Consider the following 103,544-nt stretch of genomic DNA (forward strand, 5'->3'; position numbering starts at 1 on the left):
CATTCAATGAAGCTCGGAGCTGCTGTGCTGTTGGCTCTGCAGCTCATCTGGCCGCAGCACATTTCACATAAGCTTCCAGATGGCTCTGCATGTTAATGCACTTGTGGTTTGACATAAGAGGAAATGTACAGGATGCAGAGCGGGTGTGTAATAGAGCTCCAGCTTATGTCAGAGCAGTAATGGTGGCCACCATGGGGGTGATGGGGTTAGTCTCGACCGCCGGCAAAGCTTGTATATGCAGAATATTACTGCAATAAATAGAAATCTATGGAAAAAGCTGGATGCCAACCAATATGGGTGTCAGACAGGCTCACATGGGGGCTATCAGTCAGCTTTCTGGGTCTACTGAATGGCAACAAACAATGATACATGTAACGGGGCCCCCAACTATAATGCTTTATTCATAGTACTGGGCTGCCTATATGGAGAAGAGAGGCCTTATGGGCCCCCTAAGGCTCCTGGGCCCGGGTGCAACCACATGTCCTGCATCCCCTATAGTTACGCCAGTGCATTCCCTACTTATGTAATGCTGCATCCAAGGTTCCCCAAGTCTTTGTGCTGCATGAGGCAAACTGTGGAATGGCGCCCCCCCATAGACACACACATACAAGAAAACTCACTTTAAAGACATTGAAAGCGTCAATGCACAAGATACCCAACACATGTTTAAACCATTGATACTTGTCTGAAGAGATGGAGTAATAGTGACGCCAATATTTTCCCCAATAGTAATGGTGACCACCTTAATGGCCCCAAAAGTGATGGTGAGCCCCTTAAAGGCCCCAGTAGTTATAGTGACCCAGTTAATGCCTCCATTAGTAATAGTTAATGGTCCCAATAGTAATAGTGACCCCATTAATGGTCCTGATAGTTATAATGACCCTGCTAGGGGCCCCAATAGTTATATTAATATGGCCGATAAAAAATAATCACTGACTGGGTGGCAACCCGCCGCTCCTCTGAGGTCTTGCAGACTGCTGCCTGGGGCACAACTCAGACCAGCGTTGTAGAGGTGCACCCGCTGCATAAGTAGGTGGGTATGCCATTCAGGGGTCCAGGAAAGCTGGAAATGTAGTTCCTAGATGAATCAAAGTATAGCGGATCTTCCGTGATAGGAAGGAGGTGCGCATTTATTTTGTGCAGATATTAAAGGGGTTCCAGTTCCAGTGGAGCCGGCTTAATCACTGCAAAATAGACATTAGTTTCAATATCACTGCTGGCTGCCCTTGCATGGAAATATTCATGTTTATGTCCAGAAGCAGAAAACCTGTCCAGACCTAAAAGTCACAGGTGAGGGTTTGTTACAGTTGTATCCAGCCTAGAGAATCCCCTGTAGCCTAAACATCCAGGACTCCAGACTGACAGGTTACCTGCATGGATACATTGTAGGACCCCTTTATTATAGACACCCCGATTCTCTCATGATTGACGCTCCCCCATATGGAAATTCTCCCCGTGACCCCGGAGTGCAGCATGCAATCATGTGACAAGTTTTCCGTGGATCAGTTTCAGGGTGAATCCACATTAGATGGGAAAATCCAGCGATCTGAGTGACTTCCAGCGAGACCGGGTCATTGGTGCTAGACTAGCTGGGGTCTCACTGCCAACCACGGGGGGTTCTTATGTAACGGTGTGGAGAGTATACCGAGAATGGTGTGATCAAGGAAAAACATCTAGGAGAAAGGGGATCCTGTGGACGGAAACAACTCATCACTGAAAGGGGTCGAAGGAGGATGTCAGGAATCATTCTGACCAACAAGAGCTGCACAGTCAGCTGAATACAACACTGGTGCTTCAACTAACGTGTCCGAATGCAAAAATCACCGTTCTTTAGCAAGATAGGCTATAACCGCAGGGGATAGGTTCCAGCACAATTGTTGTTTAAGTGCTCGTTCACAAGGGCGAATGTAATTTAGGTCCATAAAAAAAGAACCAATTTCCCTGCGTGTTTATGTGCGTGTTGCATGTTTTTGTTACATATATCTGATTTCTTACATCAGTTTGTCATCCGTTTTTTACGGGGAAAAAACCCAAGAAGTGTCAGTTTTTTGTTGTCACCGTCTCCTGCCAACACGTGTAAACATCGCAGCACACACGCATGTGACATCCATGTTCCCTGTGTTTTTTCCGCTCCCATTGCTTTTGATGGGTGATTTTGATATAGAACTAAATTTTAAGGGGTTCCAATTTAAGCACAACATGGCTCCACATAAACAAGTGCCGGTCTGAATACACCCAGTGGGTCCTGCGGTCCCCGTTTCTGGTCACTGCACCCTCCGCAGTGAGGTGGAGACTGAATGGAGTGGCGGTCACACATGTGTGGTGCTACTCTAGTCAGTTCAATGGGGCTGATGGAAATAATGGAGTAGGAGCGCTCGGCTATCTCTGGCATTCCCATTAGAAATGAATGGAGGACCACTCCGATGCGCAACCGCTGCACCATTGAATCTCCTCCTCTCGGCAGGGGATGCAGGGATCCCGCAGCGAGGAGGACAGAAGGACAACGGTCAGATGAGATCCCACCGATCAGACTTTTACCATCAGGTGATAAGAGTCTAGTGTGGTACTACCCCTTTAAGACAATGTAGTCACTGGAGAAACAAACACTTCTTGACTCATCCTGGCGGGGAAATATCTGAATGAGGAGCCCCGTGACATCATGGTCCCAACAGGGGCCCAAAGATGAATTAGGGCGCATCTTTATTTATCTATCACACATTTCCTCCATTGATGTCTTTGTACGGGATTGTCTTTGCTGAATCCACTATACATGAAAATCTTCTGATGCTCTTCTCTCTTCCCAAGGTCTTCATCTCCGGGAACTGCTTGAAGCTGAGGAGGTGACCCCGGCTATGATGGGGTTAAATGTCCTGCTCCTGTTCTTCAATACAAACAGAATTGTGACTGTGAGCCTTGAGATATCCAAGACTCCAGCTTCTATAATTGTCTGTCCCAGAAGAGAAGCGGCAGCTCCGGTCAAAGATGGTGGCTGCACTGAGTGATTACTTGTCGGTAAGGGCCGCAGTCTCCTGGCCTGTGACACAAGGAATCTGCAGAGGCCTGAAAACCCAGAGCCCTCCTGCAGCGGAATGATGACTGTTCACCCCACATAGTTGTGTAATTACTTTCACTCATTCCAGATATGCAACATGACTTCTACTCCAGTCACATCCAGAGCTGCACACACAACCGTGCTGGGTTCCTGTCAGCTCTCAGGCGGTATAACCACGTATCTCCTTCCTGCACTGCTCTGTGGGACATGAAGCATTTCTACCACATGCATCACAGTGGGCTGGTTTTAAAGCAAAAACTACATCTTCTAGAATTCAATGCAGCAAGGGTAATAATGCTTCCTTGTGCTTGTGTGATGTTATCAGTCAGCAGTGGCTACACAATGTACAATGTATCCAATGGTGGAACATACATAGCTTCCTGTAGTTGCGGCAAATATACACATCACATGTTGTATCCAAGCAAGAGGCGGTACAACAGGGTTCTAGAGCCTCAATGTCCACCTGTATCACATCATGTATCCAAGCAAGAGGCGGTACAACAGGGTACTAGAGACTCCACAACCTCCATATCACATAATGTATCCAAGTTAGAGGTGGTACAACAGGGTACTAGAGTCTCCACATTCTCCATATCACATCTTGTATCCAAGCTAGAGACGGTACAACAGGGCACTAGAGCCTCCATGCCCACCTGTATCACATCATGTATCCAAGCAAGAGGCGGTACAACAGGGTACTAGAATCTCCATGCCCACATGTATCACATCTTGTATCCAAGGTAGAGGCGGTACAACAGGATATTGGAGCCTCCGGGCCCACCTGTATCACATCATGTATCCAAGCTAGAGTTGGTACAACAGGGTACTAGAGTCTCCACAACCTCCATATTACATCTTATATCTAAGCTAGAGGCGGCCCAACAGGGTACTAGAGCCTCTATGCCTGCCCATATCACATCTTATATTCAAGGTAGAGGCGGGACAACAGGGCACTAGAGCCTCCATGCCCACTTGTATCACATCATGTATCCAAGCAAGAGGCGGTACAACAGGGTACTAGAGCCTCCATGCCCACATGTATTACATCTTATATCCAAGCTACAGCCGGTACAACAGGATACTGGAGCCTCCGTGCCCACCTGTATCACATCATGTATCAAAGCTAGAGGCGGTACAACAGGGTACTAGAGTCTCTACACCCTCCATATCACATCAAGTATCTAAGTTAGAGATAGTACAACAGGGTACTAGAGTCTCCTAACTCTCCATATCACATCTTGTATCCAAGCTAGAGATAGTACAACAGGGCACTAGAGCCTCCATGCCCACCTGTATCACATCATGTATCCAAGCAAGAGGCAGTACAACAGGGTGCTAGAACCTCCATGCCCACATGTATCACATCTTGTATCCAAGGTAGAGGCGGTACAACAGGATACTGGAGCCTCCGTGCCCACCTGTATCACATCTTGTATCCAAGCTAGAGGTGGTACAACAGGGTACTAGAGTCTCCACACCCTCCATATCACATCTTATATCTAAGCTAGAGGCGGCCCAACAGGGTACTAGAGCCTTTATGCCTGCCCATATCACATCTTGTATTCAAGGTAGAGGCGGGACAACAGGGCACTAGAGCCTACATGCCCACCTGTATCACATCATGTATCCAAGCAAGAGGCGGTACAACAGGGTACTAGAGCCTCCATGCCCACATGTATTACATGTTGTATCCATCATGTATCACATCATGTATCCAAGCAAGAGGCGGTACAACAGGGTACTAGAGCCTCCATGCCCACATGTATTACATGTTGTATCCAAGCTAGAGGCAGTACAACAGGATATTGGAGCCTCCGTGCCCGCCTGTATCACATCATGTATCCAAGCTAGAGGCAGTATAACAGGGTACTAGAGTCTCCACACCCTCCATATCACATCACGTATCCAAGTTAGAGGTGGTACAACAGGGTACTAGAGTCTCCATGCCCACCTGTATCACATCATGTATCTAAGCCAGAGGCGGTACAACAGGGTACTAGAACCTCCATGCCCACATGTATCACATCTTGTATCCAAGCTAGAGGCGGTACAACAGGGTACTAGAGTCTCACACCCTCCATATCACATCTTATATCCAAGCTAGAGGCGGCCCAACAGGGTACTAGAGCCTCTATGCCTGCCCATATCGCATCTTATATTCAAGGTAGAGGCGGGAGGGACAACAGGGCACTAGAGCCTCCATGCCCACCTGTATCACATCATGTATCCAAGCAAGAGGCGGTACAACACGGTACTAAAGCCTCCATGCCCACATGTATTGCATGTTGTATCCAAGCTAGAGGCGGTACAACAGGATACTGGAGCTTCCGTGCCCACCTTAATAACATCTTATATCCAAGGTAGAGGCCGCCCAACAGGGTTCTAGAGCCTGCATGCCTGCCCGTATCACATCTTGTATCCAAGCCAGAGACAGCCCAACAGGGTACTAGAGCCTCCATGTCTGCCTGTATCACATCTTGTATCCAAGCTAGAGGTAGTACAACAGGGTACTAGAATCTCCATGCCCGCCTGTATCACATCTTACGTCTAAGCTAGAGACGGTACAACAGGGTACTAAAGCCTTCATGTCCACCTGTATCACATCTTGTATCCAAGCTAGAGGCAGTACAACAGGGTACTAGAGCCTACATGCCCACATGTATCACATCTTGTATCCAAGCTAGAGGCGGTACAACAGGGTACTAGAGCCTCCATGCCCCCTGTATCACATCTTGTATCCAAGCTAGAGACAGTACAACAGGGTACTAGAGCCTCCATGCCCGTCCGTATCACATCTTGTATCCAAGCTAGAGACAGTACAACAGGGTACTAGAGCCTCCATACCCGCCTGTATTGCATCTTATATGCAAGCTAGAGGTGGCACAACAGGAAAGCAGCACTTGTGAGATGCTGGGGGCTTTAATAAAGGGGCATTCATTTCTTCTCTATATTCTGGTATATTGTGACATATGGTGGACTCTGCAGCACGTCTCCGGCAGTGAATACAGATATGGTATGAGCGGTCTGTAAGAGGATCTTTTGGGGTGAAGTGCCACCTGGACTCCGTTGTTACTGAAGGTTTACAGATTCCTGCAGGCAGAAAGTGCAGTGGTAATTAATTCTGCCAGTTTTGTCTCATGACACTAAAGTTACTGAGTTTATACTGCCCCCTGCTGGATTCTATGTGGTAGAACATGTTCTCATTCTGTTTCATGTAGTCAAACTGTTAGGCTGCCTGTCCATGGGCGTTGCGGTATCCCGTGTCCCGGGAGCAGGAGCCGGCAGACGGATCTCCGCAGTGAGCCTATCTGACAGATAGGCTGACCGCAGAGAATCCCGGTAAATGCGCAGCACGCTGCAAATTGCCGCCCGCGAGCGGAGAATCACAATGATTCTCCACTCGTGGACAGGAGAGAAGTGCTTTCCATAGCAACGCTATGGAGAGCTTTCAGTGCGTTCCCCGCAGCCGGAATATCGCCGCAGGGAATGCAATTCAAACCCACCCGTGGACAGGCAGCCTTAATGATTTTTACTAGATCGACCCGATGCAAGAAACAAGAATAAGAAGAAATACAACTAATATCAGACATTACTATTATAAACATCATAAAAAGATACAAAATAAATGAACAATGACAATACTGTTTACAGAATAAAATAACACTGCCCAACGATGATTTGGTTTCGGGCTCAAAATTAGTGTATTCTAATTCCATCTGCTGAATTGAAAAATAACCATAAAATGGCCGATTGGCTCTTGCTTTAGAGATACAGTGAAGTCATTTTTTAGAGTTTACATTTTTATTTTGTGGGAATTTTTTTTTGGCGGGGAGGGGGAGTTGTCACCTCTCATCTGACATAACACAACGTTCTCCATATGTTTGTAGGTTATAAACATAATAAACGTTGCTATGACTGAGTTTCATATTGTTTCTGTTATTCTTTTTTTCAGAATTTCTGCTTTTGGAGTGCAAAACGCCTTAAAATGAACACGCAACCTGACGCCTCTTGTGAAGACTGCCTATCATCATTATTGTGGTATGAAGGTCGGGGATCAGGATAAGTCATGGGCTCCACATATATGTTGCTGTGCCTGTGGTTTGGCGGGAGCCTACAAACCATACAGATGACTGCTATTTCTGCTTGACTCCGCTTGTAAAGGCAGGGTTGCCATTGAAGAAAACAGGAACAGTTCAATACCCGAATCTTCCATCTGCTATTCGACCTATTCCACATTCAGATAGTTTACCAGTTCCTACTCCACACCAACATTATGAGCTTGGAGTAGAAAATGAAGAAAGTGTAGAAAAAGAAGGACCCAACAAGCCTTCCACATCCCATCACCCTGACTGTGAGGTAAAAGATGATACACCGCACAGACTGAGTCAAGCGGAATTGAATGATCTAATTTGAGACCTTGACTTGTCAAAGGAAAAGGCAGAACTCCTAGGGTCAAGACTGCAGCAATGGAATCTTCTCCAACGTGATGTCTTTTTTTGAGAAGAAAAACAATCTGGTTGTTTAGTGCGACGTTAATGGCTTGATGAAATGCTTGAATTTGAACCATGATCCAACTGAATGGAAGCTATTAGACTCCTCCAAACTTAGTGTGAAAGCTGTATTACTTCACAATGGCAACCGTCTTCCTTCTATTCCTGTTGGTCATGCAGTTCACATGAAGGAGCCCTCCTCACATGACAGCCCTCCTCAACTCAATCAAATATGCTGAAGACAAGTGGAAAATCTGTGGCGATCTAAAAGTCATTGCTGTACTCTTAGGAATGCAACTGGGGTACACTACATACTGTTGCTTTTCATGTATGTGGGACAGTAGGGATAGGAAATCACATTACATTCAAGCGGACTAGCCTGCGAGAAATCTTGACCCTACTGAGAAAAATGACGTTGCCAAGCCTCTCGTGGACCCAAAAGATGTTCTTCTTCCACCCTGTCATATAAAGCTGGATTTAATGATACATTTTGTCAAAGGTATGAACCAGGAAAGACAGGCATTTAAGTACTTACCCCCTTAGTGACGAAGCCTGTTTGCGCCTTAGTGATGGAGCCAAATGTTGGAAATCTGACATGTGTCATCATAACTCTGTAAAGGCTTTGCATATCCAAGTGATTCTGACATTGTTTTTTTTCGCCACATGTTGTACTTCATTCAGGTGGTAAAAATAGCCCAATAGACCCTGTGTATATTTATTAAAAGTGCCAATATTAGGAAAATCTTGAAAAAGTTGTCATTTTTTCACATTTTCAACTGTAATATCTCAAATATGTGCAAACATACTGTACACATTTTTGTCAAGATATATATTTCCATCTGTTTACTTTATTCTGCATGTTTGAAAAATTTTCGTGTTTTTTTAAACATTTAGGAGACGTACAAATTTAACATTACTTTTCAGCATTTTGAGAAACACTTTGTTTTCCTGCACCAAGCCAAGATGGCAAAAACTCATAGCTGTCAGAATGATAGACACTAAAGATGAGCGAACGTACTCGTTAAGGGGGATTTTGCATTCGAGCATCGCTATTTTCGAGTACCTGGCTACTCGGGCGAAAAGATTCGGGGGGCACCGGGGGGCGGCGTGGTGGAGCAGGGGGTAGCAGTGGGGAACAGGGGGGAGCTCTCTCTCTCCCCTCCACACTCCCCTCTGCAACCCCCCGCTCACCCCTGGCGCCCCCCAAATCTTTTCACCCGAGTAGTCAGGTACTCGAAAATAGCGATGCTTGATTGCGAAATCGCCCTTAACGAGTATGTTCGCTCATCTCTATTAGACACCCCAACAAATGACCCTATTTTAAAAACTACACCCCTTAATGTATCCACTTAGGGGTGTCATGAGTATTTTGACTCCATAGTTTTTTTCAGGAATTAATGCAATTTAGAGGAGAAAAAATAAAATGTCATATTTGTACAAATATGTCATTTTAAAGACATATTTTTTTCTATAGTTTACATAAAAAAGGGGATTGACACCCCAAAATTGATACCACTGTTTGTCCTGTGTTCATAAATATACCCATTGTGGCCCTAATATTATGTCCGCATGCACAACGGGGCCCAAAATGAAAGGAGTGCTCAGTGTCTTTCAGAACAGACATTTTGCTTGAAGGCCTTTTATGCCCCATTGCCCACTTGTAGAGCCCTTGAGTGGCTAAAAACCATTAAAAACAACACACAAATTACCCCATTTTGAAAACTAGACCCTTTAACGAATTTATCTAGGGGTGTACTGCCCATTTTGACCCCACAGTTTTTGAATGAATTCAACCAAAGCAGAAGTAAAAAATTGTGATTTTCATTTTTTTGGCAATTCTGTCATTTTAAAAACAACTTTTTTTGTACAGCACACGTGAATGAAGACTTGCACCCCAAAATGGATACCCCAGTTTGTCCTGTGTTCAGAGACATCCCCATTGTGGCCCTAATCTTATGTCTGGATGCAAGATGCATTGCAGCTTCATAGGCCATTCACACCAAGGACGGTATGGGAGATGTTCTAGACATGCTCTGTAACCTGCAGGTGTCATTTTGCAGGGAGGAGGAGTAAATGGTCACAGCTGATTGCCTATTGTAAATGGTGGATCTACATATAGGCGCCCCCTCTCAATGTAATCCTGCCTGTAATGTCAGTCAGATGACCACTGAAAAGTTTTCTCTACAGAAGTGGAAGGCTAGCATTGGGTTCTATGGTGAGTGTGCGAAATGCATTCCATTTCCAGCACTGTGTCTACGTGAAGTTTGTTCACTGCAACCGCTTGACTCTTTCTGCATGTGCATCTCACATAGAGGTAAATGGGAAATGTGGGGGAGAAGAGAGTCAAGTTGTTGCCATGTGCAAACGTCATGGGGACACAGTGCTGGAGCGGGGTTCACGGTGAGAATGAAGGATACCTCTCCTGACTACAGGCGCACTTGGCCCCTGCGAGGGGAGGAGGAGAGGCAGACGTAGTGTATGGAGCGGAGGATGATGTCATTATGTCACTATCCTTCTGCTCCTGCTCCCGGCATCTGCGCGTCCTGCTCTCTTCACACTGCGGCTGTCAGCTGGTCCGGTTCCAGAGTCACAGCTGCTATTTCAGGTGTGGTGGTTCCATGACTGTCCTAGTCTGACTGCCCTATGTTTATGTTGTGAGAAAAAAAAGTCACCCTTGTTCCCAATGGCTGATATTAAGACAGGTGTAATTTTACTACAGGTTATCTCTAGAGATGAGCGAACGTACTCGTCCGAGCTTGATACTCGTTCGAGTATTAGCGTGTTCGAGATGCTCGTTACTCGTAACGAGTACCACGCGATGTTCGAGTTACTTTCACTTTCATCTCTGAGACGTTAGCGCGCTTTTCTGGCCAATAGAAAGACAGGGAAGGCATTACAACTTCCCCCTGCGACGTTCAAGCCCTATACCACCCCCCTGCAGTGAGTGGCTGGCGAGATCAGTTGTCACCCGAGTATATAAATCGGCCCCTCCCGCGGCTCGCCTCAGATGCGTTCTGACAGAGATCAGGGAAAGTGCTGCTGATGCCGGAGCTGCTATAGGGAGAGCGTTAGGAGTGATTTTAGGCTTCAAGAACCCCAACGGTCCTTCTTAGGGCCACATCTGACCGTGTGCAGTACTGTTGAGGCTGCTTTTAGCAGTGTTGCACAATTTTTTTTTTGTATATCGGCCTTACAGAGCATTGCGTCCTCAGTCTGCAGTCATTGTACAGAGTATAGGGCCAGTATTGGTGAGGCAGGGAAAGAGATATACAGGCTATATAGGCAGTGGGCTTTTTCAAAAAAATTGGGGAAAAATACTATTTTTGGGCTGCCTGTGACCGTCTTCAGTTTACTGCGTGTCTGCTGGGGGTAGTAGTCCTAATTAATACGCAGCTAAGCGTTACAGCAGGCTTGCGCAAAATTGTTTCCTGGCTCTGCTGTCTCCGTTACATCACCGCCGTCATCGCGCCAGAGGGAAACAGTATACATAATATTATACGCTGCCTACAGTATCTGTCTGCTGGGGGTAGTAGTCCAAATTAATACGCAGCTAAGCGTTTCAGCAGGCTTGCGCAAAATTGTTTCCTGGCTCTGCTGTCTCCGTTACATCACCGCCGTCATCCCGCCAGAGGGAAACAGTAAACATAATATTATACGCTGCCTACAGTATCTGTCTGCTGGGGGTAGTAGTCCAAATTAATACGCAGCTAAGCGTTTCCGCAGGCTTGCGCAAAATTGTTTCCAGGCTCTGCTGTCTCCGTTACATCACCGCCGTCATCCTGCCAGAGGGAAACAGTATACACAATATTATACGCTGCCTACAGTATCTGTCTGCTGGGGGTAGTAGTCCTAATTAATATGCAGCTAAGCGTTACAGCAGGCTTGCACAAAATTGTTTCCTGGCTCTGCTGTCTCCGTTACATCACCGCCGTCATCCCGCCAGAGGGAAACAGTATACATAATATTATACGCTGCCTACAGTATCTATCTGCTAGGGGTAGTAGTCCTAATTAATACGCAGCTAAGCGTTTCAGCAGGCTTGCGCAAAATTGTTTCCTGGCTCTGCTGTCTCCGTTACATCACCGCCGTCATCGCGCCAGAGGGAAACAGTATACATAATATTATACGCTGCCTACAGTACCTGTCTGCTGGGGGTAGTAGTCCAAATTAATACGCAGCTAAGCGTTTCAGCAGGCTTGCACAAAATTGTTTCCTGGCTCTGCTGTCTCCGTTACATCACCGCCGTCATCCCTGCAGAGGGAAACAGTATACATAATATTATACGCTGCCTACAGTATCTGTCTGCTGGGGGTAGTAGTCCTAATTATTACGCAGCTAAGCGTTACAGCAGGCTTGCACAAAATTGTTTCCTGGCTCTGCTGTCTCCGTTACATCACTGCCGTCATCCCGCCAGAGGGAAACAGTATACATAATATTATACGCTGCCTACAGTATCTGTCTGCTGTATCAGCTCAGCATTTTAAAAAAATAGAAGCAAAATACGTAAGGCCTACTACTGGCCTTTGGCCACTTGACTGCTTCTGCGCTGTGAATTCCACTAGCTCAGTCATACGCACCTACGTCTCACTACAGGCGTGCGCAAAATTGTTTCCTGGCTCTGCTGTGCGTTCTGTAAGGGAAGTCAGCCTCCAACCACAGGCCAATAATCGGCACATTTAATTACAGCGTTCTGTTTCTGCACTACTGGTAATACAGCATGCTGAGGGGTAGGGGTAGGCCTAGAGGACGTGGACGCGGGCGAGGACGCGGAGGCCCAAGTCAGGGTGTGGGCACAGGCCGAGCTCCTGATCCAGGTGTATCGCAGCCGACTGCTGCGGGATTAGGAGAGAGGCGTCCCCACATTCATCTCACAATTAATGGCTCCACGCAGTAGACTTTTATTAGAAAATGAGCAGTGTGAGCAGGTCCTGTCGTGGATGGCAGAAAGTGCATCCAGCAATCTATCGACCACCCAGAATTCTGCGCCATCCACTGCTGCAACTCTGAATCCTCTGGCTGCTGCTCCTCCTTCCTCCCAGCCTCCTCACTCCATTACAATGACACATTCTGAGGAGCAGGCAGACTCCCAGGAACTGTTCTCGGGCCCCTGCCCAGAATGGGCAGCAATGGTTCCGAATCCTCTCCCACTGGAGGAGTTTGTCGTGACCGATGCCCAACCTTTGGAAAGTTCCCGGGGAATGAGGCTGGGGACTTCCGGCAACTGTCTCAAGAGCTTTCAGTGGGTGAGGAGGACGATGACGATGAGACACAGTTGTCTATCACTCAGGTAGTAGTAATTGGAGTAAGTCCGAGGGAGGAGCGCACAGAGGATTCGGAGGAAGAGCAGCAGGACGATAAGGTGACTGACCCCACCTGGTTTGCTACGCCTACTGAGGACAGGTCTTCAGAGGGGGAGGCAAGTGCAGCAGCAGTGCAGGTTGGAAGAGGCAGTGGAGTGGCCAGGGGTAGAGGCAGGGCCAGACCGAATAATCCACCAACTGTTTCCCAAAGCGCCCCCTCGCGCCATGCCACCCTGCAGAGGCCGAGGTGCTCAAAGGTCTGGCAGTTTTTCACTGAGAGTGGAGACGACCGACGAACAGTGGTGTGCAACCTTTGTCGCACCAAGATCAGCCGGGGAGCCACCACCACCAGCCTCACCACCACCAGCATGCGCAGACATATGATGGCCAAGCACCCCACAAGGTGGGACGAAGGCCGTTCACCGCCTCCGGTTTGCACCGCTGCCTCTCCCCCTGTGCCCCAACCTGCCACTGAGATCCAACCCCCCTCTCAGGACACAGGCACGACCGTCTCCTGGCCTGCACCCACACCCTCTCCTCCGCTGTCCTCGGCCTCATCCAGCAATGTCTCTCAGCGCAGCGTCCAGCCGTCGATAGCGCAACTGTTTGAGCGCAAGTACGCCGCCACGCACCCGCACGCTCAAGCGTTAAACGTGCACATAGCCAAATTGATCAGCCTGGAGATGCTGCCGGATAGGCTTGTGCAAACGGAGGCTTTCAAAAACATGATGGCGGCAGCGGCCCCGCGCTACTCGGTTCCCAGTCGCCACTACTTTTCCCGATGTGCCGTCCCAGCCCTGCACGACCACGTCTCCCGCAATATTGTACGCGCCCTCACCAACGCGGTTACTGCCAAGGTCCACTTAACAACGGACACGTGGACAAGCACAGGCGGGCAGGGCCACTATATCTCCCTGACGGCACATTGGGTGAATTTAGTGGAGGCTGGGACAGAGTCAGAGCCTGGGACCGCTCACGTCCTACCCACCCCCAGAATTGCGGGCCCCAGCTCGGTGGTGGTATCTGTAGCGGTGTATGCTTCCTCCACTAAACCACCCTCCTCCTCCTCCTCCTACTCAAGCTCTGTCTCGCAATCAAGATGTGTCAGCAGCAGCACGTCGCCAGCAGTCGGTGTCGCGCGGCACGGCAGCACAGCAGTGGGCAAGCGTCAGCAGGCCGTGCTGAAACTACTCAGCTTAGGAGAGAAGAGGCACACAGCCTGTTAGGGAATTCAATGTTCCGTCAATATGCTGTGAGGCTCCAAATCAAAGGCTGTTATGGCGGCCGCCATGAGAAAGCTATGAAACACAGAGATCAGGCCTGTGTCTAGAAGCAATCTGAGTTTATTGTGTACATTGCCTTATTCTTATACAGAAAATAGTAGGCGTATCAGTAGGCTAGTGTTACAGAGGTTGACCTGTTTTACTGGTACATAATTTTGTCTTCTCTATAAACAATGCTTTATTTGTTTGTATGTATACATCGTGTCTGGTATCCTGATTATCATCACACTCTACATTAACAAAGCATTCCATACAACCTTTTGATCAGTGTAATGAGATAAACAAGCTCTTGGAGACATGATGGACATTTAAGATTACACCTCTACTTAATGTAATTGAGTACTAAGCTAAATGTACAGGAGCTTTTTATAGGACACAGAATAGAGTGTACAATTTAGGCCTACAGCCTCCGGAAACGTATATCAAAGATACATACATATATAAATTAATATGTTCATAACCCTCACACAGCCCACGAACTGCTGCAGGGTCTGACAGAGCAGACCGACCGCTGGCTTGCACCGCTGAGCCTCCAACCGGGCATGGTCGTGTGTGACAACGGCCGTAAGCTGGTGGCGGCTCTGCAGCTCGGCAGCCTCACGCACGTGCCATGCCTGGCCCACGTCTTTAATTTGGTGGTTCAGCGCTTTCTGAAAAGCTACCCAAGCTTGTCAGACCTGCTCGGAAAGGTGCGCCGGCTCTGCGCACATTTCCGCAAGTCCCACACGGACGCTGCCACCCTGCGCACCCTGCAACATCGGTTTCATCTGCCAGTGCACCGACTGCTGTGCGACGTGCCCACACGGTGGAACTCTACGCTCCACATGTTGACAAGGCTCTGAGCAGCGTAGAGCTATAGTGGAATACCAACTCCAACATGGGCGGCGCAGTGGGAGTCAGCCTCCTCAATTCTTTACAGAAGAGTGGGCCTGGTTGGCAGACATCTGCCAGGTCCTTGGAAACTTTGAGGAGTCTACCCAGATGGTGAGCGGCGATGCTGCAATCATTAGCGTCACAATTCCTCTGCTATGCCTCTTGAGAAGTTCCCTGCAAAGCATAAAGGCAGACGCTTTGCGCTCGGAAACGGAGGCGGGGGAAGACAGTATGTTGCTGGATAGTCAGAGCACCCTCATGTCTATATCTCAGCGCGTTGAGGAGGAGGAGGAGAAGGGGGAGGAGCATGAGGAGGAGGAGGGGGAAGAGACAGCTTGGTCCACTGCTGAGGGTACCCATGCTGCTTGCCTGTCATCCTTTCAGCGTGTATGGCCTGAGGAGGAGGAGGAGGAGGATCCTGAAAGTGATCTTCCTAGTGAGGGCAACCATGTGTTGTGTACAGGTACCCTGGCACACATGGCTGACTTCATGTTAGGATGCCTTTCTCGTGACCCTCGTGTTACACGCATTCTGGCCACTACGGATTACTGGGTGTACACACTGCTCGACCCACGGTATAAGGAGAACCTTTCCACTCTCATACCCGAAGAGGAAAGGGGTTCGAGAGTGATGCTATACCACAGGACCCTGGCGGACAAACTGATGGTAAAATTCCCATCTGACAGCACTAGTGGCCGAAGGCGCAGTTCCGAGGGCCAGGTAGCAGGGGAGGCACGGAGATCAGGCAGCATGTACAGCACAGGCAGGGGAACACTCTCTAGGGCCTTTGACAGCTTTCTGGCTCCCCAGCAAGACTGTGTCACTGCTCCCCAGTCAAGGCTGAGTCGGCGTGAGCACTGTAAAAGGATGGTGAGGGAGTACGTAGCCGATCGCACGACCGTCCTCCGTGACGCCTCTGCCCCCTACAACTACTGGGTGTCGAAGCTGGACACGTGGCCTGAACTCGCGCTCTATGCCCTGGAGGTGCTTGCTTGTCCTGCGGCTAGCGTCTTGTCAGAGAGGGTGTTTAGTGCGGCTGGGGGAATCATCACAGATAAGCGTACCCGCCTGTCAACTGACAGTGCCGACAGGCTTACACTCATCAAGATGAACAAAGCCTGGATTTCCCCAGACTTCTCTTCTCCACCAGCGGACAGCAGCGATATCTAAACAATACGTAGGCTGCACCCGCGGATGGAAGCATTGTTCTCTATCACCATCAAAAACGTGGACCTTTTAGCTTCATCAATCTGTGTATAATATTCATCCTCCTCCTCCTGCTCCTCCTCCTGAAACCTCATGTTATCACGCCGAACGGGCAATTTTTCTTATGCCCACAAGGCTCAGTCATATAATTTTTCTAAACAATTTTTATACGTTTCAATGCTTATTAAAGCGTTGAAACTTGCACCTGAACCAATTTTTATTTTAACTGGGCTGCCTCCAGGCCTAGTTACAAATTAAGCCACATTAACCAAAGCAATTAATGGGTTTCACCTGCCCTCTTGGTTGGGCATGGGCAATTTTTCTGACGTACATTAGTACTGTTGGTACACCAATTTTTTGGGGCCCTCGCCTACAGTGTAATCCAATAAATTTTTTGCCCACCTGCATTAAAGCTGACGTTACATCAGCTGTGCTGGGCACTGCAATGGGATATATATTTATGTACTAACGGTGGCTTCCTGGGACGCACCCATGCTGTCGGTCCACACGGAGTTGTAAATGCATGTGTCCACTTCTAAAGAACCCCAGTCTGACTGGGGCATGCAGTGTGGGCCGAAGCCCACCTGCATTAAAGATGACATTACCTCAGCTGTGCTGGGCACTGCAATGGGATATATTTATGTACCGTCGGTGGGTTCCAGGGAGCCACCCATGCTGTCGGTCCACACGGAGTTGTAACTGCATGTGTCCACTTCTAAAGAACCCCAGTCTGACTGGGGCATGCAGTGTGGGCCGAAGCCCACCTGCATTAAACATGACATTACCTCAGCTGTGATGGGCAATGCAATGGGATTTATTTATGTACCGCCGGTGGGTTCCAGGGAGCCACCCATGCCGTGGGTCCACACGGAGTTGTAACTACATGTGTCCACTTCTAAAGAACCCCAGTCTGACTGGGGCATGCAGTGTGGGCCGAAGCCCACCGGCATTAAACATGACATTACCTCAGCTGTGCTGGGCAATGCAATGGGATTTATTTATGTACCGCCTGTGGCTTCCTGGGACCCTCCCATGCTGTCGGTCCACACGGACTTCACAATAGGGAGTTGTACCTGCCTGTGTCTACTTATAAAGATCCCCAGTCTGACTGGGGCATGCAGTGTGGGCTGAAGCCCACCTGCATTAAACATGACATTACCTCAGCTGTGATGGGCAATGCAGTGGGATATATTTATGTACCGCCGGTGGCTTCCTGGCACCCGCCCATGCTGTCGGTCCACAGGGACTTCACAATAGGGAGTTGTACCTGCCTGTGTCTATGAATTAAAAACCCCGGTCAGGTTGGGGCATGCAGTGTGGGCCAAAGCCCACCTGCATTTAATCTGACGTTAGCTCTGATGTCCAGGGCACTGCAATGGGATACATTTATGTACAGCCGGTGGGTTCCAGGGAGCCACCCATGCTGTGGGTGCACACGGAATTCCCATTGCAGAGTTGTACCTGCCTGTGACTATTTATAAAAAAACGCGGTCTGACTGGGGCATGCAGACACCTTGACAGAATGAATAGTGTGTGGCACATAGGTTCCCCATTGCTATGCCCACGTGTGCAGCTCCTGATGGCGGTGGCACAGGATTATATTTCTCATTGCTTCTGTACAGCATTGTGGGCTATCGCCTCGCCCCTTTTAAAGAGGGTCGCTGCCTAGCCGTGCCAACCCTCTGCAGTGTGTGCCTGTGGTTCCTCCTCATGGCAGACACACTTATAAATAGACATGAGGGTGGTGTGGCATGAGGGCAGCTGAAGGCTGCGCAGGGACACTTTGGTGTGCGCTGTGGACACTGGGTCGTGCGGGGGGTTGGGCAGCATGTAACCCAGGAGAAGTAGCAGCGGAGTGTCATGCAGGCAGGGATTGTGCTTTGTTGGAGGTAGTGTGGTGCTTAGCTAAGGTATGCATTGCTAATGAGGGCTTTTCAGAAGTAAAAATTGTTGGGAGGGGGGGGGCACTCTTGCCGCTATTGTGGCTTAATAGTGGGACCTGTGAACTTGAGATGCAGCCCAACATGTAGCCCCTTGCCTGCCCTATCTGTTGCTGTGTCGTTCCCATCACTTTCTTAAATTGCCCAGATTTTCACAAATGGAAACCTTAGCGAGCATTGGCGATATACAAAAATGCTCGGGTCGCCCATTGACTTCAATGGGGTTCGTTACTCGAGCATCGCGAAAATTTCGGCCCGAGTAACGAGCACCCGAGCATTTTGGTGCTCGCTCATCTCTAGTTATCTCCTATACAGACAATGAGCTTCGCTACATGCTGCTACACTCACTCAGCACTGATACATGCTGCTACACACACTCAGCACTGATACATGCTGCTGCACACACTCAGCACTGATACATGCTGCTACACACACTCAGCACTGATACAAGCACTACACACACTCAGCTCTACTACACGCTGTTGCACACACTCAGCTCTACTACTGCGGCTGCACAAACTCAGCTCTGCTAAAATATGGAACACTCATCACTGCTAAATGCTGCTAAACACACAGCTCTGCTACAGGCAGGTACACACACTCAGCACTGCTACACGCTACTGCACATACTCAGTTATGCTACACACACTCAGCACTGCTACACAGACTAAGCTCTACTACACACAGCTACACACACTCAGCACTACTACACGCAGGTACTCATACACTCAACATTGCTAGCACTGCTACACACAGGTACACACACACTCAGCTCTGTTACACGCAGGTACACACACACTCAGTACTGCTAGCACTGCTACTGGCAGGTACACACACTTAGCACTGCTACATGCTGCTGCACATACTCAGTTATGCTACACACACTCAGTTGTGCTACACAGACTAAGCTCTACTACACACAGCTACACACACAAGTACACACTGCTACACGCAGGTACCGCCTCTAGCTTGGATACAAGATGTGATATGGGTGGGCATGGAGGCTCTAGTACCCTGTTGTACCGCCGCTAGCTTGGATACAAGATGTGATATGGGTGGACATGGAGGCTCTAGTACCCTGTTGTACCACCTCTAGCTTGGATACAAGATGTGATACAGGCGAGCATGGAGGCTCTAGTACCCTGTTGTACCGCCTCTAGCTTGGATACCAGATGTGATACGACCAGGCATAGAGGCTCTAGTACCCTGATGTACCACCTCTAGCTTAGATATAAGATGTGATACGGGTGGGCATGGAGGCTCCAGTATCCTGTTGTACAGCCGCTGGCTTGGATACAAGATGTGATGTGGGTGGTCATGGAGGTTCTAGTACCCTGTTGTACTGCCTCTAGCTTGGATACAAGATGTGATATGCGCAGGCATGGAGGCTCTAGTACCCTGTTGTACCGCCTCTAGCTTGGCTACAAGATGTGATACATTTAGGCATGGAGGAATATAGGTTTTCATTTGATATTCTGCCATATATCACTCCATATTTGCATTTACTAAGCCTATAGATCGTCCTTAAGGCCCATTTAGATACGATAGTCGCTCAAAAGATGTCGCTCAAGTTGAGCGATCGCCTTGCGCTGCCAGCTGTTTTCCCGCTCCGAGTGCGGGCTGTTATACAGCCGAGCGCTATGAGCGGAGGATGCAGAAGAGAAGCGGGTTGTCCCCGCTTGTTTTCTGTATACAACTGTTCCCCGATGGAAGCGCCCGTCTGTTATACAGCCGAGCGCTCCCAGCGAAGGATACAGAAGACAAGCGGGGTGTCCCCACTTGTCTTCTGCATTCAGATGTTTTCTGCACGGAGCGCCTGGCCGTTATACAGCTGGTCTGCTCTGTTCTTCATACTCAGCCTGTTATCAGGGAGCGAGATACATCTGAAACAATAGTATCAGCTGTATCCCGCTGTGAATCCCTGATAAGGCTCATCATTGTCTTTCAGCATGCTGAAAGATTACGATGAGCGACAGCATAACGAAAACTGCCCGATGTCAGTGCAGTTACACACAATGATTATCGCTCAAAAGACGGCTTTTGAGTGAATTTTGAGCGTTAATCGTTGTGTCTAAAAGGGCCATTACTTGTTGGCTGTCGAAGTTAGTGTTCCAGATGAACTAGATTAAAAGTCCTATCTTCAAGGCTGGGTGCACACAGGGTAGATTTGCCGCGGAAATTCCATGCGGAATTTCACTATGGCAAATCCGCCTGCGGCCACTAATCCCGGGTATTGTCGAAAATCTCGTCCACATGGGATGGCCTATCCATTAAAGCAAAGCTAGCATTAGTGAGCGCAATGGCACAGATTTCCCAGCCGAAGCATGTCTATTTATTTATTTATTTTCCACTGCGGCGGCGCTCTATGGAAGAGCCGACCACATCGAAAAAGCATGCGGCCAAACTGCTCCAAAATCCGGGGTTTTAAGCTGTGCTTTCCCGCCGGAAATCTCACAGTTTTCTGCTGAGGCAAAACCGTGAGATTTCCGCCGAGAACATGTCCTGTGGGAACCGAGCCTAAGGATTTGCTACAGATTCTGCATGGATTTCTGATTAGACATGGAATCAGATATGACACTGATTTCACAATCTTGAGTGAAAAAATCTGCAATATATAAACTAGAGTGCAAATAATGGTAGTCGGAATACAGGTGATTCCATGAGGATTTTAGTGTGAAAATCCATTGTGTGAACCACCCTTATGGGGACCCTGTGGGGACATCAATGAGGACTTCTGCTGTTATCACTTACTAATATACACAATGTATCATATTCTAACTGCAATTATTGTTTTACCCCTCTGGAGAGATTCTGTTACTCAGCAGACAACAGCATTTTTCTGGGTCCCTGGATTCTGAGTTGTCATAATCAATAATTACCACAAGGTGGCGATCACTACAAAGTGCTGAAATATTGGGTCCCTGAATAATCGTTAAAGAAAATGGAAATTAGCGGACACAGCGGTAAACACACTTGCATTGTTTGTTTTGTGAAGGAGACAGCTGTGATGATACGGCTGGGTTATGGAATTGCTTTTGATGCATTTTTCCTATCGGTAATCAGTGCTAGATGACACAAGTGTTATTAACTCACCTAAGGCCATATGTACACAGGAGAGTGCGATGTAGTGAAAATCTGTCCAACATCGCACTTGTTTTTTCAGTGATTTTCAATGCGATGTGCAATGCGTTTTGGTGTAAAAAATGCGCAATTCACACCAAAATACACGTATTCTTAAGGCACATGAAAAAAAGAATGTGGTTTCAATAGTGAAAATAGTAAAAAAAAGACTCATCCCACTTGCATGTAAACTGCACTGGGGTACATTCTTTTTGCTCGACATAGGAAACAATGAGAAATTCCTGAGCAAGAATCGCCCATAAATAGGACATGCTGCAAATTTTCAATCTCGGACTCTCAGTCCAAAAAACAAATCATTTATGTGTATTAACCTCTTAGTGACCAAGCCTGTTTGCGCTTTAATGACCAGGCCAAATTTTGCAAATCTGACATGTGTCACTTTAACATGGAAAAACACCAGAAAAGTTTTGCATATCCAAGCGATTCTGACACTGTTTTTTCACCACATGTTGTACTTCATTTAGGCGGAAAAAATAGACCGATAGAATTTATGTTTATTTGTTAAAAGTGCCAAAATTGGGAAAATTTTGTAAAAATCGTCATTTTTTCACATTTCCAACTGCAATATCTTAAATATGTGCAAACATAATATAGAATTTTTTGCTAAGATTTATATTTCCACCCGTTTATTTTATTTTCGGCGCACATTGGAAAAACTTTCGTTTTTTTTTAACCATTTAGGAGACGTACAAATTTAACATAACTTTTTAGCATTTTGAGGAACACTTTGTTTTCCTGCACTAAGCCAAGATTGGAAAGGCTCATGAGTGTCAGAATAATAGATACCCCCACAAATTACCCCATTTTAAAAACTACACCCCTTAGTGTATCCACTGAGGGGTGTCATTAGTATTTTGACCCCACAGTTTTTTTTCAAGAATTAATTCAATTTAGAGGAGAAAAAGTAAAATTTCATATTTTTGCAAATCTATCATTTTAAAGACATATTTTTTTCCTATAGTTTACATGAAAATGAGGATTTACACCCCAAAATGGATACCCCTGTTTCTCCCGTGTTCAGAAATATACCCATTGTGGCCCTAATGTTATATCTGAGTTCACAATGGGGCCCAAAATGAAAGGAGTAGTCAGTGTCTTTTAGAACAGAAATTTTGCTTGAAGTCCTTTTAGACCCCATTGCCCACTTGTAGAGCTCTTGAGCGCCCAAAACCATATAGAACCCCCACAAATGACCCCATTTTGAAAACTAGACTCCTTAACGAATTTATCTAGGGGTGTACTGTGTATTTTGACCCCACAGTTTTTGAATGAATTCAAGCAAAGCAAAAGGAAAAAATTAGGATTTTCATTTTTTTGGCAATTCTGTCATTTTAAAAACAGCTTTTTTTGTACAGCACACATATGAAGGAAGACTTGCACCCCAAAATGGATACCCCTATTTGTGCTGTTTTCAGAAATATACCCATTGTGGCCCAAATCTTATGTCCGCATGCACAACGGGGCCCAAAATGAAAGGAGTAATCGGTGTCTTTCAGAACATAGATTTTGCTTGAAGTCCTTTTAGGCCCCATTGCCCACTTGTAGAGTTCTTGAGCGGCCAAAACCATAGAGAACCCCCAGAAATGACCCCATTTTGAAAACTAGACCCCTTAACGAATTTATCTAGGGGTGTACTGTGTATTTTAACCCTACAATTTTTGAGTAGATCTAAGCAAAGCAGTAAGAAAAAATTACGATTTTCATTTTTTGGGCTATTGTGTCAATTTAAAAACAGGTTTTTTTTGTACAGCACATGTATAAATGAAGACTTTCACCCCAAAACGGATACCCCTGTTTGTCCTGTGTTCAGAAACATATCCATTGTGGCCCTAATAGACTTACAGGACCCATGGCTAGGCCTACAATGAAAGGAATACCCGTTGGATTTCAGGGTACAAGTGAATAAATTCCAGGCCCCATTGCCCACTTATAGAGCCATTGAGCGGCCAAACCTATAAAGAACCCCCTCAAATGACCCCATTTTGAAAACTAGACCCCTTAACGAATTCATCTAGGGGTGTATTGCATATTTTGACCCCACAGTATTTGAATGAATCTAAGCAAAGCAGAAGGAAAAAGTTACGATTTTCAATTTTTTTGGCAATGTTTAAAATTTAAAAACTGTTTTTTTGTACAGTGTACATAGGAATGAAGACATTCACCACCAAATGGATCCCCCCGTTTGTCCCGTGTTCAGAAACATACCCATTGTGGCCCTAATTTACTTACAGGGCCCATGGCTAGGCCTATAATGGAAGGAGCACCCATTGGATTTCAGGGCACAACTGAATAAATCCCAGGCCCCATTGTTCATTTGTACGGAATAAAAATTGACTCCCTAAAAATTTCCCCCTCCGCCCACATACTCTGCGCCCTTTTTGGAGTTCGCAAATCTTAGATAAAAGTAATAATGTGAACTGTGTGGTATTTCCGAAGACAGGGGTAATTACGGAGGCTGGTTGGAATGGGCACATGGGGCAATAAAACCGGTATCCCCCCATCTCTCATGCTTTTTGGGGGTCATTTCTTGACCTCAGCGGCAGGGGTGGGGTGTAAAAAGTAGCGTTCCATGAGTCTCCGTAAGCTTGATGAGGTGCGGCGGTCTCACATAGAAGGCGCTCAACAAGCTGCTCCTGGAACTGCAGGAAGGCGAGCGTTCCCGGGGCTTCTTGTAAAATACGTATCCCAGGTAGCGGTCTGAAAAACGCCGGGCTCACGCAGCCGTGGGTGGAATCTGCTTGCGAAGGCCCGCAGTGGATCTCGGCTGTGAGCACGGCTGTGACCCTGCGTACGGCCACGTAATGTACTTCGCATAACTGCGTACTCACACAGGCGGTCATGCGCAGTACATTTTTTTGTTTGTATTTCCCGCACCGTTGCTTAGCGATGACGCGGGTACCCGCAGCCCGTATACAACGTAGTTGCGTATGGGCAGCGGGTATATCCACGACCATGGAGCACAATGGGCTCTATGCTGCGGATATCCGCCGTAAAATAGAACCTGCTGCGTTCTCTTTTCTGTGAGTGGATTACGCCATTCCGACCCGCTAATGTGAGCGGAATTGTGTAATCCAATGCGATTGATCTGCGTATTACCGCGGATCAGACGCATGCGGAATCCGTAATTCCTATCCGGTCATGTGAGACCGGCCTAAGGTAGATCTCTACCTTTTTATCACGTGACCGGGGACCGCTCAACAAGGTCACTGCTCCAGGCTCTCGGCGACCGTTGGTCGCTGGGAGCAAGGAGATTTTAAGTTTCCTGGGCTCCCCGGCTCCTGTGCATGTGTCCGGTGTTTTGCCGGCGGTCGCATGTGCAGAATCCGGGTAAGTTCACGGATGAGGATCGCGTCGGGGTGCAAATACGGAGGCCTCCGGTAAAAAGTTTCATCTCCTCTCACCGATCGCATCGGTGAGGGGAGATGAAACTTCAATTTTTTTTAAAAACTTTTACGTGATCGCCATTATCCATTGTATAACGGCGGACACGTGAGCAGGAACCGCTCACCACATCTCCCCGTGAAATCTCCAGGCTCTTGGCTCAGTTTTGTAGCCAGGAGCAGGGAGATTTTCAATTATCCTGGCAATCCACAGCTTTTGCGCATGCGTCCGCCATTTTGGCAAGGGGCGTGTACGCAGAAGCTGGGGTAAGGTCCGCAGATAAATCTGGGGGCCTTATGTGCGTACTTTCATCCTCCCTCACGGATATGATCCATGAGGGGAGATGAACCGTACGCTTTTAAAACTTTTTAAAAACTTTTTAAAACTTTCTTTTTTTTTAACTTTTTCACACTTTTTTTTTAACTTTACATGATCACTGTCATCCATTGGATGACAGTGATCATGTCCCTGGTGACATCCCTCTGCTCCGGGCTACACATGGCAGCCAGGAGCAGAGGGATTTTGAATTTCCCGGGGCTTGAGCCCCTCTGTGCACGCGCCCGATGTCAATCATCGGACGCGCATGCACAGAGGGGGACTTCGGGTCCCGGACCATCGGGACATCGGGGAGGACTTAGGTGAGTATTTTCACCTCCCCTCATGGATCCGATCCATGAGGGGAGGTGAAACTAGCACTTTTTTTTTTTTTTTACTTTTTAAACTTTTTCGTGATCGCCGCTATCCAATGGATAGCGGCAATCGCGGGCCTGAGGACCGCTCACCTCGGTCCCCGGTAACACCTCCTGGTTCCCGGCTACCTTCAGGAGCCGGGAGTCAGGAGGTTTTGAATTTGCCTGGGGCTCCCGGGCTTCTGCACATGCGCATGACGTAATCGTCTGGCGCGCAAAAGGCTGCCGGCAGGTCCGGGAGGACCAGATCTTCTGCCGGCAGCGTGGAGAAGGCGGGTGAGTATTTTCAGCTGCCCTGATGGATCCGATCTTTTTTCACAGGTTTATTTACTTTTTTGCCGGGGGGGACTGCCCGCATCCTGGGATGACAGCTCCATGCTGTCGGCTACCTACGGGCACCGACAGCATGGAGCTGTCTTGTCCAGAGCCCGAGGGGCTTTATTCTCTGCAGGACACATGTTTTTACGTCCTCAGAGAATAAAGCCCACTTGGGCAGGACGTAAAAACACTATGGGCTGGTCGTTAAGGGGTTAATTAACCAATTGAAAATAATGGGTTATTTTCACGTGCGATTCTTGCACTCAGACAGAACTTGTGCATGAAAATCACCCTTGTAAATATAGACTGAGATAAACTTTACTTGACAGGTTAGTGAACCACTGCAAAACCTGTCAATTATTGTGTGGAGTAAAGGAGCAAAGCCAATGACCCTCAGTGTGGTTGTACATCACCTCGTAGAACACAGTGCATGCCATGCGGCCTCCAAGCCAAGGTGCCAGCGGCTGTGCATGTCTATACACTGATGTGATGGAAGAGCTGGGAAGGAAGAGGCAAGAAAGAAAGATAAAGGGGAAAAGGGGGTAAGAGGAAGGAAGGGAGGGAAGGAAGGGAAGGAAGGAAGGAAGGAAGGAAGGGGAAGGAAGGAAGGATAAAAGGAAAAAAAGAGGTGAGAGGAAGGTATAAAAGGGAAGTATAGAGACGGAAGAAAAAGAAGAAAAAAGGCAGAAAGATGAAAGAAGAAAGAGGGAGGTAAAGGAAGATGCTGTAGAAGGGAAGGAGATACGTGTAACAAAGGAAAGAAGAAGAAAAAGGGATATGGTAGGAGAAAGCAACAAAACAGGAAGAACTGAAGCAAGAGGGCAAGAGAAAGGGAAGGATGTGATAAGGAAGAAAGGGATGAAAGAAGCAAAAGGGAGATAAAGGAAGATAGAATTTAGAGAGAAGGTAAAAGGATTAAAGGAGAGTTGAAAGAAGAAGAGAGGGGGAAGGAAAAAAGAAAGTGGTTCGGGAAAGAAAGAAGGGGAAGAAATAAAAGACAGATTCTGACAGCTCTGTGAAGGATGTGTAGCTACTTTTCATTCATGTTCCATTACAGCCATTGTCTGTATAGAGTATATTATGGGCTGATGCTTCTGTATCCACGCTGGAGCTGTTACACTGTAGGCCCGGGTCTTACTTGCTTCCTTTGTCCCCAGTAACCCCTTCCTGCAGGTCGCTGCACAGCTGCAGCGAGGAGGTGGCGGCACACATCGTCCTGTTCCTGACCATAAATCTGGCAATAAAAACACAATAATTCACTGTATTCAGTTCAGAACATTATGGCTGAAATCCAATCACATGACCGCACTGTCATTAACCCTACATATACCGAATGTATAGTTCATAGTACTGAATAAATGTGCAGCCCTGTTCTCACTAAGATCCTCACAATCACCGTCCCAAGAAGAGCAGCACCTTACTGTCCTGAAATACTCTGTGCTGCTGGGGACCTCCGCGCCCCTTCCAGTATGCATATTAACATCTTCTTCCCCACCTCTGCAACAATCAGCAATTCCAGCAACCTGATTGGTTCTGATTCATAATTCCATCAACCTGATTGGGTGTTTGGGTTGGTTGATTCAGCCTGATTGGTTGTTTGGGTTGGCTAATTCAACCTGATTGGTTGTTAGGTCAGAGCAGTAGCAGAAATTGCTAATATGCCTCCTGTAAGGTTTGCCATTTATGCCCCCCACAATTCAGGAGATACATAAATGCAATAGAATACTACAGATAAAGCATCATCTCTGTGATACACTGTGACAAACCCTCAGCTGCAGTAAGTATTAGGTTTGTACAGATTTCCAGCCTCTTGTTACTATTCACTGACAGGCAGCAGAGATTTTGAAAATGGTGAGCAATTGAAATACTAAGTACATTGAAAAGTTGTACAGAAAACAAGCATTTACAGAGGTTGTCCAGAGTGTAAAAAAAAAACATAGCTGCTTTCTTCTAAACACAGCGCCACCCTTGTCCACGGGTTGTGTCTGGTATTACCGCTTAGCTCCCATTCACTTCAATGGATCTGAGCTGCAATATCACACCCAACCTGTGGACAAGGGTGGCGCCGAGTTTGGAAGAAAGCAGCCATGTTTTTCTAACCCTGGACAACCCCTGTAATGCTATCTAATCACTAATCAATTAACATCAAGCTTTTCTCCATGCAAAGACATTCTGCAGCAGCAGTGTGGTACATTATCCTAGCTGCTGCAGAACTTCATAACACAAACTATATTTGCTGGAGAAGATGAAGGACACTAGCTAGCTTTATGTCAACCAGCTGATCTCTGCCTCTTTAAGAAGTTCTGCAGCAGTTCTCCAAGTTATCATCTTAAATTCTGTATTATAGGATGTTAGATTAGTTTCCTAAATTGAAGTTTGGTCATTGGTAATGAAGAGGTTAATATGAGGATTAGCCCCTGGGGCAATAAATGTGTCTGTCCTGAGTGGCATTAATTCACCTCAGCCCAGGACGTTCTCCTTGCAGACTAAGCTGAGCGGTGCCAACACTGGGTCCTTGTTGTTAAGGATTCTGTGGCCGGCAGCAAGAATCACCACTGCAGCCAATGAAAATAAAACCTCTGGTACATCGAGTCTGAGGGCCGGCATGAAGCCCCCATCACATCTGACCACTGATGGCAGCCATAGACCCGCTCAGGTATTACACGCCCATCCCTGACATTTAGGATGATGATACAAAACTTTATTCCTCCTTCACATTTTAAGGGAATTAAGTAATGTGATAGACAGACCCTTGTTTCTTATGTTGAAGGACTCTACTGTGACGGGGTCTGTTGCACTGGATTGGCGCATAGGCAGTGTGGTGCCAATATTCAAAAAGGGGTCTTAAAGTGAACCTGGAAACTACAGGCCGGTAAGTCTTACTTCCATTGTGGGTAAAAGTTTGAGGGGTGTCTAAGAGATCCCATCATCTATTATACCCAGGACTATAACAAGGGGGGGGGGGGGGGGGCTCTAATAACTATGTATAGATATATCAGGGGTCAGTACAGAGATCTCTCCCATCATCTATTTGTACCAAGGACTGTGACAAAGGGCCGCTCTAATAACTATGTATAGATATATCAGGGGACAATATAGAGATCTCTCCCATCATCTATTATACCCAGGACTGTACTAGGGGGAGCTGTAATGACTATGTATAGATATATCTGGAAACAATACTGAGATGTTTCTCATCATTTATTTAAATCTTTGATTGTAACAAGGGGGCGCTCTAATAACTATGTATAGATTTATCAGGTGACAATACAGAGATCTCTCCCATCATTTATACCCAGGACTGTAACAAGGGGGCGCTCTCTACATCTAGAGGAAAGAAGGTTTATGCACAACATAGAATGAGGTTCTTTACTGTAAGAGCAGTGAGATTGTGGAGCTCCCTCCTGAAGATGTGGTGATGACAAATTTGAAAAGAGTACAAGAAGGGCCTTTCGCTTTCTTGAGTGATACAATACTATATGTTATAATTAGAGATGAGCGAGCATACTCGTCCGAGCTTGATGCTCGTTCGAGTATTAGGGTGCTCGAGATGCTCGTTACTCGAGACGAGCACCACGCGGTACTCGTCTCGATTAAACGAGCACTGACCATTGAATTCAATGGAGCCGGCAATACAGCCGGCTCCATTGAAAGCAATGGGCTGCCGGCGGTCGCGGGATGAATTGTCGGGAAGGGCTTAAATATATAAGCCCTTCCCTGCAATTCATCCAGAAATGTGTAAAAATAAAAAAAAAATATACTCACCTTGTCCCGGCAGAACGATTTTAGCCCATTGAAAGCAATGGTCTGCCGGCGATCGCGGGATGAATTGTCGGGAAGGGCTTAAATATATAAGCCCTTCCCTGCAATTCATCCAGAAATGTGTAAAAATAAAAAAATATATATACTCACCTGGTCCCGGCAGGCGGAGTTCAGCGCGGCCGGCGGCAGTCCTCCTGAACTGCTCTGAACAGCTGTGAGTAGTATTCAGCAGCCGGGGATTTAAAATCCCTGCCTGCTGAATGAGCTGCCTCTAATTGGTCACAGCCTGACCAATCAGAGGCAGATCTCACTCACACACCCATTCATGAATTCATAAATGGGTGAGTGACTGCTGCCTCTCATTGGCTCAGCACAGGGACCAATCTGTATTGCCGGCTCCATTGAATTCAATAGGCTAACATCGTTCTTCTCTGCCACAGCTGTTACAGCTGTGGCAGAGGAGAATAATCTTTATGCTGACAGTGCGGGGGGGTCTCACTCTTGCCACTATTGTGGCTTAATAGTGGGACCTGGGAACTTGAGATGCAGCCCAACATGTAGCCCCTCGCCTGCTCTATCCGTTTCTGTGTCGTTCCCATCACTTTCTTGAATTTCCCAGGTTTTCACAAATGAAAACCTTAGCGAGCATCGGCGATATACAAAAATGCTCAAGTCGCCCATTGACTTCAATGGGGTTCGTTACTCGAAACGAACTCTCGAGCATCACTGAAAGTTCGACTCGAGTAACGAGCACCCGAGCATTTTGGTGCTCGCTCATCTCTAGTTATAATCATTTATAAATTTAAAGGACTGCTGATCCGGGATGGTTCTGATTGCCACATTGGAGGCAGGAAGGAATTTTTAAATGGGGAAAATTGGCTTCTGCCTCATTGGGTTTTTTCTTCCTCTGGATCAACATTGAGGGGTAATAGGCAGAACTAGATGGACATGTGTCTTTTTTCAGCCTTACGCACTATGTTACTATGTAATGTGACGTTGTGACCTCACAGGTCTGTAAAAGAGTAAAGTTTTGCCTTTACCTTTTGCGCCTTACATGCTGTTGCAAGGATTTTCTTTTTCTGGTATGGATCTGTGAATTCTGCGTCCTGACGGCTCTGCATGGGAAGTCCCACCGGGGGACGTATTGGTTGTGCTGTTGACTAACTGTGATCTTTCCTGTATTGACGATGATACATTGATACAAGCTGAGCCAAAAGTTAGGAATAGTGTTGAGCGATTATTCAAATATTTAGGTTGGGCGTATCTGACCCAGTTTTCAAAAAATAACTGTGATACTGGATGACCTGCTTCTGACTCCTATCAGAATGGGCTAAAAGGCTGATGCACTGACTTGCCCTTTAGGAGATTATGAATGAGTGTGTTTCTTTAGTGAATGTGGCTCAGTTGTTGGCACAGATACCCTGCAGTGCAGCGGTCCTGGGTTCAAGTCTCATCAAGGATCATCTCTGCATAGACTTTAAAAGCCCCCTCCAGATCTTGCCCTTCGTCAGATTTTAACCTTGTACTGCAAAGCAGAAGCTCTAACAACTGAGCCACCGCACTTCTGTCCTCACCCTTCTCTAAAGATAAGAACACAAATAAAAAAAACACAAAGAGAACATAAAAACTCCATGCAGATGTTTATAATCAGCCATGAACCTAGAGGCCCAGTGCTACAAGGCAACAGTGCGAGTCACTGAGCCACCAAACGTCCACTGCTTCTTCATTTCTGGAGAAGAAGGAGAAAAGAAGTTCTTATTTTCCTTTGTCTCCTTATTTACTTTCCTCTTCTCCTTTTTCTCTGGGGAAAGAGGAGGAGCAAAAAGAAAGGAAGGAGAAGAAGGAAAAACAATCATGACAGCTCAGTTATTATGAAAAAAGTTTAGTCCGGTGTCGCCAGTAGAGCAAAGTGTGATTGTTCTCAGCAAGAGAAATCAAGTAATCTTGTAAATATGATACCTTTTAACCCTTTGCAATCCGATTTTGGATTCAGGGTTTCCAAGGGGGCTTTCTCTTCCTGCCATTATATAATGGCGCCATCTGCTGGCTAGAGCCAGTACTGCAGTATGGGACATGCTGGAAAGGCCCCCGACAACAGAGCGGCCAGTAATATACAGTAGAAATACCCTGCTGGACATCTTCCAACATCAGAGCTGTACAGCCTTCAATCAGAAGGTCCTCAGACATCAAGCAGTGGATTGAAAAGGGTTAATGGCTAACAAAAATACATGATGTTCTTGCTTATCCCTGTAATGTAAGGAGCTGTAAGACCTGCTGACATGTACGGACTGCGGACAGGATACGGATCCCCAACACACAGCAGGACTATAAGATCCCGGGGACATTCACATGTGCCACGTCTGATGTTGTGTACCTGATCCTCTGCAGTGAATGTTCTGTTGGGGGGGCTTTATGCTGGGGAAACAGGACAAAAACTGAAAGCGAGGATGAGATCTCATCGCCACACAATTAAACAGAGAAAGACAGAATTACCTGGGGCCGAGCACTTGTCCAGTCATGGACACAGCATAGAACACATGAAAGTTCTGATACTGAAAGGCAATTTCAAATCACAAAGCTATAGAAGAATTTGGGAATATAAATTTATAACAACGTTTGACACTTTCAATAGAGGGTTAAATTCTTCAAGAGGATTCATGCGTGACTGGGAAGTATGAGAAATCTACAGCATAGATAACACTGCTGGCCTGGTGACCCCCTAACAATAATTCAGGGACCATAAAGCTTTCACTCCCTTATTAGTGACTATTTAAAGATGTTTGTATTTCTGTTGCAGTATTCTTTTAAGTGCAAATTAATCACATCTACGTCTGTGCCTTGTCATAAGTATGTGTGTATAAATATGCATGCCTCTTCAGATCCGTTTCATTTAAGCCTGAACCCTGAGAGGTCTGAAAGCTCACATTAACATCATGTATTTTTGTTAGCCATTAAAAGGTATCATATCTACAAGATGACTTGGTTTCTGTAGCTGAGAACAATCACATTAGCTCAGTTGTTAGCACTGTTGCTTTGCAGTGCTGCGGTTGTAGGTTCAAATCTCTCTAAGAACAACATCTGCATGGAGGTTTTATGTTCGCTTTGTGTTTTTCCATCTCCTCGTTCTCCTCCAGAGAAGGAAGCCCAAGCAGGGTGACTCAGTTGTTAGTGTTGCTGCTTTGCAGTGCTGGAGTTCTATGTTCACATGTGACCAAGGGCAACATCTGGATGGGGTTTTATTTAAAGTCCACACAGATGTTATCCTTGATTTAGTTTGATCATAGAATCCCAGCACTGACAGGCAACAGTGCTGACAACCGGCTCACACACTTTTTCTGTCTTTCTTGCCTTTCATTTTTGTAAAACAATTTTCTGGTGATTTTTGCTAAACTTCGGGTCGGGATGATCTGATCCGATTTTCCTAAAATTGTCCTGATTTTTTAGATCCTGATGAGCAACACTAGTCAGGAACCCACTTATCTGTATTGCTTGGCTTCTGTCCATCGATCGAATACGATCCCCAAAAGCTAATGAAGGCCAGAATGGTGACTCGGATTTACATGCAGAAACGTTAGACTGGTGAGAGTTTCTTGCAGGTCACAACATGACAGAATGACAGAAGATGTCCAGCCTGACTTCTGAGGTTCATCTCATTGTGGTTATGTATAACTTATGACTATGTTGTAGGATGGCGTTACACAGGACAACTATTGTCTGAATAGTTGCGTGAAATAGTCGCTGCACGTGTCGCTCTTTTCACTACTCCAAAATTGTGAGGTTTACCGGAGTATGAAACACCCGTCTAATTAAATATACCCAGTAGTCTTATCCCTCACTACGAGGTATAATGTCTCTCCACTTACAGGACAAGCCATGTCTTCTGTACTAAGACCCAAAACAGCACTGTACTGTGCATAGTGGCTGTGCCTAGTACTGCATCTGAGACCCATTCCCTTGAATTATGCCAAGTTGCTCTTAGACGATGTGACCGATAAAGGTGACATCACATGCCTGAGAAGATGCGGCGGTGCTCATCCAAGAGCTGCAGCCTCTTCAGTTAGTCGTTCGGTGGGGATCCTGAGCAACGGACCCGACGATCAACTACTGATGACCTATGCTGAGAAAAAGTCATCAGCAGTATAGTCCTCGAAAACCCCTTTAGGTGGAGCTCCGTATGAAACTTGTTGTGACTGGAGTATAAGATGACCGCAGTAGAATTATGAATGCAGCTCTGGATGTGGCTGGAGTAGAAGATGTCCCTGGCACAAGAGAAGCAAATAATAGTGAAGGTTTAGCAAAACTCCAGCAGTGACACAGTGTTAGCAGCGCTGTTGTGCCGTTTGTATTAGCACATAAACGAATCCCGCAGCGTCCGCTATCTCGCTGGCGTCAGCTGATCCCATTACTGATACCGTTACTCCCGGGCGCAGCGATAGCGCTTTATGGCTGCTATATTGATAATCTTACATTTGATCTTTCGTATCTATAACATCAGCAAGCAGTAATTAGCCGTTAATCAGTTACTGGCGGCAAATCCTCCACAGTCTCTCCTAGAAGAGGAACTTTGAACTTTGTAACAAGTGAAATTCTTTTATAGACATTAAATAAATACCGAAAGACATAGAAGAGGTAGCAGAGCTGAGTACGTTCTTCACCAGTCAGCATTGTGAAAAGTTGTGTAAAAATAATGCAATCCTATGTAACACCACAGATAACACAGTGATAACTCTGAGTACAGATAATGTAGTAGATGTGGCCTGCAGTCCCATGTAACACCACCGATTACACAATGATCTCTCTGTGAGGACAGATAATGTAGATGTGACCTGCAGTCCTATGTAACCCCACAGATAACACAGCAATACCTCTCTGAGGACAGATAATGTAGTAGATGTGACCTGCAGTCCTATGTAACAGCACAGATAACACAGTGATAACTCTCTGAGGACATATAATGTAGTAGCCGTGACCTGCAGTCCTATGTAACCCCACAGATAACACAGCAATACCTCTCTGAGGACAGATAATGTAGTAGATGTGACCTGCAGTCCCATGTAACACCACAGATAACACAGCAATACCTCTCTGAGGACAGATAATGTAGTAGATGTGACCTGCAATCCTATGTAACACCACAGATAACACAGTGATAATATGGTAGCAGCCGTGTCCTGTTACATGGGGATGATTGCCGGTTTCTTCTGCGCCTGACAGTCGTCCCAGCAGTAATCCCTCTTGTGCTTTCACACGGGAGCGATGATCACTCAGTGAATGGAGGTGGAACGCGCTGGAGATCGTCGCAGCCGCCCGCCCGCCTCCACAGTAAGCCGGCGGTTGCTCATAGATGAACGACAACCTCTTCACAGGAGCCGCTTGTTCCATTTTTTGCCTTCAGAAAATGAACAACCAACGAATTACGACTCGCCGTTCATCGACTGGCAGCATATACCTGAATGATTAGCGTTCAGACTCCGTGATCCTGAGAGAAGGTGAATGATGACCGGCCATGTGAAAGTGCCTGAACCAGCAGTCCTATGTAACGCTACTGATAACAGTGATAAAGCGCCGTGGCAAACTCAGCTCTGCTACCTCCAACAAACTCTATTCTATAGCAGTGAGTGTAGATGCTTATTGGACTATAGCAATGAGTTAATAATTGGGGGTCACAGAAGCCAGGGAACAGTTGGAAATATTGGGGGCGGGGTGCTTTCCTGCTGGGCGGTGCTGAGCAGGAGCGATGGGACTGCAGTGACCTGTGCCTCATATACTGTACACTGTGTCTGCAGAGCCCATCCTGGAACTGCGAAGACATGAAAGGCTTCATCAGGACCCTCACACTCATCCTCATCACCCAGCATGGTAGGTTGGGGCAGCTAATAGCTCAATTAAGTATTTACAAACACAGATGTAGCAGAGCTGAGTTTGCTGTTTGGCACAAGTCAAGTAAATATCATATGTTATTTTGAGATTTTATGTATGGCTGCTGCTACATCTGTTACCTTATCTCTTAGAGATGTTAAATGGCAAATGCAGCAGAGCTGAGTATGTCATTTGGCACAGCTAATTGCGATATTCCAACGCTTTCAGAAAAAGAAGGGTTAATAATTATTATTATCAATGAACAAAATGCAAAGTGGCTGAAGAAAAGAGAAATGTAATCCCATCAGTATTTGGTGTGATGTCCTTCACCTTCACACCAGCATCACGTCCTCTAGGGATATTTGCACACAGTTTTTGAAGGAACTTGGCAGGGAGGTTGCTCGAGACATCTTGGAGAACTAAGCACAGATCTTCTGTGGATGTTGTCTTGCTCCAATCCTTCTGTCTCTTCAAGTAAACCCAGACAGACTGGATGATGTGAGATCCGGGCTCCATGGAGCCAAATCATCACTTCTAGGACTCCTTGTTCTTCCTAAGGGCGCCCACCCACTGGCGTTTTTTTTCCCTGCGAAATTCGCAGCATTTTTTTCTCTGCAAGGGTCTATGGGACTTGTAATGTTAAAATCGCGATCGCGCAAAATCGCGATTTCGCGGTAAATTGCGATTTTGCGCGATCGCGATTTTAACATTAGAAGTCCCATAGACCCTTGCAGAGAAAAAAATGCTGCGAATTTCGCAAGGAAAAAAAACGCCAGTGGGTGGGCGCCCTCAGGGTTTCTTCACATAGCTGAATACACAACTACACTCGCTGCTATGGCGCATAGTTGGGCATGAACAGGGTTTAGGGGTTTTTTTCGGGCCACTCAAACTCCGCGCCATAGTGTACAAGTTTGAAAAAAACTTTGAGACGATAGTGATTATCATGGCGGCATAACAAGACTAAACCACGCCCATCTGAATAAGCCCTTAGATCCGGCGCATTATCTGCACGCTGGGAACTCATGCAATAATTAATAGAGCTCCAAATAATTGACTGGAACAGCTCTGCTACATCTGCACTTGAACAACTACAACATCCTGCAAATTACGGGCTCTTTCCCACGAGAGTATTGTGTATTTTGGTCTGAGAATACCATGTTTTTCTGCCTACCTTTCTGCACCTTAAAAGAAAGTGAGTGTATTTGCGCAAACACTTAAGCCTTAACCCTTTACAATCCAATTTTTGATTCAGGGTTCTCCTAGGGGGCTTCCTCTTTCTGCCATTATACAATGGCGCCATCTGATGGCTAGAGCCAGTACTGTGGTATGGGACACGCTGGAGAGGCCTCCGACAACAGAGCGGCCAGTAATCTACAGTAAGAATACCCTGCCGGACGTCTTCCGACATCGGAGCTGTACAGACTTCAATTAGAATGTCTTTAGACATCAGACAGTGGATTGGAAAGGGTTGATATGCAACATATTTATGCTTGTGTGAATAAGCCATAACTCTTAGGACTTCTTCACACGGGCGTGTTTCGTGTTTCAGTCCTATTATACAGCCGGGACAGAGCAAAACCATTAATTACAATAGGATTTCAGTGGTTTTGTGTTCACTAGCAGTATTCTTGCCTATTAATATACGGGCGAGAGGAGATAGGACTTGCCCTCTACTGAAGCAAGTAGTATTAACTACGTGCGGGAAAGATCGGGCGGGACATCTCTTCCCGCTGTGGTGCAGAGTCTGAAAAGCCTGAGAAGGGGAAAAAAAGTAATTCATGCGCAACTACGCTTTGTTCTGAGGAGTGTAGCTGCGCAAATGGCTGTCTGAGACCGATTTTCATGGCCGTAAAACGTGACGAAACTAAATCATTGATTTCAATGGGTTCATTTTGCTTAGCGGGAATCTTGTGTGTTCTTAGTACACACGACAATAGAGAGAACGTGTCCTATCTTTCTCGCACATAGTTTTTTTTTTTACAACGCACATGAGTTTTTGCCCTGAATGCAATATTGCCCACAGCTGAAGGTTTGCCAAAAATGTATCCAGTCTAGATAAACCTAAGCAGCCTGCAGACATGAAGGGAAGCCGACCGGCGTCCAACTAGATACAACCTGTGCAAGAACAAGGTGCTGGTAGAGCCATGCAGCTGCGGACGCTAAGAAGACTCGCTGTCATTGCTTTTCTTGCACTTGTGTTTATCAAGTTGAAGTGAAGCGGGGAGCCGCTCTATACAATCTGTTTTGCCCAACTGATACATGTCACTCGCTCTGCTACATTGTAAAGGTCCCAATACACGGGATGACTGTTGGACGTATAAGCACCTGACAGCTGTCCCACGGACTACCGCCCGACTGTCGCTCCTTTGCTTTACAGGAGCAATAGTCGTTCAAGTGAGTGGCGGTGGAGCGTCCGGAATCGCAGTGGTCTGCCCACCTCCATTCACAGTGAACAGGACGCTTGAACATGGTCTACACGGCCGACAGTCGCTTGGTTCTTAGCTCTGCTATAACCTAAGTAAGTCCGACAAGTGAGCGAGTTCTCTCAGCGCCCTGTCAGTGGCCGCGTGTACACCCAACGATTATCCCTAAATTTGCTGTTGCCAGTAAGAACGCCCATGTAAAGTACCTTAAGGGACCCTTTTATGTGGGACTGCGCTGCGCAATAAATTAATTGTTGGGAGCTTTAACAAAGGCCGGAATATCATTCATTGACTAGTTAGGGGGTGTGAGGTTCTTGCCAGGCTGTGTTTGAAATTTCAAACCCTCCTCAATGAGAGACCGCAGCACTGAGTGTTCCATCACCAGCAGCGAGCGCTCCTTCGAAGAACAGCGGCGACTGCTCAGTCGGGGATCGCTTACACATACTCATGTGTTTTCAGGATAAGCGATAAATGGGAGGGCAAAATGTTAAAAAAGAGGCAAGAGCGAATTAGCGTCCGGTGGCAGATGCATGCCGAATGAGCGGAAACCTTCCTGGAAAGTTGTTGGCTTGGCTGGTATTTGAAAGACAACCATTACAGGCGCTGCTGAGTGAATTAAAAAGAACACGCTGAAGCGATGGCAAGCAGCAATCAGAATAAAATGCTAGGAATGACAACTACTGTCTAATTACGGCGAGCAGTCTTCTTTTCCCAGCGTTGTCCGCAGGGTAACTCCCTCCCCCTCCCTTTTTTCCAGCTGCTATAGAAGTCTATGGGAGCTTGCTGCATAACACGGTGAAAGATAGTGCAAGACCTATCTTTTCATGCGCAGTATAAAATACGCAACTGAAGACAGTCACATAGGTCCTATTTTTTCACATGCGTATATTTTGTGCGGAAAAAAAATGTTCATTTAAATCCAATGCTTCACATGGTTGCGTTTTAGGTACGTTTTTTACTCACCAAAATACTGGCGTAAATACAGTCATGTGAATAAGCCCTTTGTTACATCCGCACACCACCAGAGCACCAAGCCACAGCACGGACACATTGCGGCATTCACACTAACGCCAGAAACACACACTAAATGCACACTGAACACCCAGGTAGAACTGTGTACTGAACTCACAGGCAGATATAACATATTCCTACTCCAACAGGATAACCACCACGTGAATACCTGCCTGCAACCAGGGCGATCGTCCTGATAAGGACGACCCTGCGCTGGAACCTAGGGACCTACCCCTCCCTGGATGCTAAACGATCTACAGCAGAACAGGACACAGCTCTCACCAACTCATAGAATAGGACTGTTCACACCTAATGTCTTGAAATTACACAGCCACTGAGGATGTCACTGTTCTTACTAACACCCCAGGGACTCGTATGCAAGATAAAACAGGACTGTTCATATACCTGGTCTGGTACCTTCACAGACGCAATGAAGACCACACTGTTCACATACATGACTGGCCACCTGCACAGACACGCACCATACATCATGCATAAAAGCAAAACCCTAGGGTGACAGAGAAACCCAACATAGAAACCCCACTCAGAGCTCACATGTACACAGATAAACCATTGCCAGCACAAGTGTCCTCACACCAAGGTGAAAGACTCAGACACCATTCTGACATACAGGGACAAGTGTCAGGCATCACCCATCTGACACACACACACATAAGACATCAGACGTATGGAGGAATGCACTTGTCAAAAGGAAGGGAGAGGGTGTCTGAATATGATGCAGACTGGGACTACAGGTGTCCAGATCATCCTCAGGGAAGGTGAGAGACACTACAGACCAGGCATGTACAACATAGCTCAGAGTGGGATTAACGCAGAATGCATAAACAGGATAAAATGACCCTCATTCTCTGGCAAGAGAAGCTGGTATTTATGTGCAGCAGATCAGGGGGATTGACTTGCTGGAGAATACTACACTCAGATAGCTCAATTAACCGTCACCATCCATTTGGTATCTATTTTTTCACAAGCATTAAAAAACACAGAAATGTACAGAATCTTCCTGGTTTTCTTATTTTTTATGGTTCTGCAGCCTCTCCCCCTCATCAACAGGTGGGACCCTGCAGATCAGTAACTTGTTGGATATCATGTAATACACAATAATAATGGCAATATAGGGGGCCCTGCGAGGACCATAAAATCATAAATATCTGTAACACGACTCCAGACTCCCCTCTTCATATCCCGTATTTCACATTTTAACGGAGATTTCTTTATTTTTTTTCTCAGGATTTGCTGAAGACGTCCCGAAACCCCGAGACACGACCATAAGGAACTGCACAGCCAGCCCCCCCGTAAGACTGGCAGGAAGGTTTTCATCAGCAGAATTTTTGACACCAATTTTCTGGCAGCTTTTCTTCCCTTCTCCAGTTTAAAGATTCTGCAAATTTACCAAATGCCATACAATCTTGGTACATGTTTTGCATCTTTAGAGATGTCGGGTCACTGTTTACGCTGTGCAGCTACTGGAGGGAGAGTATGACAAATTTTTTGACTTTTTAAAAATTCATAAAGTCTCTTGTGTCCGGAAGGTATCGTTTCTCCTTAAGGAGAGCACCTAAAAGAGATGAAAGGAGACTTAAAAGGCTGTTCATGCTCCTCTGGGAAATATGCAAATGGGAAGATGGAACAATACCTCTATAGTGCCACCTGCTGGTAGGCAGCATTCTTGCAACTTTTTAAACAAGCCTTATAACAATAACTAAGAATTGTGAGCCAAGGCCAGAGTCTTCTCCAGAAGGAAAAGATTTGGCGTCAGGAAGGGCATCATCTCTCCTTAAGGAGAGCACCTAGAAGGTGTGAGGAGACTTATAAGGCCATCCATGCTCCTCTAGGAAATTTACAAATGGGAGGATGGAACAATGCCGCTACAGCACCCCCTAGTGGAAAGCAGCATTCCAGTCTATGCATGGATATTCTGGCTTTGGCTCACAATTCCCAGTTATTGTTATAAACTTTTTAAAAAGTCACAAAATTTGTTGCAATCTCCCTCCAGTAGCTGGAAGGCATAAAAAGTGACTCCATATCTCTAGACATTCTCAAGATGCAACAAATTTAACAAATTTGATAAATTTGCACATTTTGAACTGGAGAAGGGAGAAAAAGTATATTGGAAAAGTGGCATCAAAAAGTGGCCCAGGTGATAAATTCCCCCATGACCCGTACTAGTGAGGGTCATTTACTATTGCACATATGCCAGTTTTCTGGCACAAAACTATCTTATATGCTTTACATCACATTGATGAGATGTTTTAGACACTTTTACACACCTTTCCCTCCATGTCTCTTCATTCCTTGTTTCACTTTTTCTTTCACATTCTTTTCCTTCTTTTTCCCCCTCTTCATTTGTCTTCCATCTTTATCTTTTCTTTCTTCTCCTCACCCACTTTTCTTCTTCTGCTCCTTCCTGTTCATCTCTCATTCTCTCTCCCCTTCTCCTTGTGTTCTTCAGTCTCCTTTTCTTTCTTGTCCTTCTTCCTCATATCATCTTCCTTCTGCTTCCTTTTCTTTTTCTTCCTCCTCATTCTTCATTTCTTTGTCTTCCTTCTCCTTCTCCCTCTTCATTATTTCAGTCCTCTTCTCCTTGTTCTTAGGTCTCATTTTCCTTCTTGCTATTTCTCATCATCGTCTTTTCCTTCTCCTTCTTCCTCTTCATTCTCTCTCTACTTCTTGTTCTCTTTGGTCTAGTTTTCTTTCTTGCCATTCTGCATCTTCTCCTTTTTTCTTCCTTCTCGTTTTTCGTCTTCTCTCTCTTATTTTTCTACTTGCTTTGTTTAATCTGCATTTCCTTTTTAACATTCATCATCTCCTCTTTTACCTTCTTCCGCTCTTCACTTTCCTTTTCCTTTTTCATTATCTCTTCTTCCTTTTTGTATTTGCTTTCTTTTTCCTTCCTATCATTCTTCATCTTCTCCTCTTCCTTCTCCTATACTTTTCCTTCTTCCTTTTTATTCTCTTCTCTTCTCATCCTTGTTCTCTTCATTCTACTTTTCCTTTTTCACATTCATCATCTCCTTTTCTATCTCCTTCTTTTCCTTCACTCTTCTTTTCCCTTTGCCTCTTCTTCCTTCTCCTGATCTCCACTCTCCTTTTCTTCTTGCCATTCTCTACCATCTCTTCTTTATCCTCCTCCTCTTCAATCTCCTTTTCTTTGTTATCATTTTTCATCATGTCCTTTCACTTTTTCTCATTCCTCTTTATTCTCCTTCCTTCTTCCTGTTTTTGTCACTTTTCTATTCCCCATTCTCCATTATCTCTTCTTCCTTCTCCTGCTGCTCCATATTTCCAAACCGTCAATATTGCTATTTTGTTGGTTTATTTTGTATCCAGTATATTCCACCAACTGCAAAAGACTCCACTGAAGACCTGAAGAATCTTCGACAGCACATGACAGCAAACAATATCTCAGCTTATATTATTCCAGCCACTGACCCCCACTTGGTGAGAAGAACTGATAGATCTCTCTGCATTAGTAGCAGTTGATATTCAGATTTGTTGATGTCAGACTTGACGATGATGATGGGGACATTTGGGAAAAACATATGCTGATCTTGTGTGAAAGGAGCAGGACCCCCAGCAGCACTCAGTATTTAAGTAGAGAAGTGTGCTGATGGAGGGCAGTGACCTCGCCTTCTATATGATGATGGACAGGCTACATATGATGGCTGCAGAGTCATGATGTGAGGAAGCACATGGTGATGAATAGGAAGCTCGCTGAATACATGAAGAACATTGAAGATCATCTGACGTGATCAGTGCGCACGTGAAAGTCTATAGTTTAATCTCATTTTACATTGTATAAACAGGGCGAATATACAGCAGACCGCGAGAAACGGATAAAATGGTTGACTGGCTTTACCGGATCTTCAGGTACGAAATCCTCAGCCTTGTACTTTACATGGGGAGAGACTTATCTGTAGTGTGCATGGAGGTGCATGGATTTACCAGTCAGTAGAAATGGTGGAAATTATGCCACATTAAGGGCGCCTGCACACGGGTGGATTTGCATTGCGGAATCCGGAGCGAGTGTCCGCCTCCACATTCCACAGCAAGTACCGCCCATAGCATGCTATGGCAAAATGTGTTTTCCTCTACACGAGAGGAAATCAATTTCGATTTTCCGCTTATGGAGGAGAAACCGCAACATGCTCTATTTCGCACAGATGGCTTCCATTGAAGCTGGGATTAAAAAAAAAACTGTACAGTGCATGTCCGATGGCTCGCCGTGCAGACCATCCGCAGTACAGCCGGCGAAAGCAGGTACAAGCGGATGCCGGCTGGGCATGCAGAATCGGACTCGGTCGCGTGCAGCCGGCCTAATAAAACTTGTGCAAGAGTCTGTCTGTATAATCATTCATATTTACTGAGACTGTTGTTTTTTATGCCAATCTAAGAAAACTATGTGTCGGCAGAAATGTATTAAGAGGTACAAGCCTGTGGTGGCGCCTCCATGTGTCAGACTGAGACAAGCTGGACTAAGCTTCAGCTATAACTTTTTTAAACAATCTCTTTTATTCGTTTTTCACGATATAGAAGATACATTTTACATTTGTATTACAAACAATATTGGTTGTTCAAAGTTAGAAATCAGCAAGAATTCAATAAGAATTGGCCACGCAGGGCCTTGCATAGCAAAATTATGAAGCCTCATAACACAAAGAACATGCATATTGATATTGGTGCTTAGCAGGGTAGCAGGTTGTTTGTAAACTTGGAATGGGTGAATGGTTATGAACTTAAGTTGAAATGTTAACTTTTAAAGCATTAAAGAAACTACGAGATGATAAGTATTGTGTTGAAAATTGAGAATTGTGTCGATGAGCCAGGCTGAGTTTCGGCGATGGTAAGGGTTAAAGTGAGAAGTAAAGTGAGAGGTCAGATCTTATTGAGGCGCGGTGAAATAATGGGTCCAGGGGTTCCAGATTGAAAGGAAACTCTCTCTGCTTGCTGTTTCCCATGCTATTAGTTCTTCGAATCTGTAGATCTGGGAGACTTTGTCTCTCCAGAGGTCCAGAGTGGGGGTTGCTTTTTCCCTCCAAAGGAGTGGGATGATAAGTTTAGCTGCCGACAAGAGTATTGTCGGGAGGTGCTTTTTCGATGGCGTGAACTGCGGGGTGGGCTTCCATAAGAGGACCTCTTCTGGGGTGAAAGTGTATGACGTTTTGCATATTTTATTTATTTGTTTGGTGATTTCCTCCCAGAAGGGTTTTATCGCGGGGCATTGCCACCAAATATGTAGAATAGAGCCCCTGCCGCCGTCACACCTCCAACAGCTATTATTTGGCGAGAGGTTTGCTTTGTATAGATAGTCAGGTGTTTTGTACCATCTGGTTAGGATTTTAAACGAGTTTTCCTGAATCCGGACGCATCTGGAGAATCCATGTGAGTTGCTGAGGATTTTCTGGGTCTCTCTCTTGTTTAGGGAAATTTTTAGCTCGTTTTCCCATTCTCTAATATACCAGGGTTTTTCTGGGGCTTGGTTGAGGAGTAGGTTCTTATACAAGAGAGACATGTTTTTCTTTGGAAGTGGTATAAAGGATAGATAAGTCTCATACCAGAGTGGGTCTCTTGTTCTATTGCCAAAGATTGTTTGAAATCTTTTGATAGAGTTGTAAAGGTCTAGGTTCTCTATGAAACTGACTGGTTTGTCTGGAATTAATTTTTGGATTTGAGATGGATTAGTAAGACGACAATTTTTTAATATCTCGGTTATAGTTGTGGAGCTGAGATGTGTCCAGGCTCCGGTCACCTCTTTCGGTTTGTTTGCTAGTATTGCCGGAATTAGGGAGGCTGGAGTCATTGGGGCTATTTTTGCTAAGGGGTCTTTATCATGTCGTTAGGAGCGGACTACTTTAATAGTACCTCCCGTGGTTGGGCTTAGATTTGAGATAGTATTCGTGAGAGGGCCAGGTGACCAAAGATAGTATTGGTCTTTGGGCTGCAAAGCGTCTTTTTCGCGTTTTGTGTCTGGTGGGTTTTTATCTAGGTTAGCTAATGAAAGCCATCTGGCTAAGTGAATGGCCTTATAATAGAGTAGGACGTTGGGTAGGTTAAAGCCTCCTTGCGCTCTTTTCTGGCATAGGTAAGTAAGAGCTAGGCGGGGTTTGCGTTTATTCCAGATGAAATGACTAAAAGCTTGGTTTAGTTTGGTAAAGAAACTCATTGGTATTTCTATTGGTACTGTCTGTAGAGTGTAGAGGATATGGGGCAGGATGTAAGTGGAGATTAAGTTTTTTCTGCCTATCCATGAGAGGTGTGGAACTTTTAATTGCTGGAGTTGAGTGTGTACTTTCTTAAGAAGGGGGACATAATCGGCTTTAAAAAGAAAGGCAGGATTTGGGGTCAATATGATACCTAGATGTTTTAGACCTGAGGAGGGCCAAATAATGGGGTGTTGTTTTTTGAGTGAATTTATTGTGGTGTTTGGGGCTGTGATGTTTAGGGCTTAGCTTCAGCTATAACTTAAACCACTTTCTCATGTAAATTATAGTAAATATGATGGCCACACCCACTAATTCTGGGCCCAAGCTACTTTTTCGAAAAAATATTCAACTAACTTAAAGGGGTTGTCCCGCGGCAGCAAGTGGGTCTACTCTATACACTTCTGTATGGCCATATTAATGCACTTTGTAATATACATTGTGCATTAATTATGAGCCATACAGAAGTTATAAAAAGTTTTATACTTACCTGCTCCGTTGCTGGCGTCCTCGTCTCCATGGTTTCGGACTAATTTTCGGCCTCTGATGGCCAAATTAGCCGCGCTTGCGCAGTCCGGGTCTTCTGCTTTCTTCAATGGAGCCTCTCGTGCAGGATGCCGGCTCCGTGTAGCTCCGCCCCGTCACGTGCCGATTCCAGCCAATCAGGAGGCTGGAATCGGCAATGGACCGCACAGAAGAGCTGCGGTCCACGGAGGAAGAGGATCCCGGCGGCCATCTTCACCGGTAAGTATAGAAGTCACCGGAGCGCGGGGATTCAGGTAAGCGCTCCAGTAAGCTTTCTTTAGGTCCCTGCATCGGGGTTGTCTCGCGCCGAACGGGGGGGGGGTTGAAAAAAAAAAAAACCCGTTTCGGCGCGGGACAACCCCTTTAATACATGATCCATCATGAGTACCGCCCCCATATTAACCCTTACTGACGTGTAGGGCACGCCAAGTGTCCTTGTATAGAGTGAGCTCAGCTCCTATACATGGTGGCTGCACTCCGATCCTAGCTGCTAACAATTTAAATGTCACTGCCAATCCTACAGCAGCATTTAAGTGTCCAAATCAGGATTGAGATGTCCTGAATATTTCTTCCTCCCTGTGATTAGATTGAAGGTGCTATTCAGGTATTATGGCCGCCTGAGGACTTCTAAAGGTCCCCAGGGCTGTCATGAATGTTTGCCTATTAAGATGTACCTATAGCACTTCTTGATACAATACAATGTGTTTTGACAGGCAATGCAATACTATAGTATACTGTGTAAGAAGTGATCAAACAATCACAAGTTCAAGTCCCTTATGAGGCTTAAAGAAAATTAAAAATAAGTAAAACAAAATTTTTTTTAATTATTACAGAAAGTCAAATAATATTAAAAAATACCTTTTCACGGTTATTGCATCAAGAAACTGAAAAAGATCATTTGAAAATTCATATTGCTACATCTCTAAATGTCCAGCTTATTAAAAAATATCACATTATTAATCTTGCACAGTGAACACCATCAGAAAAAAACACGAATGCCATAAAAACACCGATCACCCCCCCCCCAAAAAAATTTAAACAATTGTGTAATTGTGTTCTTTTTTCCATTTCACCTCACCTAGAAGTTTTTAAAGGTTTTCCAAAACCTTATATGGTAGGTTAAATGGTACTATTAAAAAATACATTTTATCCTGCGAAAAACAAGCCCTCATGTTGTTACAGTGGATATAAAAAGTCTGCACCCCCCTGATAAAATGCCAGGTTTCTGTCAGATTTCTGATTTATTTCCACCTTAAATGTGACCCGTTATTTGTACAATTCCACTAAAAAACAAACTAAAATCTTTTATGGTGGAAAAATATAGAAAAAAGCATTAAAATGTGTTTGCATAAATATACACACCCTAAGGGCTCAGTCACACGGGCGCCGATCCATACGTGTTTCTGCACGATAAGACGGCCAAACCGCGTGTGGACGACTCTCTGCATGACCGGCCCCATTGCCTGCCATATGTTCTTTCTTCCGGCCGGTGCGGAGAGTCGTCCGTACCTGCAGTGCAGCAGTCTTATCGTGCAGAGTCACGGGCGGATTGGCGCCCGTGTGACTGAGCCCTAAGACTAATACCTTGTTGATGCACCTCTGACTTTCTGACGGCATTCAGTCTTGTTGGGTCGGTGTCCATAAGCAGGGTACATCTTGATTTGGCAATCATTGCCCGCTCTTCCTTGCAAAAGCACTCCAAATCTGTCAGAATACGAAGGAATCTCGTGTGTAGCGCCTTCTTCAGGTCAACCCACAGATCTTCAATGGAATTCAGGTCTGGGCTCTGGCTGGGATATTCCAACACTTCCTCTGGTGAAGCCGTTCTCTTGGTGATTTGTAGATCTGCTTTGGGTCGTTGTGCTGAAAGGTGAAACTCCTCTTTATCTTCAGCTTTTTAGCCGAGGCCTGAAGGTTTTATGCCAAAATGGACTGATATTTGAGACTGTTCATAAATCCCTCCCCCTTGGCTAAAGCCCCAGTTCCAGCAGCAGAGCAGCCCCTTCATAATACTGCCTCCACCATCTTCACTGTGGTCTGGGGGTCTTCTGGTGACAGCAGTGTTGGCTTTGCACCAAACACCCCTTGTGGAATTCTGGCCAACAAGTTCCCCCTCGGTCTCCTCAGACAGAAAACATCCCCACAGACTTCAGGCAGACTGGTGGAGGTTTTGGTAGAACATAGCCAGGCTTGGATGTTCTTCTATGGTAGAAAAGGCATCCATCTTGCCCCCCTCCTCCCACAGCCCAAACATATATATTACACAACCAGGACTTGCCAGGAAACCTGCAGCTCCTTTACTGTTGCTGTCAGCCTCTTGGCCTTCCGGACCAATCTTTTTCTGGTCTTTTCATCAATGTTTGAGGGATGTCCAGTTCCTGGTGCTGTCACTGTTAGGCTATTAATCCCATTCTTGCTGACGTCTCCTCTGTGTCCCATGGTATATGTAATGCCTTGGACATGTTTTGGCCCCCTTCTCCTGACTGACACTTTCCAACAATCAGATCCATTTGATGTTCTGTAAAATCTTTACTGACCAACTAAGAAAATGGCAGGAAAATCTTCCTAGAAGAGCTAAACTTTATATGGGGGAAATCAGAATCCCTGTAAATAATGGCAGCGGAACACTGACTACTATCTATCAGGGGGTTAAAGGGGATTGGTTGATTCTAAACACAGCCCCATCCCCAAATATAGGAGGGTGTGAACACTTATGCAACCATGTTATTTTCGTTTTTTATTGTTATTTTCCCATTTTCCCACCCTAAATGATTTCAGCTTGTTTTAGAATGGAATTGTACAGATAACGGGGTGCATGGAGGGGAAGGAAATCAGACATGATTCATCTCTGTTGCATTTTTTAATATGACAATAAAACTCTCACATCTTTATAAGTGGACTGTTTAAGTGTTTATTCCTGTACTCATCCTGTTCTGGTATTTTATGAAGTGCAAATTAATTACATCCATGTCTGTGCCTTCTCTTCGGATCTATTTCATTAAGTCTGAGGAAGAACCCCGAGAGGTTGGAAAGCTTGCTGTAACATCATATATTTTTGTTGGCCGTTAAAAGGTATCATATCTACAGGATTACTTGGTTTCTCTTGCTGGGAACAATCACATTTAACATGGCAAAACATGATATTTCACTAGGTGTGTGTAGACTTTTTATATCCACTGTGTGTCACCGGAAAAATAAAAAAGTTATGATTTTTTGAAAAGGGGGAGGCGAAAATGAAAATAAAGGAAACAAAAAGAGCCACACAGAAGGGGTTACCAGAAATAGTTTGGCTAAAAGTGGACACCCCTTTAGGTTTTGTGTGTGTGGTGGTTACAGTAACAAAGATGGGGAGGGGTTGCTGTGATCCTAGCAGATTATGAATTGCCTATTTTCCCTTCTGCGTGGTTCACTTGTTTCACAGATACAGTTCTGATTGAGTGACGGACAGATGATGAATCTGCACTTATCTGTGATACAAGGGAATAAACTCAGTGATCGTCAGAGTCATAAAATGGAAGCGTTCTCCCAGTAATGGCGGATCGCGTTATTACGTTGTATCTCTGACTGGCGGTAAAAACCAGTTTAGAGGTCACCTGATGCAGGAGGAGATATCCCAGCGGTACACTGTGCAATCACTGACCCCGCTGATCACTAGTATGTGCTGGTGATATGTCACCCTTGTCTGGCATAAGACAAACGCTTTAACGCCTTAGCTCCCCCGGACATAAATGTACGTCCTACATGTGCAAGCATTGTATGGATCGGGAGCCTGCTGCATACATGGCCGGTGTCAGTGGTCTAACAACCAGTATAACAACAGCATCCACGCCGAACACGGCTCATAACCCTTGAAATGCCACTGTCAGTTCTGGCAGCTGCCCCAATCAACATATGGGCGTCCTGATCGGCACTGCTGCATAGAGATTGCAGTAAGTTGTCCAGGTATCTTCTGAAGAACCTCAGGGCCGCCGTGTATTTGTGCCTATTAAGACATGTCTGGGGACTTTTACTATTGATGACCTAAGTTGTGGATAGCTGATCAGTAATAAAAGTCCTGGCAACCCCTTTAAGGGTGGGTTCACGTTGTGGAAACGCTGCGATTGCGCTGTGGAATTTCTGCAGCAGGTAGACCGCAGGCTACAGTATGGTGACCGCAGGAGATCCGCAGCAGCGTTGCCCTCTCCGTGTGAACAGGATTGGCTTAAATCCCCTAAACCTTATTAGTAAATGTTTCCACTGCCGTTTTTTTGGCTTTTCTGCTGCAGACAATCCGCAGTGTTTCCACGACATGCGGACGCACCCTAAACAGGTGAACCGTGATAGTTAGTAGATGAGATGGATCTATGGGATTTGGTGGCAGTTTGTGTGTCTTTAGTCCTGGAGCCTCATTATTATTTCTATTCTAATGTTTTAGGCACCGCCGTCGTCACGCTGACCAGAGGCGCCGTCTTCACGGACAGCCGGTACTGGACCCAGGCGGAGCGGCAGATGGACTGTAACTGGGAGCTGCAGAAGATACGTCAGTAAATCCAGTAGCAGCTGATACATGTATCCACTACTAGGAATGATAGACTATAAGGTTCAGTGGGCGTATAAAGGGGGCTGTTCAGGCGTCTGGGAAAGCTGTGTGAGCGTCATATTGGAAGCTGATATTGCCGCCACTCTGCTTTCCCAGCTGAGAAGAGTTATTCTTCAAGAAGAAACAAAGAATGTAAAATGGAGCCTTAGGGTTAAACAGATGAGCGCATGGGGAAATATGCTCGCCACTACGGAGCGTATTTGCGTATGAACAAGTCAAAATTCTTTTTTTTTGAATTGTTTGAATTTTGTGTTATTGCACATGGTAAATAAATGCCTAAAGATAGCGCAGGTCTGCTGTTTTCTCGTACGCAGTATTATCACGGTTTAGTTTTGTCACCTAACAAACTCCTGTCCATTTGCTTAAGCCCTTAGGGCGACTTCATACGTCCGAGTTTGCTCAGGTATTTGAACATGTAAAATCTGCGTGCGCTAAACACATAAGTGCGTTTTGTGCGCATTTCGCGTGCATGGAAAAAAGTGGGACCTGCTCTATATTCCTGTGTTTTGCATAGCAAAAAACCCACGGAAGTCTATGGCAACTGCAAAAATACGCAAGGGAAAGAACACATCTGGACTCGAGCGTAGGCGAATATACACTCGCAGGAGCAGGGCGTGATTGCGCTGTAAATGGAGCGCTATCACATATTTTAATGGTATTCACACATTGTACTGTCCATTTTTTTTATGCTGCCAGGCCCGTTCACATCCGCACAGGAATACATGTGCGCCATTACTGAACTGCCTGAGCAGTCTAATTAGACAAATGCGCACAACAATAAAACTTTTTTTCCCATATTTTTTCGCCCAAAGGAAATGCGCATGCAAGAATGTTGAATGTGAGGGTACCCATTAGATTCTCACACACATCGATTTTACCGCTGTTCGCGCGGCGTCCAAAGCATCGCATTAACCATAAAACTAAATGATAGTAGCGGTATTATAATAGTTGTTTAGCATTACTATACCAACACACATGCTGCGCAAGTTTCTTACCAGGGGTTACAGCACAGTTGGGCAACTGGCCTCATACTATTATTATGTTCTACTTCTATTGTTTGTATACAAGTTTTGCTCTTTATTATTTCATTATAATGTTATTACAGTTTCAGTTAGTATTATAGTGTTGCTAATATTACTGTAGTACATATTATAATGGTATTATCAGTAGTATCAGAGTTGGTATTATAGTAGTATTAGTAGTAGTATCCGTGTTGGTATTCTAGTGATATTATTGGCAGTATTAGTATTATCTCCCCCCCCCCCCCACTACCCCACGCCGCCTCATCTCCAGTTAGTATTATTAGCAGTATTAGCTTTAATATTATAGTGGTATTATTAGTAGTATCAGTGTTGGCATTACAGTGGTATTATCAGTAGTATCAGTGTTGGTGTTACAGTGGTATTATTAGTAGTATCAGTGTTAGTATTATAGTGGTATTATGAGTAGTATTAGTGTTAATATAATAGTGGTATAATCAGTAGTATCAGTGTTGGTATTATAGTGGTATTATAATTAGTAGGATTAGTGTTAGTACTATAGTGGTATTATCAGTAGTATCCGTGTTGGTATTATAGTGGTATTATCAGTAGTATTAGTGTTGGTATTATACTGGTATTATAATTAGTAGGATTAGTGTTAGTATTATAGTGGTATTATCAGTAGTATCAGTGTTGGTATTATAGTGGTATTATTAGTGGTATCAGTGTTGGTATTATAGTGGTATTATTATTAGTATTAGTGTTAGTATTATAGTGGTATTAGTAGCATTAGTGTTAGTATTATTATGGTATTATTAGTAGCATTAGTGCTAGTATTATAGTGGTATTATTAGTACTATCAGTGTTGGAATTATAGTGGTATTATCAGTAGTATTAGTGTTAGTATTATAGTGGTATTAGTAGCATTAGTGTTAGTATTATTATGGTATTATTAGTAGTATTAGTGCTAGTATTATAGTGGTATTATTAGTACTATCAGTGTTGGAATTATAGTGGTATTATCAGTAGTATTAGTGTAAGTATTATAGTGGTATTAGTAGCATTAGTGTTAGTATTATTATGGTATTATTAGTAGTATTAGTGCTAGTATTATAGTGGTATTATTAGTACTATCAGTGTTGGTATTATAGTGGTATTATTAGTAGTTATAGTGTTAGTATTATAGTGGTATAATTAGTAGTATCAGTGTTAGTATTATAGTGGTATTATTAGTAGTATCCGTGTTGGTATAATAGTGGTATTATCAGTAGTATTAGTGTTGGTATTATAGTGGTATTATCAGTAGTATTAGTGTTGGTATTATAGTGGTACTATCAGTAGTATTAGTGTTGGTATTATAGTGGTATTATCAGTAGTATTAGTGTTAGTATTATAGTAGTATTATCAGTAGTATTAGTGTTGGTATTATAGTGGTATAATTAGTAGTATCAGTGTTGGTATTATAGTGTTATTATTAGTAGTATCCGTGTCGGTATAATAGTGGTATTATCAGTAGTATTAGTGTTGGTATTATAGTGGTATTATCAGTAGTATTAGTGTTGGTATTATAGTGGTATTATCAGTAGTATTAGTGTTGGTATTATAGTGGTATTATTAGTAGTATTGGTGCTAGTATTATAGTGGTATTATCAGTAGTATCAGTGTTGGTATTATAGTGGTATTATTAGTAGTATTAGTGTTATTATTATAGTGGTATCAGTAGTATCAGTGTTGGTGTTATAGTGGTATTAGTGGTATCAGTGTTGGTATTATAGTGGTATTATCAGTAGTATTAGTGTTAGTATTATAGTGGTATTATCAGTAGTATTAGTGTTAGTATTATAGTGGTATTAGTAATATTAGTGTTAGTATTATAGTGGTATTAGTAGTAGTATTACTGTGAATATTATAGTGGTATTAGTAGTATTAGTATTATAGTGGTATAATCAGTAGTATCAGTGTTGGTATTAGTAGTATTAGTGTTAGTATTATAGTGGTATTATCAGTAGTATAAGTGTTGGCATTATAGTGGTATTATCAGTAGTATCAGTGTTAGTATTATAGTGGTATTATCAGTAGTATTAGTGTTAGTATTATAGTGGTATTAGTAATATTAGTGTTAGTATTATAGTGGTATTAGTAGTAGTATTATAGTGGTATAATCAGTAGTATCATTGTTGGTATTATAGTGGTATTATTAGTAGTATTAGTGTTAGTATTATAGTGGTATTAGTAGTAGTGTTAGTATTATAGTGGTATTAGTAGTATTAGTGTTGGTATTATAGTAGTATTAGAAGTATTAGTGTTGGTATTATAGTGGTATTAGAAGTATTAGTATTAGTATTATTATGGTATTATTAGTAGTATCGGTGTTAGTATTATAGTGGTATTAGTAGTATTAGTGTTGGTATTATAGTAGTATTAGAAGTAGTATTATAGTGGTATAATCATTACATCAGTGTTGGTATTATAGTGGTATTATTAGTAGTATTAGTGTTGGTATTATAGTAGTATTAGAAGTAGTATTATAGTGGTATAATCAGTAGTATCAGTGTTGGTATTATAGTGGTATTATTAGTAGTATTAGTGTTAGTATTATAGTGGTATTAGTAGTATTAGTGTTGGTATTATAGTAGTATTAGAAGTATTAGTGTTGGTATTATAGTAGTATTAGAAGTATTAGTGTTGGTATTATAGTGGTACTAGAAGTATTAGTATTAGTATTATTATGGTATTATTAGTAGTATCGGTGTTAGTATTATAGTGATGTTATCAGTAGTATCGATGTTGGTATTATAGTGGTATTATTAGTAGTATTAGTGTTGGTATTCTAAGTATTAATGTCATCTATGAATTCTTAGAAATTACTTTATTGTTGTGCCCAGTATCAGCGTATGAGATCGTGCCCTGGATCCTACAAGAACTGCAGGATGGAGATGCAATCGGCTTTGACCCTTTCCTCTTCTCTATCGGTATGTGCTCACTTAAAGGGGTTGTCCCGAGGCAGCAAGTGGGTCTATACACTTCTGTATGGCCATAATAATGCACTTTGTAATATACATTGTGCATTAATTATGAGCCATACAGAAGTTATAAAAAGTTTTTTACTTACCTGCTCCGTTGCTAGCGTCCTCGTTCCCATGGAGCCCGACTAATTTTCGCCCTCCGATGGCCAAATTAGCCGCGCTTGCGCAGTCCGGGTCTTCTGTAGTCTTCTATGGAGCCGCTCGTGCCAGAGAGCGGCTCCGTGTAGCTCCGCCCCGTCACGTGCCGATTCCAGCCAATCAGGAGGCTGGAATCGGCAGTGGACCGCACAGAAGAGCTGCGGTCCACGAAGCAAGAGGTTCCCGGCGGCCATCTTCACAGGTAAGTATAGAAGTCACCGGAGCGCGGGGATCAAGGTAAGCGCTCCGGTAAGCTGTCTGTACGTCCCTGCATCGGGGTTGTCTCGCGCCGAACGGGGGGGGGGTTGAAAAAAAAAAAAACCCGTTTCGGCGCGGGACAACCCCTTTAATGGACATTTTCTTAAAATAAAACATTTCTTAGGGTTTTTACCCACTAGCGTTTTTTTAATGCTGTGATATCGCTGCATTTTTTTCAATGGGACTTTCTAATGTTAAAATCTCGAGTTTGTGGTTTTTCTCAATTTTGTGCGATGCCATTTTAACATTAGAAAGTCCCATCGAAAAAACACAGCGATATTGCAGCATTTAAAAAAATGCTAGTGGGTAGAAGCCCTTAGTTCTTATAAAAGTTCTAACATCTTGTTGTCTCGCTATCTAAAACTGAACCTCTCAAAAACTGAACTTCTTGTGTTTCCACCCTTTATGGACCAACCTAAACCTTATACCTCCACCTCAGTGCTTGCTATCATTGTAACACCTCAGTAGTATGCCCGCTGTCTAGGAGTCATATTGGATTCAGACCTTTCCGTCACTCCACGTATTCAGTCCCTTTATCGCTTGTGTAACTTGTAGCTCAAAAACATCGCCAGGATCAGCCCTGTCCTCACTGCAGAAACAGCAAAAACTCTTTTTGTTGCCCTGATCCACTCTTGGCTTGATCAGGTAAGGTCCTCTGGTGTGAGCACCGAGTCATGACTGACTCCTTGGGTGATGTTGCATCGTGACATTTTCTTGGCAGACTATTTTTGTGGGATGGTTTGCCATTGCCTTCCCCAGTCATCTTTACCCCCCCCCCCCCCCCCAGCAAGCTGGGTACTCATTTTTCCAACCTCTGAAGCCGACTACTGGAACCAATCAGTGACTGAACCTTCAACCTTTAGGTTGTGAGCATTTCTGCTGCCTTAATACTCTGTGCCACAGAACGCCCCTCTCTTGGCTTGATTACTGCAACTCAATTCTAATTAGGCCTCCCCTCACAAAACTCTCCTCTCCAATCCATCCTGAATGCCAGTTACTACATTGATGCCTCCACCCTGTGCCAGTCACTACACTGATGTCTCTACCCTGTGCCAGTCACTGCACTGATGCCTCCACCCTGTGCCAATCACTACACTGATGTCTCCACCCTGTGCCATCACTGCACTGATGACCCCACCCTGTGCATTTGCAACGACCAAGACACAAGGCAATCCACTGAGGAGATGGCGGGGGTAGTTATTAGGGATGTCACATTGGCACTGCCAACTCCTCCCCTGAGGGAAACGTGCAACCATGGCCAAGGCACCACCAGGCCTCTTCCTGGGAATGGTGAGGTAGTGGTTACCTGAATAGGTGGTGTAGTGGACTTGAAGAAATGTCACGGGCGACGCCACCGTTCCTTACTCTGTAGGATGTCCATCAGGAGAAGTAAGAGATTCCACAAACGAGTAACTTGACAACTTCAGTCACTGGGAACGGTCAGTGACTGAACTTTAGTTGCAGAATGAACAACTTTTCACACCAGTTCAAGAAAGAACAAATTACGGAGTTAAGGCAGGCTCTTTCTCTCTCTCTCTTTCCTAGGTTATAAGCCCTGGAACTAGGTCATCAGGGGACCTCTCTTCCTCTTCCATTCTTCACCAAATGAGGGTTGAAGGTACCCCCATGAGGCCGGCACTCTCCGTCCACACTCAACCGTTGTAGCAATGGAACCCCTTTATTCTCCTCTTGCACTCACATATATCATGCATACTCATGTGAGAACACAAATTGTTACATTTTCTAGACATATCCCAGGCAGTCACAGACATTAACCTCTTACATGCTGCAGGTGTGCAATACACATAACTGCAGACAAGACAATTTGCACAGAGCATCAACATTAAAGACATGACATCTATGACACTTATGGAGGGGCCACTACACACTGATGCCTCCATCCTGTGCCAGTCATTGCACTGACCCCTCCATCCTGTGCCAGTTACTACACTGACTCCTCCACCCTGTGCCAGTGACTACACTCATGTCTCCACCCTGTGATAGTCACTATATTGGTTTCCCGTCAAATATAAAATACAATTTCAACTCATTACTCTCATCTCTAAAGCTCTCCATGGTGCTGTACCTCCTTATATCTCCTCCCTCATCTCAGTCTACAACCCTACCCATGCTCTCCGCTCTGGTAATCACCTTATACTAAATTCCTCTCTAATCCAAACCTCTTACTTTCTCCTCCAAGATTTCTCCAGTGCTGCACCAGATCTCTGGAATGTGCTACCTCAGACAGCCAGGTTGATTAAGAACACCCACAGCTTTATTGTACCCCAAAAACATCACTTCTTAGAGAGGCCTACCGTATTCCTTAATTTACACTCCTCCATGTACCCTGCTTCTTCGAAACCTGCCCCTTTCTTCCCACTGCGGCCCCTACACACGCCACTGCACCTCTTATCCACTTATGTACAACATGGCTGGTGAACAACTCACAAAGCTTTATGCATATACATAGTATTCTATATGTATGTTTCCTTATAGTCTGTACTCTCTTATGAGCAGGGCCCGCACCCCTATTGTTCAAGATGTTCATCGGTTTAATACTGGATGTCATGACTCTGACTTGTAAAGCGCTGCAGAATATGTTGGCGCTATACAAATAAAGATTATTATTAAACACTTTGTAAAACTCTGAGCTGTTAAATATACTGCTACCCAGTCACAGGGGTCCCATGCTGATGTCTGCTGCCATCACATGGTGATGATGTTGTTCAGTAGAGATGAGTGAACTTTGAAAAGTTTGTTTCAGCTGGTTCACCTGCTTTCAGGAAAAAAAATTGTTTTGGTTCGAATTAGAACCGAATGGAATGTCACCAATACTCCTAAAATTGGTTGGTCACATCCCCGAATTTATCCATCTCACCAGACATGGTCCTCCTGTGGAGACCGTCACACCAATTTCACCCGCTGAAGGACAGACTATTAGCCCTTCTATTTGATGCAGCTGTGTCCTTAATACCTTCTCTTTGGATGCAAAACATACCCCCCTCGCTCAGACAATGGAAAGATAGAGTTGATAACCTCTACAATTTAGAAGAACTACATAGTTGGTCTACAAACTCCCATGATAAATTCACTCAAATCTGGGCGCCATGGATGAGACTTAGGCGACTGGTATGCTGGGACGAACGAGACGGTGCCCGTCTGCCCCTGGAAGGATGTCCATTATACACACCTAATACCCACAGCCCCTCCCCCTCCCTCTCTTCCCCCCTGTTTGTCCTGATCGAGGCTTTCAAGTTACGCTTAGACGCTAAGAATGATCCTTAGTTTTTGGCATGGTCATTTATGTAGCGCACCAACTGACCTCATCGGCAATCATTGAGAGATAACGTATGATAATGTCTCAGTATTTTTATGTAACCTCTCTAGTTTTCTCTGGATGTAGTAGGCCAATGATCAACCTATGTCTTGTACCCCTTGTATGTATCAAAAATCTTTAATAAAAATTTGATTTGAAAAAAAAAAAAAAATTGGTTGGTCATGGGACTCAGATGTTAGACACTGTTTCCTAGCAGCATTGGGGTCCTAAGTTCAAATCTGACAACATCTGCATAGAGTTTGTATGTTCTCATTGTGTTTCATAATATTTCCCTTTATTCATATTACATATACATATTACACGGGACTTTACATTTCCTGTCCCCATTTGAAGCTTATAATTTATATTCACTTACTAGTATGTCTTACTGCTGAGATCCTCCACACTCACGAGAATGGGACTCCCATGTCCCGCTCTCCTGTCACTGTTTGGGTTGCTACTTCCCCAGCAGCGATGTCAACGTGAAGGGAGCGCTGGCCGAGCATGAACTGCAAGTGCTTCATTCATTTCACTGGGGCTGATGGAAAGATCCAGGCGGGTGCCTCTTCGGTACTCAGCAGTCCCATTGAAAGTAAATGGAGCGCTGCTGCCCTTGCACGACTGGCACTACAATCAGTCTCCTCCTCACTGCGGGGGTACAGTAACCCCACAATGAGGAAGACAGGGATACAGTACCCCTGTTCTTTAGATCAGCAGGGAGACCCCCACTAATCAATAATTAATGCCCTATCCTGTGAACTCCCAATGGAGAGGGGAGAACTTGTAATTATGGTAAGCCACTTTTCATTTCACATTCACCTCTGCTACACCTGTAGGTACATCTATGGGGTCCCCCTGACTAGAAGACAGCTGGTTGCCACATGATAAGTACCATTATGTCTTTGCATCTCCATTCTAGATGACTGGCAGTCCTTCAACAATTTACTGCAGGATTCTGGGAAAGTTCTCAGTTCAATCCCTGACAATCTGGTGGATGCCGTGTGGGGGGGCCAGCGCCCCACTCTTCCGGACAACAGGATCTACGACATCCCCAATGAGTTTGTAGGTGAGAATACGATATCTGCTGTTACAACTCCATAGGAGTACTGGTGCAGTCCTGGTGCCTGGTGCAGTACTGTTGTCTGGTATAGTACTGGTGCCTGGTGCAGTACTGGTGCCTGCTGTAGTAGTACTGATGCCTGGTGTATTACTGGTGCCTAGTGTAGTATTGGTGCCTGGTGCAGTACTGTTGTCTGGTATAGTACTGGTGCCTGGTGCAGTACTGGTGCCTGCTGTAGTAGTACTGATGCCTGGTGTATTACTGATGCCTGGTGTATTACTGGTGCCTAGTGTAGTATTGGTGCCTGGTGTATTACTGGGGCCTGGTGTATTACTGGGGCCTGGTGTAGTACTGGGGCCTGGTGTAGTACTGGTGCCTGGTGTAGCACTGGTGCCAGGTGCAGTACTGGTGCCTGGTGTAGTCGTGGTGCCTGGTGTAGTACCGGTGTCTGGTGTAGCACTGGTGCCTGGTGCAGTACTGGTGCCAGGTGCAGTATTGTTGCACCAGGCACCAATATTGCACCAGGCACCAATACGGCACCAGGCACCAGTACTGCACCAGACACCAATACTGTACCAGGGACCAGTACTACACCAGGCACCAGTAGTAAACTCGGCCCCAATACTGCACCAGGCCCCAGTAATATACCTGGCACCAGTATTACACCTGGCACCAGTAGTACACCAGACACCAGTACTGCACTCAGTGCAGTACTGGTGCCTGGTGCATTACTGGTGCCTTGTGCAGTACTGGTGCCTGGTGCAGAATTGGTGCCTGGTGTAGTACTGATGCAGGCAGAAAGGAAGCTTGAAGAGACTCTCTCCCCATATTTTTGCCTGGTGTAGTATTGATGCCTATAGCAGTACTGTTGCCTAGTGTAGTATAGGTGCCTAGTGCAGTTTTGGTGCTCGGTGCAGTACTGTTGCCTAGTGCAGTATTGGTGCTCGGTGCAATACTGGTGCCTGGTGTTGTATTGGTGACTGGTGTAGTACTGGTGCCTAGTGCAGTACTGGTGCCTGGTGTAGTATTGATGCCTGGAGCAGTATTGATGTCTGGTGCAGTACTGGTGCCTTGTGTAGTACTGGTGCCTGGTGCAGTACTGGTGCCTGGTGCAGTACTGCTGCCTGGTGTAGTACTGCTGCCTGGTGCAGTACTGGGGCCAGGTACAATACTAGTGCCTGGTGCAGTATTGGTGCCTGGTGCAGTATTGGGGCCTGGTGTAGTACTGGGGCCTGGTGCAGTTTTGTTGCCTGGTGTAGTACTGGTGCCTGGTGCAGTTTTGTTGCCTGGTGCAGTACTCGTGTAGTACTGGGGCCTGGTGCAGTTTTGTTACCTGGTGCAGTATTGTTGCCTGGTGCAGTACTGGTGTAGTACTGGTGCCTGGTGTAGTACTGGTGTCTGGTGCAGTATTGGTGCCTGGTGTAGTATTGGTGTCTGGTGCAGTATTGGTGCCTGGTGTAGTAATGATGCCTGGTGTAGTATTGGTGCCTGCTGTAGTAATGATGCCTGGTGCAGTATTGGTGCCTTGTGTAGTACTGGTGCCTGGTTCAGTATTGGTGCCTGGGCAAGCACTGGTGCGTGGTCCAGCATTGATGCCTGGTGCAGTATTGGCGCCTGGTGTAGTACTGCTGCAGGCAGAAAGGAATCTCGAAGAGACTGTCACCATATTTTTGCCCCCTCTGGTGGCAGCATATGGTAGTGACAGACACGTTGATTACAGTGATATATCTGTTGTGTGGATCTGTGCAGGGGTTTGGGATAAACTTGTATTTTATCAGTAGCAGCAGGTACATAGAGGACTGTTTAGGCCGGATTCACACGACCAGGTCAGATTCAGAAGGCCTGCAGCATATTCCGTCTGTGAGCCTATCGGTGACCCTGTATTGCCTACCGGCACTTCACTGTATTGCGGATGGCCGCGGAGGCTTGCAGGCGGTTATGTGCAGTAATTTTTTTCCCTCTTTGTTTGTATTTCCTGTGCTCTCGGTTAGTGATGATGTTGGTACCTGCAGCCCATACACAACGTTACTTGTGTATGGGCTGCGGGGCGGACACCTTCATTGACATCAGTGGAGGCCATCTGTGTGGATTATGCAGTAAATAGAGCATGCTGCAATTTTTCTTTCGCTCATAGAATTCGCAATTCGTACCCGTGAGTGTGAAGGAAAAAATCGAAAATATGTGCCTTTCACTGCCTAGGTTTTATCAGGGAAAGTCCACGTGGACACCGATCGCAGGATCCGCAATACACATCCAGTCATGTGACACCAGCCTTAAAGTAGTCCTGGATATTCATGAGCTGCAGGCTAGCTCCACCCATCCCACCCTCCAGCCAAGAATTGACAGCTGTCTGAGCATAGAGAGAGATGCCAATCATTGGCTGGAGGGTGAGGTGGGTGTGGCTAGTTTGGAGCTCATGAATATGCAGGACTAGTTCTGGGTCTGACTGCTACTAACAAAATAGAAGTTTCTCCTAAACGTCTGTAACTTTTGGACTACAAAATTGTGACATCCAGGAGTCCTTAAAGAGGCTGCATGGACTGTGCATGGAGGCAGGTGGGGGAGGGGTCCTGAATTGGGTGGATGGGCTGTTTTTTCTCTAATGAATATGTAATAGGACGCTTTTAGCTCGATATTTGGTCCCCGTTTTGCAAACCGTAATACAGGGCTAATGTAAATCTGTGTATCTGCTCACTTGGCCGTATTTTCCACAGCCGTTTTTTTTTGTTGTTTTTTTTTTTAAATGCAGTAGGCCATGTTTTTGTATTATTTGTATACTTTTCTGTTGGGTAATAACGGATCAGTATTTGCCCAGTGGAAAGTAAAATATAAGGAACCAAATACTGATGAAACAGTGGTGAAATCCTGATGACGTGCGGTTGTGATGTCATCTGTGACACGTCCACAATAAGGATCCGTGTTACATATGTTTGACAATACGGCCTTGCAATGTAAAGTGAGGTCTGTATTCTGCCTCCCCCCTGTGATTTATAATGCGATGTTTGACAGATTTTCCCCAGTTTTCAGCATCACGAGGAGATATTTTGGTCATTCTCTCTGCTTTGTTCTCTCTTTTCCAGGCAGCACCTGGCAGGAAAAAGTGATCGACATCCGAAAACAAATGGAACAACATTCACAGAAGCCAACTGCGGTCCTGCTGTCAGCTCTGGAGGAAAGTGCATGTAGGTTCTGCCCTCAGGGAAGGAAATAATATCACCCTCTCGTTACACAGATGATGGAGTCCCTGCAGAGTGATTGTGTCATGTGTCTATAGACTCTACGGTCCCGGGACTTTACAGAATCTCTTGGGGTCTTCTTGGACCTCCTCTGCTTACTCTATTCCTCTGCTTACTCTATTCCTCTTGATTCCTCCAAGGTCCTTCCCAAATCAGTCCCATCCTATAAAGAGAGCGTAGAGTGTAGGAACCATCTAACACTCGTACAAGGCACACTGAAATGTTGTGAACTTTGTCCAGGTGTGAGGAAGTGTAGAGGGGGCTTCCTTTCTCTTTGGGGTCTTGTTGGATCAGTCAAGTTGTCGTCTGTGCCGATACTTTCACAAGTCCTGTGTTGGCTGATGGTGTTTCCGTCCTCCATCAGGTACTGCTGATTGATTTCAGCACCAAGAAGCGTCCAGGCAATAAATGGCTGATCATCCCATCCCCTGCACATGAGAAGACATGCTGGGATCTGTAGTTCTTGCACCAGGGAAACATGAAAATCACCAGGGTTCCGTAATAAAGTCTGTGCACTTGCTTCTCACTTCCCATTACACAGATCTTAGTAGCTATGATGTAGCAGAGCCGGAATTGTTATAGTTTCTCTTATGCACCTGGATGATTTTAACGTCTGAGTTCTGAAGTTTGAAACTGACAGGATTCGGACACATTAAAGTTTAGTAATTTGGTCTAATAGACATTGCAGACTTGCTGCTCCTTCACACGGGTGTAATTGCAATTTGCATGCTTCAGCACAACATATTTGCGCTATGAACAAGGTAGATTGGTGCATGTATCAATGCATTTTAATGTACTTTGTAAGCACAGAAGGCACGGATTTCTGTGCAAGGGACACAACCATTCTCCAATTTAAATGGCTGAGTTCTAGATGTGATATTTTTCCCTCAAAATTGTGCAACGTATAGCGTCTCTTATTGCATTGCGCGCACATCTGCACACCCCCCCCCCCCCTATAGACTGCTACACAAAAGTAGAGCATCCTGCGTTGTAGGGTTTTTTCTCTTTTTTAGTTTTTTTTTAATACAATTTATGGCCTTTTATTTGTTCTTTTTTTATTTTCTTCAATATTTAAAGCCTTGTCTAACATAGTAACACAGTATGTAAGGTTGAAAAAAGACATATGTCGATCCAGTTCAGCCTATTACCCCCAATATTTATCCAGAGAAAGGCAAAAAAAAACTGTGAGCTAAAAGCCAATTTTCTCCATTTAGGGGAAAATATTCCTTCCTAACTCCAATCTGGCAATCAGAATAATCCCCGAATCACCGACCCTTCCGAAGTTATTAATGATCTATATATATAAAGACGAAAGCCCTCACTGACTGACTGACTCACTGACTCACTGACTGACTCACTAACTCGCCACTAATTCTCCAACTTTCCGATGTCGTAGAAACATGAAATTTGACACGAGCATTGACTATGTCCAAAATAGAAAAAGTAAAGGAGTCCCAACTCGATTATTCAATTCTAGCGCAAAAAAATTAGCGTCCAAATTTTACGTACGTAATCTAATTCTCTCACTTCCCGATGTCGTAGAAACATGAAATTTGGCACGGGCATTGATTATGTCATAAATAGGAAAAGTTAATAGGTCCCAACTCGATTATTCAATTCTAAGCGCAAAAGAATTAGCGTCCAAATTCTACGTACAGAATCTAATTCTCTCACTTCCTGATGTCACAGAAACTTGAAACTTGGCACGAGCATTGATTATGTCATAAATAGGAAAAGCTAATGGGCCCCAACTCGATTATTCAATTCTAAGCACAAAAGAATTAGCGTCCAAATTTTCCGTACGTAATCTAATTCTCTCACTTCCCGATGTCGTAGAAAAATGAAACTTGGCACGAGCATTGATTATGTCATAAATAGGAAAAGCTAATGGGTCCCAACTTGATTACGTACGTAATCTAATTCTCTCACTTCCCAATGTTTTAAAAACTTGAAATTTGGCACGGGCATTGATTATGTCATAAATATGAAAAGCTAATGGGTCCCAACTCGATTATTCAATTCTAAGCGCAAAAGAATTAGCGTCCACATTTTACTTACGTAATTTAATTCTCTCACTTCCTGAAGTCATAGAAACATGAAATTTGGCACCTACATTGATTATGTCATAAAAAGGGAAAAGCTTATGGGTCCCAACTCGATTATTCAAATCTAGCACAAAAGAATTAGCGTCCAAATTTTATGTATGAATCTAATTCTCTCACTTCCCGATGTCATAAAAACTTGAAATTTGGCACAAGCATTGATTGTCATAAATAGGAAATGTTAATGGGTCCCAACTCGATTTTTTAATATAAAGCGCAAAAGAATTAGCGTCCAAATTATACATACGTAATCTAATTCTCTCACTTGAAATTTGGCACGAGCATTGATTATGTCATAAATAGGAAAAGCTAATGGGTCCCAACTTGATTATTCAATTCTAAGCGCAAAAGAATTAGCGTCGAAATTTTACGTACGGAATCTAATTCTCTCACTTCCTGATGTCATAGAAATTTGAAATTTGGCACGAGCATTGATTATGTCATAAATAGGAAAAGCTAATGGGTACCAACTTGATTATTCAATTCTAAGCGCAAAAGAATTAGCGTCCATATTTTACATACATAATCTAATTCTCTCACTTCCCAATGTCATAGAAATTTGAAATTTGGCACGGGCATTGATTATGTCATATATATGAAAAGTTAATGGGTCCCAACTCGATTATTCAATTCTAAGCGCCAAAGAATTAGAGTCCACATTTCACGTACGTAATCTACTTCTCTCACTTCCCGATGCCGTAGAAACATGAAATTTGGCACAATCATAGATTATTTCAAAAATAGGAAAAGTAAATGGGTCCCAACTTGATCATTCATTTCTAGCGCAGAAGAATTAGCGTCCAAATTTTATATACGGAATCTAATTCTCTCACTTCCCGATGTCGTAAAAACATGAAATTTGGCACAAGCATTGATTATGTCATAGTTAGGAAAAGCTAATGGGTCCCAACTTGATTATTCAATTCTAAGCACAAAAGAACTAGCGTCCAAATTTTATGTATGTAATCTAATTCTCTCACTTCCTGATGTCATAAAAATTTGAAATTTGGCATGAGCATTGATTATGTCATAAATAGGAAAAGCTAATGGGTCCCAACTCGATTATTCAATTCTAAGCACAAAAGAACTAGCGTCCAAATTTTACGTACAGAATCTAACTCTCTCACTTCCCGATGTCATAGAAACTTGAAATTTGGCACGAGCATTGATTATGTCATAAATAGGAAAAGCTGATGGGTCCCAACTCAATTATTCAATTCTAAGCGCAAAAGAATTAGCGTCCACATTTTCCGTATGTAATCTAATTCTCTCACTTCCTGATGTCATTTTATATAAAGGAAACGTTGCATGGTTATCTCCACGTGGTGCTTCCTGGGTAACGCAAAGAACCATGCAAAATGGTGAACATATTTTTTTCCTCTGTATCTCTAAAGTAACCACAACTTCATAAGATTTTCTGTGTGAACACCAGATAAACACCTGTACAAAATTAACTTTGGCAAAGCCGGGTATATCAGCTAGTTATAACATATAATATTGTATCGCTCAAGTAAGACATCCAGAACTCTCTTATACTCTTTTATCGAATTGAACATCACCACGCCCTCCGGCAGAGAGTTCCATAGTCTCACTGCTCTTACAGTAAAGAACCCCCTTCTATATTGGTGTAGAAACCTTCTTTTTTCTAGATGTAGAGAGCGCCCCCTTGTTACAGGAGCAGTACTCAGTGTAAATACATGATGGGAGGGCTCTCTGTATTGTCCCCTGATATATCTATACATAGTTATTAGAGCGCCCCCTTGCTACAGTCCTGGGTATAGATGATGGGAGAGATCTCTGTACTTACCCCTGATATGTTTATACATAGTTATCAGAGTGCCCCCTTGTTACAGTCCTGGGTATAAATAGATGATGGGAGAGATCTGTGTATTGTCCCCTGATTTATCTATACATAGTTATTAGAGCGCCCCCCTGTTACAGTCCTGGGTATAATAGATGATGGGAGTGATCTCTGTACTGACACCTGATATATCTATACATAGCTATTAGCGTGCCCCCTTGTTACAGTCCTGGGTATAAATAGATGATGGGAGGGATCTCTGTACTGACCCCTGATATATTTATACATAGTTATTAGAGTGCCCCCTTGTTACAGTCATGGGTATAAATAGGGGATGGGAGAGATCTCTGTACTGATCTCTGATATATTTATACATAGTTATCAGAGCGCCGCCTTGTTACAGTCCTGGGTATAATAGATGATGGGAGTGATCTCTGTACTGACACCTGATATATCTATACATAGTTATTAGCATGCCCCCTTGTTACAGTCCTGGGTATAAATAGATGATGGGAGAGATCTCTGTATTAATATCCTTACATAGTTTTGTATCATCTGCAAATATTGATATTTTACTGCACGGTCCTTCTACCAGGTCATAAATATATTAAAAAGAAAAAGTCTCGATACTGCCTCCTGTGGTACCCCACTAGTAACAGTAAACCCTCCAATAATGTCCCCTGTGGTACCCCACTAGTAACAGTAAACCCTCCAATACTGCCCCCTGTGGTACCCCACTAGTAACGGTGACCCAATCACAGTATGTACCATTTATAAACCCCCTCTGCTTTCTATCACTGACCAGTTAATCGCCCACTTACACACATTATCACCCAGACCAAGCATTCTTATTTTATATACCAACCTTTTATATGGCACAGTATCACATGCTTTGTAAGAGTCCAGATACACAAGATTCAATGACTCTCTGGTCCAGTCTATAATTTACCTCCTCATAGAAGCTGATCAAGTTGGTGTGACAGGAGCGATCTCTCATAAACCTGTGCTGATATGGAGTTATACAGCTATTTTCCTTGAGGTCCTCCAGGATGGCATCTCTTAGAAACCCTTCAAATATTTACCAGCCCCTAGTTTCCACTTTTTGACCCCTTTTTGAACATTGGCACCACATTGGTTATGCACCAATCTAATGGAACAGACCCAGTCACTATTAAAACAAGGGTCTGTCTATCACAGTATTCAATTCCCTTAGAACCTGGGAGTGTATGCTATCAGGACTCAATAATTTGTCTATTTTAATCCTTTTAAGCCGCCTCTGCACATCTTCCTGGGTGAGACTGGTGACATTTAGTGGAGAGTTTGCTTTATCACTCTGCATCTCATCTGACATTTCATTTTCCTCTGTGAATAACTGGAGAAAAAACTATTTAATATATTTGTTTTCTCCTCATCGCCCTCTACAATTTCTCCTACATTATTTATTAAAGGGCCAACACTTTCAGTATTAATTAATCTTTTTACTATTTATATAGTTGAAGAACAGTTTAGGGTTAGTTTTACTCTCCTTTGTAATAAGTCTTTCTTTCTCCATCTCAATGTATGAACCGCTCACAGTGAGTATTTAAAATAGTTTTAAACATTTCCCATTTATTATCTATACTCTTATTTTTTAGGACATTGTCCCAGTCAACATGGCAAGGGGAAAAAGATTTTTCAATGTTTTTCTGTAACAACATTTAGAAGCCTCTATCAGCAATGATTGCAGCATCTGCAGGGTTAAACAGTGTAGAGTAGTGATTAATTGAGCAAGTCCTCATCAGTTCACTAATTTTCTTTAAAAAAAAAATGTATATGTAGCAATCAAACAGTAAATATGTGCTCTGATTTATGGGGGATGGGGTAGTGATAACATGAAGCCCCTCCTCTGGGACTGGGAGAATGACAGGAGAATCACAGATCTTCTCTGCTGCGCTTGTCCAGCTCCCTCTCTCCTCTACACACACTGACTGAAATAACAGCTGTAAATTAAGTATTCCCAACCCCACTTCAAACAGCTGTAACTCCAGTTCTGTAAGGGCTACTGACACGCTTTTCGTGCACTGTTAAAGCCAAGAAGCCTAGCCCTTACAGAACTACAGCTGTTTAAAGTAGAACAAACTCTATTGATTCTAAAACTGTAATATGCTTTACCTGCAGAAAGAACAGAGCGCATCCTAACCTGCTGGGGGGCTAAAGCTTCCTTGTATAAGACTGGAAAAGTCATTTAAGATAATTTAGAGCTATGATATGAGTGACAGACTCAGTTCTGCTACACCTGTATGTACAATATCGTCCTCCGAACCGCCACAAAAGTGAAGGTTTATTTTGATAGGTGATAAGTCTCACTTTACCTCTCAAAAATCTGTTCTCTGCAGTAATCACACCCCACGTAGGGCCCTCCCAGAGACTCCCAGTATACGCCACCAAATATCATGTGACTCTCTTGTTTCCTGCAGGGCTTTTCAATCTCCGTGGACAGGATGTTCCAAATAATCCTTTCTTCTATTCATATTCGCTGCTGACCAACGATTCTATCAGGTAGTGATGTCACCGATTGTGATACATTATGAGACATTACAGATACATTGCACAATTACTATGATCATCGGGACCTTAAAGGGGTACTCCAGCCTGGAGAATTTCTCACCTATTGGGGGAGGTTTGACAGCTGGGACACCCACTGATCACCAGATGGGGGGACTGTGGTTCCCAATTTCCTCGGAGGAGTTTGAATGGAGCAACGGCAGAGCGTATGCTCTACCATTTCATCCAAGGTCTATGGCACTGATGGAAGCATCGGAGTGCAGCCCATTCTGGTGATCAATGGGGTCCTCACAGCAGAAAGGAGATAAATGGTTACAGCTAGAGTACACCTTTAACCACTTCAGTGGCAGGTTAAGGTAGTCTTCAGCACATTTCAACACTGATTTTTAGGAGATTTTCCAGCATGCCACTAAAAGGGTTAAGTGAAATCTCACTTCCTGCAAGACTAGATTCATCAAATATGTGTTTGACACCTTGGGTTATATTGTGAATTTTGAGTTATTCCTGTATCTTGCAGATTTTTCGTGAATGTCAGCCGGATCACCGACAGCGTACATACCTACTTAAATACTAACTGCCCGGCCTCGACATGTGTTCAGATCCTGGACTATGAAAAAGTGCGGGAAACTGTGACGGATTACGTGAAAGGGGAGGTGAAAGTATGGATAGGATCCAAATACACCAACTACGGGCTCTATGAAGTCATTCCAAAGGTAAATTATGAGTAATCCAGTGAAAACCGTCTTCTCAGATGTATTACATACATGTGAGCTTGGCCAGCCTTCGCCATGTATGTCCCATGCAGTCGCACAGGGTGCTGGACACCAGCTTGTAGAGGAAAAACAGGAGGATGTAGCCTAGAGGCGATCACCCCACTTAGGTCGGCCCAACCAGAAAATTTTCTTCCTCTGTTTAGTAGCATGCTCTGGAGCTATACGAATCATCCTCCTCCTGGCTCTGACTCCTTCCCTCTGATTTTCAATGCACTGCTGTCAGCTCATCAGCACCCCACATCACAATTACCTAGTTCTGCTACTGTATTTGTCTTATGAGCTTGGCTATGGGGCTGTATTTATGCACTAAGCTTGGTTCTGTTGCTACATTTTTGTACTGATATTGGTTCTGGTTCTCTATTTATGTTATGAACTTGGTTCTGGGGATATACCAATGAAATACTTCTGAATTTTCAAAACACCCCTGTGCTATCTGCATAGCCCGATAGTCATGACCCGGGTATAACGTAGTGGTCTCTACTGTGACCTACTCCCCCTCCACCCCTATTTTACCTTGAATATCCACAGACACCTACTTTGGATTGCATTTGGCCACAGCAGTCATATTTAACAAAACAAAACATAACATTAAACATATATAACATTTTTTACCCCATAAAAAAACCTGGGGAGAGATCCTTAGAGCCCCTAAAACTACTGCCGCCTCACCACAAAAACGGGAAATAGTTGTACCTGTTACCCGTCGCATATTAACCAACTCGGCCAACACGATTTCCCTACTCATGCCTCCCGCTGTAAGCTGACAGACTCAGGGGCCAACCACTCACCACTTAGCCTCTAGTCGCCGCCTCCCGCCCCCGAGGCTGGCTAGCCATAACCTGGCTAACCACTCCCACCATCTTTGCAGGGCACCGCCCTACCAAGCCCAGAGGCGACAGTCCTTGTATTAAACAATTAAAGGGGGAAGGTAGCTATCCACCCCCTGCTTCCCCCCACTACCAATTTCTGAAGACTCCAAGAAAACTCTGCCCCCCCCATGCCCGCTGCCATGACAAATCGTCCTAACAATCCCCCCCCCCCCCTTCTTTCCTTGGACGGGCAGGTCAGACTCTTCATAAGCTCCTCTGTCTCTTCCTGTTTCTCCTTCTCCTCCTGTTCCAGTAACTCCTACCCCCTTCCTTTGCACTGTTTCACTTTCCTATACTCGCCCCCCTTTCTCCTCCCAGCATTCCCCTCACCTATTAACCCCTTCCCTTCCCGTTAACCCTGTCATGCCTGCCTTTCTCCTTTTAGCCCTTCGGCTTCGGCAGTTCTTTATTTGTAAGTGGTTACGTAAAAAGCCAACTATCCTTTGACATGCTAAATAAACAGATTTAATGCACCATTGTTAAATCTGTATTTATGTTATGAGCTTAGTTCTACAGCTGTATTTATTTTATGAGCTTGGCTCTGGTACTGTATTTATGTTATTAGCTTAGATATGTGGATGTATTTATGTTGTGATTGATTCTGGTATTGTATTTATGTTATGAGCTTGGTTCTGGTACAGTATGTATTCACTAAGCTGTTCTGCTATGTGGATGCTCCTATCTGACTGCTTTCTGCACAAGGAGAATACAGGCAGACTGCCTATCAAATGTGCAGTATATATTTGTTTTTTTCTTATGATAGTGAGGCAGCAAAACACATTCTGCACAGGGTGCCACGTAATCTGAGGCCGACACCGCATGTCAGTCTGTGACCTCCACTGATATCCAAAATGAATGGCTTCTATAGAGAGTTCAGACCCCTTTGGTACAACCCAGATTTCTGCCAAAGTCTATGTATTGCTTCAGACCCATCATCTGCGAGATATAATGGGACCCTCTACAGTCAGGAGATTCACATAAAGAATTACAAATTTTATACAAATAATTGCACATTTTAATTCTTGACATTTTTTTCTAAGGGCAAACTTGTATCTGAGAATTATTCTCCAGTCATGATGACAAAATCCGTGAAAACAGAGAAAGAACAAGAATTATTAAAGCAATGTCATGTGAGTATAACGCCGCGGCGGGAGGAGTTTACTGCATGACATCTGCCATAGGGCAGTCATGGCTTATAGGAATGAGTACACGCAAGTGGCATCCAATACACGGACATTCACGGATGACGGGCACCAAAAGACCAACACAGTCCGAGAAGTGGAGGAGGCAACACATCTGGTGGATATAATGTAAAAGTCATCTCCAACTGACAGTAGATGCAAGGGGGCATTTCAATTATTCATTGTTTGTCTGTCTCAGGTATACAAAAGCTGCAATTGTGGAGTATGCGCCAAAATGGCAACTTTTTGGTATTTTACCAAGAGTAGGGTCTGACATCAAGGGGTGTGGCCATACTTGGCTCGCAACACTTACTATAATGTATGCCAGAAACTGGTATACATTATAGCAGAGATCTATGCCAGTTCAGGTAGGTTTCCACCTGGCATATGGAGGTGCCACTGAATGAAACTAATGTACCCCGGTGCAGAGTATGTTTAGACCGGTTTATAAACCATCAGTCTAAGTGCATATGCCCCAATATGTCCTGAGCCCACCTGTGCCAGCAGTGAAGGTTTTATTCCAGCGCCAATAGGGGGCCAAGTCTTCATCCCCCTGCTCTATATATTCCCCTGGCTGCTGGTTTTATGAGATTACTGGCTCTAAAACCAGGATGCAAACCAGTAACTTAAAGGGTTTGTCCAGGAATAGAAAAACATGGCTGTTTCTTTCAATAAACAGCACCAGCAAGGTGTGCAGGTTGTGTGTGGTACTGCAGCTCAACCCCATGTATTACAATAGAGCTGTGCTGTAATACCAGACACATCCTGTGGAGTGGGGTGGCGCTGTTTCTGGAAGAAAGCAGCCATCTCTTTCTCATGGACAACTGCTTTAATCCTTCCTTTTTTTTTACTTTCTATTTCTTCCATCTTAGATTCGGGACGCTGTGGCGGTCGTCGAATATTTAGTTTGGCTGGAGAAAAATGTCCCGAAGGATGTGGTGACTGAATTAAGTGGAGCAGATTATGTTGACCAGCTGCGAGCGTAAGTGTTTCCGATAATGGGGGAGAGAGTGGCAAGAAGGGTGTGTGGCTAAGAAGAGTCTTGTAATGCGCCAAATTTATAGAAGACTTGTATCTGGGAATTACAAGTTATGGCTGTGCAGCCCCGTACAACACTATGGGGGAGATGGGAGCGTGTTGTACTCAATACAAAAGAATGGGAAATCTAAGACAGCAGTCAAGCAAATTCCTTGGTTGGCCTCTATTCACATCCTGCATGACTGTTACGCAATTGTTGTAAGTGGCGCCATATTTGCACCAACAGGCAACGTTTATTAAACATCTGTGTTACTGGACAGATTTATCCTGCTATGTATGTGAACGACTGGCATATGAAAGACACACTATCTTTTGTACCAGAATTTGTGGTTTTTACCTTTTCTTGCCTCTTTTGAAAAGTGATGATAAAAGGGGTGTGGTTATGAGGGTGGGGCCTCACACAGCCTATCAGATTTACCATAATTTATGCCAGAAACGTGTGTAAATTATAGTGTTTTTCTGTTTAGGCGCACAAGAAGCCGGAGATGTGCCTACTATATTAAGAGGTATTTGCCACTTAACTCGCGCATCTTTAATCCTGCACCCTGCTTATTAAGGCTGGTGCATGAAACGCTAGTCGTAACCAGTTTCTGACTGTCCGTAGACTATAAACCTCAAGGTGGCGCATGTCTGTAAGAGCCCATTCACAGAGGCATGCAACTCATATAGGACAGCACACAATCTCCGTGTGCTGTCCGATACCTGCGGGCACTGGACATCGTACGTCCATTTTCAGTCCTTGAGACGGGCCAGAATAGGACTTGCTGCGATTGTTCTCACATGGACCATTGGTCGGTGTGAAAAGTCACATATGAAAAGCTTCATTGCCTATAATGTGTCCGTGCGCTGTTCGTGAAATACACAGACCGCACACGGATGGATAGCACACCCATGTCAAAAGGCCCTTAAGGAAAGTGGGTAAAACTTCTCGTCAGGAAGTGGAAAGAAATGTGCCCTATAGAGTTAGAAGTAAAGCGCCCCTTTATGGTTGCCTGTGGAAATGCCGTGTACTGCAACCCTCTTGCACCTTCATGCAATAGTTAAAGATGGTATCCTCTGTTCATATGTCCTACTAGGGCAATGTCATCGAGCGGGGTCCACCACTCAGGACCCTCGCCATGACCGAAGTAGATAGCCACACTATAAGAGCAGCTTCCATCAAGGGGCGCCATCCTTGTAGTTACAGGATGCTCATCAAGTGAATGGCCATCCTGTGATACTACAGTATCCTCAGCAGGAAACCTCCAGGATTGCTTGCAGCAAAATCAGCCGTCTAACAGCGGTGTCGGGAGCGGAACGTGGGGCAATCAGCGGTTTGCCCTAAACCTCATGTTCTTAAAGGAGTATGTTGGTATAACCCCCTTAGGTCCCATAAGATGTAAAGAGACAACATTTGGTTTTCTATTACTCTGCTGCTGAATGGTCACCCGTCCTCTCCCTCCAGAGGAAAGTCACGGCGCCCACAGATCATAAAATGTTTTGCCCTTTCTGCATTTTAGGAAACAAGCGCATTTTAGAGGACCGAGTTTCAGCACTATTTCCGCAGGAGGCCTCAATGCAGCTCTACCGCACTACAGGTAACAGCAGGAAAGGCTGATACTTTGGGTCATCATCGTTATTGTCATTGTTATTAGTAGTAGGTTTAATTTTTTTTAGGAATTTTTATCAGAAAACTGTTTACTTTTACCAAAAATTTTAAATGCATATTTTTGGGGTTTTGGGGGGTTCTTCTCTCTTATGGCCGTCCATGTGAAAATGTATTCCGATATATCAGTTTTCAAGGATAAGATGACATTTAGGACTTACTCACATGAACGCATTCGCAAAAAAGCCCCAAAATGCAGCATGCTTTATTTTGGTGCGCACCAAAGGCACCACAGGAGTCCATACTGATACCTGCAGGGAAATCAACACACCGTGGACTAATTAAGGCTGCACAACCTTTCTAAATCATGGCGCGGGTGCGTCCCTCACCGATGTTAAGAGTCCCCAGTAGTGCAGAAAGTACAGTAAATTGCGCAGATACGCATACAGTAGTGCTACCATCACTGTGCCAAAAGTCGCGCTATCATATACGTTTTGCGCTTACACTTGTGTGAAGCCGCCCTTAGGGCAAAAAGACATGGCGCATGCATGAATATTCAAACTCCGTGCTACTGCACACGAGTTTCAGAAAAAAAGCATGAAGATGGGTCCAGTCCTATCTTTTCTCGTACATAGTATTAACGCGTGAGAATCCCGATAGTGGAAACGAAACCATTGAACTATGCTTTTGTGATTATCATGGCCGTATAACGGGACAAATACACGCCCATCTGCTTAGGCCCTCAGTGCTATAAGAGGGGTCATGCACTGTGATCACAGAGTGGAGTTACAAGGGTTGGATTGTGCTGCTGGAGACTAGATAGGCAGGCTGCACCACTGACAGCAGTACGGGAGGAGGTACGCACCCTTCGCTGTTTTACTGTATGAGCAACATGGAGCCGACTAGACAACATAGATCTCTGGACTCCATCCAGTTCAGCCCTATAATACTCCATATCTATAGATACAATATAGTAAGACGCTGTGCCCCTACAGTGGAAGCGCCCGTGGATAGTAGGTTTCTGCTTTATGCCCGACTAGAAGTTACTTGTCAAATGATAAAATGTACTAAGAAAATGCTGTCAGAAAATGACTTTTTGTTTTTCAGACCAGATAATCAGACTGACCGCAGACTCAGTGTGACAGAGATGTACCTGATAGACTCTGGGGGGCAGTACTAGTGAGTATTACTTATGGAAGCTCATCGTGTAGCAGTAAATGTACAGGTATTGGCTGCTGCAGCTCAGTACTGACTGTATCTGAAAGGGCACGAGGGCCAGTGCTGGTAAGGCAAATACCCCTAGGGGGGAGATGTAACAATTACTATACTGTCACCTTACTATACCATATCAGTAGTAGTGATATATAAGGATTCCTAATGTGAGAGGAGTAGTAATAACTTAGTAACTAGAGCGAGAGGGGTAATAATAGCAGAAGAAGCAAAACAGTAATAGTAGCAGAATAAGAAGTAGTAATAATAATAGTAGTATTAGTAATAACTATGGTAGCAGTAATAGCCGGCGTAGTAGTAATAATAGTATTAGTAGTAATAATAGTAGTAGTAATGGTAATAACAGTGGTAGCAGTAATAGCAGTGGCCATAGTAATAATAGCATTAGTAGTAATAACTGTAGTAGTACTAGCAGCAGTAGTCATAATAGTATTACCAATAGTAGTAGTAATAGCAGAATAAGTAATAGTAGAAGTAATAATACTAGCAGTAATAGTGCTAACAGGAATATTAGTGACAGCAACAGTAGTATTAAAATCTGTAGTGATAATAGCATTAGTAGTAATAACAGTAGTAGTAATAGCAGAATATGAAATAGTAATAACAGTAATAGTATTAACAACACTAGTAGTTGTAATAGCAACAGTAATACTAATAGTAATAACAGCAGCAGTGTTAATAGTAATAGTGATACTAAGATCTATAGTAATAGAAGTAATAATAGTAGTTGTAATAATGGGAATAGCAATAATAATAGTAGTAATTCTAGTAGTAGTAATAGCAGCCTGGGTGGTGGTAATAGTAGTATGAAATATTAGCATCTGAACCCAAACCTGATGAACAATAAAGCGTATTTGTCAGATTTCTCCTGTGGATGTTTTTCAGCGATGGGACGACTGACATCACGCGGACGCTGCACTGGGGGACGCCCACACACTTTGAAAAGGTTTAATATCAAATGTCTGTTCTTTGTGTAGATGTGAGCATGTCAGCAGCCACAATGATATCGGAGGAAGCGTCTGAATAGGACCAAACGCAGCATAAAGCAGGCGCCATCCTATGTGACGCCCTTCTGTACGGTGAAGGTTCCGGAGCTCCAGCGGTGCCCAAAGTCTGTTTTAGAGAGTGATCGAAAAATAGAAACTTGATTCCACAAAAAGACCAAATGGTCCATCTGGTCTGCTCTAAAAAGGGTGGAATTTGGGTTGCCCTCGCCGCTCCCATCATGTCATTTCCAGTAAACCACCTACACAGAGTGATGATGGCAGGATCTGTCCAGATGTTCCCAGCTAGGTCTCCTGCAAACGGCAGATTTACATTGTGAAATCCGTAGCGGGATTCCGCCTCTAGATTCTGTAGCAAATCCAGCCCATAGCATGCTGAATACACGATTTCCAATCATGTGGGAGAAATCACAGCATTCACCGCAGAGAAATCGATTTTGTGCGGGCTACGCTCGGCCGGCTTCCATTGAAGTCAATGGAAGCCATCCGTCCCGCAGCTATTCTGCAATCATCATTACAGAATCGTAGCGGGAGCTGCGTCATCGCCATAGCATTGGTGTTGCGTCCTCTCTACTGTGCATGTGCACCGGCGCTCCAGCTGGCACATTCGCAGCAGAGGAGGAAGATGGCGGAGAGGTAAGCTGGGGTCACCGGATAGGCACTGGTTGAACTCCACTGCGGGAATGCAGTATGTGGGGTCTGACCGACCCGTGTGCAAGAGGCCTTAGATGGACTGATACAATGTAGTTGTAAGGGCACCTGGTTTATCATGAACCCAATGCATTCTAGTTAAAGGGTACCTCCGACCACTATAACCTTCCCCTCCCTGTTGTGTTTCTATCACCCTATAGGAAGCGTATACGCGGGTCCTGATGGGGAATATTGAGCTGAGCAGACTTGTGTTTCCACCTCGCACATCTGGTATCTTCTTCATATTACTTTCTATGGGTTTAATCATTCTTGTCCTTTTATGTGCTGATGCCAAACTGTAAGACACCCCTTATAATCCGTCAGAAAGAAAATCCCACTCAAGTGCATGATGCAACAATCAACTGTCAAACATGTGACGTTCTGGTCATCTCAGAGTCTTAAAATGGCCAAAATGCATATTTAAATATCCACATTTGATTGTGTCGTGCATGATGGTGCGACGCCAGTTTCAGGATATGATGCAGAACACGGAATTATAAAATTAGAAACTTTTATGACAACTAATAAGTTGACATCAATGGAGGCCGCGTGTGCGGATTCCGCTGCAAAATAGAGCATGCTTTGATTTTTCTTTCGCTCGCGGAATACGCAATTAGTATCCGCAAGTGTGAACAGAAAATCGAAAATGCATGCCCATCAGCCCGTGAGCCTGAGGAGCACTAATGACGGTTATATCAAATAACAATTATCAATTACAATATAGACAATGCACACTATAGATAAAACAGGCAATTCTTCAACAAGCGGTAAACTGGTAATTGCGACTGACCACCCACAACCCTGTAACTGAAGAACTGACTGCAATTAGCAAATTTGTTGTAAACAAATGTTAAACAGTAAACAGTGTTATGCGACTAGCAGGCCAGCGTGGTCCCTAACACTCACTATATGTGTGCACACATTGGGCTTTTCTGGAGGCTGGCCCCACTTACAATACGTGGCTGACGGAACTCTCAACGTCCACTAATAACTCTTGATCTGAAGAACTTTAGGTCAACTCCGACATGTTCTTTTGCGGGCATTGTTCCCTGCAGCAGTCTCAGTAAGGGTCCCTCCATCTGCTGCACTCTAACTTCTTGTAGATTGTGGCCCTGTGTGGCCTCCTGCAGACTATTACTCCCAGTAGTGCTTCCTGGGCCCAGCAACAGCTCATGCAGTAAGACCTCCGCTGCACAACAGCTCTCAGTAAGATCATTCTCCTGAAGGCTGCTGGCCCCAATCCAGCAGTACTTAATACACACAGTCTCTTTGCTGCCCCTCCGCTCTCACAGCAGCTCTGTTTCAGCAGCCACATGGTTCCTTTTCTTGTAGTCACCATCAGCCCCCCTGCCTGCTGTGCAGCACCCAGCTCTCTCACTGTCCCTAGGAAGTTGCTGGAGGAAAGGGACCTCCCTCTGCAGTGCCTAGTAAGGTCGAGGACCTTCTCTGCACTGTGCAAGGTAGCAGCGCTCCTCCTTACAATTGCATCGTGTACTTGAGCACCGGATTTCTTTTTGTAATATTCTAGAGTGATTGGGACACTGTTCATGCACCATTGGAGTATTGCCGCTTTCCCTTTAATATTGATTACTTTATAATCCTCAGTGAGGTATTGTAGAGTGGCGGCCATTGCCCCCTCTATAACGAGGAAGGGTGAAATATCTGGTAACGTGTATCATAAATTATAATATAAGAGTTGCCAATGTTCACCAGTGCCATTCTGAGTCAGACCGCCCCATCCCCAGGGGAAAAGCAGAGCCGGCCATGTTACCGATTAGTAGCAGTCATTGTTCCTAGGCATCCTAATTAGCATATATAGAGAGAAACCTTCCTTCTGCTCTGACTAATTATAATGTGAAGAATTACATTTTTCCTCGAATTTCCCTTTAATGACTCCTAATGTTTTGTTCTTTTAATTCTGCGTTACAGAGAAAAAAACTGCTAATAGTTCAAACCAATCAGATCAGAGGTCATGTGACTGAAGTTTGGGGGTTTTCTGTTTGTAGGTAGAGTCATTGAATCAATAGCCAGAACCGCCCTGTGGGAGGTGGGACTGAACTTCGGCCATGGGACCGGACACGGGATAGGAAACTTCTTTGCTGTTCATGAATGTAAGTCAATGACTGGAAGAAAGGAGAAGAAACTGTTAGTGGAGTCTATTATTACAACGTGTCACGTTACTAATCACTATGTACGAAAGACTAAACGTAAGTGACGGACATCGTCTCCTCTCTCTGTATCGGCGCGGTGAGGGCTGGAGGTTTGATTGAATTCCAGACTAATGTACCAGTTAGGTGGGACGACAGTGGCCTAAACAACTGCACGAGCGCCGACGTCACCGCCATATTGTTAGCGCTCGTGCACGGTGTTCAGACAGGCAGATCACCGCAGGCTTTCAGCCGACTTCTCACTGAGCGCTTCACATTCTATGAGGAATCGTTTTACACTCAACGAGAAGTCAGCGATCCAACGAGGATTTTCATGCTGGTTGGAAGCGAGCGACTAACGAACTGTAAGCGAATAGCGCACCATGGCCGCGCATTTTAATGCAACGATTATCGCGGATATTTGTTCGATTGAATGAATTTTGCGCAATAATCGTCCTATGTAAATGACACTTTAGTCCGGGATTTATGTTATTCGGCATGCACTGAATTACATCCAAAAGAACGCGCCCCTGGATTCGGAATAGCGATTATGCTCAGATAATGAACCCCTCCCCCTTTTTTAGATAAACCTTTTCTATCTTTTTTCTGCCTCTCATTTTTGCTGTATGACTAATTATTTCCCTTCTAAGGGGGTGTAATATCTTGGATTCTGTGATATATGTGTAAAGTGTATATTATTATTAGCAGCAGTAATATTTATTCTAACTACTTGTAGCGTTTACATTAGTTGTAGCAGTTATATTTGCTATTGCTCTGGGTAGTATTGATATTGTTACAATTATTATGTATTCCTGTTATTTCGCCCCTCCCTCTACACTGTTTCCTATTTGACAATATTTCTGAATATTTCAGGGCCGGTGGGATTTCAGAGTAATAACATTGGTTTCACAAAAGGAATGTTTACCTCCATTGGTAAGTCCGTCGTCTGATCACTATGTGATTCATCACAAGCAAGGAAGGGATTTCCTACTGGGGATTTTGGGGAGGAACTTCCCTGGACTCCAGAACTTCCTCCAAAGGGACCTTCCACATGGGATGGAACTGTCTGCATATACGGCAAAAACACACGGGCGCATGCTACGAAGCGTGTTGGCACATGAATTGGGTTTTTTTTTTTCAAACTCTGCGCTAGTGTGTGCTAGTTTGAAAAAAAAAGTAAGAAGATAAGTCCTGCCCTATCCTTTCATCATGTAGAAAATCTACGTGCGAGAAAGATAGGGCAAGTCCAATCTTTTCTTGTGCGTAGTACCAACGCACCAAAATCCTGAAAGTGAAAACGAAACCATTGAAATCATTTTGTTTTTGCAGCAAAGATGCACAGATTTTAAGAGATGCAGAATTGAAGCCCCACAGGGATACCTTTGTGATGCAGAAATGTCCACGTGGACTAATTCTTTCCCACCTGAAAGGCCCCTAAGAATCCACTATTAGGCTGAATTCACACGGGCATCGCTGTTTTTATGTTCGCCCGCCGGCAACATAAAAATGCGTGAACGGGCGCACAAATCAAACGTTTGTGCACCTGTTCAGACAGCCCTGGCCCGCCGAGGACGCAATGCCATTGAGTGAGGGGAGACAGATCAGCTCTGCTAAGCTGTCTCCTGCTTCCCTCCCCGTCGCTGTCTCTCAGCAAGGGGAGGCGGGATGGGGGGTGGGAGCTAGTGTGCTCACCTCCCTTCTCTGGCAGCTGTCCTAGGCTCCCATAGGAGTCTATGCAGCCGCCGCTGGCGCAACAAGCGCCCAGCCAAAATGAACTTCTTGGTCGGCTGCGCACTTTTATACCACGGCAACTTGCCCATGTGCACTGATGCATTGCAAACCAATGCATCAGAGGGGCAGCGTATATAGGCCTTAGGGCTTATTCAAATGGGCGTATATTGGTCGGGTTTTCACGGCCGGCCGATATATGCTGCCCCTCTCTGCAAGGGAAGGAGGCAGGACGGGATGGGAGCTAGTGCACTGAGCTCCCACCCCCTCTCCGCCCCTCGCCACTGTTTGCTATGGGACGGGCGGGGTGGAACTTAGCCCCGCCCCCATTCCATCCCTCCCATTGCAAACAGTGGTGAGTGGCGGAGAGGGGGTAGGAGCTCAACGCACTCCCTCCCGCCCCGTCCTGCCTCCTTACCTTGCAGAGAGGGGCAGCATATATTGGTCGGGTGTGAAAACCCGACCAATATACGCCGGCTGAATAAGCCCTCAGGCTGTTTTTACACATCGATGATTTGCTGTAGATTTTGTTGCAGATCTGCAGCAGATTTCAACCTTTTAATTGAATTGAAGTTGATGGGGTGAAAACTGTTGAAGACCTGCAACAAAATTTGCAGAAAATCGTGCGACTGCATCCTAAGGTGACCTTCCCACCCTACATCTGAGCTGTGCGAAGTCTGCTGCGGAACTCCATTGCTTACGATTCACTTGCATCGTACTGTAAATGCTGCGGACGTTTCACATCAATCCCGCAATGGTTTTTGATGCAGAAATGCTGTGGATTTTGCAGCATATTGTTCTGCTATGGCAAATCTGCAGCATTCCAGCTATGTGTGAACTAAGGCCGCCTTCACACCGGCAGGAAATGCTGCAAACCCACAGCAATTCCACATCAAAAACCAAGTCAAAATCCGCAGCACTGATAAAGATTGTGTCTCGGATTCATCTGTGTATCCACAGCTGATTTCAGACTGCAAGGCCGCACCACGGAGTATCGAACGCTCACTGATAGCCCCTGCGCACAGCGGCAGCCACTACTGAGCGCCGCCAGTCAGGTGATGCAGAAGTGGGCTGCCTCTTACCAGGGGAAAGATGGCGTTGCTCAGTAGTGGTTGTCGGGTGAGGATGTTCGCTGTGCTGTTGGGGCTGTCAGTGAGCGCTCCGTACTCCAAAGATAAAGGAGCCGCATTACAGACAAGAAAATTGCGGCAAAATCACATTTTTGTTGACACAATTATCGAGCATCAGCGATGCTTATTTCTGAGAATAATCTCACATCGCTGCCGCCTGCGATTTTCTCACGCGATAGACAATAGCAGTTTCTAATGTTAAAAATGCATTGCATCGCATAAAAAAAGCAAGTACGTGCGTTGTGATACGATAAATCGGAGGCTCCATATGGAAACATGGGCAAGAAAAAAAAAAAAATCGCAAAACGCAGAAAGATAGGGAAGGCAGCGATTTTCAAATCTCACAACATCACATGACAGGAAGCATCGCATGGGGCATGAAGCCATTGAGTCACATGGGTTTTTTTTGCAAGTTTGAAGGCAGCCTTAAGCTGCATTCAGACAAGGCTGATTTGCTGCAGATTATTTTGCTGATCTGCAGCAGATTTAATTATTTCAACTGAATTCAAATTGAAGGGGTGAAATCTGCAAAAATCCGCAGAAAATCAGCGCTGTGTGAACAAACCCTTATAGTAATATTATGAATGGCACTATTATGGGTCACTGCAGCTGGCACTATACAGATACCATTACAGAAAGACTGTAGCTGGCACTATTAGGCTGGGTTTCCATATACCTGGCAGAGTGCTACAAACTCCAGAATGTGTCCAGGTTCCAGAGGACTGGAATGTAAAAGGAGGTGGGTATGTAAGTGGGGTGAGCAGTCCTCTGCTCCCCTTGTAAATATGATCGCGGCTCGGCCACTGTTGGCCACTCTGTGGCATTCTGGATGGAGCTCTAGATTTAAGTTACAGACTGTGCTGTTGAAGTTGGCCACAAGAGGGAGCTCCAACACAAGCAGAGGTTATTGCTAAAAGAAGTGAATGGAGCAATTTGAGAACACTGGGAAGCTTCCAGAAAGGGCTGTGATTGGCTGTGTGGTCACAACTGACCAGGCGACTTGCTGTCGCCAGGCGCTGAACGCCACGCACCTAACTATTACTGCTACGTCATGTGATGTTAATGCGACATTCCGGTAATTTGTGCCGTCCTATGGAGGGAAAGCATTTAATGACATTCTTTCAGTAAAGTTTGGTTGTGCTGTTAATGTGATGCGCCATGTAAAACCATCCACCCTGATTCAGTGGGATGAGACTGGAAGCTCTGCACCCTCCTACTGTAACAACATCCCTGTTGTTTTCTTTTCTAGAACCCGGTTACTATCATGATGGATATTTTGGGATTCGAATTGAGGATATTGCTGTAGTGGTGGAGGCCGACACCGAGGTATCATGCGTTATAGACTTGTTGAATATGTCTACTATAATTTAAGAGTATAGAGCATATACAGTGTATAAAGATCGGGTCTGAGAAAGTGTGAGTGTAAATTAAGGGGGCAGTAACTTTTCCGACAAGTTCTACTCATCTACTAGCTTGTGTTGGTCTCATCCTTTCTGTAATATACCCGCATTAAAAATTGTTTTGCTTTTCCAATGTGAATCACACTTGAAGGGACTGCCACTAGGGGTCTCCCTTCCAGCTTCTCTGCAATCCAATCTCTGTCATTAGGTACAGAGCTTCCGTAGTAATAAGGCCACAGGTATATTTCCATGGCAACAGGGGAGGAGCTATCTTCACAGGCAGCTCCTGTGCACGCACATGCTGCAGGCTGACAGATCTGCAGACACTGTGATAACAATCCCCACAGTCTCTACCTCTCTTGCTGTTACAGCATGTAGGTGTGTGTCTGTGTGCACATTACACATGTTATAGTGGCTTTAGTAACCACTTAGCCAGAATGTTTCTAAATGCCTGATTGTCTTGGGAAAGCAGATGGGAGGGCATTCAGATGTTGCTTCCCTGCTGATTGGACCAGAGACAATACAATGTAGCGTAGGAAGTAAGGGCAGTGAACTACTGGCAGAATGCTAGTGTCAGGTTGTACTGCTGGGATCTGTTGTTCTACATGGGTTTCGAGCAGCACAGCTTCACAGGTGAGGGATAATTGAGCTGGCTGGGTGTGGAGTTTCTTCAGCTAGCCAATCTCTACTGGTCTGCTGCTCATATATACCAGCTTCTCGCTAACTGGTTCCCCACCACCCTGCTGTTTGCTCCATGCATGGTGTCTGTGTGTCTTTGTGTGAACTGCGACATGTTCTCTGTGTTTCTGCAGGTGGCCGGACATGAGGTATGTACAGTCCTGTTCTGTCTTGCATGTGAATCCCTGGCATGTTGGTGTAAGCTGCTTCCTGTCCTGCTGTGGTTCTGTTACCATCTAGGGCTAGTTAGGTCCTTAGGTTCCAGTGTGGGGCCGTCCCTATCGGCACGATCACCCTGCGGCCAGGCAGGTTTCATGTGGTTGTTGTCTTGTGAATGTAGGGACCCACGAGGCAATGAGAACCCTTGTTGGTGTGGGCTTGTGGGCTTAAGTGTCTTGGCCAATTCACAAACCAATATCTCGTACATTCTACAGTTATTCCATCTGGTTATGTGTGCAGGTATGCTTGGTGCGTGGTTTGGTTGTCAGTTCAGTCCTTATTTTATGTCTGCCCGTGAGTCCAGTATGCAGTCCTTCCCTTGGTGTTTCGTTGTACATTTGTGTAGTATCTTAGGTCTCCAGCCAGTGCATCCTGTTTGTACGCGATACCATCTTGTGTCCATGCTGAGTCATGGTGCACCCAGCGGACGTGACAGCTAGACTCCCTACACACCCCTCACTGAAAGTGTACTGCATACACCAAAACAACTGAAAAATAGGGAAGACCCCATAAAATTAAAACTTACAGATATGAAACAGCAGCAAATGCGAGGGGAACCTGGGGTATTGTAGAAAACTTGTTGGAAACTCAGGTATGTTTTAGGGTAGGTATGATGAGATCAAATATATTTCACCTGGGTTCCAGTGATACCGACACATTTTGGAAGAATAAATTAGTTAGAGTTAGCAAAAAGGGGGCGGGACTATGAGAACCTAAGAAGAGGAATGGCGGTCACAGTAATAGAGGAAATGGTACAACTTGGCTGTGGTCTTGGTGGCTCTCATAAACATCGTCTTATGGCCGTCTACATTAGATAGAGACCAGATCTTACAGAACACAATAGAGGCAAGGAGTGATGACAACCTACAAAATGAGCGATTATGTTACGGACGTCACCAAGATAACAGAAGCCCTTGTGCAGAAAGCGGTCTGGAACTTAGTAACCTGGGCATGAGTTCTAAGGGGCCGTATGTTTCTCACTCTTAGCCCTTTTCATGGACTAAAGGGATTTATAACAGGGTAAGCAGCAGGTAGGTAGCTGAGGAAGTGCAGGTCCAGATAGCCAAGGGTTAATTCTGGGAAATACTTCGAGATGGTCAGAAGTAGCAGAGATGATCTGAGATGTAGACATGACGCGGGTATATCGGATGTGACCTCTGTGACCTAACCCAAACCTCCCCCTTTCTTCAATTAAAACGCTGCAACTTCTAGCTTGGATAAATTTTGGCCACAGCGGCCGTTTATTAAAATTCTTATTAACAATTGGTAAAAACATGAAATAAAACAACCCACTGAAAAGGGGGAAGTCCCTGGAGCCTCCAACCCCCTCTGTCGCCTCCCCAACAGGGAAAAGGATTTCCGTCCTGCCTCCCGCCGCTCTCTCCCTCTATCCGACTCGGGAGACTGAAATCCTTCCCGCTAAAACCCTCCCGTCGCAAGACAGCCGACTCGGGAGGCAACACACAACCGGTTGCCCCTAGTCGCCCTCCTCCTCCCGACTCAGAGAGGCGCGAGCCGTTCCTCGGCTAGCCACGTTTCTCTGCAGGGACTACGGCCTGACAGAGCCGGGAGGCGACAGGCTGACCACACACACTATACCAAAAAGGGGGAGGGGGGGGGGGAGGTAGCCATCAGCCCCCGTTCCCCCCCCCCCCGCCCCGCACATCAGCTGGCTCCAAGAACTCCCCCCCCCCCTTCCGAACGCCGCTATGACAATGTTGCGATACCTCTACGACCCTTTCTACTAACTAAACTGCCCCCTATATGCTAAAGTAAGGGCGGGTGGGTGGGACTTCCTCGTGGCCTCCGTCTTCTCCTTCTGCTTCTTCTTCCTCCGTTGCCGCCTAGGGATGCTCCTCCCCCTGCTGTTCCCGCACTTTCTCTCTAACTTCCCCCTCTACTCCCCCCTATACTACACCCCCCCCCTCTTCACCCTTCAATTAACCCTGGCCTCCCCGTTAACCCTGTCATGGGCTGCCTCCATATATATCCCCGGGGGCTACTATTCCGGCGCCTCTTGACGCGGGTATATCGGATGTGTCCTCTGTGACCTAACCCAAACCTCCCCCTTTCTTCAATTAAAACGCTGCAACTTCTAGCTTGGATAAATTTTGGCCACAGCGGCCGTTTATTAAAATTCTTATTAACAATTGGTAAAAACATGAAATAAAACAACCCACTGAAAAGGGGGAAGTCCCTGGAGCCTCCAACCCCCTCTGTCGCCTCCCCAACAGGGAAAAGGATTTCCGTCCTGCCTCCCGCCGCTCTCTCCCTCTATCCGACTCGGGAGACTGAAATCCTTCCCGCTAAAACCCTCCCGTCGCAAGACAGCCGACTCGGGAGGCAACACACAACCGGTTGCCCCTAGTCGCCCTCCTCCTCCCGACTCAGAGAGGCGCGAGCCGTTCCTCGGCTAGCCACGTTTCTCTGCAGGGACTACGGCCTGACAGAGCCGGGAGGCGACAGGCTGACCACACACACTATACCAAAAAGGGGGAGGGGGGGGGAGGTAGCCATCAGCCCCCGTTCCCCCCCCCCCCGCCCCGCACATCAGCTGGCTCCAAGAACTCCCCCCCCCCTTCCGAACGCCACCGCCAGCATGGCATGACCACCTCATGCCTGCGCAGCACCCCACAGAACTAACGCGCGTTCTATTCCCTCCTGAACCCCCTCTAACCACAGATCCGTCCCAATCTCGTTGAGATGCACGCCATCGCTCCTCCAATAGTTTCCTACTCCCTTCTCAAGATCTATGTGCCGAACGGCCACTCCTCCATTACGCGCAACGAAGCGTGAAACCTCCCGGTTAACCTTGATCCTGGCCTTGTCTATCCCCCGCACTGAGCGCGCGTTGCGCCACACCTTGCGAGGGACCATCTCTGACCAGACCAAGATCAAGCCCCGGTACATCTGCATCATACGAAGCATATCGTACCGGATGTCCCTACCTAGGTCCCTAAAGGGTCTCCGCCCCAAATCGTTGCCCCCGACGTGCAGTACGAGGATGTTAGGCGGCCTGTCTAGGGAGACTAGGCGCTGAACGTCCTGTAACACCCGGAACCAGGCCATGCCCCGCACTCCGATCCATCGAATTACCGCCGTCTCTTTACTCAGCCTTAACTGTCTACCGTTAGGCCTGATCTTAGCCCTCTCCCCCCCCCCAATACACAAAAGAGTGGCCCATTATCCACACCAACGCGGCTCGATGATCTGTAACAAAAGAAAAACAACTAGTCGTAATTAACCCCGCCGCAAAACCGTCCCCCCCCCCCCGCTTAAAGCAAATGCGGCCTGATATAACGTTTAAACCGTCCCGACTTCCACCGACCGATGCCCATCACCGCCTGACTATCCAGTCCCCTCTCTGCTGCCTCCGTTGCCGCGCCTATTCTAAAAGAATGTGTCCCGAAATTAGAGCTGTCTAATCCCAGCGTATCTATCATTCTTCTTAACACCGCCTCGAACTGGAACCTTGACAAAAAACGACCATCTCGGTGCTGCAGAAGAGGCCCTACCCTGACTCCTGCTAACAAACTGTAGTCCTCCCAACATTTAACTGGGCACATGGACTCTCCCCGCACTTGTCCTAGCGACACTCTCCGACCTCTACCCTCCTGATCCATCTTAGAACGACGGATGACTAATTCCAACCGTCCTTTTATAACCTTGGTATCCTCGCTTTGTAAACCCCCCCCTTTCTTTTTGCTGGGGGAAACCAGTTCCCCCAGCCGAAGAGCCCCAAAGAAAGCTAATGAAAAAGCCAACTTAAAAAGCGAGTATTCAAACCCGTCCCCGCATATCTCCCCCAATGCGCCCCCCAATCTTTTCAACAAGTCGAACAAGATTGGCCGACGCATATCTGACCCCCCCCCCGCCCCCTTCTAAACCCCTTTAGTGCCTGTCTCACTACAAAATTCTTTGTAACATCAGTCAAACCCCGCAACTTAGCGCCAAACGCCACTCCTCCCATAAATTTGTTAACTCTGGCGACTGACAACCCTGTCTCAGAACTTTTCCCCAACCATCCTAACAACGCCCCTACCCTGTCCTCGTCGGAACGCACGATTCCCCACTGCTGCAGCCACTCCTCCCATTCCGACCAGGCTGCCCTATAAGACGTCCACGTACTCCGAGCCAGTGAGGTACCTATCAAGTGCCTCACTGCTCGCTGACCACGCTCCAGATGTGTCTCGGGCAAGACACCCCTTCCTTCTCTGCTGCCGGGGCCAAACGTCGGAATCGCTCCCACTGGCAACGAGAAAGAGCATCCGCTAGTGAGTTGCTCACCCCCGGCACATGTACCGCACCTATCCAAGCGTTCAGTGATAACGCTTTCAGCACCAGGTGGCGCAGTAAGGCCACCACTGGAGGGGACGATGCAGACAATTTATTTATCGCCTGCACGACCCCCAGGTTGTCGCAGTGAAAGCGTACTCTCTTGTTCCTAAATTGCTCGCCCCATATCTCCACCGCCACTATAATGGGGAAGAGCTCGAGTAGCACCAAGTTCCTTACCAACCCTGACGAGAACCAGTCGCTCGGCCATCCGGCCGCGCACCACTGGCCCTGGAAGTAAATCCCAAAACCCGAACTCCCTGCGGCGTCAGTAAACAATTCCCAATCAAAATTGTTTACCATTTCCTCCATCATTACTGACCGACCGTTGTAGTTCTCTAGAAACGCCGCCCATACTGCTAAATCTTTCTTGAGTTCCTTACCTAGCCGGATAAAATGGTGGGGTAACCGAACCCCCGCCGTTGCTGACGCTAGCCTTCTGCTGAAAATTCGCCCCATCGGCATTATTCGGCAAGCGAAATTAAGCTTGCCCAATAACGATTGGAGCTCCCTCAAAGTGACCTTGGTGACAACCCTTGCTCTTTTTACCTCCGCCTTTAACTCTGTCAACTTCTCCTCGGGCAATCTGCATTCCATTGCAACCGTGTCAATGGTAATGCCCAGAAACTTTAAACATGTAGTGGGCCCCTCTGTCATCCCAGGCGCCAAAGGCACCCCGAATTGACCGGAAACCCATTGAAGTGACCCCAGCAAAGTTGCACAAATAGGCGAACCTGCTGGCCCTATGCATAGGAAGTCATCCAAATAATGGATCACTGACCTAATCCCCGTGCAATCCCTAACTACCCATTCTAAAAAGGAACTGAACGCTTCAAAATAAGCGCAAGAAATGGAACAGCCCATGGGTAGGCACCTATCCGCAAAATAACTTCCCTCCCAAAAACACCCTAACAAACGAATGCTCTCTGGAGCAACTGGGAGCAACCTAAACGCAGACTCGATATCCACCTTTGCCAGCTTCGCTCCCTGCCCATACCTGCGGACCCATTTTATTGCGGCGTCAAATGAAGTATACACTACAGAACAAATTTCCGGGTCTATACCGTCATTTACTGACGCCCCCTTTGGGTATGACAGATGGTGTATGAGTCGAAACTTGTTAGGTTCCTTCTTAGGAACAACCCCCAGCGGTGAGACCACCAGGTCCGCCACGGGCGGGGAACGGAACGGTCCCGCCATGCGGCCTAACTGAACCTCCTTAAACAATTTTTTGGTCACCACAGCCGATTGCCGAATCGCTGACGGCAAATTCTTGGTTGTGACCGGAACCCTATGAACTGGGGGGGGAATTCTAAAACCGTCCCTAAAACCCTCAAACAATAAACTCGCCTTATCTCGGTCGGGGTACCTATTTAGAAACGGCACCATCTTTGCCAGTTTCACTGGTGTCATCCCTTTTTCCAGGTGCCCCGAAACCCTTTCCTTTTCCTTTTTTAAAGCACTTTGCTGCTCCATGTGACGTGCCGTTACACACGGAGCAGATGTGCTTGAACCTGCAAGAGTTCCCGAATTTGCATTGGCCGTCGTTAAACTGCCAACACAATCCGAGCCTATGACTCCCTGACTGTCCTCCCTGCCCCCCTCCTTGGGAACCACTGGCCGAGCTGCTAGTCCCGGCCCCCCCCTGAAAGGGCTGACCAAACCTAACTGGGGCCATTACCCGCAACCATAGGCCAATATCTTTCTGATCCCACCGAATAGACGGTCGGATCGCTTTCCGCTGACGAAATTGTTCGTCGTACCTAAGCCACGTTTGGCCCCCGTATACTCTGTACGCCTCACCTATCGCATCGAGATAGCAAAAAAGGCCGGAGCAGTTCTCCGGCGCCTTTTCACCTATAACGCTGGCCAGAATAGCGAAGGCTTGCATCCAGTTGGAGAACGTCTGTGGAATCAGTCTCCACCGACGTTTCTCCTCCTCTTCCTTCTTATATTCTGTCCTTTTCCCTTTATCTAAATTGAATTTTTCCAAAGGGAGAAGGGAAAAGATCTCGACGTATTCGTCGCGCCAAATCTTTTCTCTAACCTCCTTCTTTAAGTGTGCACCTAGGGGGCCCTCGAAACACACATAAACTTCCCCCTTCGCTCTGTCATCCAAGCGAATCCCTTCCCCATCTTTCTCCGTCTGGACCCCTACCGTAACGGGCGCTACCTGCTGCCCTAAAGACGCCCCCGCCGTGCTACCACCCCTAGCGCTATCGTCGGCGATCGACGCATTGGACGGTAGCGTCCAAGCAGCTACTGGCGACGGCCCTGCTCTTGCGTCTTGCTTGCGCCACAACTCCCATAATCCACCCAGAAATAACCCAAAATCACTCGCTGCGCCATGTGTGCCTGCCATCGCCCCCCCATCCCCTGTCCACCCCCCAAAACTATCTCCCGCGTGCGCAACGCGGCTAACTGCATGTAATGTAGTGTCCCCGTGTGTTTGCTCACCTGGCTGCGTAGGGGCTGTAGTCCCACCAGCCGCCGATCCTCCCTCCAGCGGATCCGATTCCTCGTCAGAATGTGGTCCGAACTGACGACCGGGGTCCTCCTCTGGCTGCATACGCACCTCCGGATTCGCAGCCGCCTGCCTGCTGCTCGGCCTGGCTCTCACGGGCCGCACTTCAGATAGTCCATGGAAGTTACTGTGGGGCTGCTCTGCTACCACCGGCTCTCCTGCAGAGCGGCCCCACGCTGTAGCTCTGTTCACCGCCGACAGCCCGGTGCTAGGCCCCGCCCCCCTGGCAGCACGGGACCTAGTGCCGGACGCTGCGCCGTGCCGCCCGGCGAGATTCCTCCCGGGCCTGCGCTCCCCCGATGGCATGGATGGTGCAGGGAGCCGGCCCGGAGGGGCCCGTGAGGGACTCTCTATGCGGCGCCGACGCTGTGGAGCCTGATCAGGGCTCAGACGCGCCGGAGCGCGGGCCCTCCTCGTACTCGGCCCTCTCGCCGATGCTGCAGGTGTCTGCCTGCTCCCTCCTGCCTCCTCCCTCCGGCCACTAGCAGTCCCCGACAGCGCTCCCGCTGCTGCCTCCGGTGTGCGGCTCCCCGCAGCGGCTGTCCTTCGCCCCCTTTCTCTCACCGCTGTTGCTGCAGGGGCTCCGGACGCCTCTCCCCCCGATGCTGCTGACCGTGCGGGTGCCGCTTCCACCTCCGATGGGCCCGGGGCCCCGACGTCCAGGACCCTCATGAGCCAGTCGATGCCCCGCTCCTCCACCGCTGCCCGGATCTTCTCCATGGCGGCCTCCATGTCCGGTAAGTCCTCTTCTGGGCGCTTCCTGACGATCACCTTCGGGCTCTTCACGGACAGGTCTTGGGACTTCGGTCTTGGGACTTCTGTCTGGGGTCTTGGGACTTCTGTCTGGGGTCTTGGGACTTCTGCCTGGAGTCTTGGGACTTCTGTCTGGGGTCTTGGGACTTCTGTCTGGGGTCTTGGGACTTCTGTCTGGGGTCTTGGGACTTCTGCCTGGGGTCTTGGGTCTTCTCTACCTCTTCCCTCTTCTTCCTCGTGGCCTCCGTCTTCTCCTTCTGCTTCTTCTTCCTCCGTTGCCGCCTAGGGATGCTCCTCCCCCTGCTGTTCCCGCACTTTCTCTCTAACTTCCCCCTCTACTCCCCCCTATACTACACCCCCCCCCCCTCTTCACCCTTCAATTAACCCTGGCCTCCCCGTTAACCCTGTCATGGGCTGCCTCCATATATATCCCCGGGGGCTACTATTCCGGCGCCTCTGGAGATGGAGAAAAGTCGTCATACAGAGAGTTCTATGGAAGAGGGTCCAGGCATAAATCTGCTTTACCTGATGAAGGATACAACTGTCACATATTTATATGAAGAGTAAATAGGCCTGATGGTAATAAGCAGGAGGCTCGCCAAGATTTGTGGAGGGTTTCCCAATCTGAACAACGTAATGAGACTTCCCTAATTTATCTTAGTTCTCTGATTTATCTAGAAGATGATGAAACGTCACTTCTCCATCTCTAAGAGAGAAACCTCCGGAAATGTGGCTGCAAATATTGTAAGATGCAAATACCAAAACTAAAGGGCAAATTAATCACTAATCCCCGGAGTCATCCTGTAGCGGCTGGGAAACTCTATATAGCCGGCATGTAGATGCTGTGTACACTGAACCGCCACTTTATTGGAGTGCATTGGACTCCTTCGGCCTTCAGAAACACAGCTGTACATCGTGGTGTCCATCCTCAGGTATCAGAGGATCCGGCGTGCGTCAAGAAAACCTCCCCACCCCATTACTGCACCAGACTGACAGGAAGGGGTCATCTATTCAGGCTGTTTGCACCAAATCCTGCCCTCCCATCAGCACGGGGCAACAGAAATCTGGATCTTTCTGACTAGGAGATGTTTTTCCACTACCAAGTGATACAATTTTTTTGCTCTTTTGCCCGCTGGAGTCTCGTTTTTCTTAGACACAATGGCGATGGAATTGGTCGTCTGCTGTTATATCCCATCCATGCTAAGGAGTACCAAGCTTTGCATTTGGCTATGATAGTTGGAGCACCAGTGTTGTATTTGGTTGCTCTTAACTGCAGCACCTGTTCATCAAAACGATTCCTGACATCCTCCTCCGACCCCTTTCGGCGATTAACTGTTTCCGTCTGCAGGATCCCCTTTTGCTGGATATTTTTCCTCAATCATGCCATTATCAGTATAATCTCCCCATCATTTCACAAGAAAACCCCCCGCAGTTGGCAGTGACATCCTGGCCCGGCTAGTCTAGCACCGATGCCCCGGCCTCATTGGAAGTCACTCAGATCACTGGATTTTACCATCGAATGTGGCTTCACACTAAAACTGACAATTAGCACTTCCCTGTATGGAAATTCTCCCCGTGACCCCCGAGTGCAGCGTAAAGTCATGTCACAAGTTTTCCACAGATCATTGTTTCCGGCTGAACTGCACACCTGACAATAGTCTTCAGTCTACATTGGCGCATGCAGACTCCACTTGAATGCAAGAACGGCCCTCTGCTAGCGATGAGTGGTCATGGGTTATGTATCTGACATCACTGGAAGTTCAGTGGATTTGGCGGCGGGCACAAGTGGCCATAGTCTGGATTAGTGAAAGAGCATATACTTGTAATAGTCAGAGTTGGTCACTGTAACATAAGTAGCGAAATAAAGAGCAGCTTGGGGGTCTCAGACAACCCCTTTAAGTAGTTATGTTGACACAAAGAGATACTGTACAGACACTCTTCTGGTGTGTATCAGGTCCATTATAGGCCATGGATGCTTTCTATGATTATGTTGGGGAATATTCTGAGCTACACAGTGAGCAAACAACACAAACGTAGTGCCAAGTTGGTGGGAAATGTGATTGTTGAACCCCAAAGGAAATGACTTTTTATAGGGTGAACCAACTTCATACAACGTGTACCTTCACTGCAGGACCCCGTGGAGAAGAAATAGCATAGCTATAAATAATATTTGATTAGAACTTTGTTAAAGGTTCCAAAAATTGTATTTTTTTCACGATTGCTGTGTGTGATGATGGCCACTAGAGGGCAGACTACTTGTTTTCTATGCAATTTTGGAACTTTGTGAAAGTTTAAATTGACACCTAACTTAACAAAAGCCATTGAAAAGGCCAAGTTAACGTTTGCTGCGACTGCATTCAACCTCTTGTCAATTTAATGTTTGCTACATCTGTATGGAATAGTGATTGTATGGGAGAGTAATTAACCCTTTCCATTTCATTTTTCCTTCTCTTTCTTCCTCTCTTCCTTCTTTCTCTCCGGCTGCAGAATACATTTGGAGGGGAGAAGTATCTCACGTTTGAGATTGTGACCTTAGTTCCCTACGACCGAAAGTTGATTAACACCACATTAATGACAGAAGTGCAGGTGAGTACTGATCGCGGACTCGTTTGATGGGAGAGTAGGGCTTTCTATGGGATTGATTCCATGTTATTGGATCCTGGCAAAGTACATTTATATTCTCATTGTCATTACCTGCCCTAATCAGTTCTGGGGGCAGCAATTACAATGGATGTGTATTGATCATGATGTTTTGGGGGTTATCACTGATCATAGTGTTGAGCAAGCCAAAGCACAGAAACCTGATTCAGGTCAAACTTTGCTAAAAGTTTAGTGTGGTACAAACCTGAGCCTTTTCCTCTTCTTCCTTCTCTTCTTTCTCTTCTTCCTCTTTTTCATCATCTTCTTCTTCCTCTTCTTCCTCCTCTCTTTCCCGTACTTGCTTCTCTTCTTACCCTTTATCTTCCTCTTTTTCCTCCCTCTTCTTCCTTCTCTTCTTTTCCTTCTTCCTTTTTTTCTTCTTTTTCTTCATTAACTTTGATTTAAAACAGCTCGGCTCCCAGGTGAGGTGACCTAAGAGTATCAAACACAAGTTTTATGGCTCTTAAACAATGTTCTACACCAATTTTAGGGGGTTTGATGACATTCAGGTTTGGTTTTAACTAATTTGGACTGGACTGAACTGAACGTTTTGCCCAAATTTGGTGAACCCTCCAGGAACTTTTTAAAAGTTTGCTCATAACTAATCATAAAGTAGGGGACACTGAATATACAGTAGGGGGCACTGAATATACAGTAGGGGGCACTAAATATACAGTAGGGGGCACTGATCATTCTGTGGTGCATTCAGTATAGTATTGGTGCCATTTATAATTATGATTTTCAGGGCACATTTCTCATATTATGGGGTATATGTAATAGTAGCTTTCTCTGCCCTCCCGATCTCCTTCATCAGCGTGCAGGCTAGGGGAAGAGCTGTCAGTATACTCTGTCTGCAGTGTCTTAGAGAACAACACAAGAATAGAAATCTAACAATTAGAATTTTTTAATGAAAACAATTACAAAAAGCCTTAATTTCCAAAACCATTGAGTTGAAAAAGTGCAAACTGTGCACAGCCTTTAACTACCCTAGTCGGGCATTGATTATTGTGTAGGGGCACTGATATTAATCACATCTTTGCAAACATGGGTCTTATAGAATTGTTGATCTTACTTTTTCTGGACTTGTGATACGGGGGCTGTTGGTTATACAATTGGAGTGTTCTCCATACTATTGGAGCATTCATAGTACTATAGGGTCTTTGGGTATGTTGTTTGGAGAGTCAATTATACCATGCCAGGCATAGATTCAATGGCTGAGGGCATTATTTGGGGAATCAGTCATACTGTCTGCAGGTTTAATTATATCATTGGGAGGAAAATTCAGATGGTTGAGTGCATTTGTTTGGGGGCATTGATCATACCATTAGAGGCATAGGTCAGATAATGGAGGTCATTCGGTTTGGAGTGCTGGTCATACTGTCTGGAGAGTTAATTACTATTTCAGGCATAGATCAGATGGTTGTGGGCATTTGGTTTGGGGCATAGATCAGATAATTGTGGATATTTGGTTTGGGGCATTGAGCTTACCGTTGGGGCATAGATTAACTAATTATAAGCATAGATTGAGGAACTGGTCCTACTGTCTTGAGAGTGGATCTTACGTATAGGCATAGCTCAGATGGTTGAGGACACTGGTTGGGGAGCATTGATTATACCATTGGGTGCATAGGTCAGATAATTGTGGGCATTTGGTTCGGGTCACTCATTGGTCATATTGACTAGAGAGTTGTCCTTATATGTAGACATAGCTCAGATGGTTGAGGGCATTAGTCCTGGAAACAAGACTTAGATATCTACTTTTCATGTTTTTCTGTAGATAAAACATGTGAACAAATACTACGAGAAGATCAGAACAATTCTGGGACCTGAACTACAAAGTCAAGGACTTGATGAGGAATACAGATGGCTGGAGGAGAACACGAAGCCCTTATCCTATGGGAACTTTATTACTGCTTCTATAGGTGTCCTCATCACAACCCTCATCGCCAATCTATATCTACAGCAGACAGTCATCTACTGAGGACCTCCTGGAAATAAAATGTTTGTCATCCCATATATTGTACGTACCATAATGGGACATAGCAGATCTGCGGTAGATACAAACCGGATGACGATATCCTGTGGGCTGAAGAATAATTCATGAGAATGTATTTAATCATATTGCACTGTGGCACAGGACACCTTGTACATCAAACATTGTGTTATCAATGGTTCCTATAAAATGACTGTCTGCACTACGTTGGGACACATTTATTACTGGGGTTGGGGCAGAATTCTGGTGTAAGTTGCGATTTTTATTTTTTTTGTGTGCACAAATCAGTCTAGACAAAGTTACTACTGATTTGCGCCAAAAATAACAGATGTGACGTCTCTCACTCCACTTGGAATCATAGAATTGTAAAGTTGGGAGGGACCTTTTCAAAAGTGTCTAGGAAAGCGGCAGAGTTGGAGTGGAAGGGGATATTTGGAGACATTTATGACGTGACTTTTTAAAAAGTTGCAAAACTTGCTGCAACGCCCCTCCAGTAACTGGTTGATATACAAAGTGACTCCACAGCTTTAGGGCTTATTCAGACGAACGTATATCGACCGCGTATTTACGCCAGCCGATATACGGCATTCTTCTCTGCAGGGGGAGGAGGCTATAAGAGCCGTTAGCAGTGCACTGAGCTCCCCCCCCCCCCCCCCCTCTCCGCCCCTCGGCACTATTTGCAATGGGAGGGGGCGGGACAGGAGCGGAGCTAACTTGTGGAACTTAGCTCCGCCCTAGACCCACCTCCTCTCATTGCAAATAGTGCCAAGGGGTGGAGAGGGGGTGGGAGCTCAGTGCACTGCTCACGGCTCTTACAGCCTCCTCCCCCTGCAGAGAAGAACGCCGTATATCGGCCGGTGTAAATACGCGGTCTATATACGGTCGTCTGATTAAGCCCTTAGGCATATTAAAAACAAAAATTTAAAAACATTGTGCAACATTTGATAAATTTGCGGTTCTAATTTTACCTCCATACAGAAATATTTCCTCCATACAGTGATTCCATATTACCACCATATATTGATAAATATTTCTTCTATACATTGACTAAATATTACCTCCATACTGTTCTTGAGCAAAACACACCATATAATGACCGATATTACTAATAGCACCACCCTATGCCCACTAACAGCACCATTATATAGAAAGTATTATCAGGACATGGAGGGGGCAGGAGTATGGAAGAGAGGAAAAATCAGCTTGATTAACTGAAATACAAATTTAAAGGGGTTGTGATATCAGACAGAGGCCCCTTAAATATTTATGTCTGGTTAGAATTTTTAGAGAGGCTACTGGAATTATTCTTTTCTTGATTGTTGATTGTTGTATGTGATGGCGGCCACTAGAGGGCAGACTATTCTGTATATATCAACATGCAACATTGTAACAAACTATCACTACATGAAATTCCTTGTGATTTTACCAGAAGTTTGTTGTGGAGGGAAATACTGATATAATACAGATTAACAAGTTCCTAAATAAAGTAGAATCGCTGTGGGACTTCCTTTACATGGCAACAGATTTCGTATCTCCAGTTCTTGTCCCCTCGGTATCAGCAGAGATCAGGCATCATCTCATCCCGTATTACCTCTTTACACAGGTGCTACATGTTACTGCATTATTACATATACAGAAAAGGGGGGCCAACACTGCAGACAGTCAGTAAAGTCTCTAGAGTGGATTTACTATTACAAATGCACCAGAGAACTGTTTTACCACATTTATATTCTGTTTTAGACACTTTTTTCATCCTATTTGAAAAAGGTATAGCGTCACTGGGAAGGGGCGTGGCTTCACAGGAAAGGGTGCAGACCTCAGCTCCATTGAAGTAAATAGACCTGAGCTGCAATACCACGTACAACCTGTGCACAAGTGTGGCACTGTTTCTGTAAGATGGTGGTCATGTTTATCTAATCCAGTTCAACCCCTTTAAATGTAATTCAACTGCAGAAAGTTGTTCTTTAAGTTGATTTGGGCTAAAAAGATTGATCATTTTACATTTCTGAAAATCACCTGTTGTGTGTTCCTAATTTTGAGAGCCCCGATCATGCAATTAGTACATTTATTCTACCTACGTGGCAAACATTTACCCTCCATTTGCAGGCAATTTCAAGGGGTTTTCCAGATGTAAATTATTGATGGTCTACTTTTAGGATAAAAAAATTGCAGCATGCTCTATTTTACCAGGGATCCCGGGCGTCTGAGCTCCATTGATCTTTATTGGTGTGTTCCATCCATTGTGCATATGCAATTACATTATATATGGATGCATATTTGTACACAGCTTGCTAGGAGACCAGATACAAATATTATAGAAAAGTAGGAATTTGTGGGCAGATAATGCAGGACAGTCTGGGGAGCAGCACCCCATCCAGCCTGTCTGCAACCCCTGTTTCTTCTTCCTGGCTCTTTCTCCACCAGAACTGTTTTTAAAGTGGTTTATACTACTTCTATAAAAAGTAGTATAAACCAGCTAAGCTGAGAGAGCAGTATCCCATCCTGAAGGCTATCAGAACATCTCCCCACAACAGCACAATGTCGCCTGAGCGATAAAAGGGTTTTTCCAGGGGGTTGGGCAACTTTGTAATGTCATTCCCTGCTTGCGTTCGTTCTCCCATGCGGATGATATGCTGTACTTATATGTACATCTGTGCGGAAAACTGGATGCATACATGTCCATACCCAATTCGCAAGTCTTCTGCTGAGGATATCCACACAGGAAACCGACCCATTTATGAGAGCCAAGCCTAGATTATTTGTCTGCATAAATTCACTTGCCTGAATGAACACCTGATCGAAGAATGTCCCAGGTAATCTACTGATGACCTATCCTAAGGAAAGACCACCAATAATATACAAGTACAAATTAGAGGGGGGTTGTCCTGCAGATAACACACTGCTACAGGGACATCTGTCCACAGCACATTGCTGCTGCTTATTAGCACAACTTTCTCAAACTCCTGAATGGAAAATGACAAAGTGAGAGTTTGAAAAATCACACACTCGAGGTCGAAGTTTATGAGCTGTAATGGAGGCCATATTGATCTCCAGCCAGCTATCCGAGGAAACGGAGAAACAGCAAGTATGGAAGATGGTACAGCAACAGTGTGATTACAAGAAGACGGCTGCAAATTTAAGGTATTTTTGGGAAAATCGCGACCTGCAGTCACTTCCTGTAATTAAGTAGAATTTGACGTACAATCGTCTTAATTATTCTTGCGTAGGAGGAAGTAGTCATCAGAAGGGTAAACAGAAGTAGATCAGGTCGATGGAAGTAAGATATCTGCTCAGGAAACCATGAGCATTACTCCCACAATGCAACACTGCGCTCCTGAGAGAACCAGAGATCGACTGCGAGGTATTTATACATAAATACCTGCAGCAAACAAAACTGAGGCGTCATAATTTTCTTAACCGCAAAGAGATTAATGTACATAGGAGGCAGTATTATAGTAGTTATAGTCTTGTACATAGGGAGCAGCATTATAGTAGTTCTATTCTTGTAAATAGGAGCAGTATTATAGTAGTTATATTCTTGAACATAGGGACAGTATTATAGTAGTTATATTCTTGTACATAGGAGGCAGTATTATAGTAGTTATATCCTTGTACATAGGAGGCAGTATTATAGTAGTTATATACTTGCACATAGGGGCAGTATTATAGTAGTTATATTCTTGTACATAGGAGGTAGTATTATAGTAGTTATATTATTGTACATAGCAGCAGTATTATAGTAGTTATATTCTCGTACATAGGGAGCAGTATTATAGTAGTTATATTCTTGTACATAGGAGGCAGTATTATAGTAGTTATAGTCTTGTACATAGGGGCAGTATTATAGTAGTTATATTCTTGTACATAGGAGCAGTATTATAGTAGTTATATTCTTGTACATAGGGAGCAGTATTATAGTAGTTATATGCTTGTACATAGGGGGCAGTATTATAGTAGTTATATTCTTGTACATAGGAGCAGTATTATAGTAGTTCTATTCTTGTACATAGGGGGCAGTATTATAGTAGTTCTATTCTTGTAAATAGGAGCAGTATTATAGTAGTTATATTCTTGTACATAGGGGCAGTATTATAGTAGTTATATTCTTGAACATAGGGACAGTATTATAGTAGTTATATTCTTGTACATAGGAGGCAGTATTATAGTAGTTATATACTTGCACATAGGGGCAGTATTATAGTAGTTATATTCCTGTACATAGGGAGCAGTATTATAGTAGTTATATTCTTGTACATAGGAGGCAGTATTATAGTAGTTATAGTCTTGTACATAGGGGGCAGTATTATAGTAGTTATATTCTTGAACATAGGGACAGTATTATAGTAGTTGTATTTTTGTACATAGGAGGCAGTATTATAGTAGTTATATTCTTGTACATAGGGGGCAGTATTATAGTAGTTTTATTCTTGAACATAGGGACAGTATTATAGTAGTTATATTCTTATACATAGGAGCAGTATTATAGTAGTTATATTCTTGTACATAGGAGCAGTATTATAGTAGTTATATACTTGTACATAGGGGCAGTATTATAGTAGTTATATTCTTGTACATTGGGAGCAGTATTATAGTAGTTATATTCTTGTACATTGGGGCAGTATTATAGTAGTTATATTCTTGTATATAGGAGGCAGTATTATAGTAGTTATATTCTTGTACATAGGAAGCAGTATTATAGTAGTTATTTTCTTGTACATAGGGATCAGTATTATAGTAGTTATATTCTTGTACATAGGGAGCAGTATTATAGTAGTTATATTCTTGTACATAGGGGCAGTATAATAGTAGGTATATTCTTGTACATAGGGGGCAGTATTATAGTAGTTACATTCTGGTACATAGAGGCAGTATTATAGTAGTTATATTCTTGTACATAAGGGCAGTATAATAGTAGGCATATTCTTGTACATAGGGGGCAGTATTATAGTAGTTATATTCTTGTACATAGGAGGCAGTATTATAGTAGTTATATTCTTGTACATAGGGAGCAGTATTATAGTAGTTATATTCTTGTACATAGGGAGCAGTATTATAGTAGTTATATTCTTGTACATATGGGGCAGTATTATAGTAGTTATATTCTTGTACATATGGGGCAGTATTATAGTAGTTATATTCTTGTACATAGGGGCAGTATTATAGTAGTTATATTCTTGTACATAGGAGCAGTATTATAGTAGGTATATTCTTGTACATAGGGGGCAGTATTATAGTAGTTATATTTTTGTACATAGGAGCAGTATTATAATAGTTATATTCTTGTACATAGGGGCAATATTATAGTAGTTATATTCTTGTACATAGTGGGCAGTATTATAGTAGTTATATTCTTGTACATAGGAGGCAGTATTATAGTAGTTATATTCTTGTACATAGGGGGCAGTATTATAGTAGTTATATTCTTGTACATAGGGGGCAGTATTATAGTAGTTATATTCTTGTACATAGGAGGCAGTATTATAGTAGTTATATTCTTGTACATAGGAGGCAGTATTATAGTAGGTATATTCTTATACATAGGGGGCAGTATTATAGTAGTTATATTCTTGTACATAGGAGGCAGTATTATAGTAGTTATATTCTTGTACATAGGGAGCAGTATTATAGTAGTTATATTCTTGTACATAGGGGGCAGTATTATAGTAGTTATATTCTTGTACATAGGAGCAGTATTATAGTAGGTATATTCTTGTACATAGGAGGCAGTATTATAGTAGTTATATTTTTGTACATAGGGAGCAGTATTATAGTAGGTATATTCTTGTACATAGGAGGCAGTATTATAGTAGTTATATTATTGTACATAGAAGCAGTATTATAGTAGTTATATTCTTATACATAGGGGGCAATATTATAGTAGTTATATTCTTGTACATAGGGGGCAGTATTATAGTAGTTATAGTCTTGTACATAGGGGGCAGTATTATAGTAGTTCTATTCTTGTAAATAGGAGCAGTATTATAGTAGTTATATTCTTGTACATAGGAGGCAGTATTATAGTAGTTATAGTCTTGTACATAGGGGCAGTATTATAGTAGTTATATTCTTGTACATAGGAGCAGTATTATAGTAGTTATATTCTTGTACATAGGGGGCAGTATTATAGTAGTTCTATTCTTGTAAATAGGAGCAGTATTATAGTAGTTATATTCTTGTACATAGGGGCAGTATTATAGTAGTTATATTCTTGAACATAGGGACAGTATTATAGTAGTTATATTCTTGTACATAGGAGGCAGTATTATAGTAGTTATATACTTGCACATAGGGGCAGTATTATAGTAGTTATATTCCTGTACATAGGGAGCAGTATTATAGTAGTTATATTCTTGTACATAGGAGGCAGTATTATAGTAGTTATAGTCTTGTACATGACAGCAGTATTATAGTAGTTATATTCCTGAACATAGGGACAGTATTATAGTAGTTGTATTTTTGTACATAGGAGGCAGTATTATAGTAGTTATATTCTTGTACATAGGGGGCAGTATTATAGTAGTTTTATTCTTGAACATAGGGACAGTATTATAGTAGTTATATTCTTATACATAGGAGCACTATTATAGTAGTTATATTCTTGTACATAGGAGCAGTATTATAGTAGTTATATACTTGTACATAGGGGCAGTATTATAGTAGTTATATTCTTGTACATTGGGAGCAGTATTATAGTAGTTATATTCTTGTACATTGGGGCAGTATTATAGTAGTTATATTCTTGTATATAGGAGGCAGTATTATAGTAGTTATATTCTTGTACATAGGAAGCAGTATTATAGTAGTTATATTCTTGTACATAGTGATCAGTATTATAGTAGTTATATTCTTGTACATAGGGAGCAGTATTATAGTAGTTATATTCTTGTACATAGGGGGCAGTATTATAGTAGGTATATTCTTGTACATAGGGGGCAGTATTATAGTAGGTATATTCTCGTACATAGGGGGCAGTATTATAGTAGTTATATTCTTGTACATAGGGGCAGTATAATAGTAGGTATATTCTTGTACATAGGGGGCAGTATTATAGTAGTTACATTCTGGTACATAGAGGCAGTATTATAGTAGTTATATTCTTGTACATAAGGGCAGTAT

At 44.9% G+C, this 103,544-nt stretch overlaps 1 protein-coding gene across 1 annotated transcript; it reads left to right on the plus strand.

Annotated features, from left to right (window-relative positions):
• Nucleotides 1-35,218: 35,218 nt before the first annotated feature.
• On the plus strand, nt 35,219-96,981 carry XPNPEP2 (X-prolyl aminopeptidase 2). The gene is made up of 21 exons (XM_066581438.1): nt 35,219-35,294; nt 39,977-40,041; nt 42,077-42,187; nt 42,553-42,616; nt 49,886-49,990; nt 53,916-54,002; nt 58,688-58,834; nt 61,909-62,010; nt 68,424-68,505; nt 69,029-69,224; nt 71,194-71,283; nt 72,207-72,316; nt 73,872-73,949; nt 75,065-75,136; nt 76,073-76,133; nt 77,043-77,112; nt 78,888-78,992; nt 79,902-79,961; nt 83,136-83,212; nt 94,283-94,381; nt 96,213-96,981. Exons 1-21 carry the CDS (start codon nt 35,246-35,248, stop codon nt 96,414-96,416), a joined length of 2,034 nt encoding a protein of 677 aa, XP_066437535.1. The 5' UTR covers nt 35,219-35,245; the 3' UTR covers nt 96,417-96,981.
• Nucleotides 96,982-103,544: the final 6,563 nt, after the last annotated feature.

Source organism: Eleutherodactylus coqui, chromosome 10, assembly GCF_035609145.1.
Source record: "Eleutherodactylus coqui strain aEleCoq1 chromosome 10, aEleCoq1.hap1, whole genome shotgun sequence".
Classification (NCBI taxonomy): Eukaryota; Metazoa; Chordata; class Amphibia; order Anura; family Eleutherodactylidae; genus Eleutherodactylus; species Eleutherodactylus coqui.

Bases quoted from the DNA above. Each gene is read 5' to 3' on its own strand.
- XPNPEP2 (XM_066581438.1), top strand. From the start codon at position 35,246: ATGAAAGGCTTCATCAGGACCCTCACACTCATCCTCATCACCCAGCAT. The intron at 54,003-58,687 runs GTATGTGCTCAC...TCTCCATTCTAG, and splicing joins CCCTTTCCTCTTCTCTATCG to ATGACTGGCAGTCCTTCAAC. The intron at 78,993-79,901 runs GTAAGTCAATGA...TGAATATTTCAG, and splicing joins CTTCTTTGCTGTTCATGAAT to GGCCGGTGGGATTTCAGAGT.